Source organism: Eleutherodactylus coqui, chromosome 2 (genome assembly GCF_035609145.1).
Source record: "Eleutherodactylus coqui strain aEleCoq1 chromosome 2, aEleCoq1.hap1, whole genome shotgun sequence".
NCBI lineage: Eukaryota > Metazoa > Chordata > Amphibia > Anura > Eleutherodactylidae > Eleutherodactylus > Eleutherodactylus coqui.
The window spans coordinates 88651606-88795784 of NC_089838.1; the positions used below are offsets into that span (position 1 = coordinate 88651606).

At 46.5% G+C, this 144179-nt stretch overlaps 1 protein-coding gene across 1 annotated transcript; it reads right to left on the bottom strand.

The window, feature by feature from the left end:
• Positions 1–39285: 39285 nt before the first annotated feature.
• On the bottom strand, positions 39286–120574 carry LOC136610003 (uncharacterized). Its single transcript, XM_066589276.1, has 10 exons — positions 120481–120574; positions 110751–110791; positions 101373–101432; positions 98397–98462; positions 84891–84944; positions 66543–66575; positions 65554–65628; positions 65218–65283; positions 48077–48268; positions 39286–39327 (listed from the first exon to the last, which is right to left on the bottom strand). The coding sequence occupies exons 1-10, from the start codon at positions 120527–120529 to the stop codon at positions 39286–39288; spliced, it is 678 nt and encodes a 225-aa protein (XP_066445373.1). The 5' UTR covers positions 120530–120574.
• Positions 120575–144179: the final 23605 nt, after the last annotated feature.

Sequence of the window (144179 nt, forward strand, 5' to 3'; positions counted from 1 at the left end):
AATCCTCTGTGCGCTCCTCCCTCGGACTTACTGCTCTTACTACTACCTCACTGACAGACAACTGTGTCTCATCATCCTCCTCCTCCTCACCCACTGAAAGCTCTTGAGACAGTTGCCGGAAATCCCCAGCCTCATCACCCGGACTCCGGGAACTTTCCAAAGGTTGGGCATCGGTCACGACAAACCCCTCAGGTGAGAGAGGAACCAGTTTTTCCCACTCATGGCAGGGACCCGAGAACATTTCCTGGGAGTCTGCCTGCTCAGCAGAATATGTCATTTTCATGGAGTGAGGAGGCTGGGTGGAAAGAGGAGCAGCAGCCAGAGGATTCAGAGTTGCAGTCCCTAAGCCGGGATGTAGTGGACTGTGTAGAAGACTGGGTGGTCGATACATTGCTGGATGCATTTTCTGCCATCCACAAGAGGACCTGCTCACACTGCTCTGTTTGCAATAAAGGTCTACCACGTGGACCCATAAATTGTGATATGAAGCTGGGTACCCCAGAAACTTGCTTCTCTCCTAATCTTGCAGCAGCCGGCTGGTATTCACCTGGACCAGGAACTTGGCCTGTGCCCAAATTCGCGCTTGGACGTCTGCGTCCACGTCTATGTCCACGTCTTCGACCCTTACCCCTACTCCTCATCATGGCGGATTAAGAATAGAGCAGGGCCCAAATAAATTACCCCACTGTACAGCACTGACAACTGGTCCTTAATTCATTGCACACAGAGACTTGTAGATAGCGGAGGCTCTATGCTGTGACTTGAAAAAAATAACTCGCTGTCTTGCGCTGATATCTAGGGGTAATTTACTGCTCGCAGAGACTTGTAGATAATAGAGGCTGTGTGGAGTGGGAGAAGACTCTAAAGGCACTGGATAGTGCTGGTAACTGCGGCGATCTCAACCCCACCAACGGAAATGGTATTGTTAGAGGCCCTGCACAGTGGTATAAATAAGTTTGCGCGCAGCAGGCTAGGAATTAATCAGAGCGGTATTGTTTGTACGGCACTGCAGCCAGAAAAAAATATTATGAAAGGCTGCTGCAAACAGGCCTAGCTGCGTAATACAAAAATGGAAGCACTACAACTCCCAGCAGGCATCAAGTAAAATGCACACGGTGAGATGTAGCCCTAAGAAGGACCGCTGGGGTACTTGAAGACAGGACCTACGCTAACACTTTCCCTATATCAGTAGCAGCACTTTCCCTATACTCTGTATAATACACTGCAGACTGAGAACGCTAAAATAAAGTAAAAATAAGTTGTAAAAAGTTTTACTAATTATTAAAAAAAATGAAAAGTAATAAAAGCTTAAAACAAACCCTTTTACCACATTTATAATAAAATAATCTAAATAATAAAACAAAAAACATATTTGGTATCGCTGCGTCCATGAAAGTCCAATCTGTCAAAGAAACACATTACTTACCCCGCACGGTAAACACCATCAGAAAAAACTAAAGAACGCCAGACTTGCATTTTTTTTGGTCACCCCCCTCTCCAAAAAAAATGTAATAAAAAGCCGTATGTACTCCAAAATGGTACCAATAGAAACTATAGGATGTCCTGCAAAAAGTAAGCCTGCACACAACTATGTTGATGGAAAAGAAAAACCGTTATGGCTGTCAGAGGACGGCAGCAGAAAATAATTTAAAAAAATTAAATATCTTTTAAAAAAAATAACAGTAGTATAGCAAAAAAATAACTGTAAGGGTTTATTTACACGAGCATATATCGGCTGGCGTTGGTTTATATACACTTCCATCTGAGCAGTCCCCTCCTTCCCTCCCCCTCACCAGCTTTCTGCCTCTCCTCCACTCCAGCGTTTGCAATGAGAGGCGGCGGGACGGGGGCAGGAGCTTAGCTCCGTCCCCTTGCCACCTACTCCCCTTGTAAACTGCTTAAAGGGGAGGAGAGAGGCAGAGAGCCGGTGAGTGGGAGCAAAGGGGAGACTGCTGAGACGGAAGCGTATATCGGCCAGCTGTGAAAACGCCGGCTGATATACCCTCGTGTAAATAAGCCCTAGGTTTGGTATCATAGTAATCGTACTGACCCATAACATAAAGTTATCAAGTCACGTTTGTTGCAGTGTGTACGCCATAGAAACAAGACACACCCAAAGATGACGAAATTACATTTTCTTCCATTTCACTCCACTTTTTAAAATATTTTTCAGTATATTATATGGCACATTAAATAGTGCCACTGAAAGATACAACTCGTCCCACAAAACACAAGCCCTTAGACATCTATGTTGATGGATAAATAAAAGAGGTAGGGCTCCCTCACACTGGTGATCGTGATTTTGCCATGGGAAAATCGCAGCAAATTGCAATTGTGTTCAGGCGTTCTTTGAGCGTCAGCGATGCTTCTTCTTGAGAAAAGTCACGTATTGCATCACTGCCGCTGCCGGTAAAATCACGCGATTATTTAGCACAACAGTCAATAGGACTTTCTAGTGTTATAAACACATTGCAAAAAAATCGCAAATTCGTGCATTGCGATGCAATAAAAAGGAGGCTTCATGGGGATAAAAAAAATCTCAAAACACAGAAAGATAGGACAAGCTGCGATATTTTTTTATTACATCTCATGAGTGAAAACATTGCTAATGGCAATGAAATCATTGAAAATCATTGGTTTCATAATTCTGCGTTTTCACTCATTCTTCGTGCGAAAATCATACAATTTTATTGCAAGTGTGAAGGCACTCTTATGATTTTTCAAAAGGCGGAAGGAAAAAACGAAAATGAAAAAAAATCCCTATCATCCTTAAGGGGTTAATGTAAGACAAAAAGAAAGCCAAACAGGGAAATGGCAAATACAGCGCATGCGAGCGGCCTCAGACATTGTTCAAAATTACCAGTCCAGCTACGAATTATTTACAGACCTTATGCAGCTAGCTGATGGTTTTCTGCAAACTGCTGCTGGCTGCATAAAAATGTGTTCCTAAAAATGGTGTAAATGAAGACTAGAGCTCATTCCGCAAAAGACAGGACCTCATAGAGCTCCACTGATGAGATACAAAAGCACATATTTAAAAAAAAAAAAAAAAAGTGTTTTCAGTGTAGAAAGTAGAAAACCCTAAAAAAAACCTGTATAAATAAATCTTAGGTTAATTGTTAATCCGGGTATACAGGCAAGTAGGAACTATTAGGGGTTGATCCAGGGATTAGTCTGATTGCCATTAGGAAGTCGGGAAGGAATTTTTTCCCCAAAAGGGCTAATTGGCTTCTGCTCTTGGGGTTTTTTGCCTTCCTCTGGATTAACAATACAGGAGGATAGACAGGCTGGACTAGATGGACATTGTCTTCATTCGGCCTTACATACTATGTTACTATGTTACTAAATATACTATCACCAGAATCGTGTTTACCCAGAGAATATTGTTATTACATTATTTATTCTGCATACCAAATCATGTAGAAAGTGTCTCATTTTTACCAAAATGGTAACCTCATCTGTTACAGGGCAGAAAGAGTGGGATTATTTATTATGGGGTCAGAACTGGTGACAATATTACGTACTGGGCAGATGCGGCAGCATTATTTATTAATGGGCAGAAATAATGGAATTACGGTAATTATCATGGGAGTAACAGGCCAAAATGCTACAAGCAAACTAAAATACTGTCGGTATAAACAGTAGTCCCAACTCAGTCTATCAAAAATTGCCGCCGGTCCCCAAGAAGTATCCAAGTATATTGCATGCAGGAAAATGAGAAGAGTCATGAAGAGATGGCGCCAGTGGTTAAGCTTAGAAACACTGTATTCAACTCTTTGGGCGGGAAGGTGAATGGTCATATATGGTAAGTAGGGCTGCGCGATTAGTTAATTTGAAGTATGCATGATCCTAGATTTGCACAGAATCACAAAATGGATATAAGTCCTATTCCCGAGATAGCAGAGGAGGGAGAAAAGAAAAAGTTTTATTTCCAAGAAGATGCCCAGCACAGTACGAGCACCCCACCCTTTTTACTTCATAATAAATGCGTCCAGATATAGGATATATACCACCTGGATTTCCATCTACCGATTCATTTTACTACTTCTGAATCCATGCCCCAACTTTTCACCTCCATTGCTGACCTTATTCGGGAGCAATGAGACCTGAAAAGGGAACTGTCGAGTCCCAAGCTAACCAAGGCCCATAACAATGGCCCCAAAACTATTCTTGAAAAATTCTTATAGACATTTAGGCAATTAACCCGGACACATCAATACCCCCACAATTCGTCCAATAATGATCCATTGACCTTTTCCCACATGGTTCATCCTAGAATGACTGGTTCACACCTCCAGCCGATCTTCAATAGGCATAACATCCTCTATCTATAAACCACCTCCCATCTTTTTACTGGGAAAAACTAATTCCCCCAGATGTAATGCCCCGTTAAAAAAGCCAATGCAAAAGCTGCTTTAAATAAGGACATTTCGTAAGCATCACTACACACACAATGTTAAAGATATGGGCCTGTGTGTATTGGGTCACCCATTCTCCTTTCAGATACATTTCGGGGCCTGGCCTACCAAATAATTGTTGTGTCATGTCTTTAACCCCACCCCCTTACTTTAAAAGTGAAAGTGATTGACTTTAGCTACAGACTAGCCCGCAGTGCATGGGTTTTCCAGCCAATACAGTAAAGCTCCCACCCTGTTGTCATCCACCTGAATATCACCTAGTGAGACCACCCAATCTTCCCATTCCCACCAAGTTGCCTCATAAACTGGTAAAATCTCCGGTACTAAAGACACGAGAATCAGATGACTCACCAGGCGTCGACCAATTTCCAAAGCCATGGTAAGCACATCCTCCCGTCCTCTTCTGCTTCCAGAGCTAATTATCAAAAATGCTCCCACTGAACATCACTGAGAGAGAATCCGCTATTGAATTATTTTGGTACATGAAGCGCCACTACCCACACAAAGCTTGTAACATGATAACATTATAACGCAGAAAACTTACTACCGGAAAGGGTGGGCGGGGAGAGGCTGTGAATAGCCTGAACCCCTCCAAATTATCACAATGAAACCTAACTTTCTTATTGCAAAACCATTCATCCCATAGCATCACTGTGACAATAATTGGGAAAAGCCTAAGCACCACCAAATTCCTCACCCATCCTCATTCAACCCACTCATTAGGTCATTGACCAGTGCACCATTGTCCTTAAAAAATGCGCCAAACCCCGACCTGCCACATCTGTAAACACATTTTGCAATCAAAATTCTCAATTGACTCTGAAATCAATAATGATTTCCCATTGTAATGTTCCAAAAAAGACATCCACATTTCCAAATCCACCCTATGTTCTTCCCCCAAGCAAATTTAATGATAGGCCACTTTTACTCCTGACGTGGCGGCCCCCAAAACGTCAACAAAAAATTCTTTCAATGGGCATTATCTGACACGCAAAGTTATTATTTCGCAATCAGAGATTACAATTCTCACAGCATAACCTTATTGAACCTTCAGGCCCTATTAAGCTTTTTGCTGCAAAGAGTGTAATTTATTCACGGCAACCTACACTTCATAGCCGCTATGTCTATGGTAATGCACAGAAATTTCAAACAAATAGAAGGCCCTTCTGTCTTATGGGTGCTAACAGGACTCTGAAACGTTGTGACACCCACTGAACAGTTGAAAACAACGTAAAACATATATTCGGACTTCCCAGGCATAGACATAAAAAAATCATCCAGGTAATTAGCAAGCCAATACCTAATATATTCTTTACCACCCACTTCAAATAGTAGCTAAATGCCTCAAAATACGTGCAAGAAATTGAACATCCCATAGGCAAACCTCTATCCGCAAAGTATATCCCTTCCCAATAACATCCCAACAAACGAATACTTTTTATTAAGGAATTTTCATTTACAGATCATCTGTATTAAATTCTTAAATGTCCTTATGCTTTTTAACAACAAATAAACAGTCATGTTCATTCATTTTTTGTGAACAAAAGAGGATGGTGCAAAGTTGCAAAATTTATATTACCTATTCTCACTTTAATTAGGCATTGAATGATTTCTCGTTTAGCTATCCAATCAGGCCTGGACTCGTCAGCTCGTAATCACATGAAGCTGTCTTAGTTGACTTAGGCCCGAGTCAGACATCTATGCCCGCAAGAAAAAAAAAACTGAAATAAACAATGTAGATAAAGAAACAATCTCCCCTTGTCTCAGCTGTGTCATACAAAAACTCTATTCAGCCCACTTGGTTAGCTTCACAATACCCTCTCATCTTCATCAACTGAAGGGTGGGTGCCGCCAAGCCAATACTCATGGCAACAACAGTGTTCCCCAGCGGTATAAGAAACGAAAGGAAGCTAGTGCAGATAACCCAGTAGAATAGATATAAAAGAAAAAAAGGAGGAGGGTGTTACAAACCAAATAAGCCTGGAGAATGGTGGGGTGGGAGGAGGGGAAGAGGAGGTGGGGATGAGGAGAGGGGTAAAGAGGGGGTGGGAGAGACCTTAATTTTGTTACATTTATTTGCAATGTAAGGTGAATTGTAATGGTCATTGCACATTTTTGTGGATAGCACCTCCCTTTTATCAATTTCTTGTATATAGGAATATAGGAAACATTGTCTTGCAATTTTTTGTACATGTTTTTATAGTCCACCCGCTACTCTCTTGAGGCTTTTGTGGAGTAGGTTTTCCTAGGTTTTAAGAAAGGAAGCATGTCATAAGTTTGACCAGCTAAGTAGTTCTTCAAATCTTTGGATTTGATTCAGCTTATTTCTCCACATCTCTATATACAGGTATGCTAGCTTATCTTTTATCGGGTTGTATGACTCATGGGGTCTACTGAAAATGATTGTGTCAGGGGATACCTGTATTTTTATTGAGTATCACTTCCATTTCCCTCTCCACTTCTGTCAAAAATAGTCTGATCTTGTTGTAACTCCACCAAATGTGAAGATATGATCCTGCGTGTTCTCGGCATCTCCAGCATTTGTCCGGCTCCGCTAGTTTGTATGCATGTAGCAACTCAGGGGTTTTGTACCATCTAGAGAACAGTTTATAATGACTCTCCTGGAGGTGCACACATGGCGAAATCCTATATGTGGTTTTAAAAACCGTCTTAATTTCTGCATCTGTTATTCTAATGCTGAGTTCTTTTTCAAGATGATACAAAAGTCAGTCTATTTGAGGTACAATACACAGTAAAAGTTTTAGCCAAGTGTGAAATCTTTCTAGCGGTTTTACTGTGTTTGTTCATTAATTTTTCAAATTCTGTTAACGGTCTAGATGAAAAATGCTGTATTTTGAAGTTTAATATAAGGCAGAGAGATTAGCTAGATGTAGCTCCTGGATCTTCCTGTGTGGTGTTAAAGACTCTATTATATCGAGAGGGTCTTTGTGTAAGACTCTTTGTAAATCTTGGATTGTCAGATCTTTAAATATATTTTATAGGTTGTCTAGTGTTGAGGTTACTGGCTGCTTAATTGTAAGTAGACGTAAGTTTAAAGGAGTACAGGGTGAGAGTGTGGGTGCTAGCTAGTGATTGAGGGAGTCCCAGGTCTCGCAGATACCCCTTAGTAATATATTAAAGTCTTTAGATCCATAAGTACCAGGATTGGGAAACCATTTTCTCCTAAGAAACTTTTTCCCTGTGAGGTCTGTACTATTCTTTTCAATATATGGCTTTTTAATGGGAATGCCAAATCTAACCATCTATTTAAATGGATTGCCTTATAGTATTCTGAGGCGTCGGGTAGTCCCACTCCCCCATGTTATTTTTTCCTGGTCATTAACGAGTATGCGAGCCTAGGTCGCTTGTATTTCCAGAAGACTCGGTAACATTTGTAATTTGTAGAGAATCTTGGGTAGAATATATGTCTTAATGAGGTTCTTCCTCCCAAACCAAGATATAATGGGAAGGTTGTATTTTGCCAGCAGAGATGTTACTTCTGAAAGAAGCGGTAAAAAATTAATATCAAACAGTTTCTGTAGATTGTTTCTTATTTCATACCCAAGTTGTCTATGGATTGTTCTGACCAAGCATAAGGTGTGTTAGCCTTGATTTCTGCTACTCTATGTGGTGGTAAAAAGATGTTTAATATCACTGATTTATTTTTGTTAACTTTGAAGTTGGAAAAGCTGCCATAAAAATCTAAAAAGCAATTTAGTTTGGCAAGGACTTGCCAGGGCTGCAACACGAGAAAAAACACATCGTCAGGAAAAGCTGCCGTTTGTATACAATTTCCCCTATCTCTAGTCCTTGTATCTCTAGGTTTTGTCGGACTGCTTGTAATAGTGCTTCAAGCGTGAGAATGAAAATTGTGGGGGATGACAGGCAGCCCTGGCGGGTACCATTTGTGATGTTAAATGGTTGAGATAAAGTATCATTTATTTTTAATCTGGCGTGGGGTTGAGCATGCAAGGAGAAAATCGCATCTATTAGCTGGGGTGGGAAATTAAATTTGTGCAAAATTGCTCTCATGAAGGACTAATCCACTCTATCGAATGCTTTTTTAGCATCAATTCCCAAAAAGACTAACGGTATATTCTTATTCTTGGCATAATGTATAGAGTGAAGTAGTATTGCAGAGTTGTCCTTCCCCTCTTACCCTTCACAAAACCTTTTTTTTCATCCCTTACTAGTTCAGGGATAATTTTACTGATCCTAAGGGCCAGTAGCTTCACCCAAATTTTGAAATCTAAATTTAATAAAGAAATTGGTCTGTAATTATTGCACTGGCTGGGATCTTTACCTTCATGTATTAGAGTAATATGCACTTCTTGTGATTGTCTAGGAAAGGGAGCCTCTTTAAGAATCCCATCTAGGGTAAGCACAAGATGAGGTAGTATCGTCCGCTGTAGAGTCTTGTAATAACATATTCTTAAACCATCTGGTCCCAGGCTTTTGCCACTTGTGAAGCTGTTTATTACCTCGGCAAGTTCCTCCTCACTGATAGGTGTCAGCAGATTAGCCGGCTCCTCTGTGCTTAGTGAGGTGAAGGTTAGCTCTTTTAAAAATGTGTCCATTTTTCTATATTTCTTATCTAAATCTGGTCGTGCCATGCCCTCTTTTAGATTATAAAGATTAGCAGAATAGGTTTGAAAAACTGCTACTATTCCTTGCGTGTTTGTGATTTTTTCCCCCTGTTTCCTTCCTAATTTATTTAATGCAAGTTTTTTCTCTTGCCTTTTTTTAGCAGAGAGGACATAAGCTTACCGCCCTTATCGCCATGTGCATATATTTTATGTTTATATATCATGTGGGATCTGGTATACTTCTAGTCTAGTATACATTTGAGCTGTTCTCTAAGGTAATTTAGCTCAGGTTGGACTTTAACTAAAGTAGAGAGTTTTCTCTTCTGCTCCAGAGTTGTTATCTTTGCTAATATGATATCAATTTATTTTTGTTTTTTAAGTTTAGAACCCAACAATATAAATAGGCCTCTCGCGAACGCTTTATGTGTTTCCCATATGATAGAAAAAATTGTGCTGTCCTTAGAATTGATTTCAAAGAATTCTGTTAGCTTTTTATTATTTCCTGATGAGTATTTTCTCTCCTCAGCACAGACTCGTTCAGACACCATCTCCACTTGCCTAAATTGTTTGGTAGGATATTTAGCCGGATATGCACTGGAGCGTGATCCAATATTGGGATATTGTCAATTTGTGTTTGTGGAAAGTGATGTCCAACGCAATCCAAACAAATTCTCTCATTTCATATAGGAAAACTTTAAAAGTACAGCAGCAACATTTTGATCAAGCTTAAAAAAGATCCCCACTGGGATCGAAACGTTGCTGCTGTACTTTTATCTGTACACTAATGTCTTGAGACCAATAGAGAAGTTTTCCTATATGGACTGAGAGAATCTGTTTAGATTGCTGTTGGACATCTCCTTCCTTAAAGTACTTCTTTGAAGAGCCACGATCCAGCTCTTTGTCCTAACCTGCATCCACGGTAATACTACGGTTTACCGCACCTGGGTGAGTGCTGTGACTAGGTGAGTGCTGCTGATTTTTTGTCGATTTGTGTTTGTGTCACTGAGTTCAGCAATTTTTTTGATATTAGGAAATAATCCAGTCTCTGGTACGAAGAGTGGACTTGTGAGTAAAATGTATAGTCCCTCTTCGTTGGGTTTTCGTAGTGCCATGAGTCAATTAGATTCAACTCTTGAAAAGCTATATTTATCCTTTTTAAGACTGTGTGCGAGACCTGGGATCTGCCTCATGAGGAATCCAGCAGCAGGTTTATGATAACATCAGGGGCATACCTAAAGGCTCAGGGGCCCGGGTGAAAAAGTTCAGCTCGGGCCCCCCCAGGTCCTATTTCCCCCTCACCCCATATCTATGCCTGAGGGCCAATGTCCACGTGCGGATTTTATTTATAAAATCCGCACGTGGACCCGCACGGGATATCCGTGCATCTTACTGCCCATAGGGATACATTGGCATCGGTAGGGCAGCTAAAAGCATGTAGATGGGATTCCTTCCTGGTTTGCGGGTCACACGCACAGGAAGAAATCGCAGCATGCTCCATTTTCCTGCGGATCTGCCACACGGACGGCTCCCGCGGCTTCCATTGAGGCCTATGGAAGCCGTTTGTATCCGCGGCACAGCCGCAGCTGTTTTTGTGCTGTGCCGTGGATACGCGGGAGAACAGGACATTTTTTAAAATATTGGTGCGCGTGCACGTCCTCCGACCGGAAGAAAGAAAAACCGGCCAGCACAGAGAGGAGCCCCGCAGCGTCCGGAGAGGTGAGTATAATGTATTTTCTCTCTTCATGTCCACGGGCATGTACGGATTTCACTGCGGGATTCAGCAAGTGGGCATGAGGCCTAAAAGAGAGAGATGGATGGATGGATGGATAGATAGATACATTGGAGATAGATAGATATGAGAGCGATTCAGAGATAGATAGATAGATTAGATAGATAGATATGGGGATAGATATAAGACTAGGCAAGATAGTTAGGCAGACACATAGAAATACAGACAGATAGATACATACATACATACATACCTTGGTGTCCGGACTACTTCTCTGCTCAGGACAGCAGGTGTACGCAGTGTCAGCAGGGAGATGACATCATCCCTGGGCCACTCAATGCCTTGCTGTGCCTGTGTGCCAGTAAGTCCTCTCTGCTCCTTCTCCCACCCCTCTCCTCTTCCCCTGTCCTCTCTCCAAGTCCCACCTCTCCCTTCACCTACTCTCCTCCTGGCTTGTGCTGTCGGCCGGACCACACTAACTTAGCAAGCAGCCGCCGACTGTACAAAGTGAAAGTAACCTGTATATGCTGGAGGGCGGCCTCTGGGCCCCCTAAAGCACAAGGGCCGGGTCGCCGTTGCGACCCTGGCACCCCCTACCGCTACGCCTATGGGTAACATTAAAATCTCCTCCTAATATTATATGTCCAGCAGCAAAGGATTTTAATCTATGAATCGTGTTAATCAGCCATTTAGTTTGATGTGTGTTAGGAGCATATACAGTATTTGCTAGTGTGTAGTGTATACCCTGGATCACGCCTCTGATGAAAATGAACTGACCCTCTGAATCTGTGTGTTGTTGTTCAAAGGGGAAAGGGAAGCTCTTGTGAATGGCAATGGAAACCACTTTAGACGTTGACATATAATTTCAGCTGTGATACCATTGTGAGAAGTAATTTCTTGGGAGATTAGGAATTTTATTATTTTTGAAATGTGTTTCCTGGAAGAACGCTACTTTGGTGCTAGAGTTTCTCATTAACCAAAGTACGTGGTGGCGTTTATTAGGTGAGTTTAAACCTTTTGCATTAAAAGAGGAGCAGGTTGTTCTCTCCATTTGGGAAGTTGTATGTGTTTGTCGGGGGGACATGTTATTCAAGAGTTAAGTGATAAAATGGAGTAGATGGGAGGGGAGAGGTAAGTATGAGGGAGGGGCCAGTATGTGAAAACAGTAACTAAGGTAGACTCAGTCAGTGACCCAGTCTACTCCACCAACTAGGATATCTTGGTCAACTTTTAGTAATTAAAAACTAGTTACGTAACTATGTGGTGAACAGAAAACACCTTGGTGCCACTAACAAAGAGTGCGCTATTTATGCGGCGCCTTTCTCAGCAATGAATTAACAAATAACTTTAGAATAGGTAATGTTCATGTGGTGTGAAGAATAGCCTCACCTCAGCGAAGAATTGCTCACATGATAGGAGGCTAGTCGCCTCCTCGTAAGGTGTCTCACAATCAAGGGCCTGATTCCTCCCGAGGGGAGAACGGCTCCTCACCCAAAGAGTCTGCCTCCTTTCGCCTGGAAAGAGCAGGATGGGGGAGAGAGAGGGGGATAACAGATACACCAGTCCCACATCGTCCCAACTCCCAACCCTCTCATCTGTTACATATCACACTTTCTGGTGAATGTGACCTCAACAGAAATTAGTCAACTCAACCCCATCAAGTCAAGCTCTGTAGGATGGCACGTCAGACAGAGGACCCCCAGAGACCTTCCGAAGTGCGCTCACAAGGGGCTCCACAATGCCCCACAAGCCGACCCAGCAAATTTGGGTGTCCCGCTATGCACATCAGGACAGGACCCAGAGGGGAGCTCAACCCTCCCCTCCAGGTCCCGCGCCCCAGCCTACCGCCAGACACCCCACATACATCCATAAAGAAAATAGTACCACATTGCTTAGTCAATGCCGTAACCTTCACTAAAATATCCTTATAACCTGAAGAATGACGGCATCAGAGCTGGAGCGTAGGGGTCCAGGAGTCACTGAGACAAAAGATCCTGTAACCGCGAAACACAGAAATGATCATAGGACGCTCCCCTAGCCCCACCCCCACACATGCCCTAGTCCAATGTTCCACAAGCTCGCTTTCCTAGGTGGCTGTGTTAACTCAACAGGAACATCTCATTTTGTTTAGGAAAAGGATTTTGTAGAATACCTTTTGCCTTTAGGTGATTTGAACTTGGGGATCGTTTTCCTAGAATCCACCTCTGGCAGTGGGGGAATAGTCAGATCGTACTGCATCCATGATGGTATCTCAATAGGTTCCATGTTCAGTTGTTGCCATACCATTTCTAGATTCTTTGGTGTTCTGACTGTGATCCTGCGGCCATTTTTGTTTATAGTTAGGCCAAGCGGAATTAGCCACGAATATTGAATGTCTTTTGCTCTCAGAGCTTCCAATAAAGGTTTCAGAATTTGTCGTTTTGCTAAGATTTAAGGGGCAATATCTTGGAACAGCAGGATTAGGGAGTCATTATACTTTAATGATTGTTGTGATCTGGCTGCATTTAGTATTGCGTTCGTGTCAATGAATGAGAGCAGTCCACAAATAACATCTCTTGGTGGATCATCTACTTTTGGTTTGGGTCTGATTGCTCTGTGAATTCATTCTATCTGAATGCTTGCCGCTTTTTCCTCCCCCAATAATTTAGTAAATAGTTCTCCTGCAACATTTTGGAGAGATTCTGGTACCCAAGATTCCAGTAGCCCTTTAATTCTCACATTGCAGCGACGGCTGCTGTTCTCTTGGTCCTCTATGAGTTTGAGGGCACGATCTAGGTATGAGCGATGAACTTCTACTCCTTGTAAAGTAGCTTTCGCATGTTTAATGACTGCCGAGCACAACCCCTCAAGCTCTTCAACTCTGTGTCCCATATGTTGGAGTTGGGATTTTATGTCCGCTAGTTCAGTCATTATTGGCTGAGTGACTTTAACCCCTTAGTGACCAAGCCTGTTTGCGCCTTAATGACCAGGCCAAATTTTGCAAATCTGACACGTGTCACTTTAGCATGGAAAAAGACCAGAAAGGTTTTGCATATCCAAGCGATTCTGACATTGTTTTTCGCCACATATTGTACTTCATTTAGGTGGAAAAAAAAGACCGATAGAATTTGTGTTTATTTATTAAAAGCGCCAAAATTGGGAAAATTTTGAAAAAATCATCATTTTTTCACATTTCCAACTGCAATATCTCAAATATGTGCAAACATAATATAGAAATTTTCACTAAGATTTATATTTCCATCCGTTTACTTTATTTTGGGCGCACATTGGAAAAACTTTCGTTTTTTTTTTTTAACCATTTAGGAGACGTACAAATGTAACATTACTTTTCAGCATTTTGAGGAACACTTTGTTTTCCTACACCAATCCAAGATTGGAAAGGCTCATAGGAGTCAAAATGATAGATACCCCCACAAGTGTCCCCATTTTAAAAACTACACCCTTTAACGTATTCACTGAGGGGTGTTATGAGTATTTTAACCCCTCAGTTTTTTTTCAGGAGTCAATGCAATTTAGAAGAGAAAAACAAAAATTTCATATTTTTGCAAATATGTCATTTTAAAGACAGGACTTTTTTCTATAGTACACATGAAAATTAGGATTTGCACCCCAGAATGGATACCTGTTTGTCCCGTGCTCAGAAACATACTCACTGTGGCCCTAATCATATGTCTGGATGCACAATGGGGCCCAAAATGAAAGGAGCAACCGGTGGCTTTCGGAACAGAAATTTTGCTTGAAGGAGATTTAGTCCCCATTGCCCACTTGTAAAGCCATTGAGTGACCAAAACGATGGAGAACGCCCACAAGTTACCCCATTTTGAAAAGTAGACCCCTTAACGAATTTATCTAGGGGTACGATGACTTTTTTGACTTCACAGTTTTTGAATGAATCTAAGCCAAGCCGAAGGAAAAAAAATACGAGTTTAATTTTTTTGGTAATTCTGTCATTTCAAAAGCAGTTTTTTTTTGTACCGCACATATATGAATGAAGACTTGCACCCCAAAATGGATACAACTGTTTGTCCTGTGCTCAGAAACATACCCATTGTGGCCCTAGTATTACGTCTATATGCACAATGGGGCCCAAAATGAAAGGAGCAACCGGTGGCTTTCGGAACAGAAATTTTGCTTGAAGGAGATTTAGTCCCCATTGCCCACTTGTAGAGCCATTGAGTGACCAAAACGATGGAGAACCCCCACACGTGACCCCATTTTGAAAAGTAGACCCCCTACCAAATTTATCTAGGAGTATGATAACTTTTTTGACTTCACAGTTTTTGAATGAATCTAAGCCAAGCAGAAGGAAAAAATTATGATTTTCATTTTTTTGGCAATTTTGTCAATTTAAAACAGTTTTTTTTGTACAGTGTACATAGGCATGAAGACTTTCACCCCAAAATGGATACCCCTGTTTGTCCCGTGTTCAGAAACATACCCATTGTGGCCCTAATCTACTTACAGGACACATGGCTAGGCCCATAATGGAGAGACTGCCCGCTGGATTTCAGGGCAGAACTGAATAAATTCCAGGCCCCATTGCCCACGTATACGGAAAAAAATTTGACTTCCTAAAAATATTCCCCCCCCTCCCCCGCCATCCCCATTTTTTTGGCATTCCCTAAATATTAGATAAAGGTAATAATATAAACTGCGTTTTATGTCCGAAGACAGAGGTAATTACGGAGGCTGGTTGGGTTGGGCACATGGGGCAAGAAAACCGGGAATCCCACCCCCTCCTCTCATGTATTTTGGGGGGGATTTCGTAACCTCAGCGGCAGGTATGGGGTGTAAAAAGTGGCGCTGTGAGGCTTTGTAATCTTGCTGCGGTGCAGCGGTCTCACAGAGAAGGCGCTCAACAAGCTGCTCCTGGAACTGCAGGAAGACGAACGTTCCCGGGGCTTCTTGTAAATTACGGATTACTGGTAGCGGTCTGAATAACGCCGTGCTCACGTAGTCGTAGGCGGAATCCACTTGTGGAGGCCTGCAGAGGATCCAAGCTGTGAGCCCGGCTGTGTCCCTGCGTACAGCCGCGTAATGTACTGCGCATAACTGCCTACTCACACAGGCGGTCATGCGCAGTACCTTTTTTTTTGTTTGCATTTCCTGCGCCGTCGCTAAGCGATGACCCGGTACCCGCAGCTCATACACAATGTATTTGCACATGGGCTGCGAGTATATCCACCATCATAGAGCACAATTGGCTCTAGGTCACGGATATCCGCGGTAAAATATAGCATGCTGTGTTCTGTTTCTGCGAGTGGATTGCGTAATTCCGACCCGCTAATTCGGGGGAATTGTGTAATCCAATGCATGCGATTGATTCGTGGATTACCGCTGATCAAGCGCATGCAGAACCTGTAATTCCTCTCCGGTCACGCGTGACCGGCCTAATGTTAGATCACTACTTTATCACGTGACCGGGGACCGCTCAGCGAGGCCACCAGTCACTGCTCCAAGCACTCAGCGACTGTTGGTCGCTGGGAGCAAGTAGATTTAAAATTTCCTGGGCTTCCCGGCTCCTGTGAATGTGTCTGGCATTTTGCCGGCGGACGCATGCGCAGCAGGCAGAAGGGTCCATGGAGGATAATCGCATCTGGATTCAAATGCGGAAGCCTCCGAGAAGATGTTTCATCTCCCCCAACCGATCGCATCGGTGAGGGGAAATGAAACTGCCACTTTTTAAAGAACTTTTACGCGATCGCCATTATGCATTGGATAACGGCGATCACGTGACCAGTAACCGCATACCGCAGCTCCATGTGACATCTCCAGGCTCTTGGCTACCTTTTGTAGCCAGCAGCAGGGAGATTTTACATTTCTTGGGCAATATTTCACTTTTGCGCAGGCATCCGCCATCATGCTGACGGGCGCATGCGCCAAAGCTGGGGTAAGATCCGTGGATCAACATCCCACCAGGGAACAAATCCGGGACCTTGGGTATGTAATTTCATCCCCCCTTACTGATACGATCCATAAGGGGAGATGAAACTTTAACTTTTTAAACTTTTTTTTACTTTTAACTTTTTTTTTTTTTTTTACTTTTTAACTTTATATGATCACCGTTATCCGATGGATAACGATGATCATATGACTGGAAACCGCATACAGTGGTCCCCAGTCATATCTCCCTGCACTCGGCTATCTGTGACAGCCGGGTGCAGGGAGATTTTGAATTTGCCGGGCTCGGCGGCTTCTGCGCATGCGTGCCGCATCGGCACATCGCAGAAGCCAGTGGGGGGTCCCGACACCGGCCAAAGGACATCGGCGGACCTGAGGTGAGTATTTTCACTTCCCCTCATGTATCCGATCCATGAGGGGAGGTGAAACTTTTCTTTTTTTACACTTTTTTTCACACTTCCGCGATCGTCGTTATCCATTGTATAACGGTGATCGCGGTATTGGGGACCGCTCACCGTGGTCCCTGCTGACATCTCCTGCCTCCCGGCTACCTACAGTAGCCGGGAGCCAGGAGATTTTAAGTCTCCCGCGCCGCTGGGCCTTCTGCGCATGCGGCTGACGTAATGCCGCCTGGCGCGCATGCGCAGAAGGACGGCTATGGCGCCCAGAGCATCGGGACAGCGGGGAGTCGTGCGGCAGACCTCGGTGAGTAATTTCAGCTGCTCCCATGGATCCGATCCATCAGAGCAGCTGAATCTTTAACTTTTATTGCACTTTTATTAACTTTTTTGCGATCAGCGCTATCCATTGCATAGCGCCGATCGCAATGCCGGGGGGGGGGGGGTCCGAACAGCCCGGGATGACAGCTCCATGCTGTCAGCTACCTGCGGACACCGACAGCATGGAGCTGTCACGTCCACAGCCCGAGGGGCATTATTCTCTTCAGGACACATGTTTTACGTCCTCAGAGAATAAAGCCCACTTCGGGAGGACGTAAAAACACTATGGGCTGGTCGTTAAGGGGTTAAGCAGAGCTTTCTGCAGAAATGATTTAGAAATTTGTGCCCCCATTTCATTCTCCTCCTCCTCTGCCTCACTCTCCAGCTTCGAATCTTGAGGGACTTGTTCTGTCATAGATTGCTCCAACTGTGTTCTTTGTATAGAGCCTGGTGACTGCGTCCTTTTTTTCTTGAGGAATTTCTGCATATCTGCTTGGTTCTTTATTCTCGGAGTGTCCGTGGGGTCACTGCTGCATTCTCTGCTGCCTTTACCATCTTTGCTCTGATGTTGTAGGAGAAAGATATGGATCAGTGCGGTTCTTCAGACCTCCAGCTCACATTCCCTCCTCAGCTCCCAGTCTGGATCCATGTGGGGAAGCTCCGCGGCCTTTTTGAGCTTTTTTGCGACCCTCTGATCTCGGCCGCGGCACGCCTCCGGCCCGCACAGAACTTTAGGCCGTAGCTTTTTGTGCAGCTAGACCCCGATTTTGATATGCGGCCAAATGGAAAGCGGGAAGTGGGAAGTCTCCTCTTATTCCTAGCCTGCACATAAGCTGCCTTGTGTTGTTGAGCGGGACGCCTGAGGGTCAGAAAATGCCTAGATAGGTATTTTTAACTTCTTGGCTGAGCATCCCTGAAACAGTGCATCCGCTCTCACTGCAGGCTAGGCCCTTGTTAAATTGCCAACACACTCCTGACTTTTGCCTCGCTCATTTCCCGGACTCCTGGAAGACTGGGAATCACTGGGTGAGCCGAAAGACCACACTTCCCCTGGAATGGACTGCCTGTATCTCACCGGGCCATCACCCTTAACCAGAGGCCTATGTCCTTGTGGTCAAACCTAATATTAGGACAAACTGATTTCTGTTGCCTGAACTGCTTATTGGAACACAGACAGGTTTGCCCGCTGTATATCTGCATTTGGTTCGTCAATTGCATCCATATAACAAAAGTGGGAAACAGTTTTCCAACACCTTCTTGCCGATAATACTGGCTAAAATGGCAAATGCCTGTAACCAATTTGTAAATGTCTGCAGGATCATACGCCATATTTTCTTCTCTCCCTGCTCCTTCTTTGATTCTGTACTTTTCCCTTTATCTAAAGCAATTCTTTGAAAGATAGGACAGAGAACATCTCCAGATATTCGTCCCTAACCTCCTTTTTGAAATGCACTCCCAACAGACCCTAAAAACACACATAATCCTCCCCCTTTGCTTTGTCATCTAACCATATCCCATCCCCATCATACTCCATTTGCACCGCAACCATTACCCCAACATCTGCTGAACCTCAGCTGCTGCGAAGGGAACACTACCCATACTTGTCGACGAAATTGATGAGGTTGTCCATGTCGAAATCGGAGATGGAGCATCTCCTAAACCTGGCCCAGATCCTCTTTTGTACCTATTCAAAAGTTCATGAACACTACCCAAAATGTCCCTCAAATCCTCCCTGCCGCTGCGCACATTTAAACCATATGCTTCACATGGAATCCAACCCTGTGCTCGGATGGTAATCCCACAAGCCATTGTCTCTATGATCCTGACAAGACGTCTCCACTTCCTCTTCGGTTTCTCCGAAATCCTGACCATCTACGATGAACCCACTGATCCAGAAGCTTAAACTGCTGTCTTCGAGTGCTGCAGGATCGAATGATTGTTGTCCATCCTGCTGACTTCTACACCGACCCTTTTGGACTTTAGGCATCCTCTTCCTCCAGCTAAACAATAGGGAAGCTTCCTGACTGGTGCATTGCCAGTTGAGCTTCCCCTCATGTTTTTGGTGCTCTTTGGTGACAGATGGGTACTAGGTTCAGACCCTTTTTTTAGAGCGAGGCCTACCACCCAGCGCTGAGCCCCAACGTCTCATAGAATTCCTCCCATGTCAATTCTCCCTCCTGGAAGGTGTTGTAATGGAGACTTGGCCTGCAGAGTCTTCAGAAGGGCTCCCTAGATGGTGGTGGTCTCTCAGCGTAGGATCTGGGCTGAGATGCACTGGAGGCCGGGATTCCCTCAGCCTCCTCTCACTAGATCAGCTGTTTTCAGGGTTCCCTACTCCATCACCTGATTCAGCCATTCAGGACCATGGACAACAGCAGCTCGGAACTGCTAGACTTCAGAATCAACATCCATGTAGTAAGTAGAAGTTTCTCTCTTTTCTTTCTGCTTCCTTCTTCCTTGAGTTTCTTCTTCCAACTGTCTTACCTAAAATTTTCCTCACTTTTCTGACTCCTCCTATCCCTCCTTCTCCCCCTTCCTTTCCACTCCATGTTAGCACTATCATATAGGCCTCTATCCACATCCCCAAGGCATCTGTTATAACCCTTACTATTTGTATATTATGCCTTAAAACCTCTGCAAATCACTGCTTTTTAGCACCCAGTAAATGTCTATTACCATCTGTCACCCAGTTTTCTCTAACTCTTACATGATTGATATGGAACCTAGGGATGTATTCCTCTGTGAGGCCGGCTTCACACATTCTTCCTCACATCACGTGAGATTTGTGCATTTTGAAATGCACAAATCTCACACAAATATGAGCCCCATTCTTATGAATGGGATCATAGACATGAGCAATGTTTTCCCGTGGCACTTGCGATGCGGTGCTATGCAGGAAACAAATGTGACACGTTCTATCTGCCTGCATGATCTCACATCGCAACTCCATTGTTTTCGATGGGACAAACTCTGCGATCCCCTTCTGTGACAGCCATGGCAGGGGATCCCTGCATCACCATGTGCAAATACTTGAAGACAAAGTTTTGCATGTAAAATTCTGGTCAACTGAGTGAAAACTGAACAGACCCCACTATAATCAATGAGGTCCATTTGGTGCTGCTCCGTTCGATCAGAAGACGGATCCACTTGGCCCCCATAATGCAGCAGGAAAATGGAAAGCCCAACACAGATGTGAAAGAAGCCTACATGCTGACACCATACCGCGGTATAAACATGGTCCAAATATAATGGACAATTTCTGTTGTGAATTTGGCTGGAAATCCACTGCAAAATCTCCATGTACTACAACTGTAACTCCAAGTTTACAAGCTACTGAATACCTATTTTGGCAATACCCCGAAGGGTCTATGTGGACTGAAAGTGCACCTGTTGGATGGGGATGAGGTCCTCCCCCCCTTTTTATACAGATTGGACTACGGAGCTGCCTCCGCCTATCTAGGCAGTATCTTTGACACTATATAAGCAGGACTTTTGCTGCACCTTCATTTATGCCTGTAGCCTACCTTCAAGGTTACAGGCCATTCTACGTCTTTTTTATTTTTAATTATACTGACCAATCACTAGCCAGGCAGGGGAATATACTTGGGGAGTGGCTAAGGGGAAAATAGAAAGAAGAAAATACGCAGTCTTGCAGTTTCAGTATTGGCTCTGATTACCAAATCTTGCTGACTTGGGTGACAGAGTCCATAGCTTCCAACATCTATAGTCTCAGTATCAGGAGACTCCCTGTGGCAGTGCTTATCAACGGTACTACACAGGAGCAGATATATCTTGGGTTAGACTAACTGATCCTGCACTTGATTGAACTGCGTGCTGATTGTATAGCCGTATATATATACCTCTGGCCAATACTGAGCTCCCTATACTCTAACCATAGCATTGTGGTAGGGATTTTTCTGGACTGAGTGAACAATCTAAGACTCAGTTCTCCTTTGCTCCATTACTACCCGCCATTGTAATTGTGATATCTGGGTGTTATACAGTGACTCCATTCCTCCTCAATTTATCTTCCAATAAGGAAAATTAGTAAGGGTTCCTGATGAACTGCAGTATTGGCAGGGAAACGCGTTGAACCGAGTAGAGAGAATCCTGTTAGTATTAAGAAGAGAGTTGTCAATTTCTGATAAATAAAAGAACTGCGAAATCCTTCCAAGTATACAGTCAATCAGTGATTAAAGTCTGAGCCTGTATAATATTAATGTCAGTTACAATTTGAAATCTAATTTCACTGTGAATATCTTGATAGTAGGCTGCCCATGTGTTCTGTGAGGTATCGACATATCCCGACATAAAACCTCACCAAATCAGTGCACATTACTGCACATTCCTGTTCTGGTTGCTTGGTCTGTCCTGAGTGACTGGACCCTCTTGACACCCGATCAGATTGATGTGCATGAGCAATCCTGGTTAGACTTTCCAACCTTTCTAGTCTAATAAACCGCTGCGGAATAAGTTGGCGCTATACAAATAAAGATTATTATTATATTATTATTAATAATTGTTTTTGCCCATGGACTTACCCCCTTGTGGTGGTCTGTGGTATCTGTATGTGCGTCCTTTCAGCCCTAGTATTTAACTTGTACTAAAAAAGATTTCAGTTTTAGTTAAACATCTGTTCTGTGAAGGGCATTTTGAAAACTAGACCCCTTAACAAATTTATCTAGGGGTGCACTAAATATTTTGATCCCACAGCTTTTGAATGAGTCTAAGCAAAGCAGAATGAAAACATTTGGATTTTTATTTTTTTGGCAGTTGTCTCATTTTAAAAAACGTTGTTTTTTTTTGTGCAGCACGCATATGAATGAAGACTTGCACCCCAAGGTAGATCCCCCTGTTTGTCCCGTATTTAGAAACGTACCCATTGTGACCTCAATCCGCTTACAGGACACATGGCTAGGCCTTTAATGGAGGAAACACCCTTTGACTTTCAGGGCAAAACAGAATAAATTCCAGGCCCCATTGCACAATTATGGAGCCATCAATCTGCCAAAACAATAGAATGCATCCTACAAATGCCCTGATTTTGAAATCTAGCCCATTTACCTAGGTGTTCACTTAGTATTGTGACCCACAGTTTTTTGTATTTTTGTATAAATTTATTATAAAGCAGGTAAAAAAAAATAATTTTTTTCCACAAATGTCACTTACATTTTTCTTTGCTTCAAGCAGGAAAAACCGAGGAGATGCGCCCTAAATTTTATAGCACTAGTTTTTCTATACTCAGCAATACCCACATTGTAGCCCGAATCTGCTTACAGGAAACATGGCTAGGGCTATAATGAAGGGAGCACCCATTGGCTTTCAGGGCACAATTGAATTTTTTTGTGGCCCCATTACACACTGAAATAAAAAAATTGATTCCCTAAAAAGAACCCCCCCCTTCTTAAATTTTAGATAAAAGCAATAATGTAAACTGTGTGGTATGTCTCAAAACAGGGGTAATAATAGTGGCCTGGTAAGGATGGGCACATAGGGCAATAAAATCAGGTATCCCTTCTCCTCCCATGCTTGCTGCAAACCCAGCACTTTTTTGGAGGGTATTTCTTGACCTCAGTGGCGGGGATGGGGTGTAGAAAGTGGTGCTCTGTGAGCCTTCACACCTCCTCAGAGTCGTAAGCTTACTGAGGTAAGGGGCCTCAAACAGATGGTGCTCAACAAGATGCTCCTAGAACTGCACAAAAGTGAGCGTTCCTTGAGACTTTTTTTAAATTACGCAGCCATTGCAGGTAGCGATTTGAATAAGGTAGATTGATATCTTTCCATACCATGGTATACCGACGATCATGTGACCTGGCACCACTCAAGGCTCTCGGCTACCTTAGGTAGCAAGGGGATTTTAAATTTCCCAGGCCTTCCCCGGGTTCTGCACCTGTGTCCGAGATTTTGCCAGTGGACACATGCACAGAACCTGGGGAAAGTCTGTGGAGAATGATTGCATTGGAGGACAAACCCAGATGCCTCCGGTAAGAAGTTTCCTCTTCACCCCCCCCCCCCCATGTAAAATCAGTGAGGGGATACGAAACTAACTTTTTAAACTTTTATGTGATTGCTGTTATCCATTGGATAACAGCGGTCACATGATTGACAACCGGGAACCACTCACTGCGGCCCCCTGGTGACCACTCTAGGCTATTGGCTTTGGTAGCCGGGAGCAAAGAGATTTTAAATTTTGCACATGTGTGGCCATTTTTCCACAAGTGTGTTGTCAGCAGTCACAAGGCCTTCCATTTTGTGAATAGAAGAAGCAGCTTCCCAGATATCGTTCTGAATGCTATATTAAAAGATGGTTAGTCAGCAGCAAAATCCTTTTTTAAAACTGAAATTAGTGAGCCAAAATATGCAAAGTCCATAGGATTGGGAACCAACGATCCAGATAGAATCCAATATAGGAAGATATGGGCAGCAAAAATTGTTGTGATGAAACATCCAAAGATATCCTTTATTTCTCTGTGACAAGCGAAAGCAACAATGTTTCGACTCACTAGGAGTCTTTGCTGCCCGCATCTTTCTGAATGTTGTCTTTCAGGTCCTGGAAAACATAGCTGTCAATACCTCAGATGAGATGTGATATTCAGCTTTCCAGGTCGATATATTCGAAGGATCTAGTAGGGGCTCCTTTGTGGTCCATGAGGGGGAGGAGTGTGGCGGAGAGGATTTCATCCTCCTATTTTGGGGTGAGGGAGAGGATAGGACAGCCATCTGAGGTGTAGTTTTGTAAGGGGCTCACCTTGGTGATGGCTATAGATGCAGGAAAACCTGAACTATATGCATAGTTCCCATGTACTGTAAACTACAATTCCCAGCATTCCTAGAGAGCGTGAACTGAGCATGCTCGGAGGACATTTGGTTTTTTGGGCTGTTCTGAGAAGTTTTGGGAGTGGTTTTCTGGAGGGCTGTGCTGAGCTTGGGCTGCTGGAGATAGAAACTTCCCATGAGGAGCAAGTTACCAGATCTTCAGCACACTCGGAAAGCTAGAGAGGCCTGACAAGAGATATAAAGACTGGAGATTGCTGATACAGAGTGCTGGACTGTGCTAAGATCTGCAAGGGAAAAGGAGCTTAAATGGGTTGTCTCGCGAAAGCAAGTGGGGGTATACACTTCTGTATGGCCATATTAATGCACTTTGTAATGTACATCGTGCATTAAATATGAGCCATACAGAAGTTATTCACTTACCTGCTCCGTTGATGGCGTCCCCGTCTCCATGGCTCCATCTAATTTCGCTGGCTTCTTGCTTTTTTAGATGCGCTTGCGCTGTACGGTCTTCTGCCTGGTGAATGGGGCCGCTTGTGCCGGAGAGCTGGTCATCGCGTCGTCATCATAGCCCCGCCCCGTCACGTGTTTGCCGATTCCAGCCAATCAGGAGGCTGTATCAGCAGTGGAACGCACAGAGCCCATGGTGCACCATGGGAGAAGACCCGCGGTGCACCATGGGAGAAAACAGCAGTGCATCCCTGGGAAAGGGCCGGCGGCCATCTTTGGGAGAAGATTTTTATAACTCCATATTTTGTCAGATCGGAGAGTAGCAAGCGGTTTAAAAACCGCTTTAATTTGCTATTTTATGCCAGGGGGGTGACAGGGGGAATGGGCTAATGTAAAATTTTGATGCTTGCCGCGAGACAACCCCTTTAACCCTTCATGCACTGTGGAGCAACAGAGGCACCTACCTGAATTAACCTAGGTGTCGGAGCAAGTGCTGACTTCAGAATTCACTGCCTGATCGCTTTGGGAACTTCCGATGAGGACATTACACTTCTGAGATGAGAAAGGGGTACCCCCAATTGTAAGTACAACTGTGCCAGCATTCTGATCATCGGTGGACACACGTGGTGGCTTTCCAGAACTTTCTTCCTACACAAGCATCCCGCCACTAGCAGTATTCAGTACAACACTACTGCATCTATCTGGACAGTAAGGGGGGAGGGGGCTCCTGCCAGATCATAATAGTGCCTTTGCCAAGGGGGGGGGGGGGGGGGTATTTGCACTGTGTATGGGTTATGTGTTATTTTTGCATATGGATTGCGTGTTATATCTGCACTGTGTATGGGCTATGTGTTATATTTGTAGTTACATTGCCTTTGTCAACTTCTTCTAAACTGAATTTCCTGCAGTGTATAAAAATCCCATATTTATTACAACCTGTGTGCTTTGCCTCCATTTGCTGCGCTGTATCTGAGCCCTTGTCGCACCCTACCTGCGATCTTACAGTTTTATGCTTGAGAGGGAAATTCTGAGGCTCTTTAGAATGAGAGTGTAGTAGCGGGTAGTTTGAGGTCTGAATAGAAGCCGGTGCCCTCAGGAGATCAAGCTGGCAAATCTGGAGGAAAAAATATCTCAACTTGCACTGTTTAAACAGATTTCTTCTGTTTCATGTGTTGTAAATGATTACGTAAAATGTTTTATGGTGCAATGTAGCTGGCCACTTAGATGATTTATTCATTTGCACCAGGAGGTGGCAGTAGATATTCATGTGAAAGTAAATAGTGTGTGAAATGCAGGTTTGTGTGATTGTTCTCAGTGAGAGAAACCAAGGAATCCTGTAAATATAATACCTTTTAATGGCTAACAAAAATACATGATGTTACAGCAAGCAAGCTTTCGGGGATATCTCTTCCCCTTCGTCAGGCTATTGAAGGAAGTGCAGGTTTAAGCTCCCTGTGTAGTCCCAGGCAAACTCAGAGGACCACCAGGATCTCCCCAATCTAGTCACAGGGTGGCCACACACTATGGGCAGCTAGAAGAGGCCCAGGACTCCTGATTTATGCTATAGGCTGCTCATGTGGCCATGGTCTAGTTTAATGTAGGGTAGATGGAGTAGTGTCCTCTAGCAGGGGAAGCCCCAGAGAGCTATGGAGTTGGTGGAGCAACCCAGCACAGCTCTACACAGCACCACTTTATGATTAGTAGTGCCAAATATACAGCCAAAGGGGGCCTAAAGTCCCTGGGGGGAGATCCACAGTGCTTACTCTGTGACAGCATATTGAGTGACACCTCAGAGCTGCGTCCACAATCGCTGGTAACAGAGGGGGGACACCCCAGACTCACTCATGGCACAGGCCATGCGTGGCCACAGTGGTAATGGTAATAGACGGTGGTAATCTAGCTGGTGATCTCCACTAGCACTCCTCAGAGTGCAGGAGACTGCCTGGAGCTGGTGATCTGGTAGGTAAAGCCTGCTTTCACAGCCAGACTGGCAGAGCTCTTCTTGAACATCTCTGTACAGCTCAGACCATCAGATTTTAATGATCAGGTGGTGGGACAGACTTTTTGTGGTTATACAAGTCAACATCGAACAATTAGTCTAAGATGATTAGAAACTTAATAAGGAATGAACACAATGCAAATAAAACCCTCCAAAATAAGAAGAATATAGTAATAAGAGCAGCAGACAAGGGGGATGGGATTACGTTGTCCATCATAGTAAAGCAATGAAGATTTCAGAAGATGAAAATGACTATAGATCAGCTTTCGGGGAACCATTCACCCCACAGGAAATGCAGTAGGAGAGCTGATCAACAAGCATATGATCACAATACTGTAACTGAACTTGATAAACAGGAAACATCCCAGCAGACTGTATTTATACCATCTACCAAAAATTCATAATTGTCCGGAATATCTAATCCACTTGGATGGCCCACCATTCCCAATATAGACTCCATTCCTAGTGATCGCTCATTACTTGGATTTGTTCCTCCAGGAATATGTTTGCACATTGCCTGATTCATACAAAATTCAGGGGACTGATGAGAAGATGGCAGTCATTTCCCTGACAAGACGATCACCTGTTAGTCACTACGGATTGTGTCTCCCCTACTCAGATATACAATACGGTCTAGGGGGTCCCCAATTTTACAGATATAATTTTTGCTTGAGAGTCTGAAATGAATTCTCTTCAACAATGTCTTTATCTATGACAGTAAATATTCTCCCGCCAACTCAGCACTGAGGATGAAGGTGGTCTCAGCGAATGCAGAATTATGGGGGCTTCTGAAAGTATTTTCATTTGGTCATCCCATGTTCATTGCAGTAAAGTCATGCTCTACATGAGCTACATAGACAATTTTTTTCTCACTTGGAAAAATGGATGTAGCAGCGATGGGACAAGCTCTGTTGGTGCCCAATGGTTCCAAAGAACGCCTCCAACAGTTCAGTTGGGATGTAGCAGGGACGGGACAAGCTCTATTCGTGCCTAATGATTCCAAAGAACGCCCCCTATAGTTCAGTGGGGAAGTAACAGGAATGGCACAAGCTCTGTTGGTGCCCAATGGTTCCAAAGAACGCGCCCTATAGTTCAGTACAAATATCACAGGGATAGGACAAACTTTGTTAGTGCCTAATGGTTCCAAAAAATACCCCCTACAGTTCAGTGTGATAGCTGTCATCACATAAGTGACAGAAGGTGAATATCATGAAAGTACGTGACTTAGAGCTTATTTAAAGAACCATATTTTGGGTCTGGCGCTGTCCATGTTTTCTACGGACAGCAAACAGATCTGTTATAGCCATTCAGGCTATACACACACAGGTGCTTTTTCTGTATCATGGACAAAAATTGTGCATGCAATGTCCACTGCCCACTGGGATCGGACAGCCCAAGAATGCATGTTTTTGCTCAGTGGAACAGAGTGTTAAGGCAACAGTGTGCAGTCCTAAGCTCTTGCTCACGACTTGAGGGCCACGGGTTCAATCCCTTCCATCCTTCCAAGGTCGGTAAAATGAGAACCTTGCTGAGGGGTAATAAATAAATTACCTGAAAGTGCTGCGGAATAAGTTGGCGTCTTTCCACTTTGTGGCATCTAACGTGACGTGTTTGAGAATAGTGAGTGCAACTTGCATAGTGTTATGTGTATCTGGAAAAAGGATACACCCACTGCACAGGTATGTATAAGTTTAAAAAACAATGCAAACACTACACACACTTGTAATCTGCAGAACTACACATATGTTACACTACAGACACTGGCTCACACTCACCATGCATACACCCACTGCACATAACACATGTACAAGTCTCCAAACTTGTAGGTTGACAGATGAGCGCATGTGGAAATACACTTAGTTGATTTGCGCATGTTTCAGTGCATATAACTGTACTTCTTTACGCATGCAGGGCATGTTCATATTCGCGCAACACTCCCCGGCATGATTTAAAAGGCTATTTAGCCTAACGAGGTACAGATGTGTTCTATCCTTCTCAGAATTGGGCAGCATATTGCATGATTGTGTACCCCCCATAGACTTCTATAAGAGGTACTTGGGCTATTTAGTGCACAAATACGCAGAAAGAGCGGGTACTATTTTTTTGCACATGATCAAAATGCGCGCAAAAAAAAAAATGGAAGCCATTGACATCAGTAGGTTCTATTCTCAGAGTATTAGATGCGCTAATTCTGTGTACTCAATGCGTGGCACAAATCTGTCCGTGTGAAGCCGCCCTAATGATTGAATTTCCTAAAACCTCATTTACACTGCTTGTACCATAACTTCCGCTGCAAAGAATCCAGTGGCTGCGCAACATAGGAACACCGCCTAAACCAACACCAAGAGGGAAGAATGATGTGCTGCGTGCAGAGTGCCATGGCAAACGTCTTTTATTAAGGTGTGCTTCTAACTATGCCTGGTCCCTGAACTAGCTTTATTATGGCAGCACTCTCTAAGGCTCGGGTCGTATCTGTGTTTGAGACTGTCGTAGATACTGTAACATTTCACAGGAAATCTAAGACTGTATGAAGAGCAGCAAAACCGGATAGAACTTATTACACATCAGTCCTTTTGTAACGGCCCACAGATGGGTTCTCCAAAATGTTTGCCCTATTTTGCAGCATTTACAAAACGTCCCGGGACAGCAGGTTAATAAGCCGTTACAGGGAGCTAGTTACAGTCTGCATGGCAACCAGCCCTTTCTCCTCGACTGCAGTCAGACACAGCTCTGATTGGTGAGATGTGACAATGAGTCGGGGGCTCTGATTGGCAGATAAATGGTGAGGTGACAGGAGCATGGAAGCCTGTGACTGGAGCACCTATTGCCTTGATACACTTAAGCAGCGAACGGGAGGAAAGATTAACCCTTTAGTGACTGCCCCATAGTCTTTTTGTATACTGGCTTTGTGGGCTTTAATTCAAAGGGCCGTAAAAACACGCTCGCCCTGGGGATTAAAGCCGCGAGTCCTGTGGATGTGACAGCTCCCTGCTGTCAAAGGTAGCTGAGAACCCGCAGCTGTCATGGGGGGCCGTGGGGAGCGACTCCCAGTCACATGATCGCCATTATACTATAGATAAAAGCGATCACATGAAAGTACATACAAAGTGAAAAAAAGTTAAAGTTTTAGCTCCCCTCATGGCTTGGATCCATTAGGGGAGCTGAAACTACTCACTTCTGTCCTCCACAATGCTCCGCAGCATTCTGGTCCTTCAAGGACGTGACGCAGTCTTCTGCGGGTGTGTGCCAGATGTAAAACATCAGGTGCATGTATGTGTAGAAGGTCGGGCAGTAAGGGAGTTTCAAAATCTGCCTGCTCCCGGCTAGCATGAGTAGCCAAGAACTGGGAGATGTCACCGGGAACCACTGTATGTTATCCGATGGATAATAGCGATCATGTAAAGTAAAAGACAAGTGAATAAAAGCAACAACAAAAAAGTTTGTTTCATCCCCCCTCACGGATATGATGAAATTACGTACCTAAGGCGCCCCGGATTTATCTACAGACTTTACCCCGGCTTTTACACATGGGCCCGTTGCCAAAATAGCGGATGCATGCACAAAAAAACAGCTTTGGCGCATGCGCCTGTCAGGAAGAAGGCGAACACAAGCACAGAACCTTGGGAGAGTCTGGGAAATTCAAAATGTCCTTGTTCTTGGCTACCAAAGGTATCCGAGAGCCTGGAGCAGTGTGCTGAGGGCCACGGTGAGCTGTCCTCGGTCACGTGATCGAGGTTATCCAATGCATAATGGCAATCACGTAAAAGTTTTTTAAAAAGTTTAAGTTTAATCTCCGCTCACCGATGCGAGTGATAGTAAGAGGTCAGATAGTGAGAGTACAGCCAGCTGTCAGTCTGTGTACTGCAGAGAACAAGTCAGTTTGGGTATAAGAGAGTAGGGTAAAATGAAAAAAAGGGGTTTGGTACCCCCTTTTCAATGCATTTGACCCCACCATAAACCTGACATTAAGCTACTCGTATACAGAAATCAACTTTTAGGACAGCACTAGAGATGAGCGAACGTACTCGTCCGAGCTTGATATTCGTGCGAATATTAGGGTGTTCGGGATGCTCGTTACTCGTAACGAGTACCACGCGGTGTTCCGGTTACTTTCAGTTTCCTCTCTGAGACGTTAGCTCGCTTTTCTGGCCAATTGAAAGACAGGGAAGGCATTACAACTTCCCCCTGTGACGTTCAAGCCCTATACCACCCCCCTGCTGTGAGTGGCTGGAAAGATCAGATGTCACCCGAGTATAAAAATCGGCCCCTCCCGCGGCTCGCCACACATGCCTTGTGAGTTAGCTGAGGGAAAGTACTATCGTGCTGGAGCTGCTGTAGGGAGAGCGTTAGGAGTTAGTGTAGGCTTCAAGAACCCCAACGGCCCTTCTTAGGGCCACATCTACTAGTGTGCAGTACTGTTAGCACAGTATTTTATTTTTTTTTTCCAAAATTGGATCTGCAGAGCATTGCGCCCTGCAATAGGGACAGAAGTGGGGGTCAGGCAGGGAGAGTGTTAGGAGTTAGTGTAGGCTTCAAGAACCCCAACGGTCCTTTCTAGGGCCACATCTATCCGTGTGCAGTACTGTCCAGGCTGCTGTTAGCAGTGTTGCATTTTTTTTTCTTTTCTCAAAACCGGCTGTGCAGAGCATTGCACCCGGCATTAATACAACAGGGATAGAATTGTGTAGGCAGGGCCAGAAGACATACATTATTCATTGAATACACGCAGTGTGGGTGTTCCTTGTAAAAAGCAGGGAAAACATTCTATTTGGCCTGCCTCTGACAGTACTCAGGGCTCTGTGTACGTGTGTGCTGTGCGCTGAACGTTCAGAAAAAATCAGACGCAGTCAGCTACGTTTTACCGCAGGCGTGCGGCAATTTTTTTCCTGCATGGGAAATCCCTGATCTGCTGTAGGTAGCGAATTACTTTGCATCACTGCAGTTCTGGGACAAATTGGCAGGGCCACAACACAGTTATTAAACTTAGTATTCATTGAATACACGCAGTGTGGGTGTTCCTTGTAAAAAGCAGGGAAAAAATTCTATTTGGCCTGCCTCTGACAGTACTCAGGGCTCTGTGTACGTGTGTGCTGTGCGCTGAACGTTCAGAAAAAATCAGACGCAGTCAGCTACGTTTTACCGCAGGCGTGCGGCAATTTTTTTCCTGCATGGGAAATCCCTGATCTGCTGTAGGTAGCGAATTACTTTGCATCACTGCAGTTCTGGGACAAATTGGCAGGGCCACAACACAGTTATTAAACTTAGTATTCATTGAATACACACAGTGTGAGTGTTCCTTGTAAAAAGCAGGGAAAAAATTATATTTGGCCTGCAGGCTTGCACCAATTTATTTCCTGGCTGTGAAATCACTGGTAATACAGCATGCTGAGGGGTAGGGGTAGGGGTAGGGCTAGAGGACGTGGACACGGCCGAGGACGCGTAGGCCCAAGTGAGGGTGAGGGCACAGGCCGAGCTCCTGATCCAGGTGTGTCGCAGCCGACTGCTGCGCGATTAGGAGAGAGGCACGTTTCTGGCGTCCCCACATTCATCGCACAATTAATGGGTCCACGCGGGAGACCTTTATTAGAAAATGAGCAGTGTGAGCAGGTCCTGTCCTGGATGGCAGAAAGTGCTTCCAGCAAGCTATCATCCACCCAGAGTTCTGCGCCGTCCACTGCTGCAAATCCGAATCCTCTGTCTGCTGCTCCTCCTTCCTCCCAGCCTCCGCACTCCACTACAATGACACATGCTCAGGAGCGGGAAGACTCTCAGGAACTGTTCTCGGGCCCCTGCTCAGATTGGGCAGCAGTGGTTCCTCTCCCACCAGAGGAGTTTATCGTCACTGATGCCCAACCATTGGAAAGTTCCCGGGGTCCGGGGGATGAGGCTGGGGACTTCTGCCTACAGTCTCAAGACCTTTCAGTGGGTGAGGAGGACGATGACGATGAGACACAGTTGTCTTGCAGTGAGGTAGTATTAAGGGCAGTAAGTGCGAGGGAGGAGCGCACAAAGGATTCGGAGGAAGAGCAGCTGGACGATGAGGTGACTGACCCCACCTGGTGTGCAACGCCTACTCAGGACAGGTCTTCAGAGGGGGAGGCAGCAGCAGGGCAGGTTGCAAGAGGCAGTGCGGTGTCCAGGGGTAGAGGCAGGGCCAGACTGAATAATCCACCAACTGTTTCCCAAAGCGCCCCCTCGTGCCATGCCACCCTGCAGAGGCCGAGGTGCTCAAAGGTCTGGCAGTTTTTCACAGAGACGCCTGAGGACCGACGAACAGTGGTGTGCAACCTTTGTCGCGCCAAGATCAGCCGGGGAGCCACCACCAACAGCCTCACCACCACCAGCATGCGCAGACATATGATGGCCAAGCACCCCACAAGGTGGGACGAAGGCCGTTCACCGCCTCCGGTTTGCACCGCTGCCTCTCCCCCTGTGCCCCAACCTGCCACTGAGATCCAACCCCCCTCTCAGGACACAGGCACTACCGTCTCCTGGCCTGCACCCACACCCTCACCTCCGCTGTCCTCGGCCCCATCCACCAATGTCTCGCACCGCACAGTCCAGCCGTCGCTAGCGCAAGTGTTGGAGCGCAAGCGCAAGTACGCCGCCACGCACCCGCACGCTCAATCGTTAACCGTCCACATCGCCAAATTTATCAGCCTTGAGATGCTGCCGTATAGGGTTGTGGAAACGGAGGCTTTCAAAGCTATGATGGCGGCGGCGGCCCCGCGCTACTCAGTTCCCAGTCGCCACTACTTTTCCCAATGTGCCGTCCCAGCCCTGCACGACCACGTCTCCCGCAACATTGTACGCGCCCTCACCAATGCGGTTAGTGGCAAGGTCCACTTAACTACGGACACGTGGACAAGCACAGGCGGGCAGGGCCACTACATCTCCCTGACGGCACATTGGGTGAATTTAGTGGAGGCTGGGACAGAGTCAGAGCCTGGGACCGCTCACGTCCTACCCACCCCCAGAATTGCGGGCCCCAGCTCGGTGGTGGTATGTTCGGCGGTGTATGCTTCGTCCACTAAAGCACCCTCCTCCTCCTCCTCAACCTCTGTCTCGCAATCTAGATGTGTCAGCAGCAGCAGGACGTCGCCAGCAGTCGGTGTCGCGCGGCGTGGCAGCACAGCGGTGGGCAAGCGTCAGCAGGCCGTGCTGAAACTACTCAGCTTAGGAGATAGGAGGCACACGGCCCACGAACTGCTGCAGGGTCTGACAGAGCAGACCGACCGTTGGCTTGCGCCGCTGAGCCTCCAACCGGGCATGGTCGTGTGTGACAACGGCCGTAACCTGGTGGCGGCTCTGCAGCTCGGCAGCCTCACGCACGTGCCATGCCTGGCCCACGTCTTTAATTTGGTGGTTCAGCGCTTTCTGAAAAGCTACCCACGCTTGTCAGACCTGCTCGTAAAGGTGCGCCGGCTCTGCGCACATTTCCGCAAGTCCCACACGGACGCTGCCACCCTGCGCACCCTGCAACATCGCTTTAATCTGCCAGTGCACCGACTGCTGTGCGACGTGCCCACACGGTGGAACTCTACGCTCCACATGTTGGCTAGGCTCTATGAGCAGCGTAGAGCTATAGTGGAATACCAACTCCAACATGGGCGGCGCAGTGGGAGTCAGCCTCCTCAATTCTTTTCAGAAGAGTGGGCCTGGTTGGCAGACATCTGCCAGGTCCTTCGAAACTTTGAGCAGTCTACCCAGGTGGTGAGCGGCGATGCTGCAATCATTAGCGTCACCATTCCTCTGCTATGCATCTTGAGAAGTTCCCTGCAAACCATAAAGGCAGCCGCTTTGCGCTCGGAAACAGAGCCGGGGGAAGACAGCATGTCGCTGGATAGTCAGAGCACCCTCCTGTCTATATCTCAGCGCGTTCAGGAGGAGGAGGAGGAGCATGAGGAGGATGAGGAGGAGGGGGAAGAGACAGCTTGGCCCACTGCTGATGGTACCCATGCTGCTTGCCTGTCATCATTTCAGCGTGTATGACCGGGGGAGGAGGAGGAGGAAGATCCTGAAAGTGATCTTCCTAGTGCGGACAGCCATGTGTTGCGTACAGGTACCCTGGCACACATGGCTGACTTCATGTTAGGATGCCTTTCTCGTGACCCTCGCGTTACACGCATTCTGGCCACTACGGATTACTGGGTGTACACACTGCTCGACCCACGCTATAAGGAGAACCTTCCCACTCTCAATCCCGAAGAGGAAAGGGGTTCGAGAGTGTTGCTATACCACAGGACCCTGGCGGACAAGCTGATGGTAAAATTCCCATCCGACAGCGCTAGTGGCAGAAGGCGCAGTTCCGAGGGCCAGGTAGCAGGGGAGGTGCGGAGATCGAGCAGCATGTACAGCCCAGACAGTGCAACAGTCTTTAAGGGCCTGGACAGCTTTATGGCTCCCCACCAAGACTGTGTCACCACTCCCCAGTCAAGGCGGGAGCACTGTAAAAGGATGGTGAGGGAGTACGTAGCCGATCGCACGACCGTCCTCCGTGACGCCTCTGCCACCTACAACTACTGGGTGTCGAAGCTGGACACGTGGCCTGAACTAGCGCTGTATGCCCTGGAGGTGCTTGCTTGTCCTGTGGCTAGCGTCTTGTCGGAAAGGGTGTTTAGTGCGGCTGGGGGAATCATCACAGATAAGCGTACCCGCCTGTCAACCGACAGTGCCGACAGGCTAACACTCATCAAGATGAACAAAGCCTGGATTTCCCCAGACTTCTCTTCTCCACCAGCGGACAGCAGCGATACGTAAGCAATACGTAGACTGCACCCGCGGATGGAAGCTACGTTCTCTCTCACCATCCAAAACGGGGACATTTCTGCTTCATCAATCTGTGTCTAATATTCCTCCTCCTCCTCCTGCTCCTCCTCCTGAAACCTCACGTAATCACGCTGAATGGGCAATTTTTCTTAGGGCCACAAGGCTCACTCATCTAATTTTTCTAAACAATTTCTATATGTTTCAATGCGCTTAAAAGCGTTGAAACTTTAACTTGAACCAATTTTTCGTTAAACTGGGCTGCCTCCAGGCCTAGTTACCACTTAAGCCACATTAACCAAAGCGATTCATGGGTTTAACCTGCCCTCTTGGTTGGCCAGGGCCAATTTTTCTGATGTACATTAGTACAGTTGATACAGCAATTTTTGTGGGCCCTCGCCTACAGTGTAATCAAATGAATTTTTAGCCCACCTGCATTACAGCTGACGTTACATCCGCTGTGTTGGGCAATGCAATGGGATATATTTATGTACCGCCGGTGGCTTCCTGGCACCCACCCATGCTGTGGGTCCACAGGGAATTATAAATGCATCTGTTTCCACTTGTAAAGAACCCCAGTCTGACTGGGGCATGCAGTGTGGGCCAAAGCCCACCTGCATTAAGCACGACATTACTACCTCAGCTGTGTTGGGCAATGCAATGGGATATTTCTATGTACCGCCGGTGGCTTCCTGGCACCCACCCATGCTGTGGGTCCACAGGGAATTATAAATGCATCTGTTTCCACTTGTAAAGAACCCCAGTCTGACTGGGGCATGCAGTGTGGGCCGAAGCCCACCTGCATTAAGCACGACATTACTACCTCAGCTGTGTTGGGCAATGCAATGGGATATTTCTATGTACCGCCGGTGGGTTCCAGGGAGCCACCCATGCTGTGGGTCCACAGGGAATTATAAATGCATCTGTTGCCACTTGTAAAGAACCCCAGTCTGACTGGGGCATGCAGTGTGGGCCGAAGCCCACCTGCATTAAGCACGACATTACTACCTCAGCTGTGTTGGGCAATGCAATGGGATATTTCTATGTACCTCCGGTGGGTTCCAGGGAGCCACCCATGCTGTGGGTCCACAGGGAATTATAAATGCATCTGTTTCCACTTGTAAAGAACCCCAGTCTGACTGGGGCATGCAGTGTGGGCCGAAGCCCACCTGCATTAAGCACAACATTACTACCTCAGCTGTGTTGGGCAATGCAATGGGATATTTTTGTGTATCGCCGGTGGGTTCCAGGGAGCCACCCATGCTGTCGGTCGACAGGGACTTCACAATAGGGAGTTGTACCTGCCTGTGTCTATGAATTAAAAAGCCCGGTCTGACTGGTGCATGCAGAGACACCTTGACAGAATGAATAGTGTGTGGCACATAGGTTCCCCATTGCTATGCCCACGTGTGCAGCTCCTGATGGCGGTGGCACAGGATTCTATTTCTCATTGCTTCTGTACAGTATTGTGGGCTATCGCCCCGCCCCTTTTAAAGAGGGTCGCTGCCTAGCCGTGCCAACCCTCTGCAGTGTGTGCCTGCGGTTCCTCCTCATGGCAGACGCACTTCTAAATAGACATGAGGGTGGTGTGGCATGAGGGCGGCTGAAGGCTGCGCAGGGACACTTTGGTGTGCACTGTGGGTGGGAGGGGGGGCGGTTGGTCAGCATGTAACCCAGGAGAAGTGGCAGTGGAGTGTCATGCAGGCAGTGATTGTGCTTTGTTGTAGGTAGTGTGGTGCTTAGCTAAGGTAAGCCATGCTAATGAGGGCTTTTCAGAAGTAAAAGTTTTTGGGAGGGGGGGGGGCCACTCTTGCCGCTATTGTGGCTTAATAGTGGGACCTGTGAACTTGAGATGCAGCCCAACATGTAGCCCCTCGCCTGCCCTATCCGTTGCTGTGTCGTTCCCATCACTTTCTTGAATTGCCCAGATTTTCACACAAGGAAACCTTAGCGAGCATCGGCGAAATACAAAAATGCTCGGGTCGCCCATTGACTTCAATGGGTTCGTTACTCGAAACGAACCCTCGAGCATCGCGAAAAGTTCGTCCCGAGTAACGAGCACCCGAGCATTTTGGTGCTCGCTCATCTCTAGACAGCACCTTAAAAATTTTGAACAACTCAATACAGACATCCCCATACCAAAACCTAATTGATCGACCCACATACCTTAGATGGGACAGCTTCCACCCTAAACACGTCAAAAAGTCCATTGTTTACAGGCAGGGCATCAGATACAACCAGATCTGCTCCAACCCAACAGACAGAGAGGAGCATTTACACAATCTCAAATAGACATTATTAAATCAAGGGTACCATTCCACTTTAATTGATGACCAAATCACCAGAGCCACCATACTGAAGGGCAACTTCAAAGTCACAGCATCACAGAAGAATTTGGGAGTATAAATCTATGGCCATGTTTGATACCCTCAAAAATGGAATAAACCTCTTCCCGGGATTCTTGCATAAGTGGAGAATACGAAAGGTCTGAAGGAGATCAAGAGGGATGTCCTCTTCCCAATCATTATTTTTTTCATTTTTTTTAAAAGAAAAATTCATAAAAATTAAAAAAAGGGATTTGTAAGAATGTTGCCATCCAATAGGTGGTGCTGCATGTAGAGGAATTGCATCTTCTTCTATATGCAGAACAAGAGATAACACACATCATAAAACTGTCACATTCCTGAGCTCAGTGGACTGATTACATATTTATGTCTCAACTCAGGTTGTCTGGTGTTTTGAGTGCAAAACAGTCTCATATTTCTGTGTGTGAACATTTGTATTTACATCAAGAGGGGTGTTCTCTCTGCACTTGTATATCATATATGTGTCCCATCCAAACCAGTTTCATTATGCCTGATGAAGGGTCGATAGAAGACCCGAAAGCTCGCTGTAACATCATGCATTTTTTTTAGCCACTAAAAAGTATCATATCTAAAAGATTACTTGTAGTGATGAGCGAATCTACTCGTTTCGAGTATTTACTCGATCGAGCATCGCGATTTTTGAGTACTTCAGTACTCGGGTGAAAAGATTCAGGGGGCGGGGGGAGGCATAGCGGCGGGGGGGGTAGCAGCGGGGAACAGGGGGGAGCCCTCTCTCCCTTTCCCCCCCCACTCCCTGCTGCAACCCCCCACTCACCCACGTCGCCCCTGAATCTTTTCGCCCGAGTACGGAAGTACTCGAAAATCGCGGTGCTCGGGCGAAAAAGGGGCGTGGCCGAGTAGGCTCGCTCATCTCTAATTACTTGGTTTCTATTACTGAGAACAATCATATTTTGTCAGTAGGATAGTGATAGTTTGCTATAGGTAAAGATAGCAGGATAGTGAACTGTGCCCGTAGAAGTTGTCTTAGGGACACAGTCGCCGGATAGGGAAGAGAATTAGTGGCTCACCACACAGGATGCCCTAGCATAGTTCATCCCCTCACCACACAGGATGCCCTAGCATGGTTTACTCCCTCACCACACCACTTGCCCGCTGGATGTTGCCTGTGATTCCCCTCCCCCACTGCATGTCGGGAGTCCTAGCTTTGTGTATCATGATGCTCATTTCTGTGCTTAATAAGATCTGCAGAGTAGAAGCTTAAATAATGTCTACTAATTGGTTACAATAGTTTCACCTCAGATCGGAACCTTAGGGGAATGTTATTAACAAATGTAAGAAAGTCTATGGAACGCACCATACATTTGTAGTTGAAAGCTGTATACAAGGCTTATTGTTGGCATCAATGTGCCACATTCAGTCTGAGATGATGGGATCAAGCATTTGACTATTTCTCCCCATTATCTTGGGGTTCCAATAATGTAACAGACAATCTCAATGTAATGCTCAGAAAGTAATTTATTGTAAAAGAACCAATCAGAGGTACAATTACTTCTCTTCAGATAACAGTTTTCATTCTATTATCCAAATGTATAGATAGAGAGGTGATTAGAAAGAAATCAGATCTTGTGGCATGCCTGTGCCATAGTGATGTAAGGTACCTGCAAAACACAAGAAGCCATGGTTAGTGGGGGATTATGGAAGATACCACATATATGTACTGTGTGTGTAATTGTATCCCTTATTACATGGACAGACGCCTTCTAGGTGTCCTCAGGGTCCAATCACCTCCTTTCAGTAGGAAAATCCTGCTATGGTATTTAGAGGAGTGAGCAGCAGGGAGTGGTGGTTCCCAAGCAGCAGGCGCTCAGAGGATGCCCCCCACACACAATGTCTGCCATCACTCTTCTTTGCCGCCACTTTCCTAAGCAGGGAAGCCCTCATTGATCCCACTGGGTTCCTATCATGCAGTAACGGTCTGTTCCTCTACAGCAGGCACTGTTCCCTCTGTACTAAATGGGTGCTCCGTGAACCCAGGAACCTGCAGGGCTGTCTCAGGACAGACATTGGTGGTTAGGATATGCCACACAACTACTGGGATCCCATTAACCCCTGGAATGCACTGGGAAAGCTCCATGCGACTTCATGTCACGTCCGCTCTGCTTGACTCAGTCTAGCTATAGGGGTCCCAGGAGTCCAAGTCCTGCTCACCAAACCTCCCATATAAGTCTGAAAAAAACAAAACAAAAAAAAACAAACAGAAAGCCTACAAGCGTATTTTGGATGTTGTCTGCATTTTTAACTGACTTTTTTTTCTAATACACTCATGCTTTTTTCTACTTTTTTTTCTCACATTTTTTCTATATAGCTGCCTGAAAAATGACAGGAAAAAACACAATATCCAGAGTATTTGATAAAAACACCATGGCCCCATAAAGCACAGCTGCAAAAGTGAGAAACAAACAGCTGCAAAAACCACAATATTTGTAGGGCTTTTCATATATTATTACTGACATATAGCAAACATTTGGACGCTACGATTTCTGCCAAAAAAAACCACACCCCTGCATAACCTACGCCAAAATACATAAAAATAGTAGTTAAAACCCGCCTCATGCAAGAGTTTTGTAACACGTCCAGAATATGGACCCATAATGCAAGCATGTTAGGATATTGCATCCTTATATCATCAGTATCTCATCTGTATCTGTCAGTGTACTTTCACCTGGGCAATCACGGATCCACGTATGCCCAATAGAAAATATTACCAATCAATGCAAATATCGTACAAATCAAAATCTGATGACAGTAGTACGTTTCTGGAGCACAAACTATGTAGTTTATGAAGTGCGCTGTTCAATGGAAAGCCAAGCTGCATCCGGTTTATTTTCTCTAATATATAGAATGGCGCAATGAAGAAAATCAGTACAGCAGCAAGTAATTAGCATTTATTTTGGTGTACTGGATAGTAAATTAGTTCTGTAGACATATAACGGGTTAATTTGTCTGATTAGGATTAGAGATGAGCGAACACCAAAATGTTCGGGTGTTCGTTATTCGGAACGAACTTCCCGCGATGTTCGAGGGTTCGTTTCGAACAACGAACCCCATTGAAGTCAATGGGCGACCAGAGCATTTTTGTATTTCGCCGATGCTCGCTAAGGTTTTCATGTGTGAAAATCTGGGCAATTCAAGAAAGTGATGGGAATGACACAGAAACGGATAGGGCAGGCGAGGGGCTACATGTTGGGCTGCATCTCAAGTTCACAGGTCCCACTATTAAGCCACAATACCGGCAAGAGTGCCCCCCCCCCTCCCAACAACTTTTACTTCTGAAAAGCCCTCATTAGCATGGCATACCTTTGCTAAGCACCACACTACCTACAACAAAGCACAATCACTGCCTGGATGACACTCCGCTGCCACTTCTCCTGGGTTACATGCTGACCAACCGCCCCCCCTCCCCCCCACAGCGCACACCAAAGTGTCCCTGCGCAGCCTTCAGCTGCCCTCATGCCACGCCACACTCATGTCTATTTAGAAGTGCGTCTGCCATGAGGAGGAACAGCAGGCACACACTGCAGAGGGTTGGCATGGCTAGGCAGCGGCCCTCTTTAAAAGGGGCGGGGCGATAGCCCACAATGCTGTACAGAAGCAATGAGAAATAGAATCCTGTGCCACCGCCATCAGGAGCTGCACACGTGGGCATAGCAATGGGGAACCTATGTGCCACACACTATTCATTCTGTCAAGGTGTCTGCATGCCCCAGTCAGACTGGTAATATGTACCTTAACAGTAACCGCGTTGGTGGTAATGTGGTGGTGACTGCGGACCTAGTAGCACGGTTGTATTTTGTTGGTTTTCGGAATGCGGCCAGGATTAAGTGGGCCGTGGCGGGGGGATGGTGTGGGGGCTCTCTTGTTGTGTCGGTAAAGGTGAAATTCTTGGACTGCCACCAGACGAACCAATGCAAAGACATTTGCCAAGAATGTTTTCCCTGTTGGAGGAGGAGGGGGATGTTTTTGAGGCACTACGTGTCTTCTCCACGTGTCCGTGGTTATATGCACCTTTACAGTAACCGCGTTGGTGGTAATGTGGTGGTGACTGCGGACCTAGTAGCACGGTTGTATTTTGTTGGTTTTCGGAATGCGGCCAGGATTAAGTGGGCCGTGGCGGGGGGATGGTGTGGGGGCTCTCTTGTAGTGTCGGTAAAGGTGAAATTCTTGGACTGCCACCAGACAAACCAATGCAAAGACATTTGCCAAGAATGTTTTCCCTGTTGGAGGAGGAGGGGGATGTTTTTGAGGCACTACGTGTCCTCTCCACGTGTCCGTGGTTATATGCACCTTTACAGTAACCGCGTTGGTGGTAATGTGGTGGTGACTGCGGACCTAGTAGCACGGTTGTATTTTGTTGGTTTTCGGAATGCGGCCAGGATTAAGTGGGCCGTGGCGGGGGGATGGTGTGGGGGCTCTCTTGTTGTGTCAGTAAAGGTGAAATTCTTGGACTGCCACCAGACGAACCAATGCAAAGACATTTGCCAAGAATGTTTTCCCTGTTGGAGGAGGAGGGGGATGTTTTTGAGGCACTACGTGTCCTCTCCACATGTCCGTGGTTATATGCACCTTTACAGTAACCGCGTTGGTGGGAAATGGCCTCGCCGCCATCATGTCTTTGGGAAGCCTCTGTTTCCACACCCCAGAGACATACCATTAGCAGCGGTATAGGCAGAGCCCAGAATTCGTAACATTTCAGCCGTAGCATTAGGACAGGCCCCACTAACATATCACTAGCAGCATTATAGGAGGAGCGCAGTCTTCGTTCCATGTCAGCAATAGTAGCACTCAAGACAGGCCCCAGTAACAATTCCGAAGCAGCAGTATAGCGGGAGCGCAGTCTTCGTTCCATGTCAGCAATAGTAGCACTCAAGACAGGCCCCAGTAACAATTCCGAAGCAGCAGTATAGCGGGAGCGCAGTCTTCGTTCCATGTCAGCAATAGTAGCACTCAAGACAGGCCCCAGTAACAATTCCGAAGCAGCAGTATAGCGGGAGCGCAGTCTTCGTTCCATTTCAGTAGCCTTAGTATAGCCAAGGCCCAAGTTACATTTATGTAGCTAAAGTGTAGGCCAACCCCACACACCTTTCTGTACCATGAGTGCAGGCGAAGAACATACAAATTGCTATGATTACACTGTAGGTGAGGGCCCCAAAAATTTGGTGTACCAACAGTACTAATGTACCTCAGTAAAAATTGGCCATGCCCAACCAAGATGGCAGGTGAATCGCTTTGGTTAATGTGGCTTAAGTGGTAACTAGGCCTGGAGGCAGCCCAGTGTAACGAAAAATTGGTTCAAGTTAAAGTTTCAAACGCTTTTAAGCGCATTGAAACTTATAAAAATTGTTCAGAAAAATTATTTGAGTGAGCCTTGTGGCCCTAAGAAAAATTGCCCGTTCAGCGTGATTACGTGAGGTTTCAGGAGGAGGAGCAGGAGGAGGAGGAGGAATATTAGACACAGATTGATGAAGCAGAAATGTCCCCGTTTTGGATGGTGAGAGAGAGCGTAGCTTCCATCCGCGGGTGCAGCCTACGTATTGCTTACGTATCGCTGCTGTCCGCTGGTGGAGAACAGAAGTCTGGGGAAATCCAGCCTTTGTTCATCTTGATGAGTGTTAGCCTGTCGGCACTGTCGGTTGACAAGCGGCTATCCTTATCTGTGATGATTCCCCCAGCCGCACTAAACACCCTCTCCGACAAGACGCTAGCCGCAGGACAAGCAAGCACCTCCAGGGCATACAGCGCTAGTTCAGGCCACGTGTCCAGCTTCGACACCCAGTAGTTGTAGGGGGCAGAGGCGTCACCGAGGATGGTCGTGCGATCCGCTACGTACTCCCTCACCATCCTTTTACAGTGCTCCCGCCGACTCAGCCTTGACTGGGGAGCGGTGACACAGTCTTGGTGGGGAGCCATAAAGCTGGCCAGGCCCTTAAAGACTGTTGCACTGCCTGGGATGTACATGCTGCTCGATCTACGCACATCCCCTGCTACCTTGCCCTCGGTACTGCGCCTTCTGCCACTAGCGCTGTCGGCTGGGAATTTTACCATCAGCTTGTCCGCAAGGGTCCTGTGATATAGCAACACTCTCGAACCCCTTTCCTCTTCGGGAATCAGAGTGGGCAGGTTCTCCTTATACCGTGGATCGAGAAGTGTGTACACCCAGTAATCCGTCGTGGCCAGAATGCGTGCAACGCGAGGGTCACGAGAAAGGCATCCTAACATGAAGTCAGCCATGTGTGCCAGGGTACCTGTACGCAACACATGGCTGTCTTCACTAGGAAGATCACTGCCAGGATCCTCCTCCTCCTCCTCCTCAGGCCATACACGCTGAAAGGATGACAGGCAATCAGCCGGTGTACCGTCAGCAGCGGGCCAAGCTGTCTCTTCCCCCTCCTCCTCATCCTCCTCATGCTCCTCCTCCTCCTCCTCCTCTACGCGCTGAGAAATAGACAGGAGGGTGCCCTGACTATCCAGCGGCATACTGTCTTCCTCCGCCCCCGTTTCCGAGCGCAAAGCAGCTGCCTTTATGGTTTGCAGGGAATTTCTCAAGATGCATAGCAGAGGAATGGTGACGCTAATGATTGTAGCATCGCCGCTCACCACCTGGGTAGACTCCTCAAAATTACCAAGGACATGTCTGCCAACCAGGCCCAATCTTCTGAAAGGAATTGAGGAGGCTGACTCCCACTGCGCCGCCCATGTTGGAGTTGGTATTCGACTATAGCTCTACGCTGTTCATAGAGCCTGGCCAACGTGGAGCGTAGAGTTCCACCGTGTGGGCACGTCGCACAGCAGTCGGTGCACTGGCAGCTTAAAGTGATGTTGCAGGGTGCGCAGGGTGGCAGCGTCCGTGTGGGACTTGCGGAAATGTGTGCAGAGGCGGCGCGCCTTTACGAGCAGGTCTGACAAGCGTGGGTAGCTTTTCAGAAAGCGCTGAACCACCAAATTAAAGACGTGGGCCAGGCATGGCACGTGCGTGAGGCTGCCGAGCTGCAGAGCCGCCACCAGGTTACGGCCGTTGTCACACACGACCATGCCCGGTTGGAGGCTCAGCGGCGCAAGCCAGCGGTCGGTCTGCTCTGTCAGACCCTGCAGCAGTTCGTGGGCCGTGTGCCTCTTATCGCCTAAGCTGAGTAGTTTCAGCACGGCCTGCTGACGCTTGCCCACTGCTGTGCTGCCACACCGCGCGACACCGACTGCTGGCGACATGCTGCTGCTAACACATCTTGATTGCGAGACAGAGGAGGAGGAGGAGGAGGGTGCTTTAGTGGAGGAAGCATACACCTCCGCAGATACCACCACAGAGCTGGGGCCCGCAATTCTGGGGGTGGGTAGGACGTGAGCGGTCCCGGGCTCTGACTCTGTCCCAGCCTCCACTAAATTCACCCAATGTGCCGTCAGGGAGATGTAGTGGCCCTGCCCGCCTGTGCTTGTCCACGTGTCCGTAGTTAAGTGGACCGTGGCAGTAACCGCGTTGGTGAGGGCGCGTACAATGTTGCGGGAGACGTGGTCGTGCAGGGCTGGGACGGCACATCGGGAAAAGTAGTGGCGACTGGGAACTGAGTAGCGCGGGGCCGCCGCCTCCATGATACTTTTGAAGGACTCCGTTTCCACAACCCTATACGGCAGCATCTCAAGGCTGATGAATTTTGCTATGCGGACGGTTAACGTTTGAGCGTGCGGGTGCGTGGCGGCGTACTTGCGCTTGCGCTCCAACAGTTGCGCAAGCGACGGCTGGACGGTGCGCTGAACTACACTGCTGGATGGGGCCGAGGACAGCGGAGGTGAGGGTGTGGGTGCAGGCCAGGAGACGGTAGTGCCTGTGTCCTGAGAGGGGGGTTGCATCTCAGTGGCAGGTTGGGGCACAGGGGGAGAGGCAGGGGTGCAAACCGGAGGCGCTGAACGGCCTTCGTCCCACCTTGTGGGGTGCTTGGCCATCATATGTCTGCGCATGGTGGTGGTGGTGAGGCTGTTGGTGTTGGCTCCCCGGCTGAGCTTTGCGCGACAAAGGTTGCACACCACTGTTCGTCGGTCTTCAGGCGTCTCTGTGAAAAACTGCCAGACCTTAGAGCACCTCGGCCTCTGCAGGGTGGCATGGCGAGAGGGGGCGCTTTGGGAAACAGTTGGTGGATTATTCGGTCTGGCCCTGCCTCTACCCCTGGCCACCGCACTGCCTCTTGCAACCTGCCCTGCTGATGCCCTTGACTCCCCCTCTGAAGACCTGTCCTCCTGAGTAAGCGTTGCACACCAGGTGGGGTCAGTCACCTCATCGCCCTGCTGCTCTTCCTCCGAATCCTCTGTGCGCTGCTCCCTCGGACTTACTGCCCTTACTACTGCCTCACTGCAAGACAACTGTGTCTGATCGTCATCGTCCTCCTCACCCACAGAAAGTTTTTGAGACAGTTGGCGGAAGTCCCCAGCCTCTTCCCCCGGACCCCGGGAACTTTCGAATGGTTGGGCATCAGTGACGATAAACTCCTCTGGTGGGAGAGGAACCGCTGCTGCCCAATCTAAGCAGGGGCCCGAGAACAGTTCCTGGGAGTGTTCCCGCTCCTGAGCAGGTGTCATTGTAGTGGAGTGAGGAGGCTGGGAGGAAGGAGGAGCAGCAGACAGAGGATTCGGATTTGCAGCAGTGGACGGCGCAGAACTGCGGGTTGACGATAGGTTGCTCGAAGCACTTTCTGCCATCCAGGACAGGACCTGCTCACACTGCTCATTTTCTAATAACCGTCTCCCGCGTGGACCCATTAATTGGGCGATGAATGTGGGGACGCCAGAAACGTGCCTCTCTCCTAATCGCGCAGCAGTCGGCTGCGACACACCTGGATCAGGAGCTCGGCCTGTGCCCACACCCTGACTTGGCCCTCCGCGTCCTCGGCCACGTCCACGTCCTCTAGGCCTACCCCTACCCCTCAGCATGCTGTATTACCAGTGATTTGATTTCACAGGCAGCTAATAAATTGGCGCAAGACTGCAGGCCAAATATAATTTTTTCCCTTTTTTGAAAACGAAAGGCCCCACTGCCTCTAGTGAATGTATAATCTAAGTTTAATAACTGTGCTGTTTTCCTGCTAATGTGTCACAGAACGTGAGGGTAGCAGAGTTATTAACTGTGGCAGAGCAGGTATTTTTTTTCCCAATTAAGGAAAGCAAATGGCGAAGCCAGGAGTAAAACGTAGCTGGGTGCGTCTGATTTTTAAAGGTTGCACACGCAGCCGACACGTGTCCACCGCCCTTAGGACGGACAGAGGCAGGACAAATAGAATTATTTTCCGTTTTTTTCCACCAAAAGGCAGCACTGTGTATATTCAATGAACATGAGAAGTTTAATAACTGTGCTGTGTCCCTGCTAATGTGTCACAGAACGTGAGGGTAGCAGAGTTATTAACTGTGGCAGAGCAGGTATTTTTTTCCCAATTAAGGAAAGCAAATGGCGAAGCCAGGAGTAAAACGTAGCTGGGTGCGTCTGATTTTTAAAGGTTGCACACGCAGCCGACACGTGTCTACCTCCCTTAGGACGGACAGAGGCAGGATAAATAGAATTATTTTCCGTTTTTTTCCACCAAAAGGCAGCACTGCGTATATTCAATGAATAATAACTGTGTTGTGGCCCTGCCTACACAATTCTTTCCCTGCAGTATCAATGGAGGGTGCAATGCTCTGCAGAGGCGATTTTGAGAAGTAAAAAAAAATGCAGCACAGCTAACAGCAGCCTGGACAGTACTGCACACGGTTAAATATGGCCCTAGAAAGGACCGTTGAGGTTCTTGAAGGCTACACTCACTCCTAACACTCTCCCTGCCTATGCAGCACTTCTGTCCCTAATGCCGGGTGCAACGCTCTGCAGAGGCGATTTTGAGGAAAAAAAAATTGCCACTGCTAACAGCAGCCAACACACAGCTATCAGTGGCCCTAATAAGGACCTTTGGGGGGTCTTGAAGCCTACACTAACTACCAATTCTTTCCCTACAGCAGCTCCGGTACAAACAGCACTGTCCCTCATCTAACTCACACGGCATCTGAGGCGAGCCGCGGGAGGGGCCGACTTTTATATTCGGCGGACACCTGATCTTCCCAGCCACTCACTGCAGGGGGGTGGTATAGGGCTTGAACGTCACAGGGGGAAGTTGTAATGCCTTCCCTGTCTTTCAATTGGCCAGAAAAGCGCGCTAACGTCTCAGGGAAGGAAGTGAAAGTAACCCGAACACCGCATGGTGTTCGTTACGAATAACGAACATCCCGAACACCCTAATATTCGCACGAATATCAAGCTCGGAAGAACACGTTCGCTCATCTCTAATTAGGATGAATTGTAAATATCAGAAACAGATAAAAATGACTGCATTTTATTACCTTACTTTTGCATCCAAAATTTAAGAGCTTTTCAAGGCCTCCAAAGCTTCCAAAGCCTCCAAGGCCACCGTGGCCACCGAGTACACTACCGAGTACACCACCAACAAGATTTTTAAGTGGTATATCCACGGTGGATATAACTTCGTCAATGCTAGTATGGAAAGAGCACCAGGAAATTAAATCATCCCAATCCTGTTAAGAAAAACATTTGTCAACAAGTGGACTTTGCAAAGTAATATACAATACAAATATACCTTCTAGTTCCCAGGATTAAAAATATATTCTCTATAGTTTACTGATTTTTATATAACACACACATGTTCTGCGGCGCGGTACAGGGAAGACCTCCATCGGTTTCCATTGGGCCTCACTATCTGACCTCCCTTATTAAAGATGATAATTTAATGATGTTTGTAATGTTGGAGGGGTGTCTCATCACAACCTCTTTACAATAAGGGGTTTCCATGGTAACATGTAACCGGTCTGCCTTTATTACTCTGCCTTGTACTATTGCCTTGGCAGAAGAAACAACTATCACCTGTATGGATATAGATATACTGTGTCCGAAACAACATTTACAGCGGGCAGCCCTGGGGGTCTTTGCTAGGCTGAAGACTGTCTTATAGAACGTTTACTCCTAGCTGACAGAAATAAACAAAGACGGCCATCTCTGCTGCAGCTCCTCCTACCGGCACCACAGCGGTGTCTGGGGAGGGTTTGGATGGACTTGCATGGCCAAGTAACTTACATTATTGTACATTTGGATATACAGGTACCTCAAAACTACAAAACAGGTGGGGGCGTGGCCTGACTGATGGTCGAGACAGTCACATCGGACTGAGCTCCTACTTTACCTCAGCCTAAAGCGACATTCAAAGCAGACCCAGCAGTTTTTCTTCCTGCAAGTGAAGAGTGCCTGCTTCTGACATACCAGCATGCCGAAGAGGAGAGCCTTCAAGGTGCCGCCACAGAGGGTTTCTGATTTTTTCCCTGTGAGGACAGAGGAGCGGCCTGCAAGCTCCTGGGGACCTTCCTCCCCTGCTGTCTCTTCACCTGGAGAGGAGGGGGCGATGAGTCCTCACACAGCCAATGCTGCACAAGATGTTCCTGCTCCTGCTGGTCTCTCACTGCAATTGAGCCCACAGAGGAGGTCAGCAACGCGTGGGCTGAGTGAGAGAAGAGAGGTGGAAGCTGAGCTGCAAATGAGCAGACACATTATGGTGCCGACAGGTGCCCCCTCCCCCCCTCCTTCTTCATCTAAAAGAAACAGCCTGATAAACAGTTCTGCTTCTTGGAGAGAAAGATCAGCAGAGATCCAGGGAGTGAGGTCAGAGGAGGGCAAAAGTAATGGAGCCTCGCACAGAAACGTCACTCACCCAGCCGCCGGCTCCGGTCTGCGCAAGCGCCAGCTGCCCAGCAGCTGGCACATGAAAGAGCCAGGGCCGCCAGGCGCGGGTGAGTACGCGCTCCTCCCTGCAGGCGGCCATAGGGAAGATGACTTTCTTTCTGCTGTCCCATCATCTAATTCTCTTGCATCAGAGGATTTTATAAAAAATATGATTGTAGCCCTGAGAGGGTCACTACAAAAAGATTTAAAGCATATTTCCTCTGCATTTTACCACTCGCTCCAGGAAATAGGGGAGCGCACCGACCATATTGAAAATAAAATGGCGGAGTTCTCAACCTCACATAATAGTCTAATTGATGCGCATTATGCTTTGGCGGAAGATGTATCCTCTATTAAACAGAAGTTGGCGGATCTAGAGGACAGAAACAGGAGGAATAATATCAAACCAAGAGGCGTCCCTGAGAGTATTGGTCAATTCGAATTGAAAAAATATCTTTCTACTTTCATTGTGACTCTTTTGCCAAATACCTCAGACCAAGAGCGCAAAATCGATAGGGCACATAGACTTCCTAAACCAAAATCTTTATCAGAAGCGACTCCATGTGATGTAATAGCAAGAGTCCACTTTTTTCACATTAAAGAAGCGCTAATGTATGCAGTGAGGAACACAATCACTTTGCCCTCTCCATACTCTAATATTCAAATTTATGCGGATCTCTCAGCATTTACAATCTAAAGCAGAAAGGCTTTTTCCAGCATCACCACCTCATTGAGAGCGAATATTCCCTACAGATGGGGATTTCCCACAAAGTTGTTGGTGCACAATGACAACACTCTGCATGTAATGGTAACCCTGGAAGAAGGTGGTAACTTGCTGGCAAAGTGGGGGGTCCGGATTACTGGGAAAAATACAACCACTAATGCAATGCAATGCAATCCCAAAAAGTTCAGGGTACATGGTCCTGTGTCTCGCCAACTTGAAAAGTTTGACTGTGCCTTCCTTTTCAGTGTATAGATACGTAACTGCTGGGTCATCTTTAATTCAGCCATTAGAAAAGGCTGAAGATGTGCAGGTGAACTTTTCTTCTTCCTCCCCCCTTCCCCCAAGAATATGCAGGTGTCAATACCTGTATTACTACCTGTTTGGTTTTGTTTCTGTGTTTTCTTATTTTACAGATACCGTAAGCAGCAACGCACAACTACAAGAGCTGTAGCAAGGAGACATGCTGCTGAGTATCTACTGTTCGTTTCTCATGTTATGTTTGATGTTTGTGTCGCTAATTTAACTACGCAAAATCTGTTCGTGTACTTGTGTGTATGTAATGGCGGTTAAGGTATTATCATATAATGCTAGGGGTCTAAATTCACCGTTTAAAAGAGCAGTGCTGTGGAAAGATGCGAAGGAGACAAATTCTGATGTGTTGTGCGTTCAGGAGACACATTTTGCAGAGGTTGCGTGCCCAAAATTTTCTAATAAAAAATTCCCGCAAATACTTATGGCTTGCGCAAATAAAAAACACGCAGGGGTTCTAATTGCTTTTAAAGAGAATATTGACTTTGTGTTGAGTGAAAAGGTTTTAGATCCAAAAGGTAGATTCATAATTATAGTTGGCAGTTTAAACGAACAAACAATTACTTTGGCAAATATTTATGCCCCCAATAGTACACAAATTTCTTTTCTAAATAAAGTAGTACGGAAAATAGGAAAAATACAAAAAGGGAAACAATTAATCTGTGGCGATTCTAATATTATACCCGACAAATAAAATGGTTCCACAGCGGGACATAGAACGGCGCCCACATTGTACCCATGACTCTATAAGGAGAACTTATCTGATACATTTAGATGTTTAAACTCCTCGCCCAAGGTATATACATTTTACTCTCCACGCCACAAAACGTTTTCCCGGACCGATCTCTTTTTGGTCGATAGATGGACCCTTCCCCTAATTCAAGCATCCGGTATCGGTACAACTACCTGGTCAGACCATTCACCCATTTTATTGGAAATTAAATTAGGCCTTCTTCATCACAGTATAAGAATTTGGCGTAATGATGTGAGTCTACTTTAATCCCCCAACAATCAAAAGATAATCTCCGATGCTTTAAAAGAATACTTTGACCTGAATTCAGACCCAACAATAGGGAACAGTACCTTATGGAATGCGCACAAAGCAGTTATCAGGGGAATTCTGATAAAAATCAGTGCTCAGAACAGGAAAAACAAGAAGCAACATATGGTAGAACTTCTTGACAGAATAAAACAATTAGAGCAAAATTTACAAGGCCCTTCTAGAACTGATCTTACAGAAGATTTAATGTCACTTCGAAGCAAGCTGAGAGATTCTGCTAGAGGACTACAAAAAAAAAAAATTCCATATATTGGAAAGCTAATTTCTATTCAAATATGGACAAACCTTCTAAATTAATGGCTAACATTACCAAACCAAAAAGGGTGAAAGCTAAAATTCCATACGTGTTTAAAACAAATGACCCTCTAACCAAGGTTTCCCATCCTCATCAGATAGCAGAAAAATTTAGGGCCTATTATGCCAAGCTTTATAATTTAAAAGAAGATCCCTTGGTTCCCCAACCTAGTTTTGATATTATAGATACATTTTTGGAGAAAATATCCCTCCCTACTTTAGGTAACAAAGCTCAAGAATTAGACAAACCTATCTCTTTAGCAGAAATAACAAAAACTATTGGCGAATTGAAAAATTTTAAATCACCAGGGCCAGATGGGTTCTCAAACGAGTACTATAAATTATTTGCCCTGGATCTCACTCCATATCTAATAGGAGTATTCAATGATGCAATGATAAATGGATTCTTGCCTGCAGAAATGCTGCAAGCAACTATCGCCACTATTCCTAAATCAGGTAAACCCGCTACCACACCATTCAATTTTAGACCAATATCCCTCCTAAATTCAGACACCAAAATCTACTCCAAAGTCCTTGTCGAAAGACTCTTAAAAGTCTTGCCAGAGGTGATTCATAAAGATCAAGTAGGTTTCACTAAGAGGAGGCAAGCAGCAGATGGCACGAGGAGGACGCTAAACCTGATGGCAATGCTAGAGTCGAGTCGGGCGCCTTCTCTCCTCCTTGCACTGGATGCGGAGAAGGCGTTCGATGGACTACACTGGGAATTTGCATTTGCAACCCTAAAAAAATTTGGAACGGGACCCCAATTTTTACAAGCTGTCCGTGCCCTGTATTCTTCACCGTCTGCAAGGGTGTTGGTAGTTGGCACTCTATCTTCGCCATTTACAATAACGAACGGGACGCGGCAGGGATGCCCTCTTTCTTCCCTGTTGTTCATTATGATAATGGAACCCTTGCCGGAATTAATAAGAATCACTCCTGAGATACGGGGAGTTCCTCTGGGGTTCAGACAACATAAAATTGAACTCTTCGCGGATGATGTTCTCCTGTCTTTGACTGATCCCTTAAACTCTCTGAGAAAACTAGCAGTAAATATAGAGATGTTCAGCAAAGCTTCAAATTATAAGCTAAATGTAGACAAATCTCAAATATTAGCCATCAACATAGACGAACAATTAAAGCTAGACATTCAGAAAGAGTTTCCCTTTCAATGGCAACCTGAAATCCCATATTTGGGCATAAAACTGTGTTACCCATTGTCCAGAATTGCTTCAACTAATCGGAGCCCTTTATTTTCCACCACTCAAAAAGAGCTGGAAAGATTGGGGAAGATGGAGCACTCCTGGGTGGGGAGGATAGTGCTCTACAAAATGCTAATATTGCCAAAAATTCTATACTTCTTTCGTACGCTTTCTTACCCAATTCCACAAGTTACAATAGCAGGGTTTCAGAAAAAAAACTACTGAGGTACATTTGGAATAATAAGAGACATAGGGTAGCAGCGCAGATCCTATACCAACACCGTAGACAGGGGGGACTGGGTGTCCCAAATTTACACTCATATTATCAAGCAACTATTCTTAGTCAGACTGGGGCCTGGCTGTGGGATTCAGAGGTGCCGTCATGGAGTCTTATGGAAAGACAATTAAACAAAAATAGACCACTAGGTTCCCTTTTGGGAGCAAGCATGATCCGAACTTTATATCCGAATTGTCCACCTTTGGTGGGAGTGGAGGAGAACTCCCCTCCTATGCTCGCTACGTTACAGGCCTTGAACCACTATGTATAAGTTTAAAGGATCCCCGAAATACTTAACCCTTGGGTTCCCTCTGGAGATCTTTACATATTTTATTCAAGACTTGAACATTAGTGGCTGGAAAAGAAGAGGAATTAAGCATTTATCAGATGTTCTGGGGGAAGAGGAGTTACTAGCCTTTGACATACTTAGGGAACGTTTTGGACTGGGAGGATCTGACTATTATATATACTATCAAATCCAGTCTTTTCTAAAAAAGAATAGGACGGAATCTCTTAGTTTTCCTGAGAATCTGGGGTCCCTCTTCACAGCACATAAAGCTCCATACGGGTTCAAAACAAGGAAATGTTACAATGTTTTATCAGGAGATATGGGTGTCACGAAGAGAATTCATCTAATAAATTGGGAGTCCGATCTTGGGCGGGGATTTTCTCAGCTTCAGTGGTTGAAATCCTTCAAGTGGGCCAATAAGTCCACTCTCTCAGCAGCAATTCTGCAAATACATTATAAGATGCTAACAAGGTGGTACTACACTCCATCTAAATTAGCTAGAAGTTTCCCTTGCCATAGTAGAGTGCTGAAGAAATTACGGACAAGAGGGAACACTGCTTCACATCTTATGGGATTGCCCGAAAATTCAAAATTATTGGGGAGAAGTATTTGCCCTCATATCAAAGATTACAGGCACCCACGTGAAAAAGAGTCCTCAGTTTGCACTTTTACTGTTAGATTGTGATGATATACCCAATTCACATAGGATGTGGATATGCCACTTCCTGTTGACGGCAAAACATATTACAAGAAATTGGAGAACATGCTCTCCTCCGCATATTAAAGAACTTCTAGATACCCTAGCAGACCATTATGATTATGAAAAAATACTTGCTAAATCGAAAAATTCCATACATCGTTTTAATTCTATCTGCAAATCTTGGCAACAGTTCTGCTTAAAAGGTAATCACAATTAGGATTTTCTATAAAGTTCTTAATAGTATATGCAATTACAATATAAGTGGAGGTATGTAACTCAGATTAACACTATTCTTCTACAAGCTAATGCATACATGTCATCCATATAAGTTTTATTTTGATGCTTGTTTTTTATGTTTCCATATCTGTATAACTGGAAAATGTTATGAGTGAAACATGATGCTATTGCAATGGTAATGAAGATCACCAATTTTGCATTATACTTGTATGATTTTTCTTGAAAATCAAATAAAAAATATTTTGGAGTACAAAACAGGTTAAAACCCCCAACAACGCTGCACTAACCACTGCATTCACTGGTGTACCGTGAGGGGTCGCAATTGTAAACGGGGCCCGCAGGCCCCTGCCAAACATTCACTGCCAGGGGACTGTAACATGGGAAGCAGGCAGCCAATTACACTCTGTAGACTCCTCCGTGCGCACGCTCCTCCCTTGCACTGATGCACTGCAAGTGTGATTGGGCACAACTGCAGTCTGTCACTGCACTGTCGGCTGGGTGATTGGTCCTGCAAGCGGTGCAGAGACAGTTCCGGGAGCCGAGGAGGAGAGTGGAGCAGCGGTATTACGAGGTATACACCTCATGTATCCTCCCCTCCCCCGGTGATCCTGATGGTTGTCTGGGGGTCAGGATGGATAGAGTAGAGCTGTGTGCGTGATGTCTGGGGTCTGGATAGATGGCGTAGAGCTGTGTGTGTGTGTGTGATGTCTGGGGGTCCAGATGGATGGCGTAGAGCTGTGTGTGAGTGATGTCTGGAGGGGTCCGGATGGATGGTGTAGAGCTGTGTGGGCATGATGTCTGGGGTCTGGATGGATGGCATAGAGCTGTGTGTGTGTGATGTCTGGGAGTCAGGATGGATGGCGTAGAGCTGTGTGTGTGTGTGATGTCTGGGGGTCAGGATGGATGGAGTAGGGTGTGTGGCCTGGACGCTGAGCAAGATGGCCGTGTGAGGGAAGCGCTCCGTCTTAGCGGCACCGCCTAAGCCTCTCTACAGCAGCTACCAGACGCAAACATGGGGAAAACATCAAGGGATAGGAGCGTGGAGCACCAGGGAACCCCCCGATCGGCGAAAGTGCAACCCAATATGCAGCATTTCTTCAAGGAGAAGAGCGCTCACTCACCGCGGCCTCCCTCCAAGTTGGCGCGGGAGCTCATCTCAGCTCACAGTAAGGGGGAAGGGGAGGGAGATTCTTCAGAGGGAGAAGATTGTGAAACCATATCAAAAGGCTTCATGAGAAACCTAATCTCACAAGCCCTGCGCCCCATCAGCACAGACCTTGCTGAGATCAAAGAGGAATTCAAGTTAATGGGGCACAGGCTAGAAGATCTAGAATCCTCCTCTTCTGCTGTTATTTCACATGCACAGCAATTAGAGCAAGCCCTGAAAGACCAGCAAATGCATTTGAACAGAGCTCTACTGATGCAGGAGGACTTTGAAAACAGGAGTAGAAGTAATAACCTGTGCATCAAAGGCCAGCCTGAAGCTTTCACAGGCGACTCACTCCCCAAAGTTGCTAAAGAAATTTTTGTGTTCCTCCTGGGTGCCGAGAGGGCAGCTTCTATTTCAATTGAAAGAATACACAGGGCCCTGAGACCCCCACCAGGCGATGCGGAGCCCCCGCGGGACATAATTTGCAAGCTCCTCGCCTTCCCTGACACCCTCGCTCTACTAAGGGCCGCCCGTGTTCGCAGATCCCTATCGTATGCGGACACAACACTCTCTCTATACGCCTTCCACCCTGGCTAAACGCCGCCTCCTGCGCCCCCTCTTAGAAATCCTTAAAGAAAGAGAAATAAAATATGCCTGGCTTTTCCCGTTCGGGCTAGGTTTCTCTTTCAAGAATAAAAGAATCAATGTCTGCTCACAAGAAGATCTGGAGAAAGTCTGGCAGCTGTTAGAAATCGAGCCTATCGATCTCCCCTGCTGGCAACCACTCCCGGATCTCCACCATTTCCAACTACTAGAGCAACCTGAGAGAGGGCAGGCCTCCGGAGGAACCAAGTCCCCCAGAGAGAAAAAGAAAAAGCTTAAAGAGGACTTCCCTGGATAAAAATTTAGTGAAGGAGCTTCGGTTACTTAAACCCTTTTTCTGGGTGGAGGTCGCTGCGGTCAAGATTGGAGGGCTTCCGTGGCCGCCCCCTACATGATGTTGCGGCGAACGCTACTAAATCCTTGCCTTTCCTGATAGGGACACTTATGGTCTCCCACAGCGGACGCAGCACATCCCGCGGCACGCGGCACAGTTCATCCCTGGACCGGGACCCCACAGGCGGCGCGTTACGCCTGAGAAGCTGGACTCTCGAGTCCCCCCAGACTCTATGTCCCCAGTTTTACGTGTTAAGCTTTGCACCTTTCATTGTTAGTCTAACTCTGACCCCTGAGCCGGAGTAATTTTTACCAGAGTTTACCTTAACCCCTTAACGACCAGCCCATAGTGTTTTTACGTCCTCCCGAAGTGGGCTTTATTCTCTGAGGACGTAAAAACAGAAAATAATGCCCCTCTCGCTGTGGACGTGACAGCTCCATGCTGTTGGTGTCCGCAGGTAGCTGACAGCATGGAGCTGTCATCCCGGGCTGTTCGGAGCCCCCCCCCCCCCGGCATTGCGATCGGCGCTATGCAATGGATAGCGCCGATCGCAAAAAAGTAAATAAAAGTGCAATAAAAGTTAAAGATTCAGCTGCTCTGATGGATCGGATCCATCGGAGCAGCTGAAATTACTCACCGAGGTCCGCCGCACGACTCCCCGCTGTCCCGATGCTCCGGGCGCCGTAGCCGTCCTTCTGCGCATGCCACTTTCTACACCCCATCCCCGCCGCTGAGGTTACGAAATACCCCCCAAAATACATGAGAGGAGGGGGGGGATACCCGGTTTTCTTGCCCCATGTGCCCAATCCAACCAGCCTCCGTAATTACCCCTGTCTTCGGACATAAAACGCAGTTTATATTATTGCATTTATCTAATATTTAGGGAATGCCAAAAAATGGGGATGGCGGGGGGGGGGGGATTATTTTTAGGAAGTCAAATGTTTTTCCGTATAAGTGGGCAATGGGGCCTGGAATTTATTCCGTTCTGCCCTGAAATCCAGCGGGCATTCCCACCATTATGGGCCTAGCTATGTGTCCTGTAAGTAGATTAGGGCCACAATGGGTATGTTTCTGAACACGGGACTAACAGGGGTATCCATTTTGGGGTGAAAGTCTTCATTCCTCTGTACACTGTACAAAAAAAACAGTTTTTAAATTGACAAAATTGCCAAACAAATGAAAATCGTAATTTTTTCCTTTTGCTTTGCTTAGATTCATTCAAATACTTTGGGGTCAAAATATGCAGTACACCCCTAGATGAATTTGTTAAGGGGTCTAGTTTTTAAAATGGGGTCATTTGTGGGGGTTCTCTGTCGTTTTGGATGCTCAATGGCTCTACATGTGGGCAATGGGGACTGGAATTTATTCCGTTGTACCCTGAAATCCAACGGGTGCTCCTTCCTTTATAGGCCTAGCTATGTTTCCTTTAAGTAGATTAGGGCCACAATGGGTATGTTTCTGAACACGGGATAAACGGGGGTATCCATTTTGGGGTGAACGTCTTCATTCCTATGTACACTTTCCAAAAAAACCAGTTTTTAAATTGACGCAATTGCCAAAAAAATGAAAATCATAATTTTTCCTTCTGCTTGGCTTAGATTCATTCAAAAACTGTGAAGTCAAAAAAGTCATCATACCCCTAGATAAATTCGTTAGGGGGTCTACTTTTCAAAATAGGGTCACTTGTGGGGGTTCTCCATCGTTTTGGTCACTCAATGGCTCTACAAGTGGGCAATGGGGACTAAATCTTCTTCAAGCAAAATTTCTGTTCCGAAAGCCACCGGTTGCTCCTTTCATTTTGGGCCCCATTGTGCATATAGACGTAATACTAGGGCCACAATGGGTATGTTTCTGAGCACAGGACAAACAGGGGTATCCATTTTGGGGTGCAAGTCTTCATTCATATATGTGCGGTACAAAAAAAACTGCTTTTGAAATGACAGAATTACCAAAAAAATGAAAATCGTATTTTTTTCCTTCGGCTTGGCTTAGATTCATTCAAAAACTGTGAAGTCAAAAAAGTCATCGTACCCCTAGATAAATTCGTTAAGGGGTCTACTTTTCAAAATGGGGTAACTTGTGGGGGTTCTCCATCGTTTTGGTCACTCAAGGGCTCTACAAGTGGGCAATGGGGACTAAATCTCCTTCAAGCAAAATTTCTGTTCCGAAAACCACCGCTTGCTCCTTTCATTTTGGGCCCCATTGTGCATCCAGACATATGATTAGGGCCACAATGGGTATGTTTCTGAGCATGGGAGAAACAGGGGTATCCATTTTGGGGTGCAAGTCTTCATTCATATATGTGCTGTACAAAAAAACTGCTTTTAAAATGACAGAATTACCAAAAAAATGAAAATTGTAATTTTTTTCCTTCGGCTTGGCTTAGATTCATTCAAAAACTGTGAAGTCAAAAAAGTCATCGTACCCCTAGATAAATTCGTTAAGGGGTCTACGTTTTAAAATGGGGTCACTTGTGGGTGTTCTCCATAGTTTTGGTCACTCAATGGCTCTACAAGTGGGCAATGGGGCCTAAATCTCCTTCAAGCAAAATTTCTGTTCCGAAAGCCACCGATTGCTCCTTTCATTTTGGGCCCCATTGTGCATCCAAACGTAAGATTAGGGCCACAATGGGTATGTTTCTGAGCACGGGACAAACAGGGGTATCCATTCTGGGGTGCAAATCCTAATTTTCATGTGTACTATAGAAAAAAGTCCTGTCTTTAAAATGACATATTTGCAAAAATATGAAATTTTTGTTTTTCTCTTCTAAATTGCATTGACTCCTGAAAAAAAACTGTGGGGTTAAAATACTCATGACACCCCTCAGTGAATATGTTAAAGGGTGTAGTTTTTAAAATGGGATCACTTGTGGGGGTATCTATCATTTTGACTCCTATGAGCCTTTCCAATCTTGGATTGGTGTAGGAAAACAAAGTGTTCATCAAAATGCTGAAAAGTAATGTTACATTTGTACGTCTCCTAAATGGTTAAAAAAAAAACGAAAGTTTTTCCAATGTGCACCCAAAATAAAGTAAACAGATGGAAATATAAATCTTAGCAAAAATTTCTATATTATGTTTGCACATATTTGAGATATTGCAGTTGGAAATGTGAAAAAATGACGATTTTTTCAAAATTTTCCCAATTTTGGCGCTTTTAATAAATAAACACAAATTCTATCGGTCTTTTTTTTCCACCTAAATGAAGTACAATATGTGGCGAAAAAACAATGTCAGAATCGCTTGGATATGCAAAACCTTTCTGGTCTTTTTCCATGCTAAAGTGACACGTGTCAGATTTGCAAAATTTGGCCTGGTCATTAAGGCGTAAACAGGCTTGGTCACTAAGGGGTTAAGATATAACCATTCTCTAACCCCATAATCAGTCAGAGAGGCTGGCGTTAGTGCCTGTCAGACCAGGCTGTGTTAAGTACACCACTATCCCGGTGGTGCCTGTAACTTGACAGACCCCCTGTAGTACGCCCTCATCTTGGTGTGGGGACCTGGGTTGATAAACACCCCCCCCTCCCAAGGCACTACTTGTATTCGCTAGTGGATGCCTTTGTCTGCTCCTACACCCCTCCCCCCCCCGTCTCTCGCTTTCCTTATACTTTCCCTCCCCCCTTTTCCCATCAGTACTATACGTTAGATCCCGTTATTGGGTATCTTAGGCAGTGTACTCCCATTAGTATCAGGATGGATGGAGTAGAGCTGTGTGTGTGTTATGTCTGGGGGTCTGGATGGATGGCGTAGAGCTGTGTGTGTGTGATGTCTGGGGGTCAGGATGGATGGCGTAGAGCTGTGTGTGTGTGATGTCTGGGGGTCAGGATGGATGGCGTAGAGCTGTGTGTGTGTGAGTGATGTCTGGGGATTCATGATGGATGGAGCAGAGCTGTGTGGGGATCAGGATGGATGTCCGGCTGACCGTGCAGTGACAGAGTCGGGACTTGAGGAGGAGAGCAGAGGAATAGTGCATGCTGTACAAGCATAGGCAGACTGCCAGGGGCCGCAACGGCCGCCCTCTGCTATATACAACTCCACATTCAGTGCATTACCACCTGGTCGTACGGTCGGACGCACCATGGTCATGTCAGGATATAATTTTTTGCAGATGACTCATGTTAAAGGGGTTTTCCAGGTGCTTTTCACTGGTTTCCTATCCTCAGGAAAAGTAATCAATAGCTGATCGGCTGGGGTCCACTGCTCAGTACCCTGACCAATCAGCTGTCGCAGTGCCTGCTGTCACTGGTATAAAACACAGGGTAGGGAGTGGAAATGTATCGCTCCAACCCCTGTGTAGTGGCCAGAGCTGGTAACTGCAGGTGCAGTTCTCACTGATTTTAATGGGAGCTGCACCTGTAGTTATCACTGCCAGAGGGGTCGGAGCAACGTACTTCTGCTCCATGCAGTGGGTGCCGGAATAACTGATCAGCAGCAGATCTCAACCAATAAGCTAGTGATGATTAAGACCAATGGGTTCCTATAGAAGCATTCACATGAATGATTGTTAGGTGCACTAATTTCCCGCACCTAACAAAGATAGGACATGCCACTGCAGGTCATATGTAAGCTCCTGGTGCGCGTAAAGATAGGACCTGTCCTATCTTTGGTGCATGCCTTCATAGACTCATATGGGAGCCTGAAAGCGTGCACCCGACACCACAAATCGTGTGAACTACTACTTTAATCCCTTGCCGCTCCATGACGTAAGGTACATCATGGATGAAGAGAGGTCGCAGGGCGACCTCTCTTCATACAGCGCGGCTGTCAGCTGTTTATTACAGATGACACCCGCGGGCAATAGCCGCGACCGTCTGTTTGGCCGATCGTGGCTATTAACCCTTTAAATGCCGCTGTCAATTCTGACAGCCGCATTTAAATCGCCCCGTACACCCCCCCACCCCCCCGCGCGCGCGCGCGGTGAGATCAAGGGAACCGTACAGGTGTCATGGCAGCCGGGGGCCTTCTGAAAGGCCCCAGGGCTGCCTTGAGAGACTGCCTATCAAGCCATCCCCGTGGCGTGGCTTGATAGACTGCCTGTCAAATGGCAATAGGTAATAATACTGGGAACATCCGAATAGAGTCGAAATCTGAATATTTTCCCAACTAATGTTTAACATCTTATTTGTTTGGGTCTAATAGCTCTTTTAATGGAGTTGTATACTGGGTGATTAAGCATTATGCATCGGTTGCCATGACAACGTAGGTGTGTGTATATGAAGATGTGGCGCGCATTAATACGCAGACATATAGTGGTTGTGTTAAGTTCTGACTGAAGATTGGCGTCTAATGGCTCTTTCAATAGAGTTATGTACTGTATTATTAAGTATTATGCATCGGTTACCATGATAACGTAGGTTTGTTTATGCTGTGATGAAGCGCGCATTAATATGCAGGCACGTAGTGGTAGTGTCAAGACCGGACTGTTGATTGATAGGTCTGTGTTGCTATGGAGGCGTTGCACGGGTTAATGATGTAGACCTTACCGATCAAGTTAGTGACATGCCCCGGTTTGGTCACGTGCGATTGTGAGCATGTACTATTTGAATACACTGCAGCATGTGACTTTGGACGCGCGCTGTGATGACATGGGATGCGCGGCGGAGCCTGGTGACGTAGCGGTTTGATGCCGCACGTTATGTTGACGTGGCGCCGCACATCTTAGTGACGTGGCGCTGACACTCTCAGGCGCCGGAGCATTGTGATTGGTTGGACATGGATGGAGGTGATTATAACATGGTGTTCTGTGGACTGGAGACCGGAACCAGCAGCTGTTGGATATGTAATGATTCAACAAGATGATGGGAGGAGCAATTGTATCTTGATCCCATTGGTAGGCAGACATATGTATTTTACTATTCAAGGTGGGGAAAAGGTGTTAGGTACATGTTTGATAAAGACCAACTAATGGTCGAAACGTCGCTGCCTGTATCTTATTTATGAAGTTGAAATAAAGAAGTGCTTTTACATCATCTCCGGTCTGCTGCGGATCCTCTTCACACTTTGACTTAAAGATACGAAAAGGTTGGTCCACCTATCTGATCGGCTTTGCAGAGGATTCCTCCCCATGATTGGGTGTGCAATGCGGTGCTGCGGGGTCGCTTCTTGGTTATAAGATTGATTTCCACTTGTTGACATGAAAACCCTCCTTTGCATTGAATGCTTATGGTATTTGCTGTGGAATCCAGAGGTGGACGCTCGCTGTGGATTCCACAGGCTAATGACAATGAGCCATTATCTTTGATATAGCAGCGATTTGTTTAAGATGCTCTTTCAGCCATTAAATGCTATTTTTTGTTGAACACTAAATTATACAATTCTCATTTAGGGTGCCTTCACACTGGCGATCGCAATATCGCTTTTTTTTTTTTTTTTTTTACCACAAATGTCAATAGGATTTTCTAATGTTAAAAACAGATTTCACAAGAATCGCAAAAGCATAAACTTGCGATTTTTGGGCAATGCGTTTTTAATATTAGAAAGTCCTATTGACATTTGCGTTAAAAAATTGCAGCGATATTGCGATCGTAAGTGTGAAGAAACCCCAAGATTTCTAATTCCTCCTGGGCTTCAAAATTCTTCGGAGTGAGACATTCATTGCCTGTTTCCAGTGGATAACCATCTTTAGTGGTCATATGATGGGCGCAGGGGTGGAGGACTGGTTACAGATACATTAATACATTATGTTATTAGATCTGTGTCCCACAATGACGGCGGGGGGTTTAACGCACCCTATCATTGTGATGTGTGATGAGGTGCGTACCACAAAAACATGGTAAAATAGAGCAGACGACAATCGAAAATCACGAGGCCCCATTGAAAACAATAGGAACGTTTTACAGTGATTACCACGGTGTTCAAAATGCCACTGTAGTCACGGTAAAAAGCGCATGTGTGTTAGGGGGTTAAGGTTCCCCATCTCCAGCACACTAATTGCTTCTATGACATGTATAATTTTTGTATGGCAAACTGTGTTGCTGCAGTCATTGATAATATACTATGCAATCGAAATGGAACAGTTTAGAAATGGGTTGATTTTAGGTCATTGTCATAGGATGAAATTACTCTTAGGGCTTATTAACACAAGCGTGGTTTTCATGCCCTAATAGGTACGTAAAAAAAAAATTGCATTATGCTCAGGAGAAAATCACGTGAACGAGTTGATTTATTTATTTATTTTCCACGTGCAGAAGCCCCGAGCTTCATGCGTGTGAAAATCGCCCATTTACTGGAGCAGCTTGTTGCGTCAAAAAAGCGCAGCTGCTCCAGGAGCTGTGACAGCTGCAGCAGGGGATGCCTTCAGCAGCACTGAAAACAGTTGGAGAACATTGGGATTCCCTGCTGCAGCTGTGCGGTGGGGATGAAGGGAACCCCTGCAGGGATGCAAGGCTGTTTCCATGTGAAAACACCTCACATCCAGGGGTTTTTAGAAGGATGGCGAGAATTATATTAGGCAGTGGATCACGGCCCAATATCGTCTTTGCCAGTGTGAAGGAGCCCAGAGTGATGAAGCCCCGCAGAGCTTGGGGATTTCCCCATAGCAGGAGAGAAAGAGCGGGGCTATGGGAGATTAACCCATAGCCCGACTCTCTCTCTCTCCCTGCTATGGGTTAATCTCCCATAGCCCAACTCTCTCTCCCTGTTTGGGGATCCTGAGAGATATCCCCATAGTACAGAGAGAAGGGCAGGGCTATAGGCCTTCTCATAGGGATTCCCTATAGCAAAGAGAAAAGGGGGTGGATCCTTCTAGCCCTGCCCTTCTTCCACACCCTCGGGGAAGCCTTGTAGCCTCGCCCCTCTATCTATGCTCCCTATAGGGAAATCCCTTTGGAAACTTGTTGCTGGGGAAAAAAGGTGGAGAGAGTCCCCTACTGCTCCCTGCTGCTGGGGATTTGCCCAGCAGCGGGGCTGGAGAAATTCCCAGCTGCTTACAGTGGATTTTTAAAAACATGCTGCCCAGAGTTACATTGTAAATGTCCCTTTTTATATTCCTATTAGTCCCTGTGGGGTTTAAGGTAACCCCCTGGAAGATGACCAGGAGCCGCAGGGTTTAAGGGAACCCCCGAGGAGATGACCAGGACCCACGAGGACTAACAGGAGTTTACAGCGGCACATTTAAAATGTGCTTGTGGGAGTAGCAACGCCGCTTCAGTTAGGAATTCTCTCAGTTGGCAGAAATCCTCCTAATGACTTGTAATCCTCTCTTCCTGTGCAGGAGTTTCCATAAACTCCTGCTCCCATAGGAGTCTATGGAGACTCCTGCACAACTCACACCACAGACGGGTCAGGTCCTATCTTTACTCGCACCATGGACCTTAGATGTGAGCATTGTAGACATACATTATATTCATGAAAGGTGCAAGTTTTTTGCGTGTCTAAAATTCCTTCGTCTGAACGCTTCTATAGGAAAACATTGGTTTTAATAGATGGGATTTTTATTTTTTTTCATGCGCCTATTCTGTGTGAAAACCATGCTTGTGTGAAAGAGGTCTTAATGAAAGGTGTCTTCCATCGGCAAGTAAGAAGTCCCATAACTGCAAGGAGCATGCACATCTAGATCTAAGTGATGCACTTACCAACCATGTCAAGATGTCTGATAGTATGTCTAGAAAGAGAAGGTTAATTGTTGCGCAGATGTATTCCTGCGGATCATAAAAACATAAAACCATATTTTCAGTATCAGTATATAATTTCTTGTGTTTTACAGTCATTTTCAATATTGTAACTTTTGCATTTTACACAATGTTATTGTTGGTAATTACAGTATTTAACAGACAAATCTCAGATGCCGCAGGCTCTCAGAGCATCAGGTGTAACTACAGAGAATGTCTGTGAATCTTATATTATGTCTGTGCTACACTGCTATTTTCTTGTTATTTTCTGAGGAGGAGCAGAATAAAAATGTAGCTTACCAGCAGGTGGAGAATTTTTTCCAGAAGCTCCTTAATATTATCACATTCTGCTATAATGCGATCGACGTCCCCACTCTGAAATATAAAGGTTAATTTTTTTTATCTAATACCTTTAGAAAGCTGTTGTCATTAGTAACAATTACATGTAAAGATGCATTAACCCATTAAACAATCCTCTAACTCCGTTAGCGAGCGCACGGTAGACCTGTCTTTATACACAGCAGCCAATGTGAACCAGCAGAGCGGCAGGGAAAGGGGAGAGAGCGAAAGACGGGACCAAGGGCTTGTCAGGAGATGTTACTCCAGCTTCCTGTAGACCCTGTAAAATAGTTGTAGTCAGGGGTCACAGCTCTGCTCTATCGGAACCGAGCAAACAAATCGGCTAAACCCTGAATAGGCAGCAGCTATACTCTCAGACATACATTTAAAATGCCTTCTTCCATCAGAACGCTCCAATCATCATATACAGCGATATCTTTTTGTAAAATCCCTTAAACTGTGATGTACTGGCATGTTTCATTTATGCTTGACAACTAATGTTGCTGCATTCTGTTGGGATGTCTGCTACAATGGGAGCTACAAGAAAGCCAAACAACAGTAATAGTAATGCCTCTGCTCATTAAATACATATGTTTAACGTAGTGTCTATGACGTAACTAGGAGCCTTGTGTGCCACGGAGTGTTATGGCAGCAGAAATGCAGTCCTAAGCTCTCGCTCACAAACTGAAGGTTGCAGGTTCAATCCCCACATAGTTCAGGTAGCAGGCTCAAGGTTTACTTAGCCTTCTAGCCTTCCGTGGTCGGTAAAATGAGTACCCAGCATGGTGGGGAGTAAAAGATGGCTGGGGAAGGCAATGGCAAACCACCCCACAAAAACAGTTTGTCAAGAAAACGTCATGTCAGGACTCTCTGCTTGCACCAGGGGACTTTACCTTATATGTCCATTATTTACTATAAAAATGCCCTTTAAATTGTAGGTTGCTACTTACCACGCATGCTGCTATCTCTTCATCTGAGCAATCCTAACAAAGATAAAGGTAAACACAATGTAGAATTCTTCGATTTGAAAGATAATGTTTTCTTACATGTGTTTACTCTAAGCACTAGAAGACCCAAGTTCAGAATTTTATGTTTTACTGCATTTTGAAAGAGAATTTGCAAAAATATTTCTCATTTTAAGCAGGTATGTTAAAAAAGAAACAAAAATGTTCTGCCTCTTTGTGCACATTTTCTGTAATTTTAACAAATGCTCCATGAATCTGGCTTTTCATGTAAGCAGATTAAACCCTTGAGTGGCACGCCAGGGCTATATTTCACTATGGGACCTGCAGAGTACAATGCCATAAGCTGTGGCATTGTTCTCTGCCTTCACAGTCCCTCATAGAGCAGTTCAGGACTTTGAAAAAAGTAGCAGGGATCTGCCGCTTCTATTTTCAAACTCCTGCACTGCTTTGTTAACTGGTTGCCATGGAGACCATCAACTTGTCCGATGACAGCCGATAGTCTCTATGGCAGAAAGAGATGGTGCTTGACTGTCAGAGGATAGCCAGGCACCAGCTGTTACACAGCAGAGAAAGGAGAAAACCTTCGATCTCTGCTGTGTTAACCCTTTAAATGCCGCGGTCTATGCGACTGCAGCATGTAAAGGGCTGTCACCATCGGATCCCCGGAATTTGATCAGGTGGTCCTGATGGGTCTCTGTGGAAGTCCCTTAAAGGAACAAAAAAAATTTAAAAAACTTATTAAAAGATAAAAATAAAAACACTTTTCTCCCTTTTTAGTTTGTAAAAAATGAATAACAAAATTACACATGTGGTATTACTGCATCGTAATGATCCAGAGAAGTAAGTTAGTACATTATTTAACCCCTTAATGACGTAGCCCCATTTTTTTCACCTTTTCTTTTTTTCCTACCCCTGTTTAAAAAATCATAACTCCTTTATTTATTCTTCGACATCACTGCATGAGGGCTTGTTTTTTTGTGGAACGAGTTGTATATTTTTCAATGGTGCTATTTAAAGTACCATATAATGTACTGAAAAACTTTTACAAAATTCTTTTACAAAAAACTTTTACAAAATAGGAGTAAAATGTGTTTTGTTTTTATGGCACACAAACTGCAACAAAAATGACATAATAACTTTTTTCTATGGGTCAGTGCAATTACTACGATACCAAACTTGTATAGTTTTTTTTTTTTTTCTGCTGTAGTATTTTTTTCAAAGACATTTAATTTTTAAAAATTATTTTCTGCTTTATCTTCTGCACGCAATAACTTTATTTTTCTGTCGACATAGTTCAGCAAGGGCACATTTTTTGCAGTGTATCCTGTAGTTTACGATAGTGCTAATTCAGAATATATACAACGTTTTGATCACTTTTTATTGCATTTTTCACTGGGAGACAGGGTGACTGAAAAAGTGCATTTCTGGTGTTCTTTATTTTTTTTGTGGACTACGTTCACCGTGTGGGGTAAATAATGCACTGCTTTGATAGATCGCACTTTTATGGACACGCAATACCAAATATGTATTTTTTTTTAATATAGATATGGCAAAAGGAGGGTGATTTAAACTTTTATAACTATTTTTTTTACTGTGAAAAAGTCGCGAAAAAGAAAAAACTATTACAATTTGGTATTGGTATAATCGTACCGGCCTGAAGAATTATTTTAATATATTATTTATACTGCTCAGAGAATGCAGTCAAAAATAAAAATAAAAAACAGGACAGAATTACAGATTTTGTTAATCTTGCCACTAGAAAAAAAAGGAATAAAAAGCGATCAAAATGTTACATGTTACTAAAAATGAGATAAATGAAGACTGGACTTCATCGTGCAAAAAACAAGGCCTTCTAGAGCTCTGGCAATGGAAAAATAAAATTAATACGGCTCTTGGAATGTGGCGACACAAAAACAAACCTTTAAGAAAAAACAATATTTTAAATGTACAAAAATAGCAAAACATAAAAAACTGTATAAACTTGTTATCGCCGGAATCGTGTTGACTTAGAGAATAATGTTATCACCTTTTTTATTCTGTACGCTGAATGCCGTAAAAATGAAATCCAAAAACCAAATGGCAGAATTTCTTTTTTTTCCCCAATCTCCCTACAAGTTTTTAAACAAAAGTTATGCAATACATTATATATACCTAAAAATTATGCCATCAAACAGTACAACTTGTCCCGAAAAAACAAGCCCTCCCATGGCCGTGTCAATGGAAAAATAAAAAAGATATGGCTCTTGGAACACGACTAAGGATGAGTGAGCATACTCGCTAAAGCACTACTCGTTCGAGTAATGTGCTTTAGCCGAGTATTTCACTGCTCGTCCTTAAAGATTCGGGTGCCGCCGCGGGGCGGGGAGCTGCGGGGGAGAGCGGGGAGGAACGGAGGGGAGATCTCTCTCCTGCCCGCTCTCTCCTGCTCCCCGCTGCAACTCACCTGTCAGCCGCAGTGGTCCCCGAATCTTCAGGGACGAGCAGAGAGATACTCGTCTAAAGCACATTACTCAGACGAGTAGTGCTTTAGCGAGTATATTGATTGGCCCATTTAAAAAACCTGCCCTGGTGGGTCTGACAGGGTGGTAAGAAACCCGCCACTCAAATGGTTTAAGGGGCTTCCCATGACTAGAACTGAGGTTCTGCTATTTCCCCAGTATTTTTATTGGCTGTTTGAGGTATTGAAGCTCAGCTATACTGGCATGAATGCAGCTGACTTGCAGTACCATACACAGCCTATGGAAAGTTATGGCGCTGTTTCTGGGATAAACAGAGCTCCTTTATTCAAGTCCTGAACAGTCCCCTTATAGCCATTGAAGTCAAGGAAATAACATAATCATTAATAGAGATGAACGAGCGTACTCGTCCGAGCTTGATGCTCGTTCGAGTATTAGGGTACTTGAGACGCTCGTTACTCGAGACGAGCACCACGCGGTACTCGAGTCAATTCCCTTTCCTTCCCTGCATTTTTAACACCATTTTCTGGCCAATAGACATGCAGGGAAGGCATTACAACTTCCTCCTGTGATGTGCCAGCCCTATCCCACCCCCCTGCAGTGAGTGGCCGCCGAGTATATAAAGTGGGCCCGCACGCGGCTCGCCACAGGCACACGCTGGCAGAGATTAGGGAGAGTGCCGCTACTGCTATAAGGAGAGTGTTAGCATCTACAAGAAACCCAAGGGTCCTTCTTAGGGCCACAGCTCACCAAGTGCACTACTGTTGTGGCTGCTGGGTGCAGTTTTGAACTTTTTTTTTTATATCGGGTGTGCAGTAGAGATGAGCGAACACCAAAATGTTCGGGTGTTCGTTATTCGGAACGAACTTCCCGCGATGCTCGAGGGTTCGTTTCGAACAACGAACCCCATTGAAGTCAATGGGCGACCAGAGCATTTTTGTATTTCGCCGATGCTCGCTAAGGTTTTCATGTGTGAAAATCTGGGCAATTCAAGAACGTGATGGGAATGACACAGAAACGGATAGGGCAGGCGAGGGGCTACATGTTGGGCTGCATCTCAAGTTCACAGGTCCCACTATTAAGCCACAATACCGGCAAGAGTGCCCCCCCCCCCCTCCCAACAACTTTTACTTCTGAAAAGCCCTCATTAGCATGGCATACCTTTGCTAAGCACCACACTAGCTACAACAAAGCACAATCACTGCCTGGATGACACTCCGCTGCCACTTCTCCTGGGTTACATGCTGACCAACCGCCCCCCCCCTCCCCCCCACAGCGCACACCAAAGTGTCCCTGGGCAGCCTTCAGCTGCCCTCATGCCACACCACGCTCATGTCTATTTAGAATTGCGTCTGCCATGACGAGGGACCACAGGCACACACTGCAGAGGTTGGCACGGCTAGGCAGCGACCCTCTTTAAAAGTGGCGGAGCGATAGCCCACAATGCTGTACAGAAGCAATGAGAAATAGAATCCTGTGCCACCGCCATCAGGAGCTGCACACGTGGGCATAGCAATGGGGAACCTATGTGCCACACACTATTCATTCTGTCAAGGTGTCTGCATGCCCCAGTCAGACCGGGCTTTTCAATTCATAGACACAGGCAGGTACAACTCCCTATTGTGAAGTCCCTGTCGACCCACAGCATGGGTGGCTCCCTGGAACCCACCGGCGGTACACAGAAATATCCCATTGCATTGCCCAACACAGCTGAGGTAGTAATGTCGTGCTTAATGCAGGTGGGCTTCGGCCCACACTGCATGCCCCAGTCTGACTGGGGTTCTTTATAAGTGTACAGATGTAGTAAAAACTCCGTGTGCACCTACAGCATGGGTGGGTGCCAGGAAGCCACCGGCGGTACATAGAAATATCCCATTGCATTGCCCAACACAGCTGAGGTAGTAATGTTGTGCTTAACCCTTTCCAATCCAATTTGTATATGGTTTTCCTAGGGGGCTTACTCTTTTTCTGCCGTTATACAACGGCGCTATATGCTGGCTAAAGCCAGTACTGCATGAGCTGACACATAGGATAGGCTCCGACAGCAGAGAGGCTGGCAATATACAGTAAGAGAACCCCGACGGACGTCTACCAACAACGGAGCTGTACAGCCTTAAACCCTAATGTCTTCACAGGTCACACAGTGGACTGGAAAGGGTTAATGCAGGTGGGTTTCGGCCCACACTGCATGCCCCAGTCAGACTGGGTTTCTTTATAAGTGGAAACAGATGCATTTATAATTCCCTGTGGACCCACAGCATGGGTGGGTGCCAGGAAGCCACCGGCGGTACATAGAAATATCCGATTGCATTGCCCAACACAGCTGAGGTAGTAATGTCGTGCGTAATACAGGTGGGCTTCGGCCCACACTGCATGCCCCAGTCAGACTGGGGTTCTTTACAAGTGTACAGATGTATTAAAAACTCCGTGTGCACCTACAGCATGGGTGGCTCCCTGGAACCCACCGGCGGTACATAAAAATATCCCATTGCATTGCCCAACACAGCTGAGGTAGTAATGTCGTGCTTAATGCAGGTGGGCTTCGGCCCACACTGCATGCCCCAGTCAGACTGGGGTTCTTTACAAGTGGACACATGTAGGTTAAACTCCCTGTGGACCCACTGCCTGGGTGGGTGCCAGGAAGCCACCGGCGGTACATAGAAATATCCCATTGCATTGCCCAACACAGCTGAGGTAGTAATGTCGTGCGTAATACAAGTGGGCTTCGGCCCACACTGCATGCCCCAGTCAGACGGGTTCTTTAGAAGTGTACAGATGTATTAAAAACTCAGTGTGCACCTACAGCATGGGTGGCTCCCTGGAACCCACCGGCGGTACATAAAAATATCCCATTGCATTGCCCAACACAGCAGAGGGAACGTCAGCTGTAATGCAGGTGGGCTAAAAATTAATTTGATTACACTGTAGGCGAGGGCCCACAAAAATTGCTGTATCAACAGTACTAATGTACATCCCAAAAATTGGCCATGGCCAGCCAAGAGGGCAGGTGAAACCCATTAATCGCTTTGGTTAATGTGGCTTAAGTGGTAACTAGGCCTGGAGGCAGCCCAGTGTAACGAAAAATTGGTTCAAGTTAAAGTTCCAATACTTTTAAGCGCATTGAAACTTATAAAAATTGTTCTGAAAAATTATTTGAGTGAGCCTTGTGGCCCTAAGAAAAATTGCCCGTTCAGCGTGATTACGTGAGGTTTCAGGAGGAGGAGCAGGAGGAGGAGGAGGAGGAATATTAGACACAGATTGATGAAGCAGAAATGTCCCCGTTTTGGATGGTGAGAGAGAACGTAGCTTCCATCCGCGGGTGCAGCCTACGTATTGCTTACGTATCGCTGCTGTCCGCTGGTGGAGAACAGAAGTCTGGGGAAATCCAGCCTTTGTTCATCTTGATGAGTGTTAGCCTGTCGGCACTGTCGGTTGACAAGCGGCTACGCTTATCTGTGATGATTCCCCCAGCCGCACTAAACACCCTCTCCGACAAGACGCTAGCCGCAGGACAAGCAAGCACCTCCAGGGCATACAGCGCGAGTTCAGGCCACGTGTCCAGCTTCGACACCCAGTAGTTGTAGGGGGCAGAGGCGTCACCAAGGATGGTCGTGCGATCCGCTACGTACTCCCTCACCATCCTTTTACAGTGCTCCCGCCGACTCAGCCTTGACTGGAGAGCGGTGACACAGTCTTGGTGGGGAGCCATAAAGCTGGCCAGGCCCTTAAAGACTGTTGCACTGCCTGGGATGTACATGCTGCTCGATCTACGCACATCCCCTGCTACCTTGCCCTCGGTACTGCGCCTTCTGCCACTAGTGCTGTCGGCTGGGAATTTTACCATCAGCTTGTCCGCAAGGGTCCTGTGGTATAGCAACACTCTCGAACCCCTTTCCTCTTCGGGAATCAGAGTGGGCAGGTTCTCCTTATACCGTGGATCGAGCAGTGTGTACACCCAGTAATCCGTCGTGGCCAGAATGCGTGCAACGCGAGGGTCACGAGAAAGGCATCCTAACATGAAGTCAGCCATGTGTGCCAGGGTACCTGTACGCAACACATGGCTGTCTTCACTAGGAAGATCACTTTCAGGATCCTCCTCCTCCTCCTCCTCCTCCTCCTCCTCCTCAGGCCATACACGCTGAAAGGATGACAGGCAATCAGCCGGTGTACCGTCAGCAGCGGGCCAAGCTGTCTCTTCCCCCTCCTCCTCATCCTCCTCATGCTCCTCCTCCTCCTCCTGTACGCGCTCAGAAATAGACAGGAGGGTGCCCTGACTATCCAGCGGCATACTGTCTTCCCCCGCCCCCGTTTCCGAGCGCAAAGCAGCTGCCTTTATGGTTTGCAGGGAATTTCTCAAGATGCATAGCAGAGGAATGGTGACGCTAATGATTGTAGCATCGCCGCTCACCACCTGGGTAGACTCCTCAAAATTACCAAGGACATGGCAGATGTCTGCCAACCAGGCCCACTCTTCTGAAAGGAATTGAGGAGGCTGACTCCCACTGCGCCGCCCATGTTGGAGTTGGTATTCGACTATAGCTCTACGTTGTTCATAGAGCCTGGCCAACATGTGGAGCGTAGAGTTCCACCGTGTGGGCACGTCGCACAGCAGTCGGTGCACTGGCAGCTTAAAGTGATGTTGCAGGGTGCGCAGGGTGGCAGCGTCCGTGTGGGACTTGCGGAAATGTGCGCAGAGCCGGACCGCCTTTACGAGCAGGTCTGACAAGCGTGGGTAGCTTTTCAGAAACCGCTGAACCACCAAATTAAAGACGTGGGCCAGGCATGGCACGTGCGTGAGGCTGCCGAGCTGCAGAGCCGCCACCAGGTTACGGCCGTTGTCACACACGACCATGCCCGGTTGGAGGCTCAGCGGCACAAGCCAGCGGTCGGTCTGCTGTGTCAGACCCTGCAGCAGTTCGTGGGCCGTGTGCCTCTTATCGCCTAAGCTGAGTAGTTTCAGCACGGCCTGCTGACGCTTGCCCACCGCTGTGCTGCCACACCGCGCGACACCGACTGCTGGCGACATGCTGCTGCTAACACATCTTGATTGCGAGACAGAGGAGGAGGAGGAGGAGGAGGAGGAGGAGGGTGCTTTAGTGGAGGAAGCATACACCTCCGCAGATACCACCACCGAGCTGGGGCCCGCAATTCTGGGGGTGGGTAGGACGTGAGCGGTCCCAGGCTCTGACTCTGTCCCAGCCTCCACTAAATTCACCCAATGTGCCGTCAGGGAGATGTAGTGGCCCTGCCCGCCTGTGCTTGTCCACGTGTCCGTAGTTAAGTGGACCGTGGCAGTAACCGCGTTGGTGAGGGCGCGTACAATGTTGCGGGAGACGTGGTCGTGCAGGGCTGGGACGGCACATCGGGAAAAGTAGTGGCGACTGGGAACTGAGTAGCGCGGGGCCGCCGCCTCCATGATACTTTTGAAGGACTCCGTTTCCACAACCCTATACGGCAGCATCTCAAGGCTGATGAATTTTGCTATGCGGACGGTTAACGTTTGAGCGTGCGGGTACGTGGCAGCGTACTTGCGCTTGCGCTCCAACAGTTGCGCAAGCGACGGCTGGACGGTGCGCTGAACTACACTGCTGGATGGGGCCGAGGACAGCGGAGGTGAGGGTGTGGGTGCAGGCCAGGAGACGGTAGTGCCTGTGTCCTGAGAGGGGGGTTGCATCTCAGTGGCAGGTTGGGGCACAGGGGGAGAGGCAGGGGTGCAAACCGGAGGCGCTGAACGGCCTTCGTCCCACCTTGCGGGGTGCTTGGCCATCATATGTCTGCGCATGGTGGTGGTGGTGAGGCTGTTGGTGTTGGCTCCCCGGCTGAGCTTTGCGCGACAAAGGTTGCACACCACTGTTCGTCGGTCGTCAGGCGTCTCTGTGAAAAACTGCCAGACCTTAGAGCACCTCGGCCTCTGCAGGGTGGCATGGCGCGAGGGGGCGCTTTGGGAAACACTTGGTGGATTATTCGGTCTGGCCCTGCCTCTACCCCTGGCCACCGCACTGCCTCTTGCAACCTGCCCTGCTGATGCCCTTGACTCCCCCTCTGAAGACCTGTCCTCCTGAGTAAGCGTTGCACACCAGGTGGGGTCAGTCACCTCATCGTCCTGCTGCTCTTCCTCCGAATCCTCTGTGCGCTGCTCCCTCGGACTTACTGCCCTTACTACTACCTCACTGCAAGACAACTGTGTCTGATCGTCATCGTCCTCCTCACCCACAGAAAGTTGTTGAGACAGTTGGCGGAAGTCCCCAGCCTCTTCCCCCGGACCCCGGGAACTTTCGAATGGTTGGGCATCAGTGACGATAAACTCCTCTGGTGGGAGAGGAACCGCTGCTGCCCAATCTAAGCAGGGGCCCGAGAACAGTTCCTGGGAGTGCTCCCGCTCCTGAGCAGGTGTTATTGTAGTGGAGTGAGGAGGCTGGGAGGAAGGAGGAGCAGCAGACAGAGGATTCGGATTGGCAGCAGTGGACGGCGCAGAACTGCGGGTAGACGATAGGTTGCTCGAAGCACTTTCTGCCATCCAGGACAGGACCTGCTCACACTGCTCATTTTCTAATAACCGTCTCCCGCGTGGACCCATTAATTGGGCGATGAATGCGGGGACGCCAGAAACGTGCCTCTCTCCTAATCGCGCAGCAGTCGGCTGCGACACACCGGGATCAGGAGCTCGGGCTGTGCCCACACCCTGACTTGGCCCTCCGCGTCCTCGGCCGCGTCCACGTCCTCTAGGCCTACCCCTACCCCTCAGCATGCTGTATTACCAGTGATTTGATTTCACAGGCAGGAAATAAATTGGCGCAAGACTGCAGGCCAAATATAATTTTTGCCCTTTTTGGAAAACGAAAGGCCCCACTGCCTCTAGTGAATGAATTATCTAAGTTTAATAACTGTGCTGTGTCCCTGCTTATGTGTCACAGAACGTGAGGGTAGCAGAGTTATTATAACTCTGGCAGAGCAGGTATTTTTTTCCCAATTAAGGAAAGCAAATGGCGAAGCCAGCAGTAAAGCGTAGCTGGGTGCGTCTGATTTAGCAATGTTGTTCACGCAGCTCACACGTGTCCACAGCCCTTAGGACGGACAGAGGCTGGACAAATAGATTTGTTTTCAGTTTTTTTCCACCAAAAGGCAGCACTGCGTATATTCAATGAACATGAGAAGTTTAATAACTGTGCTGTGTCCCTGCTTATGTGTCACAGAACGTGAGGGTAGCAGAGTTATTATAACTCTGGCAGAGCAGGTATTTTTTTCCCAATTAAGGAAAGCAAATGGCGAAGCCAGCAGTAAAGCGTAGCTGGGTGCGTCTGATTTAGCAATGTTGTTCACGCAGCTCACACGTGTCCACAGCCCTTAGGACGGACAGAGGCTGGACAAATAGATTTGTTTTCAGTTTTTTTCCACCAAAAGGCAGCACTGCGTATATTCAATGAATAATAACTGTGTTGTGGCCCTGCCTATACAATTCTTTCCCTGCAGTATCAATGGAGGGTGCAATGGTCTGCAGAGGCGATTTTGAGAAGCAAAAAAAAATGCAGCACAGCTAACAGCAGCCTGGACAGTACTGCACACGGATAAATATGGCCCTAGAAAGGACCGTTGAGGTTCTTGAAGGCTACACTCACTCCTAACACTCTCCCTGCCTATGCAGCACTTCTGTCCCTAATGCCGGGTGCAATGCTCTGCACTGCCGATTTTGAGAAAAAAAAAATTTGCCACTGCTAACAGCAGCCAACACACAGCTATCAGTGGCCCTAATAAGGACCTTTGGGGGGTCTTGAAGCCTACACTAACTACCAATTCTTTCCCTACAGCAGCTCCGGTACAAACAGCACTGTCCCTCATCTAACTCACACCGCATCTGAGGCGAACCGCGGGAGGGGCCGACTTTTATGTTCGGGTGACACCTGATCTTCCCAGCCACTCACAGCAGGGGGGTGGTATAGGGCTTGAACGTCACAGGGGGAAGTTGTAATACCTTCCCTGTCTTTCAATTGGCCAGAAAAGCGCGCTAACGTCTCAGGGAAGGAAGTGAAAGTAACCAGAACACTGCATGGTGTTCGTTACGAATAACGAACATCCCGAACACCCTAATATTCGCACGAATATCAAGCTCGGAAGAACACGTTCGCTCATCTCTAGTGTGCAGGCTTTAGCGTTCTCAGGCTGCAGTCTGTACTACGTAGTATAGGGGAAGTATTGGTGAGGCAGGGACAGTGGTAGTGTGGAATCCTGTCTAAAAGAACCCCAACGGTCCTTCTTAGGGCTACCTGTGACCGTGTGTATTTAACTCCGTGGCTGCTAGGAGTTGTAGTACCTCAGTATTGCACAGCTAGGCGTGCTTGCAGCCTTCTGTTACATTTTCTGGGTGCAGTTTGTGTAACATAAGCGCTGTCTGCCTCCAACAGCACGCCAAGAAACCACCAATTTTTTACACCGCTCTGTGTTTGCAGTCAGCTGCCCGCACAGTGTACAGTGACAGACACCCATAGAGGGAAAGTCCGATACACGCTCTATAGCCTGCATTGCATTGAAAAAAAAATATTTTAAAAGATAAATCCTTCTAAGCCTACCTGTGACCCAATGCATTTCACTGCGTGGCCTGTGGGACTTGAGGTGCATCACAACTGAATATTGCACAACAAGGCCTGCGTGCAGCCTTCCGTTTAATTTATTTCTGGGTGCAGTTTGTGAAGCGTAAGCGCTGTCTGCCTTTAACTGCACGCCAAGAAACCACCATTTTTTTACACCGCTCTGTGTTTGCCGTCAGCTGCCCGCACAGTGTATGGTGACAGACACCCATAGAGGGATATCCTCCAAAAGCAAGTCACAGCGGCACTCCTCAGTGGAGACCCACAACAGTGGGGGGTAGCAAAAAAATGTGGCGCACAGCTCAAATGAAGAGCCGGACAGAGGGGGAGGCAATTGCAGCCGCAGAATAGGTTGGAAGAGGCAGTGGGGTGGCCAGGGGTAGAGGCAGGGCCAGAGCAAATAATCCTCGAGCTGTTTCCCAAAGCACCCCCTTGCGCCAAAGCCACCGTTCAGAGGCCAAGGTGCTCAAAGGTGTGGCAGTTTTTCACTGAGAGCGCGGACGTCCGACGAACAGTGGTGTGCAACCTTTGTCGCGCCAAGATCAGCCGGGGAGCGACCACTACCAGCCTCACCACCACCAGCATGCGCAGGCATATGATGGCCAAGCACCCCACAAGGTGGGACGAAGGCCGTTCACCGCCTCCGGTTTGCATCACTGCCTCTCCCCCTGTGCCCCAACCTGCCACTAAGATCCAACCCATCTCTCAGGACACAGGCACAAGCGTCTCCCGGCCTGGACCCACACCCCTACCTCCGCTGTCCTCGGCCCCATCCAGCAATGTCTCTCAGCGCTGCGTCCAGCTGTCGCTAGCACAAGCGTTGGAGCGAAAGCGCAAATACGTTGCCACGCATCCGCATGCTCAAGCTTTAAATGTCCACATTGCCAAACTGATCAGCCTGGAGATGCTGCCGTACAGGCTTGTGGAAACGGAGGCTTTCAAAAACTTGATGGCAGCGGCGGCCCCGCGCTACTCGGTCCCCAGTCGCCACTATTTTTCACGGTGTGCTGTCCCAGCCCTGCACAACCACGTATCCCGCAACATTGTACGTGCCCTCACCAACGTAGTTACTGGCAAGGTCAACTTAACAACGGACACGTGGACAAGCACAGGCGGGCAGGGCCACAATATCTTCTGACGGGACATTGGGTGAATTTAGTGGAGGCTGGGACCGAGTCAGAGCCTGGGACCGCTCACGTCCTACCCAACCCCAGAATTGCGCGCCCCAGCTCGGTGCTGGTATCTGCGGTGGTGTATGCCACCTCCACTAAACCTTCCTCCTCCTACGCAACCTCTACACCGCAATCAAGATATGTCAGCAGCAGAACGTCACCAGCAGTCGGTGTGGAGCGGTGGGCAAGCGTCAGCAGGCCGTGCTGAAACTAATCAGCTTAGGAGAGAAGAGGCACACGGCCCACGAACTGTTGCATGGTCTGACAGAGCAGACCGATGGCTGGCTTTCGCCACTGAGCCTCCAAATGGGCATGGTCGTGTGTGACAACGGCCGTAACCTGGTGGTGGCTCTGCAGCTCAGCAGCGTCACGCACGTGCCATGCCTGGCCCACATCTTTAATTTGGTGGTTCAGCAGTTTCAGAAAAGCTACCCACACTTGTCTGACCTCCTTGGAAAGGTGTGCCGGGTCAGCGCACATTTCCACAAGTTGAACACGGATGCCACCCTGCGGACCCTGCAAAATCGGTTTAGTCTGCCAGTTCACCGACTGCTTTGCGACGTGCCCACACAGTGGAGCTCTACGCTGCACATGTTGGCCAGGCTGTATGAGCAGCATAGCGCTATAGTGGAATACCAACTCCAACATGGGCGGCGTAGTGGGAGTCAGATTCCTCAATTCTTTACAGAGGAGTGGGCCTGGATGGCAGATATCTGCCAGGTCCTTGGAAACTTTGAGGAGTCTACCCAGATGGTGAGCGGCGATGCTGCAATCATTAGCGTCACCATTCCTCTGCTATGCCTGTTGAGAAGTTCCCTGCAAAGCATAAAGGCAGCTGCTTTGCTGTTGGAAATGCAGGCGGGGGAAGACAGTATGTCGCTGGATAGTCAGAGCACCCTCATATCTATATGTCAGCGTGTTGAGGAGGAGGAGGGGGAGGAGCCTGAGGAGGAGGAGGGGTAAGAGACAGCTGGGCCAACTGCAGAGGGTACCCATGCTGCTTGCCTCTCATCCGTTCACCGTGTATGGCCTGTAGAGGAGGATCCTGAAAGTGATCTTCCTAGTGAGGACAGCAAGGTGTTGTGTAGAGGTACCCTGGCACACATGGCTGACTTCATGTTAGGATGCCTTTCTCGTGACCCTCGCGTTAGACGCATTCTGGCCACTATGGATTACTGGGTGTACACACTGCTCAACCCACGGTATAAGGAGAACCTTTCCACTCTCATTCCAGAAGAGGAAAGGGGTTCGAGAGTAATGCAATACCACAAGGCCCTGGTGGACAAACTAATGGTAAACTTCCCATCCGACAGCGCTAGTGGCAGAAGGCGCAGTTCCGAGGGCCAAGTAGCAGGGGAGGCGTGGAGATCAGGCAGCATGTTCAGCGCAGGCAGGGGAACACTCTCCAAGGCTTTTACCAGCTTTATGGGTCCCCAGCAAGCCTTTGTCACCACTCCCCAGTCAAGGCTTTGTCGGAGGGAGCGCTGTAAAAGGATGGTGAGGGAGTACGTAGCCGATCGTACGACCGTCCTCCGTGACGCCTCTGCTCCGTACAACTACTGGGTGTCAAAGCTGGACACGTGGCACGAACTCGCGCTGTATGCCCTGGAGGTGCTTGCTTGCCCTGCGGCTAGCGTCTTGTCAGAGAGGGTGTTTAGTGCAGCTGGGGGAATCATCACGGATAAGCGTACCCGCCTGTCAACTGACAGTGCCGACAGGCTTACACTCATAAAGATGAACAAAGCCTGGATTTCCCCAGACTTCTCTTCTCCACCAGCGGACAGCAGCGGTACCTAAAGATTATTTTTGCTGCAACCGCGGATGCAAGCATTGTTCTCTATCACCGTAAAAAATGGGGACATTTACCTTTGTCAATCTGTGTATGATATTCGTCGTCCTCCTCCTGCTCCTCCTCCTGAAACCTCACGTAATCACCCCGAACGGGCAATTTTTCTTAGGGCCAAAAGGCTCATATAACTTTTGTAAACAATATTTATACGTTTCTATTCTAATTAAAGCATTGAAACTTCCACCTGAACCAATTTTTTTAACTGGGCTGCCTCCAGGCCTAGTTACAAATTAAGCCACGGTAAGCTCAGCGAGTAATGGGTTTCACCTGCCGTCTGGGTTGGGCATGGGCAATTTTTCTGGGGTACATTTGTACTGTAGGTACACAAATTTTTGGGGCCCTCGCCTACAATGTAATCCAAGTAATTTTTATGGGGTTCGCCTGCACTCATGGTACACCACTGTGTCTGGGGTTGGCCTACACTTTTGCTACAGAAATGTAACTCGGTTCTGCCTGCCTATACTTCTGCCACAGTAATGCTACAGGGGTCTGCCTATACTTCTGCAACAGAAATGTAACTTTGGTCTGCCGATACTTCTGCTCCTGAAATGTTACCGTGGTCTGTGTATACTGTTACTACTGTAATGTTACTAGTACTGGGCTCTGCCTAAACTGCTTCTATGGAAATGTTACTGGGGTCTGTCTATACTGTTACTACTGAAATGTAACTAATATTGGGCTATGCCTATACTGCTGTTACGGAAATGTTAATGTGCTGCTCTGCCTATACTGCTGCTACGGAAATGTTACTGGGGTCTGTCCATACTGTTACCACAGAAATGTAACTAATACTGGGCTCTGCCTATACTGCTGCTACGGAAATGTTACTGGGGTCTGTCTATACTGTTACCACAGAAATGTTACTAATACTGGGCTCTGCCTATACTGCTGCTACTGAAATGTTACTGGGGTCTGTCTATACTGTTACTACTGAAATGTTACTAATACCGAGCTCTGCCTATACTGCTGCTATGGAAATATTACAGAGGTCTGGCTATACTGTTATTACTGAAATGTTACTGGGCTGTGCCTATACTGCTGCTACTAAAATGCTACTGGGGTCTATCTATACTGTTACCACATAAATGTTACTAATGCTGGGCTCTGCCTATACTGCTGCTACGCAAATGTTACAGGGTCTGTCTATTCTGTTACTTCTGAAATGTTACTAATACTCTGCCTATACTGCTGCTACTGAAATGTTACTGGGGTCTGCCTATACTGTTACCACAGAAATGTAACTAATACTGGGCTCTGCCTATACTGCTGCTACGGAAATGTTACGGGGGTCTGTCTATACTGCTACTACTGAAATGTTACTAATACTGGGCTCTGCCTATACTGCTGCTACGGAAATGTTAATGTGCTGCTCTGCCTATAGTGCTGCTACGGAAATGTTACTGGGGTCTGTATATACTGTTACTACTGAAATGTTACTAATACAGGGCTCTGCCTATACTGCAGCTACTGCAATGTTACAGGCTTGTGGAAACAGAGGCTTTCCAAAGACATAATGGTGGTGGGGCCGCACTACTAGGCCCACAGTCACGACTATTTTTAACCAACGTGGTTACTGGGAAGGTGCATATAAGCACGGACACGTGGACACGTACTGCCTCAAAAACATCCCCCTCCTCCTCCTTCAGCAATGAAAGCATTCTTGGCAAATGCTTTTGCAGTGGTCCGTCTTGCGGTGGTCCAAGAATTTCACCTAAAACGCCACAATAGGAATGACCCCCCCCCCTCCCCGCCCCGGCCCTCCTAATCCTGGCCACATTCCAAAAACCAAGTAAATAAAACCGGGGTACTAGTCCATTAACTCTAGCTGAAGCTTTCAGCCGACTGGTAGAGCAATGGTGGCTTCCAACTTGCTGGTACTGCTAATTACAAAGATAAGCGTACAGCTGAGGTAGGAATAGAGCCGACTATAGAACTCAGCACCCCTGCAGGGCTAGGGACAGAGTAGCAGCAGGCACCGATCCTTGGTGGAAGCAGGCCAGCTGAGAACCACATACTCCCGGAATGATTTTGGATTGACTGATGAGGCCTTTACTTGTGATCATCTTTGGTAATTCCTAAGAAAGATGCGTGGTATAGCCAGAAACTTGGATTGCTATTTGCTAACACTTTGAAATGGTCAACAGAAAACATATGAATGAAGCCTTTCCATATTTCAGCTTGAGATGAGGAGGAATTCAGACTTTCAGTACCTTGAATATCCTTTTCATTGCAATCAAATGCCCCTCTTGCCTCAGAAAATACTAGCTTTTCCACAAAGCTGTTGTCAATCTGTCTGTACTGTAACTACTACTGAAATGTTACTAATACTGGGCTCTGCCTTTACTGCTATAACGGAAATGTTACAGGGGTCTGTCGATACTGTTACTACTGAAATGCAACTGATACTGGGCTCTGCCTATACTGCAGCTACTGAAATGTTACTGGGGTCTTTCTATACTGTTACTACAGAAGTGTTACTAGTCTCCCTAGACTTCTGCAACATAACTGTTAGTGGGGTCAGCTTATACCTTTGCAACAGGAGTATTACGGGGGTCTGTGCATACTATGGGTGCACTAAGTTTTCCCATCGCGGTGTTCAACATACCTGGCCCAAAAAAAAAAACCCAAGCTGAAGCCGAAGCCTACCTACATTTTATCTCACATTACCTAAACTATTCTGGGCTCTGCAATGTTATGAATAATTCACAGAAAAAGCCAAAAATCCAATACCCCTTACTCTTCAAAGCAGACACAGTCACCATAGGCACTATCGCCACAAGGCAGGCACTATCGCCATCAGCAAAATCGCAGTAGGACAGGCGCAACCGCCATAAGCACTACAAATATGCCGTCAGCCAGACAATGCTGTGGAGGACATACTTGTCTATGGCAGGCACATATGCTGTCACTCACTTAACCAACCCCGTCGGTGGGTTCCAGGGAGCCACCCATACTGTGAGTGCACACAGACTTCCCATAGGGGAGTTCTACCTACCTGTGACAATCTAAATTACCCAGACTGACTGGGGCATGCAGTTTTGGCCAAAGCCAACCAGCATTTCATCTCATGTTACCTCAGCTTTAAGGGAGGCACTGCAATGAGATATTTTTATGTACCGTCGGTGGCTTCCTGGGACCCACCCCTGCTGTGGGTGCACACAGACTTCCCATAGCAGAGTTCTACCTACCTGTAACTATGAAAATAACCCAGACTGACTGGGGCATGCAGTGTGGGCCGAAGCCAACCTGCATTTTATCTCACGTTACCTCAGCTGTCCGGGGTGCTGGAATGGGATTCATTTATATACCGTCGGTGGGTTCCAGGGAGCCACCCATGCTGTGGGTGTACACAGACTTCCCATAGGGGAGTTCTACCTACCTGTGACAATCTAAATTACCAAGACTGACTGGGGCATGCAGTGTTGGCCGAAGCCAACCTGCATTTAAATTCACGTTACCTCAGCTTTAAGGGAGGCACTGCAATGGGATTTTTTTATGTACCGTTGGTGGTTTCCTGGGAACCACCCCTGCTGTGGGTGCACACTTAGTTCCCATCGCGGTTTTTGACCTGTCTGGCACAAAGACACTGACTGACTTGGGTAGGGGACAGAGTGCGGATGGCTTTCCCCTTGCGGTGTGGATTGAGCTATCCGACACCTAGACAGAATGAATACTGTGTGGGCACACGGATTCCCCATAGCTATGTAACTCATGCCCACGTTTGCAGCTCCTGACGGAGGTGGCACAGGTTTGGAATGAAGATCGAACGTCAATTTCTCATCGATTCTCTACAGCATTGTGGGCTATCGACCCGCCCCTATTAAAGAGGGTCGCTATCGGGTCCTGCCAACCCTCTGCAGTGTGTGCCTCCAGTTCCTCCTTATGGCAGACGCACTTATAACTAGTCATGAGGGTGGTGTGGCTATGAAGCCAGTGTGTGGCATGAGGGCAGCTGAAGGGTGCTCAAGGACACTTTTGTGTGTGCTGCAGACGCAGGGTCGTGCGCGCGCGGGGGGGGGGGGGGGGGGTGTTTGGGCAGCATGTAACCCAGGAGAAGAGGCAGCGGTCATATACAAAAATGCTCGAGTCGCCCATTGACTATAATGGGGTTCGTTACTCGAAACGATCTCTCGAGCATCGCGGAAAGTTCGACTTGAGCAATGAGTACCTGAGTATTTTGGTGCTCGCTCATCTTTAATCATTAAATTTTATGAAATAAACTTTAGCAATGAGCCAATAACATAACATCATAACATAGGAAGGAAGATTCTTACCACAGCTTCTAAAATTTCTCGAATTGGGATACCAAGAGTTTTAGATAGGCAACACTAAAAAGTAAAAAAAAGTATCAATTAAGAGTGAACCTTTTCAATATTGCAAAAACTACTTATGAAGCATGGAATATTAACCAGTGTTGTCCTGAAATTTATCCGTGTTGGATATATCTCTAGCCAGATATTTTGCGCATTACGTGGTCATCATTTATAGAATTCGTCCTACAGAAAAATGTGATTGTTTTATTCTGATTTATTATTTTTAAGTTCATTCTGCTTGATGCTCTCACACAACACCTTTTACCGTTTTGTCGCTGTCCCAAACATATGTCTAGTTTTTCCATTGGCTTAATACAGCCCATTTGCTTATTTACCACTGAGAAGTAGAGATCCAAAATGAAGCCAGTTCTGTTTGTATCGAGGCCTTCCAATCTGCAGTGAACAATCAACTTGCTGAAGGAGTTAAGTATTTTATGTTATTATATAGCACATATAATGTATCAGTGTTAATCTTACCTTATCACATCTAGTCATTATGTAATCCTCATTTATAGATCTGTAGCTTTAGTGTAGCCTTTAGCATGCGGTCTTCTTGTGAAACTAATTGTCCCTTCTGAGACTATTTCTGCCTTAATCACATCGTCGTATTTCCGATCCATATTACGCAGATATTTTTTACGGATGTTATGCTCCATTGAGTTGCATTAGGGTAACACAGCTGTAAGATAGGTCCTCCCCTTTCTTTTACAACATGTAGAAATGCTACATGCAAGAAAGATAAGGCATAGCCTCTTTTTTCTCACGCGGAGGAATAGTGAACAAGAAACACAGCTGTGAAAACGATACCATTGCAATCAAAATGGAATGAAATCACGGTCTTCTGTTCTAGCCCCTAGGGTGGCTTTGCACAAACGTGTTTTTGTGTGTGGATATGCACGCATAAAAACACGCTTCTATTTGCAACAATGCATTCCCTATGGTGTGTTCACATGTCCGTGCTTTACAGGCATGTGCCTGCAAAGATAGGACATGCGTGCACCATAGGGCAGGGGTCCCCAACCACCGGTCTGCAGACCGGGGCCGGGCCGTTAGGTGTTTGCTGCCGGTCCGTGGCACCGCTGGGAATTTTTGTTCTAAAACATGTCAAACACGAGGCCAGTGGGCCGAATCCGGCCCGCTGCCTCGTGTTATGGGGCCCGCGGCGTGCCAATGCCGCTCACCACTGAAGCGATTACCAGCTGGGGTGCCGCAGCTCCCCGCTGTTGCCACTGATCCCAGCGCACACTGACGTCAGTGTGCAGCCAGGATCCTCCTCCCCCAGTTCCCTGCTCATTAGTTCCGCAGGAGAGGACTCGGGGAGGAAGCGTGCTGGGCTACACACTTATGTCAGTGTGACCTATTACTGGGGGGTGGGGCTGCCTATTACTGGGGGGAAGGGCTGCCTATTTCCGGGGGGGGGGGGGCGGCTGCCTATTACTGGGAGGGGGGCTGCCTATTACTGGGGGGGCTGCCTATTACAGGGGGGGTTATTACTGGGGGGAGGAGGCTACTTATTTCGGGAGGGGGGCTGCTTATTACTGGGGGTGGGGGCTGCTTATTACTGAGGGATGGGGGCTGCCTATTACTGGGGGGGGGCTGCCTATTACCGGGGGCGCCTGCCTATTACCGGGGTAGGGGGAGGCTGCTTATTACCGGGGGGGGGGGGGGAGGCTGCTTATTACTGGGGGGGAGGCTGCTTATTACTGGGGGGAGGCTGCCTATTATTATTACTGAGGTGGAGGCTTATTATTATTACTGAGGTGGGCGCTTATTACTGAGGAGGCTTATTATTACTGAGGGGGGGTTTATTACTGAGGGGGCTTATTATTATTTCTGAAGGGGGGGGGCTTATAGTTATAACGTTGCTATGGTGGTTAATATTACTAATTGGGCCACTGTGGGGTCGTTGTTTTTTCTGGGGCCACTATCAGGTTCACAAGGCGCCTTCTTGAAGCTCTGAGGACTGTGGCGCCAAACAACAGAGCATCCCGTGAGTAGGAGGAAGAGCAAGCAGCAGCAGCCGCCGCGCCTGTACACCTGTTAGGACCTAGGTCAGTTTTCAAGGTAATCCTGCCGGAAAGGAGGGTGTAGATAAATTATATGCTGCCCCATGTGTGTGCTGGGGAGGGAGATAGATTATATACTGCCCACTGCCCTATTTGTGTGCTGCCAGGTGGCGGGGGGTGATATATTATACTGCCCTATGTGTGTACTGCCAGGTCATAATTAAATAAGTATGCACTAAACTCCAACCCCCTTCATAACCCCGCCCCATATAACCAAAGCCCCACCCATGTCCCGCCCCACCCTGCCAGGCCTTGTAAAAATAGTCTCGCTTGAAGCCGGTCCCTGGTGCCGAAAGGTTGGGGACCACTGCCAGCACCCCTGCATTCTTTTTTAGGGAATGGCTTTACATATAAGCCCTTCCCTGGAAAAGAAAAATTTAACTGTAAAAAAAAATAAAAAATAGTTACTTACCGGCCACTGCCGTGACCCCTGTGGGCATGAAGAACACATCTGCTGCATGTGACAGATGTTTCCTTCATCCCGGCTAGTTAAAAGAATTCCCTGCTGCTACATCTGCCACATCTGTGACAGATGCAGCAGAAGAATTCTTCAATTCTCTACCGCAGCTGTCACACATGTCAGCTGCGGTAGAGGATTCTGCTGCTGGCAATTGATTTCAGGGAAGGGCTTTAAATATAAGCCCTTCCCTGAAAATCAAGTAAAATGGGTTTAAAAAACAAAAAAAATACATACTCACCTTGCTTCAGCTGCTGGAGCACAGCTGCGTCTTCCCCTGCTGTGCCCTGCAATGTTGTGCCAATCTATCAGCAGGCGGGGATTTAAAATCCCCGCCTGCTGAAAGAGCTGAATGTGATTGGCTGAGGTGCTCAGCCAATCAGAGGCAGCTTTCCCCCAATGAATGACGGGCAAGTTTTTTTGTCAAATTAACCATAATTAATTATAATTCAGAAACTTCCTGCCTCTATGTTTTATATTTAACTAGCTGATATATCCGGCTTCGCCCGAGTTAATTTGGTACTGGTGTTTATCTGGTGTTCACACAGAAAATCTTATGAAGTTGTGGTTACTTTAGAGATACCGGAAAAACATATGTTCACCATTTTGCATAGTTCTCTGCGTTACCCAGGAAACACCACAGCGAGGTAACCATGCGAAGTTTCCTTTATATAAAATGACATCAGGAAGTGAGAGAATTAGATTCCATACGTAAAATTTGGACACCAATTCTTTTGTACCTAGAATTAAATAATCGAGTTGGGACCCATTAACTTTTTCTATTTATGACATAATCAATGCCTGTGCCAAATTTCAAGTTTCTATGACATCGGGAAGTGAGAGAATTAGATTTCGTACGTAAAATGTGGACGCTAATTCTTTTGCGCTTAGAATTGAACAATCGAGTTGGGACCCATTAACTTTTCCTATTTATGACATAATCAATGCCCGTTCCAAATTTCATGTTTCTATGACACCAAGAAGTGAGAGAATTAGATTCCGTACGTAAAATTTGGACACCAATTCTTTTGCGCATAGAATTGAATAATCGAGTTAGGACCCATTAGCTTTTCCTATTTATGACATAATCAATGCTCGTGCCAAATTTCACGTTTCTATGACACCGGAAAGTGAGAAACTTACATTCCGTACGTAAAATTTGGACGCTAATTCTTTTGCGCATAGAGTTGAATAATCGAGTTGGGACCCATTAGCTTTTCCTATTTATGATATAATCAATGCTCGTGCCAAATTTCACGTTTCTATGACACCGGAAAGTGAGAAAAACACATTCCGTACTTAAAATTTGGACGCTAATTCTTTTGCGCATAGAATTTAATAATCGAGTTGAGACCCATTAGCTTTTCCTATTTATGACATAATCAATGCTTGTGCCAAATTTCACGTTACTATGACACCGGAAAGTGAGAAAATTACATTCTGTACGTAATATTTGGACGCTAATTCTTTTGCGCATAGAATTGAATAATTGAGTTGGGACCCATTAGCTTTTCCTATTTATGACATAATCAATGCTCGTGTCAAATTTCACTTTTCTTTGACACCGGAAAGTGAGAAAAACACATTCCGAACGTAAAATTTGGACGCTAATTCTTTTGCGCATAGAATTTAATAATCGAGTTGGGACCCATTAGCTTTTTCTATTTATGACATAATCAATGCTCGTGCCAAATTTTACGTTTCTATGACACTGGAAAGTGAGAAAATTACATTCCGTACGTAATATTTGGACACTAATTCTTTTGCGCATAAAATTGAATAATCGAGTTGGGACCCATTAGCTTTTCTTATTTATGACATAATTAATGCTTGTGCCAAATTTCACGTTTTTATGACACCGGAAAGTTAGAAAATGACATTCCGTACGTAAAATTTGGACGCTAATTCTTTTGCGCATAGAATTGAATAATCGAGTTGGGACCCATTAGCTTTTCCTATTAAGGACATAATTAATGCTCGTGCCAAATTTCACGTTTCTATGACACCGGAAAGTGAGAAAAATACATTCCGTACATAAAATTTGGACGCTAATTCTTTTGCGCATAGAATTGACTAATCGAGTTAGGACCCATTAGCTTTTCCTATTTATCATATAATCAATGCTCGTGCCAAATTTCACGTTTCTTTTTTTTTAAACAATAATTTTTTGTTGCATATGTGCAGAGATAAACAATCAAGTTATATATGGATAAACATTTCCAATAATAGCTTTTTTGACAATAGGTTTTCTCGTAAGATACAGAATTGTATAACTAGTGTATTATGCAGTTAGAATAGAAAGCACATATCCTTATTTCTTTAAGTGGGGAGCGGGAGGGGGGAGCGTTGGAGAAAAAAAGGTAGGGGAGGGTAGGGGGGGGGGTGATGTGAGGGGGGGGGGGTGATGTGAGGGGGGGGGGTGATGTGAGGGGGGGGGGAGAGGGATGGAAAGGTAGGGGGGGAAGGGTAAGGGATATGCATTAACGAAGTGATAAGCCTTGACTATAAGACCTAACCGAGGTCTACCAAAATTTGCTTATCTAATAAAAAACTACCTTTAACAGGGGAAGATTTTTAACCATGGATTCCACATATCGTAATAGTGTGAGATATCATTGTTCCGAAGAGCTATGATCTTTTCAAAAATGCTATGTTCGGATATAAGTTGAGTCAGTTCTTTTACATTCGGGATTGTGTTGGACTTCCACTTTCTAGCAATTAGATTTTTGGCACTTAGTAAAATATGTCCAATAAGTTTTTTCAAGGGGAAGTGGATATTACCAGGGTCAAGTAGTAGAAGAGCTAGTTTTGGAGAGAAGGGTAGCTTGATACCGGATATTTTGTTAATAAGGTTAAATGTGTCTATCCAGAAGGGGCGAAGACGTGGGCATGACCAAAAGATGTGTATCATGGATCCTGCAAGTCCGCAACCTCTCCAGCATTGGTTGTCAGTTGAAAGGCCTCTGCTGTTTAGAATCGTTGGGGTATAATACCAACGTGTCAGGGTTTTTATATGGGTTTCGATCAAGGCAGCTCCTTGTGAAGCTTGACCCGCCCATTTAAAAGCTTGGAGCCATTTAGTAATAGGGACGTTTTGGTTTAAATCTTTTCCCCAGTTGATAAGATGACATTTTCCAGGGGTTTTCAGATTCCCCGAGAAGATGTCGTAGAATATCCTAGTAGGGAACTTTTTGATATTGGAGTTTAGGAAAGAGAGAGTTATGTCAGGGGTTCTAATGTCTTGAAGGTTGTAGGCGTGTAAGAAGTAAGCCACTTGGGTGAATTTAAATTTCACGTTTCTATGACACCGGAAAGTGAGAAGATTACATTCCGTATGTAAAATTTGGATGCTAATTCTTTTGCGCATAGAATTGAATAATCGAGTTGGGACCCATTAGCTTTTCCTATTTATGACATAATCAATGCTCGTGTCAAATTTCTCGTTTCTATGACACCGGAAAGTGAGAAAAACACATTCGGTACGGGGCGTGGCCTGGATGGTGCAAATGGCGGACACATATTAGTGCAGCTCCGTGTAAACACTCAGCTTTAGCAACTCCTAGCAACTCCAGAGGACCGGGAAACCTCCCCTCCAGACATCGGAAGGTACCTGGAGAAGGGAGATGAAAACGAGAAAGTCAGCCAGAGCAGGACCGAAGAGGCTGACAGATTTTTTCCCAGCACGGGGAGCGGCAGAAGAGCAGGAAATGGCGTCTGCAGCTCCTGCAGAGAGCGGGCTGGAGAGGGAGAAGGCAGCAGGAGGAGACACACAGAACAGAAAAGGTAATAAGGACATCTCCCCCTGCTCCTCGTCTTCTGAAAGTCCCCATGCACCTACTTGGATCCACACAGTGTCGGAGGTGCAGTCAGGGAAGGGAGAGGAAGCAGCCCTGTGCAACGTGAGCAGAGGAGGAGGGGGGGCTGTCGGCTCTGACATTCCACAAGCAGCCCGAGGAGAACTGCAAGATAGAAGAGGAGGTAAGAGAGCTTCCCCGAGCCCCACATCTCCAGATAATCCAGGGACATTAACCCCTTACACTTCAAACTGGCAGCTACAAGCAGAGGATCAAGAGGAATCAGCTCTGCATATCACAGGCTGTGGGGGAGGGGGGATGATGTGCCCTGCAAACAGGGAGGCTGCAGGAAAAAGAGAAAGTAAAAAATCATCCTCTCCCAGACAGAGCCCAGAGAAGAGAAAGCCAAGGCTGGAGGAGAGTGATGCCCAGGAGCCTTCTCTCTGGGATCTTGAGGAGGGAGGGGGTATGCCAGATCCCATCTTAAGTATTGAATGCTCTGGTCAGACGGCCTCTGAATTCTTCATCAGGGATATGGTGCTGGCTCTTAGGGGCTCATTGCAAAAAGATTTAGCTGCTATAAATAAAAGAGTGAATTCTGACATCCTAGAACTCGGCGACAGGGTGGATCACTTAGAGGCAAAAACTGGGGAGATAACAAGCTCCCACAATGAGCTAATAGATGCTCACTACAAGCTGTCTGAGGAAGTTGAAGCCCTCAAATTTAAATTAGCAGATCAGGAAGATCGTAATAGACGAAACAACCTCAAGTTTAGAGGAATAGAGGAGACTGTGAAACCTGAAGATTTACGTGCTTATGTACAAGATCTCCTAAAATCCTTGCTGCCAAACACCAATCCAGCTGAGTTTATTTTAGACAGAATCCACAGACTCCCTAAGCCAAAAAATATTCCGGAGAAAGCCCCTAGGGATGTGATAACAAGAATACACTACTTCCACATAAAAGAGGAGATACTTCAGAAATCCAGACATCTAAAGGAACTCCCCTCTCCATATGCTAACATAAAAATCTTCTCCGACTTCTCTCAGCTGACCATGGCTGCACGTAAAAAGCTTGCCCCAATTACAGAAGTTCTTAGAAACAACAAAATTACCTACAAATGGGGATTTCCAACCAAATTATATGTATTTAGAGATGGAAAATCCACCAACATATCGTCTCTAGATGACGGACTTTCGCAACTGAAAAAATGGAAACTACCAGCTCCTAAAGATACAGCTCCCCCCCAAATTGAAAAAGATTGGTTAAAAAAAAAAAGAGCCTCGCACCCCAACAAAGCGCCGACTAGCCATCGCTGATCTCCATGGCATCCGACCTCTCCCTTGCATAGGGAATAGTTTTCTCGTCACTGGTCCTCACAACAACAGAGGAGGCACCATCCAGTAAATGGCAGAACTTTTCGTACCCCAATACAAGGCCTATGCACATAAGGTCTCAAAGTGTTCAGAGACCGGTAAGGGCCCTTCTCAGTTACTTGTGTTTATGTTTATTCTTCGGACTTTAACACCGAACAAAAGTTACACCCTGGAACTTCCCCCTCGTACTCTTCTAACCCCCGAGAATAGGATCTGTTACCAAAATGAGAATCATTACAGAAATTACTCCAGACAGAAGTCATATTATGCACATCTATTTGACTTCATAATACTAAAGGAGAGTCTTGGAGCTTTACCATCAACCCCAAAATGGAGTTAAATTTACTCTCTCTAAATGCAAAGGGACTGAACTCCCCTTTTAAAAGATCGGCGCTCTGGAAAGAGGCACTGACCACACGAACAGATATCTTATGTGTCCAAGAAACACATTTCGCCCAAGGCAAAGAACCGAAGTTGGACCATCCTAAATTCCCCTTAGTATTTTTGGCTAATAGCCCTCGTAAGAAAGCGGGGGTTCTGGTGGCTGTGAGGGACTCTGTGGACTTTCAATTGTTGGGAGAGGAGATGGATAAGGATGGGAGATTTATTGTGTTGATCTGTAAGATTGAAGGTCTTCACGTGACTATAGCCAATATTTATGCACCTAACACCCGCCAAGTAAGATTTTTGGATAGAGTGATGAGAAAAATAAGGAGACTGCAAAAGGGGAATCTGATATTATGTGGGGACTTCAATGCTATAGCGGAAGCGGGATTAGATTCCACTAACACAAGAAGGGGCGGGGGAACGACTTTGTCTTCCTGGTTTCTAAAAACTGAGATACATGACTCCTTTAGATGCCTAAATGTAAACTCTCGGGAGTACACATTTTATTCCCCTAGACATCAGACATTCTCCAGGATCGACATGATTTTGGTAGATCTCCCTACTCTGACAAGAGTGGGGGAAGCTTCTATAGGGGTGGCGACTTGGTCAGACCACGCTCCAGTAAAACTCACATTGCTCCTGGGTCCCCGTCCCCCCCTTGTCCGGGAACTGGAGGAATAACACATTCCTTATGAAAACCCCTACATTTCAAGAAACAATCAAGAAAGTATTAGAGGAATACTTTCAGATCAATGATATGCCAGAAACGTGTCGATTCACATTATGGAGTGCACATAAATCAGTTGTCAGAGGAGTTATGATACAGCAGGGAGCTATATATAAAAAAGAAAAGACTAAGCTCCTTAAGAGCACATTGACAGAATTAGCTAAAATAGAACAGGAATTACAAGCTGCCCCCACTCCACCTTTGCACAAGCGTCTTTTAGAGACCAGACTAAAAGTAAAGAACATATTGCTTGATGAGCATGAAAAAAATTTGAAATATCTCAAAACAAAATATTACATTGCTAACAACAAATACACAAGTCTCATGGCGAACAGAGTTAAGCAAAAAAGGACTAAAGCAAAGATCCCTTACATGATTAATCCCGAGACGGGCACAAAAACCTCAAATCCCATGGAATTTGCGGAGATTTTCCGGAAATTCTATGATTCCCTGTACAATCTTAAGGGGGGATCCTCGGTAACTCACCCTACCAAAATTGAGATTGAGCAGTTCCTTGCGCCACTACACCTTCCGACTTTAAACAAAATCCAACTCGAAAAATTAGGTTCTCCTGTTACATCTCAAGAGATATCACGTTTAATAAAAGAATCAAAAAAGGACAAGGCCCCAGGCCCTGATGGCTTTACTAATGAGTATTATAAAATTTTCAGCTCCCACTTAGTGAACCACATGAGGGATACCTTCAATGTAGCAATGGACAGGGGCTACTTGCCGTCGGAAATGCTCAGAGCCAATATCGTAACAATCCCCAAGCCAGGGAAAGATCCCTCCTCACCCGCAAACTTTAGACCCATCTCGCTTCTAAATAGCGACACTAAATTTTACGCCAAACTATTAGCATCAAGATTATTAGACATTATACCAACCCTTATTCATAGCGATCAAACAGGCTTCGTCAGGGGACGCCAGACATCAGACGCCACAAGGAGAGTGTTGGACTTGATGGGGGAGATGGAGACTTCTGGGACGCCTTCTCTGCTCCTCACTTTGGATGCGGAGAAGGCGTTCGACAGAATTAACTGGGAGTATGCCTTTTCGACTTTAAGAAAACTAGGTTTTGAGGGGAGAATTTTGAAAGCGATTCAAGCCCTTTATGGTGCTCCCTCAGCTAGAGTACTGATTAATGGGTTGGTCTCTGATGGAACACAAATGGAACAAGGCAGGGCTGCCCCCTTTCACCAACGCTTTTTATTTTGACCATGGAACCCCTGGCGGAAGCAATTCGCTTGGACACAGCTATTATGGGTTTTCCTCTCTCCCACAGACAGCATAAAATAGGGCTTTTCGCAGACGACATTATACTAATATTAACCTCCCCATTAGAATCCCTGAGAGCGGTTTCGAGGGTAATTGCCTCCTTTGGAAAAATATCCTATTACAAGATCAACCCGACAAAATCCAGTTTAATAGGTTTTTCGATTTCTAATAAAACACAAAGACTAATATCAGTGGAGTTTCCATACGTGTGGAGTCATGTGGGTATCCAGTACTTAGGAGTAAATCTGATGTCCCCAGTGAAAGAAATTCTTAATGATAATGTTTGTTTATTAATAGAGGATTTACACAGGAGTCTAGAAAGCTACAACAAAATAGAGTTCTCATGGCTGGGTAGAATTGTTTTATATAGAATGATGATATTGCCAAAGATTTTGTATAAATTCCGCACAATCCCACTTAAATGCTCTGTGACTTGGCTTAAGAAACTCCAAAAACAGATGATGTCATTCATATGGAATAAGACGAAACCTAGAGTAGCAGCGGCCATAATGTTTTGCCCCAGAAGTAATGGGGGTATGGGGGTCCCAAACCTAGAGGCCTACTATAAGGCAAACATAATAAAGCAAATAAGATGCTGGTGCTTCCCAACAGCAGGAGTAAGCTGGCCAAACATAGAGCAGCACACGCTGGGGAGAAAGGGGCTACGTAATCTACTGATAGCAGGATGCTTAGAGCATATCCTAACTATTACGTTGGGCCCGACATTAGAAACAGCCTTGTGTATATGGAAACATTTGCTCCACTGCTCAAAGAACCACAGCCCTAGAAAAGAGATTCCACTACCTATAGATGTTCTAGAGTTTTGGGTGGAAGATCTGCACCTACAGAACTGGAAAGAGAGAGGAATTGCCACCTTGGTGGATTTAGGAGAGGGGGAAGAACTGAAATCATTCAGTAAGCTCCAGGAGGAATTTGGTTTAACCGATGGAGAATTTCTGAGATACTCTCAGATTAGGAGGATGTGGCCTGCTCTGACTTCTCAGACGATCTCACTCCCCCTTTTCCTCTATAAATTTCTATTTGAACCCCCACCCTATAATCTCTCTCTAAAGTTCTTATATGAGATTTTCATTGGGGAGAGTAGCTCCGACTTTAACAACCCCAAACGAGCCCATATCTTAAACTGGGAGAGAGAAGTGGGAGGATCGTTCTCCTCTCAGCAATGGAAAAACGCACAAACATGGGCTAACAATTAATCTCTATGTGCAAGTCTCATGGAGGTACATTGCAAAGTCATTACACGCTGGTACTGGTCCCCAGCAAGACTGGCGGATTTTTTCCCGGGGACCTCGGACAGATGCTGGAGGGGGTGTGGGAAGAGAGGATCACTGCTCCATATTTTCTGGAGCTGTCCGAGCATCCAAACCATCTGGCAGACATTCTTCTCTCTCTTGAAAAGAGTTCTGAAAATTGATATACATCCTTCACCTGAACTGGCGATTTTGTTGTTGGGAATAGAGGGGATCCCCAGTAAACATAGAAAATTTGTTACGCATGGGCTACTCTCCATCAAACTACTGATAGCAAGATATTGGAGATGTCCCCAGACTCCCTCAGAGCAGGAGCTAATTAAGATGATATCAGACCATTGTTCTTACGAAAAAATACACGCCTACAGGAATGACACAATTGGAGTCTTTAGGGAAAGTTGGGATCCCTGGGTAAACTATCTTAAATTAGAAGATTCTCATACATCCATTTAAAATGGATCTCGAGGGGTTCCGCGGTTCATTCACTTTTTGATCAGAATTTTGAGTTTAGACAATATAAATAGAAAGTAGAGCAGTCCACAGTAGATAGGAGCACAGATGCATTGAGTAGTTGTTCCCAACTCGTGCTCACTTGCTGACTCTGTCTTATAAAAACATAAAGTTTGTCTCGTATTTTGATAGATTTTTAAAAGATTCAAGTTCTACTTCTCAAAAGAGATCCTATAACCTTCCCTGAACCCCCCCCCCCTACCACCCACTTGTTTTCCCTTTTTCTCCCTTTACTAATTCACACTCCCATCTTCCCCACTCCTCCCTCCTATCATCCCATTCCTTTTCTATTCATAAGTGCATCAAAATTACTCAGCACCTCAAGAAAATCTATAAGTAATTTAATTGTTATGACATCTTGAAAAGATGTACCTTCCACAGAAAAGGTTTTGAGATAATATGTTATTAATATGTTTTGGATGTGCTGTAATTTCTGATATTTTAAATAAATAAAAAATATTGAACAGTAAAAACACATTCCGTACGTAAAATATGGACGCTAATTCTTTTCGCATAGAATTTAATAATCGAGTTGGGACCCATTAGCTTTTCCTATTTATGACATAATCAATGCTCTTGCCAAATTTTACGTTTCTATGACACTGGAAAGTAAGAAAATTACATTCCGTACGTAATATTTGGACACTAATTCTTTTGCGCATAAAATTGAATAATCGAGTTGGGACCCATTAGCTTTTCTTATTTATGACATAATTCATGCTCGTGCCAAACTTCACGTTTCTATGACACCGGAAAGTTAGAAAATGACATTCTGTATGTAAAATTTGGACGCTAATTCTTTTGCGCATAGAATTTAATAATCGAGTTGGGACCCATTAGCTTTTCCTATTAAGGACATAATTAATGTTCGTGCCAAATTTCACGTTTCTATGACACCGGAAAGTGAGAAAAATACATTCCGTACGTAAAATTTGGACGCTAATTCTTTTACGCATAGAATTGAATAATCAAGTTGGGACCTATTAACGTTTCCTATTTATGACATATTCAATGCCCCTGCCAAATTTTAAGTTTCTATGACATTGGGAAGTGAGAGATTTAGATTATGTACGTTAAATTTCGACGCTAATTCTTTTGCGCTGGAATTGAATAATCGAGTTGGGACCCAATTACGTTTCCTATTTTGGAGATAATCTATGCTTGTGCCAAAATTCATGTTTCTACGACATCGGGAAGTTGGAGAATTTTTGGCGAGTCAGTCAGTCAGTGAGTCAGTGAGTAAGTCAGTGAGGGCTTTCGTCTTTATATATATAGATTTGTTGGCACTCTGCCACAGAATTGTGCATAAGAAGTCCTGTTATATTTTCATTGACAATATATATATATATATAAATATATATATTGCTGTGAACTAGCAGATGCATGCAATGTTAAGTCAACTATATACATTAGTATTTAGGGCCCCTTTTACAGGGGCTGAGAAACCCCTTAGTCTGGTATCTTTGCTTTAAGGCACTGATGGTTTACCACCATTACAATGTTATATTGTATTTTATTATGTCATATTAATGTGAGAAACGTTAACACCAATTATATGAAAAAAAACAACAACTATAAACCACACTTAAGATAAAATTACCATAAAATGAAATAGGTCTTCAGCTGCAATTATTTGCCTCCAAAGTTTTTGACCATCATCGCACATCTGTAAAGTAAAGTAAACTTTAGCTGATTTGCTTTTGACCAGGTATATTGTGAGTGACATGGTGACAATCTATTGCTGATTAGATGAACATCTTCACTATACTCATATTACCAATCCCTCCACCTCTAACAGTGATGTGTTATGATCTGTGTTGTATCTGATACCTTGTAACCCAGCAGTATCCAGTCTCCAGTAACATTCTGTTACAGTTCCCTGCTCCACCAGTGATATTTGTCTGGACCCAGAATATCATTATACACTAACTAATCTCCAGTAAGTAAGCTGCGCAGTGTCCATCCCAGGGGAACGGTACCCATGGTTATCAGGGTACAGTATGGCCCCGCCCTCAGTGCATGCTGGTCCTATGGTTCACATCTGGTTACATATTACAGTCTAGTTATATCATTTTATTTGAATGCAAGCATTGTAACTTGAGATCATAAATTGATGAAAAACTAGTACTTGGTTATGAAGCCCTTAAACATCAATAAGACAAAATAAGGATGCAAGGGGTTGTCTAAGGTCATTGCATGTCAATACATAATAAATTATCCAATACTTACCTTCCTGGGCCCTTGCGTATCTCACACTAAATGAGACATCACAGACTGCTGCAGCCAATCACAGACCGCAGCATTCTAACATTAGGGTTTGTGATTGGCTGTAGCAGTCTCTGATGTCCCGTATAAAGGCTGACTGCAGCCTGTAAGCACAGTGTAGCAAGAGAGACGTGACCTGTGCTGCTGGAGCTGCAGGGACCCAGGAGGGGTGAATATAGGACCATGTATTATGTTTTGACATAGGGAAATTAAACGCCTCCGACAACCCTTCTAACGCTCCCTTCCACAGGCGTAGCGGTAGCCTACGGAGGATCTCTGCCCGGGAGCAGGAGCCGTCAGACAGATCTCCACTGGTCAGCCTATCTGACAGATAGGTGACCGCGGAGAATCGCGGCAAATCGCAGCATGCTGTGGTTTGCTGGCCGCGAGCGGATTAGCGATATAGCCATAAGAAGAAATACGATAACTACGGTAATGCAAAAAAAAGCAAGTCATTACATATAAACACCAGTAAGAGCTTCTGGAAGATGGTGAATCACTTTCAGTCTGGAGGACAACAGTTTCTTTAGGGTCCTGTACACAATACATAGCGTATCAGAGAAACAATACAGACTGATGTGTAAATGAGGAGCTGATCCTGCCACAGTATAAAACATGTAGCACTGGACTATATACGGCCGGGAGGGGTCACTAGAAAGCCCATCAGCACATGGACTGCTGTAATATAGCAGGAAGCCCATACCGAGCCGGTACCCCTGTGATGTACATGTCGTGCTGTAATATAGCAGGAAGCCCACTTCATACTGAGCCAGTATTCCTGTGATCTACATGCACTGCTGTAATAAAGCAGGAAGCCGGCTTCGTACTAAGCCGGTACCCCCTGTGATGTACATGCACTGCTATAATATAACCGGAAGCCCATGTCATACCCAGTCGGTACCCCTGTGTTCTACATGCACTGCTGTAATAAAGCAGGAAGCCTGTTTCATACTGAGCCAGTACCCCTGTGATCTACATGCACTGCTGTAATATAGCAGGAAGCCCACGTCATACCCAGCCAGTACCCCGGTGATGTACATGTACTGCTGTAATATAGCAGGAAGCCCACGTCATACCCAGGCGGTACCCCTGTAATGTACATGTACTGCTGTAATATAACAGGAAGTCCACGACATACCCAGCCGGTACCCTTGTGATGTACATGTACTGCTGTAATATAGCAGGAACCCCACATCATACCCAGCCGGTACCCCTGTGATGTTCATGTACTGCTGTAATATAACAGGAAGCCCACGTCATACCCAGTCGGTACCCCTTTAATGTACATGTACTGCTGTAATATAGCAGGGAGCCCACATCATACCCAGCCGGTACCCCTTTAATGTACATGTACTGCTGTAATATAGCAGGAAGCCCACGTCATACCCAGCCGGTACCCCTGTGATGTACATGTACTGCTGTAATATAACAGGAAGCCCACATCATACCCAGCCAGTACCCCTGTGATCTACATGCACTGCTGTAATAAAGCAGGAAGCTGGCTTCGTACTGAGCCGGTAACCCCCGTGATGTACATATACTGCTGTAATATAGCAAGAAGCCCACCTCATACCCAGGCGGTACCCCTGTGATGTACATGTACTGCTGTAATATAGCAGGAAGCCTACGTCATACCCAGCTGGTACCCCTGTGATGTACATGCACTGCTGTAATATAGCAGGAAGCCCACGTCATACCCAGGCGGTACCCCTGTGATCTACATGTACTGCTGTAATATAGCAGGAAGCCCACGTCATACCCAGCCGGTACCCCTGTGATGTACATGTACTGCTGTAATATAGCAGGAAGCCCACGTCATACCCAGCCGGTACCCCTGTGATGTACATGCACTGCTGTAATATAGCAGGAAGCCCACGTCATACCCAACCGGTACCCCAGTGATGTACATGGACTGCTGTAATATAGCAGGAAGCCCACGTCATACCCAGCTGGTACCCCTGTGATGTATTGCTGTAATATAGCAGGAAGCACACATCATACCCAACCGGTACCCCAGTGATGTACATGCACTGTTGTAATATAGCATGAAGGACACGTCATACCCAGCCGGTACCCCTGTGATGTACATGGACTGCTGTAATATACCATGAAACACACATACCCAACCGGTACCCCTGTGATGTACATGCACTGCTGTAATATAGCATGTAGCACACATCATACCCAGTCGGTACCCCTGTGATGTACATGCACTGTTGTAATATAGCATGAAGCGCACATCATACTCAACCAGTACCTCTGAGGAAAAAGGGGTTAATATTATGTTTTATATACCTAGGTTAAAATTTACCTCTGCACAGTTACAGGATTTAATACAGCCTACAGCGCAGCCCAAAAGGATGACTAAATTCTGTTTATGAAATAAAATTGACAAGTAACAAACAGATCAGTAAATATCAGTAAAGAGAGCATTGTTTTTTATGTTCTATTTAGCCATTCTGGAGGACGAGACAACAACATTCACCTGAATGAACTCCATGTAATTAGAGATGAGCGAGCACACTCATCCGAGTTTGATGCTCCTTCAAGTATTAGGGTACTCGAGAGGCTTGTTACACGAAGCAAGCACCATGCGTTACTCGAAACAATTCTATTTCCTTCCCCGCATGTTTAGCGCCATTTTCTGGCCAATAGACATGCGGGGAAGGCATTACCACATCCCCCTGTGATGTTTCACCCCTATCCCACCCCCCTGCAGCAGTGAGTGGCTGGCGAGATCAAGTGACCACTGAGTATTTAAAGCGGTCCCGCCCGTGGCTCGCTTCAGATACACACTGGCAGAAATTAGGGAAAGTGCTGCTGCTATAGGAAAAGTGTTAGTATAGGATCCTGTGTACAAGAACCCCAACGGTCCTTCTTAGGGCCACATCTGACCATGTGCACTACTGTTGTGGCTGGCTGGGAGCAGTTTTGCACAATTTTTTTTTTCATCTCGGGCTGTGCAGACCATTACAGCTATAGCGTTCTCAGTCTGCAGTGTATTATACAGAGTATAGGGAAAGTGCTGCTGAGATAGGGAAAGTGGTAGTGTAAGATCCTGTCTTCAAGAACCCCAACGGTTCTTCTTAGGGCTACATCTGACTGTGTGCATTTTACTGGATGGCTGCTGGGAGTTGTAGTCCTTGCATTTTAGTTGTATGCAGCTAGGCGTGTTTGCAGCCTTCCGTAATAATTTTTTTCTGGCTGGAGTGTGCGTTAAAATACCGCACTCAGCGTGAAAGTGTACGAAAATAATTCCATACTTATTTATACCGTTCTGTGTCTGCAGTCAATTAGATGGACAGCGTACTGCCGCAGCCACCTCTAGAGGGTAAGTGAAATACCCTATACAGCCTGTATCCTCTGTCCAAAAAAAAATGCTCCTTCGTTGGTCTACATCTGACCGTGTGCATTTTACTGGGCGGCTGCTGGGACTTGTAGTGCTTCCATTTTACTATTACGCAGCTAGGCCTGTTTGCAGCCTTCCGTAACAATTTTTTCTGCCTGGAGTGTGCGTTAAAATACCGCTCTCAGCGTGAAAGTGTACGCTAATAATTCCATACTTATTTATACCATTCTGTGTATGCAGTCAATTAGACCAACAGCGTAGGGCCACAGCCAATTCTACAAAGAAAATGATATACACTATACAGCCTCTATCCTCTGTGGCAAACAACCAAAAGCTCCTTCATTGGGCTGCATCTGACCGTGTGCATTTTACTGGGCAGCTGCTGGGACTTGTAGTGCTTCCATATTACTATTACGCAGCTAGGCCTGTTTGCAGCCTTCTGTAACAATCTTTTCTGCCTGGAGTGTGCGTTAAAATACTGCTCTCAGCGTGAAAGTGTACACAAATAATTCCATACTTATTTATACCGTTCTGTGTCTGCAGTCAATTAGATGCACAGCGTACTGCCGCAGCCACCTCTAGAGGGAAAGTGAAATACCCTATACAGCCTGTATCCTCTGTCCAAAAAAAAAAAAAGCTCCTCGGTCCCCAGTCACAACTATTTTTCCTGGTGTGCCGTCCCAGCCCTTCACCAGCACGTCTCCCGCAACATTATACACGCCCTCACCAACGTTGTTACTGGGAAGGTCCACTTTACAACGGACACATGGACAAGTACAGGCGGGCAGGGCCACTATATCTCCCTGACGGCACATTGGGTGAATTTAGTGGAGGCTAGGACCGAGTCAGAGCCAGGGACCGCTCACATCCTACCCACACCCAGAATTGCGAATCCTACCTCGGTGCTGCTATCTGCGGCGGTTTATGCCACCTCCACTAAACCCTCCCCCTCCTCCTCCTCCTACGCAACCTCTACCCCGCAATTAAGAAGTGTAAGCAGCACGTCGCCAGCAGTCGGTGTGGCGCGGCGCGGCAGCACAGCGGTGGGCAAGTGTCAGCAGGCCGTGCTGAAACTAATCAGCTTAGGTGAAGAGAGGCACACGGCCCCCGAACTGTTGCAGGGTCTGACAGAGCAGACCGACCTCTGGCTTGCTGGCTATAGCGTTCTCAGGCTGCAGTCTGTACTACATAGTATAGGGGAAGTATTGGTGAGGCAGGGACAGTGGTAGTGTGGAATTCTGTCTAGTAGAACCCCAACGGTCCTTCTTAGGGCTACCTGTGACCATGTGCATTTAACTCCGTGGCTGCTGGGAGTTGTAGTACCTCAGTATTGCACAGCTAGGCCTGCGTGCGGCCTTCTGTTACATTTTTTTCTGGGTTCAGTTTGCGTAACGTAAGCGCTGTCTGCCTCCAAGTGCGCACCAAGAAACCACCAATTTTTTACACCGCTCTGTGTTTGCCGTCAGCTGCCCACACAGTGTACGGTAACAGACACCCATAGAGGGAAAGTCTAATTCACGCTCTATAGCCAGCATTGCATTGAAAAAAATATATTTTAAAAAAGAAATCCTTCTTACGCCTACCTGTGACCCAGTGCATTTCACTGCGGGCCTCTGGAACTTGAGGTGCATCACAATTGCATATTGCACAGCTAGGCCTGCTTGCAGCCTTCCTTATAATTTATAGCTGGCTTCATTTTGCATTATATAACCGCTGGAAGCCACCAACTGCGCGGCAATTCACAAAATTTTTTACACCGCTCAGTGTCTGCTCGATTCTTAATCCACCATGCTGAGGGGTAGGGGTAGGGGTAGAGGACGTGGAGTTCCACGTGAGGGTGTGGGCATAGGCCCAGTTCCTGGTCCAGGTGAATCGCAGCCAGCTGCTGCGGGTATTAGGAGAGAGGAAAGTTTCTGGGGTCCCCAGCTTCATATCACAATTTTTGGGTCCACGCGGTAGACCTTTATTAAAAAAAACGAGCAGTGTGAGCAGGTCCTGTCGTGGATCGACCACCCAGTCTTCTACGCCGTCCACTGCTGCAACTCTGAATCCTCTCGCTGCTGCTCCTCCCTCCTCCCAGCCTCCTCACTCCATGAAAATGACACATTCTGATGAGCAGGCAGACTCCCAGGAACTGTTCTCGGGCCCCTGCCCTGATTGCGAAAAAATGGTTTGTCGTGACTGATGCCCAACCTTTGGAAAGTTCCCGGGGTCCGGGTGATGAGGCTGGGGACTTCCGGCAACTGTCTCAAGAGCTTTCGGTGGGTGAGGAGGACGATGGTGATGAGACACAGTTGTCTATCAGTGAGGCAGTAGTAAGGGCAGTAAGTCCGTAGGGGGAGCGCACAGAGGATTCGGAGGAAGAGCCACTGGACGATGAGGTGACTGACCCCACCTGGTTTGAAAGCCAACTGAGGACAGGTCTTCAGAGGGGGAGGCAATTGCAGCCGCAGGACAGGTTGGAAGAGGCAGTGGGGTGGCCAGGGGTAGAGGCAGGGCCAGAGCGAATAATCCCCCAGCTGTTTCCCAAAGCAGCCCCTCATGCCAAGCCACCATGCAGAGTCCAAGGTACTCAAAGGTGTGGCAGCTCTTCACTGAGAGCGCGGATGACCGACGAACATTGGTGTGCAACCTTTGTCGCACCAAGATCAGCTGGGGAGCCACCACTACCAGCCTCACCACCACCAGCATGCGCAGGCATATAATGGCCAAGCACTCTACAAGGTGGGACGAAGGCCGTTCACCGCCTCCGGGTTGCACCACTGCCTCTCATCCTGTGCCCCAACCTGCCACTGAGATACAACCCAGATCTCAGGACACAGGCACAAGCATCTCCCGGCCTGGACCCATACCCTCAGCCCCGCTGTCCTTGGCCCCATCCAGCAGTGTCTCTCAGCTCTGCGTCCAGCTGCCGCTAGTACAAGCGTTGGGCTGAAAGCGCAAATACGCCACCACGATGCTGGTATCTGCAGTGGTGTATGCCACCACCACTAAAGCATTCTCCTCCCCCTCCTACGCAACGTCTATCTCGCAATCAAGATGCATCAGCAGCAGCACGTCGCCCGCAGTCGGTGTCGCGTATCGTGGCAGCACAACGGTGGGCAAGCGTCAGCAGGCCGTGCTGAAACTAATCAGCTTAGGAGAGAAGAGGCAAAACTATTGCATGGTCTAACAGAGCAGACTGACCGCTGGCCTTCGCCGCTGAGCCTGCATGTGCCATGCCTGGCCCACATCTTTAATTTTGTGACTCAGCAGTTTCTAAAAAGCTACCTACACTTGTCAGACCTCCTCGGCAAGGTGCGCCGGGTCAGCGCACATTTCCACAAGTCCATCATGGACGCTGCCACCCTGCGGACACTGCAACATCGGTTTAATCTGCCAGTGCACTGACTGCTTTGCGATGTGCTCACATGGTGGAACTCTACACTGCACATGTTGCCCAAACTGTATGAGCAGCGTAGAGCGATAGTGGAATACCAACTCCAACATGGGCGGCGTAGTGGGAGTCAGATTCCTCAATTCTTTACAGAGGAGTGGGCCTGGATGGCAGATATCTGCCAGGTCCTTGGAAACTTTAAGGAGTCTACCCAGATGGCGATGCTGCAATCATTAGCATCACCATTCCTCTGCTATGCCTGTTGAGAAGTTCCCTGCAAAGCATAAAGGCTGACGCTTTGCTGTCGGAAACGGAGGCGGGGGAAGACAGTATGTCGCTTGATAGTCAGAGCACCCTCATGTCTATATCTCAGCGCGTTCAGGAGGAGGAGGAGGGGGAGGAGCCTGAGGAGGGGGAAGAGACAGCTGGGCCAACTGCAGAGGGTACCCATGCTGCTTGCCTCTCATCCATTCAGCGTGTATGGCCTGTAGAGGAGGAGGATCCTGAAAGTAATCTTCCTAGTGAGGACAGCCATGTGTTGCGTACAGGTACCCTGGCACACATGGCTGACTTCATGTTAGGATGCCTTTCTCGTGACCCTCGCGTTAGACGCATTCTGGCCACTACGGATTACTTGGTGTACACACTGCTCGACCCACGGTATAAGGAGAACCATTCCACTCTCATTCCAGAAGAGGAAAGGGGTTCAAGAGTGATGCAATACCACAGAGCCCTGGTGGACAAACTGATGCTAAACTTCCCATCCGACAGCGCTAGTAGCAGAAGGCGTAGTTCCGATAGGAGCGGAAGAGGTGCGGAGATCAGGCAGCATGTTCAGCGCAGGCAGGGGAACGCTCTCCAATGCCTTTGCCTCCTTTTTGGCTCCCCAGCAAGACTGTGTCACCACTCCCCAGTCAAGGCTGTGTCAGATGGAGCACTGTAAAATTATGGTGAGGGAGTACGTAGCCGATCGTATGACCGTCCTCCGTGATGCCTCTGCTCCGTACAACTACTGGGTGTCAAAGCTGGACACGTGTCACGAACTCGTGCTGTATGCCCTGGAGGTGCTTGCTTGCCCTGCGGCTAGCGTCTTGTCAGAGAGGGTGTTTAGTGCAGCTGGGGGAATCATCACGGATAAGCGTACCCGCCTGTCAACTGACAGTGCTGACAGGCTTACACTCATAAAGATGAACAAAACCTGGATTTCCCCAGACTTCTCCACCAGCGGAGAGCAGCGGTACCTAAAGATTATTTTTGCTGCAACCGCGGATGCAAGCATTGTTCTCTTTCACCGTAAAAAAACAGGGACATTTACCTTTGTCAATCTGTGTATGATATTCGTTCTCCTCCTGCTCCTCCTCCTGAAACCTCACGTAATTACCCCGAACAGCCAATTTTTCGGTGGGCCAAAAGGCTTATATAACTTTTGTAAACAATATTTCTACGTTTGTATTCTAATTAAGGCTTTGAAACTTCCACCTGAACCAATTTTTTAAACTGGGCTGCCTCCAGGCCTAGTTACAAATTAAGCCACAGTAAGCTCAGCGAGTAATGGGTTTCACCTGCCGTCTGGGTTTGGCATGGGCAATTTTTCTGGGGTACATTTGTACTGTAGGTACACAATTTTTTTGGGCCCTCGCCTACAAGGTAATCCAAGTAATTTTTATGGGCTTCGCCTGCACTCATGGTACACCAATGTGTCAGGGGTTGGCCTACACTTTTGCTACAGAAATGTAACTCGGTTCTGCCTGCCTATACTTCTGCCACAATAATGGTACAGGGGTCTGCCTATACTTCTGCAACAGAAATGTAACTTTGGTCTGCCGATACTTCTGCTCCTGGAATGTTACTGTAGTCTGTGCATACTGTTACTACTGTAATGTTACTAATACTTGGCTCTGCCTATACTGCTGCTACTGAAATGTTACTGGGGTCTGTCTATACTACTGCAAATGAAATGTTACTGGGGTCTGTCTATACTGTTACTACTGAAATGTTACTGGGGTCTGTCTATACTGCTGCAACTGAAATGTTTTTGGGGTTTGTCTATACTGTTACTACTGAAATGTTACTGGGGTCTGTCTATAATGCTGCAAATGAAATGTTACTGGGATCTGTCTATACTGTTACTTCTGAAATGTTACTGGGGTCTGCCTACACTGCTGCTACTGAAATGTTACTGGGGTCTGTCTATACTGCTGCAAATGAAATGTTACTGGGGTTTGTCTATAATGCTGCAAATGAAATGTTACTGGGGTCTACCTAGACTTCTGCAACATAACTGTTAGTGGGGTCAGCTTATACCTTTGCTACAGGAATACTACAGGGGTCTGTGCATAGTATGGCTGCACTAAGTTTTCACATCGCGGTGTTCTACGTATCTGGCTCAAGAAAAAAAAAACAGTCTGACTGAGGCATGCAGTGTGGGCCGAAGCCCACCTGTATTTTATCTGACGTTAGCTCAGCTGTCCGGGGCACTGCAATGGGATTTATTTATGTACCGCCGGTGGGTTCCAGGGAGCTACCCATGCTGTGGGTGCACACAGAATTCCCATAGCGGAGTTGTACCTGCCTATGACTATTAATTAAAACCCCCCAGTCTGACTCGGGCATGCAGAGTGGGCCAAAGCCCACATGTATTTTATCTGACGTTAGCTCTGCTATCCGGGGCACTGCAATAGGATTTATTTATGTACTGTCGGTGGGTTCCAGGGAGCCACCCATGCTGAGGGTCCACTCCACACACACTTTCCATAGGGGAGTTGTACCTGCCTGTGTCTATTTATAAAAAAAAACCCAGTCTGACTAGGGCATGCAGTGTGGGCCGAAGCCCACCTGTATTTTATCTGACGTTAGCTCTGCTATCCGGGGCACTGCTATGTGATTTATTTATGTACCATCGGTGGGTTCCAGGGAGCCACCCATGCAGTGGGTCCACTCCACACAGACTTCCCATAGGGGAGTTGTACCTGCCTGTGTCTATTTATAAAAAAAAAACCCAATCTGACTGGGGCATGCAGTGTTCGCCGAAGCCCACTTGTACTTTATCTGACTTTACCTCAGCTATCCGGGGGACTGCAATGGGATTTATTTATGTACCGTCGGTGGCTTCCTGGGACCCACCCATGCTGTGGGTCCACACAGACTTCCCATAGCGGAGTTGTACCTGCCTGTGACTATTAATTTAAAAAACCCAGTCTGACTGGGGCATGTTGTGTGGGCTGAAGCCCACCTGTATTTTATCTGACGTTAGCTCAGCTGTCCAGGGCACTGCAATGGGATTTATTTGTGTACCGCCGGTGAGTTCCAGGGAGCCACCCATGCTGTGGGTGCACACAGAATTCCCATAGCGGAGTTGTACCTGCCTATGACTATTAATTTTAAAAAACCCAGTCTGACTAGGGCATGCAGTGTTGGCCAAAGCCCACCTGTACTTTATCTGACATTACCTCAGCTATCCTGGGGACTGCAATGGGATTTATTTATGTACTGTTGGTGGCTTCCTGGGACCCACCCATGCTTGTTTTGGCCCCTCCCAGCCGCGATGTAGCACGCATCATTGGCAAATTTTTTGTCTGGCAGGTGAGACAGGGAGATGAACCTAGGGGGAAAAAAAAGCTTGGTACCCGGCGTCCCACATACAAAAATGCTCGAGTCTCCCACTGTAGTCAAAGGGGTTCATCACTCGAGTAGAGCTCTCGAATTTTACAAAAAGCTTGACTCAAATAACGCGGACTCGAGCATTTGCGTGCTTGCTCATCTCTACATATAAGCCAAAAAGAAAATATAGCTGAGGTGAAATGGATGTAATACTGTAATGCTGCCTAAAAGTATTACAACCAAAAATAAAAAACCTCAGAAGACATACACTAATAAAAAAAAATTCTACCATGTTTGTTTTTTGTTGGCTTTTGTTATTTTAGGTTTTTTTTGAATGATGAAAATAAAAAGCAGTTAACTGCATGTAATAGTGAAATGCTCCCTATACAACATTGAGATCCACCAAAGAAAAAATAATTAAAAAGTAAAAATAAAAGTGAATATGGGTGTTCTTTACTTTGTGGGTGAAAGGTGTGAAAAGGTGGTGATAAGTGGTATTTTCTTCAACTCTTTCCCTCTACGGTACAGGATTAGTAGCTCTATACCTCTCTCATCACAGTATTGCACTCAGTGAGGGGAGCGAAATATACAGCACTAATCATTATTTTGTATTGATCAATGTCATTTGTTGAATAAAGCCCATTAGTGACCACTATCAAAGGTGCAGCTCAGGGGGAACCTAGGAAATGGTGACCATAATATAATACATTTCCACTTGTCTTTCAATCGGATGTTTTGTTGTTGGGGAGCCTCAAAAATGCCGAACTTCAGGAAGACAAAATTGAACCAGCTTAGAGATGCCCTTAGCCTTATAGACTGGGACAATGTCCTCTGAATAAGGATGTAGTGATGATTAACTCTCTAGAAGAGTTCAAAAAACAGCTTGGATGTCTTTCTTGAGTGCCACAATATTAAATATTTATTCTGACTGACAGATTTGTAGTCAACAAGGGATTTTTTCCTACAATTTTTGCTTTCCTTTGAATCAATATTGATATTTACAAATAGATGTTCTGAAATCCATCTATGAGTTTTTTTATACACTACCATCTGATTCTTACTTTCTTCACTCAACAACTCTCTACAATCCATTTACCCTTCACCCTGGGCTTGATGGTAATCATCCAAAAGCAGAAGTTGGACAAGCACCAAACTAATCATTATCTTTATTGCACATATATCTAGAGAATGGCCCACTCTTCTATTAGCACAATCCATAGAAGATGACTATTGCATCTGATTTGGAAAAGCTTGTGTGTTTTCAGTAACACTTTTGTGCAGACTCAACTGGTCTTCTCTCTGTGATGGCAATTAGATAATAGTATCTTATGTAAGATATAAAAGCATAAAAACATTACTCTTACTGTCATGGTCACAGATGTTCCACCACTACCTGTTTTAGTGCCTGTAAGGAAATAAAAAAGGGAAGACATCGTTGTAAAGAAAACCAGAAACTTGTTATCCTTTGATGTGAAGAAACATTTGAGAGCCCCCCCCCCCCCACCCGGCATTGCAAAAAAGAAAATAAACCTGTAAAAAAAGATAGATAGATATGCTGCCCTGGTGGATCGGAGCTGAAAATTCTCACCTGGCTTGTCGGCGGTGTCCCCCGGAGATCTGGTCCTCCCGGACCCGCCGGCTGCCTTCTGCGCATGCGCGCCAGACGATTGCGTCACGCGCATGCGCAGAAGCCCAGGAGCCGCCGGCAAATTCAAAACCTCCCGGCTCCTGAAGGTAGCCGGGAACCAGGAGGTGTTACCGGGGACCGCAGTGAGCGTCCCCAGGCCCGCGATCGCCGCTATCCATTGGATAGTGGCGATCACGAAAAAGTTTTAAAAGTAACAAAAAAGTGCTAGTTTCACCTTCTCTCATGGATCGGATCCATGAGGGGAGGTGAAAATACTCACCTAAGTCCACCCCGATGTCCCGATGGTCCGGGACCCGAAGTCCCCCTCTGCGCATGCGCGCCCGATGATTGACATCGGGCGCGTGCACAGAGGGGCTCGAGCCCCGGGAAATTCAAAGTCCCTCTGCTCCTGGCTGCCATGTGTAGCCAGGAGCAGAGGGATGTAACAAGGGACATGATCACTGTCATCCAATGGATGACAGTGATCATGTAAAGTAAAAAGAAAAGTATGAAAAAGTAAAAAAAAAAAAGTTAAAAAAGTTTTAAAAAGTTTTTAAAAATTTTAAAAAGCATACGTTTCCTCTCCCCTGAAAGTACGCACATAAGGCCCCCAGATTTATCCGCGGACCTTACCCCAGCTTCTGCGCACACGCCTGTCGCCAAAATGGCGGACGCATGCGCAAAAGCTGTGGATTGCCAGGATAATTGAAAATCTCCCTGCTCCTGGCTACAAAACTGAGCCAAGAGCCTGGAGATTTCACGGGGAGCCGCGGTGAATGGTTCCTGGTCACGTGTTCGCCGTTATACAATGGATAATGGCAATCACGTAAAAGTTAAAAAAAAAAAATTGAAGTTTCATCTCCCCTCACTGATGCGATCGGTGAGAGGAGATGAAACTTTTTACCGGAGGCCTCCGTATTTGCACCCCAACGCGATCCTCATCCGTGAACTTACCCGGATTCTGCACATGCGACCGCCGGCAAAACACCGGACACATGCGCAGGAGGCGGGGAGCCCAGGAAACTTAAAATCTCCTTGCTCCCAGCGACCAACGGTCGCCGAGAGCCTGGAGCAGTGACTGGTGGCCTCGTTGAGCGGTCCCCGGTCACGTGATAAAAAGGTAGAGATCTACCTGAGGTCGGTCTCACATGACCGGATAGGAATTACGGATTCCGCATGCATCTGATCCGCGGTATTACGCAGATCAATCGCATTGGATTACACAATTCCGCTCACATTAGTGGGTCTGAATTGTGTAATCCACTCGCAGAAAAGAGAACGCAGCAGGTTCTATTTTACCGCGGATATCCGCAGCATAGAGCCTATTGTGCTCCGTGGTCGCGGATATACCCGCAGCCCATACGCAACTACGTTGTATACGGACTGCGGGTACCTGTGCCATCGCTGAGCGACGGTGCGGGAAATACAAACAAAAAAAAGGTACTGCGCATGACCGGCTGTGTGAGTAGGCAATTATGCGCAGTACATTATGCGGCCGTACGCAGGGTCACAGCTGGGCTCACAGATGAGATTCGCTGCGGGCCTCCGCAAGCAGATTCCGCCTATGGCTGCGTGAGCCCGGTGCTATTCAGACCGCTAACTGTGATACGTATTTTACAAGAAGCCCCAGGAACGCTCGCCTTCCTGCAGTTCCAGGAGCAGCTTGTTGAGCGCCTTCTATGTGAGACCGCCGCACCTCATCAAGCTTACGGAGACTCATGGAACGCCAATTTTTACACCCCATACCGGCTACTGAGGTCAAGAAATGACCTGGTTTTATTGCCCCATGGGCCCATTCCAACCAGCCTCCGTAATTACCCCTGTCTTCGGAAATACCACACAGTTCACATTAATGGCGAATGCCAAAAAGGGCGCGGAGTGTGTGGGTGGGGGGGGGATTTTTAGGGAGTCAATTTTTATTCCGTACAAATAAGCAATGGGGCCTGGGATTTATTCAGTTGTGCCCTGAAATCCAACAGGTGTTCCCTCCTTTATAGGCCTTGCCATGGGTCCTGTAAGTAAATTAGGGTCACAATGGGTATGTTTCTGAACACGGGACAAACGGGGGTATCCATTTGGGGGTGAACGTCTTCATTCCTATGTGCACTGTACAAAAAAACTGTTTTTAAATTTAAAAAATTGCCAAAAAAATTGAAAATCGTAACTTTTTCCTTCTGCTTTGCTTAGATTCATTCAAATACTGTGGGGTCAAAATACACAGTACACCCCAAGATGAATTTGTTAAGGGGTCTAGTTTTTAAAATGGGGTCATTTGTGGGGGTTCTTTATAGTTTTGGCCACTTAATGGCTCAATAAGTGGGCAATGGGGCCTGGAATTTATTCAGTTGTACCCTGAAATCCAACGGGTATTCCTTTCATTGTAGGCCTAGCCATGTGTCCTGTAAGTCTACCACAATGGGTATGTTTCTGAACACGAGACAAACAGGGGTATCCGTTTTGGGGTGAAAGTTGTCATTTATATGTGTGCTATACAAAAAACCTGTTTTTAAATTGACGCAATAGCCCAAAAAATGAAAATCGTAATTTTTTCCTTTTGCTTTGCTTGAATTTATTCAAAAACTGTGGGGTCAAAATACGCATTACACTCCTAGATAAATTCGTTAAGGAGTCTAGTTTTCAAAATGGGGTCATTTGTGGGAGTTCTCTATGGTTTTGGGCGCTCAATAACTCTAAAAGGACTTCAAGCAAAATCTATATTCTGAAAGCCAACGATTACTCCTTTCATTTTGGGCCCCGTTGTGCATGCGGACATAAGATTAGGGCCACAATGGGTATATTTCTGAAAACAGCACAAATAGGGGTATCCATTTTGGGTGCAAGTCTTCCTTCATATGTGTGCTGTATAAAAAAAGCTGTTTTTAAAATGACAGAATTGCCAAAAAAACGAAAATACTAATTTTTTCCTTTTGCTTTGCTTGAATTTATTCAAAAACTGTGGGGTCAAAATACACAGTACACGCCTAGATAAATTCATTAAGGAGTCTAGTTTTCAAAATGGGGTCATTTGTGGCGGTTTTCTATGGTTTTGGGCGCTCAAGAACTCTACAAGTGGGCAATGGGGCCTAAAAGGACTTCAAGCAAAATCTACGTTCTGAAAGCCACTGACTACTCCTTTCATTTTGGGCCCTGTTGTGCATCCAGACATAAGATTAGGGCCACTATGGGTATGTCTATGAACATGGGACAAACAGGGGTATCCATTTTTGGGTGCAAGTCTTCATTCATATGTGTGCTGTACAAAAAAAGCTGTTTTTAAAATGACAGAATTGCCAAAAAAAAATGAAAATCCTAATTTTTTCCTTTTGCTTGGCTTAAATTCATTCAAAAACTGTGGGGTCAAAATATGCAGTACACCCCTAGATAAATTCCTTAAGGGGTCTAGTTTTCAAAATGGGGTCATTTGTGGGGGTTTTGGGCGCTCAAGAACTCTACATGTGTGCTATGGGGTCTAAAAGGACTTCAAGCAAAATTTCTGTTCTGAAAGACACTGACTACTCCTTTCATTTTGGGCCCCGTTGTGGACTCAGATATAATATTAGGGCCACAATGGGTATATTTCTGAACACGGGAGAAACAGGATGTAAATCCTCATTTTCATGTAAACTATAGGAAAAAAATATGTCTTTAAATTGATAGATTTGCAAAAATATGAAATTTTACTTTTTCTCCTCTAAATTGAATTAATTGTTGAAAAAAAACTGTGGGGTCAAAATACTCATGACACCCATCAGTGAATACACTCAGGGGTGTAGTTTTTAAAATGGGGTCATTTGTGGGGGTATCAATTATTCTGACACTCATGAGCCTTTCCAATCTTGGCTTGGTGTAGGAAAACAAAGTGTTTCTCAAAATGCTAAAAAGTAATGTTACATTTGTACGTCTCCTGAATGGTTAAAAAAAAAACGAAAGTTTTTCCAATGTGCACCCAAAATAAAGTAAACGGGTGTAAATATAAATCTTAGCAAAAATTTCTATAGTATGTTTGCACATATTTAAGATATTGCAATTGGAAATGTGAAAAAAATGACGATTTTTTCAAAATTTTCCCAATTTTAGCGCTTTTAATAAATAAACAAATTCTATCGGTCTTTTTTTTCCGCCTAAATGAAGTACAACATGTGGCGAAAAAACAATGTCAGAATCGCTTGGATATGCAAAACCTTTCTGGTGTTTTTCCATGTTAAAGTGACACGTGTCAGATTTGCAAAATTTGGCCTGGTCATTAAGGCGCAAACAAGCTTGGTCACTAAGGGGTTAAAATAGTCCTCTTATGTTATCAACTCTCTTTGGCTTGATTATCACATACTGTGGGCATGCATGCGGTATAAGTTCCATTTGTTTACTATAGAATGTATCCATTGCATTTTATGGCTATCAGTAACTATTGTAAGACGTGTTTTAGAAATATTTTACCTCCCTCACTAACCTAACCATATCATGGTTGAAATAACGATTATAAATGTATCCTACACAGGTGCTCAGCTGTCTAATAAAAACTTAGTTTCTCCTCAATCCCTCAGGATTAGAGATGAGCAAACGTACTTGTCCGAGCTTGATGCTCGTTCGAGTATTAGGGTGTTCGAGATGCTCGTTACTAGAGGCGAGCACCACGCGATGTTCGACTTACTTTCACTTTCATCTCTGAGACATTTGCACGCTTTTCTGGCCAATAGAAAGACAGGGAAGGCATTACAACTTCCTCCTGTGACGTTCCAACCCTATACCACCCCCCTGCAGTGAGTGGCTGGGGAGATCAGGTGTCACCCGAGTATTTAAATCTGCCCCGCCCACAGCTCGCCACAGATGCATTCTGACATAGATCAGGGAAAGTGCTAGTGATGCTGCTGCTGCTATAGGGACAGTGTTAGGTGTAATATTAGGCTTCAAGAACCCCAACGGTCCCTCTTAGGGCCACATCTGACCGTGTGCAGTACTGTTAAGGCTGCTGGGAGCAGTGTTGCACTTTTTTTCTTTTTTTTGGATATCGGGCGTGCAGAGCATTGCGTCCTCAGTCTGCAGTCATTGTACATAGTATAGGGCCAGTACTGGTGAGGCAGGGACAGTGGGAAAGGTGAAAGAGATATACTGTCTATATAGGCAGTGGGCTTTTTCAAACAAATTGGGGAAAAATACAATATTTGGGTTGCCTGTGACCGTCTTCAGTGTACTGCGTGTCTGCTGGGGGTAGTAGTCCTAATTAATACGCAGCTAAGTGTTACAGCAGGCTTGCGCAAAATTGCTTGCTGGCTCTGCGTTGCCCGTTACATCACCGCCGTCATCCTGTCCAGAGGGAAACAGTCTGCAGTAATTTTACATAGTATAGGGCCAGTACTGGTGAGGCAGGGACAGTGGGAAAGGTGAAAGAGATATACTGTCTATATAGGCAGTGGGCTTTTTCAAACAAATTGGGGAAAAATACAATATTTGGGCTGCCTGTGACTGTCTTCAGTGTACTGCGTGTCTGCTGGGGGTAGTAGTCCTAATTATTACGCAGCTAAGTGTTACAGCAGGCTTGCGCAAAATTGTTTGCTGTCTCTGCGTTGCCCGTTACATCACCACCGTCATCCCGTCCAGAGGGAAACAGTATACATATATACGCTGCCTACAGTATCTGTCTGCTGTCTCAGCTCAGCCTTTAAAAAATTTAGAAACAAAATACTTAAGGCCTACTAGTGGCGTTTGGCCACTTGACTGCTTCTGCGCTGTGAATTCCACTAGCTCAGTCATACGCACCTACGTCTCACTACAGGCTTGCGCAAAATTGTTTCCTGGCTCTGCGTTGCCCGTTACATCACCACCGGCATCCCATCCAGAGGGAAACAGTATACATATATACGCTGCCTACAGTATCTGTCTGCTGTCTCAGCTCAGCCTGTAATAAATTAGAAGCAAAATACTTAAGGCCTACTAGTGGCGTTTGGCCACTTGACTGCTTCTGCGCTGTGAATTCCACTAGCTCAGTCATACGCACCTACGTCTCACTACAGGCTTGCGCAAAATTCTTTCCTGGCTCTGCTGTGCGTTCTCTATCACCATCAAAAACGGGGACCTTTTAGCTTCATCAATCTGTGTATTATATTCATCCTCCTCCTCCTCCTGAAACCTCACGTAATCACGACGAACGGGCAATTTTTCTTAGGCCCACAAGGCTCAGTCATATAACTTTTGTAAACAATGTTTATATGTTTCAATGCTCATTAAAGTGTTGAAACTTGCACCTGAACCAATTTTTCTTTTAACTGGGCTGCCTACAGGCCTAGTTACAAATTAAGCCACATTAACCAAAGCGATTAATGGGTTTCACCTGCCCTCTTGGTTGGGCATGGGCAATTTTTCTGAGGTACATTAGTACTGTTGGTACACCAATTTTTTTTGGCCCTCGCCTACAGTGTAATCCTAGTAATTTTTAGCCCACCTGCATTAAACCTGACATTACCTCAGCTGTGCTGGGCACTGCAATGAGATATATTTATGTACCGCGTTTCGCTTCCTGGGACCCACCCATGCTGTCGGTCCACACGGAGTTGTAACTGCATGTGTCCACTTCTAAAGAACCCCAGTCTGACTGGGGCATGCAGTGTGGGCCGAAGCCCACCTGCATTAAACCTGACGTTAGCTTTGCTGTGCAGGGCACTGCAATGGGATACATTTATGTACAGCCGGTGGCTTCCTGGGACCCACCCATGCTGTAGGTCCACACGGAGTTGTAACTGCATGTGTCCACTTCTAAAGAACCCCAGTCTGACTGGGGCATGCAGTGTGGGCCGAAGCCCACCTGCATTAACCCCTTCATGACATGGCCTATTTTGGGCTTAAGGACGCAACAATTTTTGGCGGATTTTCTTCTTTGTTTCCGTCGACGCGGCCGTATGAGGGCTTGTTTTTTGCGTGGCGAACTGTAGTTTTTATCCATGCCAATTTTGGGTACATAGACTATATTGTAATTTTTTATTTTTTTTTAATGATAGCAGAGAGAGAAAACGCATCAATTCTGCCATAGATTTTTTTATTTTTTTTTTACACCGTTAATCATGCAGCATAAATGAGACTTTCCATTTTTTCTGCAGACCGGTACGGTTACAACGATACGGTTTTCCCACTTTTCTGCAATAAAAACCCTTTTTTTTGGAAATCTTTTTTCTATTCTAAATTGCTGCATTCAAAGTCCCGTAACTTTTTTATTTTTTGATGTACAGAGCTCTATGAGGGCTTATTTTTTGCGAGACGAGCTGTAGATTTTATTGGTACCATTTTGGCATACATACGGCTTTTTTGATCACTTTTATTGCGTTTTTAGTGAGGCAAAATGCTAAAAATGAGCATTTTGCCTCAGTTTTTTAGCGTTTTTTTTAGCGTTTTTTTCCGTGCACAGTCAAAAGCATGTGCAACTTATTGTACGCATCGTTACGGATGCGACAATACCAAATATGTGGGGTTTTATTTTTTTTTACCTTTTTTTATGCTAATCTGAGAAAAAGCATAAAAAATGTTTTTTTTACTCTTTTTTTTTAATTCATTTTTTAAATCTTTCTTTTTTTTTACACTGTTTCTGTCCCTCTGAGGGACTTTAACCACTGCCCTGATGATCGCTGTCATAAGTCATGGCAGAGCTACTGCTCTGCCATGCCTTATCACTCATACAGCGATCTCAGGCATAGGCAATGGCGTCCTGTTGCCATGGTGACAGGCCGGGCTCTCGTGATGACATCGCGAGTTCCGGCCGGAGACACAGAGGGAGCCGCGCTCCCTCTGTGAACTCTTTCCCTGCCGCCATCTACTTAGATCGCGGCAGGGAAGGGGTTAACAGTGGCGGGCGCTTCTCCGATGCCCCCCCGCTGTTGCAGCGAGACGCCGGCTGTGACTGACAGCCGGCTCCCGCTGCGGGATAGCGCTGGATCATATGTGATCCCGCGCTATCTCCAGGACGTAAGTTTACGCCCTGTTGCGGGAAGTACCAGGCTGCCAGGGCGTAAACGTACACCCTGCAGCGGGAAGGGGTTAAACCTGACGTTAGTTTTGCTGTCCAGGGCACTGCAATGGGATATATTTATGTACCGCCGGTGGCTTCCTGGGACCCACCCATGCTGTCGGTCCACACGGAGTTGTAACTGCATGTGTCCACTTCTAAAGAACCACAGTCTGACTGGGGCATGTAGTGTGGGCCGAAGCCCACCTGCATTAAACCTGACGTTAGCTCTGCTGTCCAGGGCACTGCAATGGGATACATTTATGTACAGCCGGTGGGTTCCAGGGAGCCACCCATGCTGTCGGTGCACACGGCATTCCCATTGCGGAGTTGTACCTGCCTGTGACTATTTATAAAAAAAACCCGGTCTGACTGGGGCATGCAGAAACCTTGACAGAATGACTAGTGTGTGGCACATAGGTTCCCCATTGCTATGCCCATGTGTGCAGCTCCTGATGGAGGTGGCACAGGATTGGATTTCTCATTGCTTCTGTACAGCATTGTGGGCTATCGCCCCGCCCCTTTTAAAGAGGGTCGCTGCCTAGCCATGCCAACCCTCTGCAGTTTGTGCCTGCGGTTCCTCCTCATGGCAGACGCACTTATAAATAGACATGAGGGTGGTGTGGCATGAGGGCAGCTGAAGGCTGCACAGGGACACTTTGGTGTGCGCTGTGCACACTGGGTCGTGCTGGGGGGGGGGGGGGGGGTTGGGCAGCATGTAACCCAGGAGAAGTGGCAGTGGAGTGTCATGCAGGCAGTGATTGTGCTTTGTTGGAGGTAGTGTGGTGCTTAGCTAAGGTATGCATTGCTAATGAGGGTTTTTCAGAAGTAAAAATTGTTGGGAGGGGGCACTCTTGCCGCTATTGTGGCTTAATAATGGGACCTGGGAACTTGAGATGCAGCCCAACATGTTGCCCCTCGCCTGCCCTATCCGTTGCTGTGTCGTTCCCATCACTTTCTTGAATTGCCCAGATTTTCACAAATGAAAACCTTAGCGAGCATCGGCGATATACAAAAATGCTCGGGTCGCCCATTGACTTCAATGGGGCTCGTTACTCGAAACGAACCCTCGAGCATCGCGAAAATTTCGTCCCGAGTAACGAGCACCCGAGCATTTTGGTGCTCGCTCATCTCTAATTATAATCTTTCACTTATGATTTTTCTTCCCACCCTAACTTTTTTACTAATATTAACAATGTGTTGCTTTTACTTAATTAATTTCTACCATGACCTTTTACAACCCTGCAGAAGCAAAGTTTGCGTTATATTCAACTGTTTTTCCTTACTTGCATATGGGGACAACATTTGATGAGAGATAGGAGTTATTTTTCTTACCCATAGAGCACCAAGCACTGAAAAAACTAATATTTAAGTTGTTATTTAAACTATCTTGACAGAGATTTTCATATAAGCATTATTAAAATAATAAGACAATAATTTACCCAATTAACCAATAAAATGTAATTAATGTAAAACTTACCAATGAAACTGGCAACGCTCAGACAGAGGAAGATGACTGCAAGTTTCATGATGCAGTTGTAGTTGTTAAGCTCTTAGCTTCAAGAAAAAATAAGAGCTGGTTTTAAACCTTAGCGTTACGAGCGCCCTTTATATACATCCAAGATGATGCTCGAGGGTAAAGTTGTCATCTTTCCTTATTTGCTGATTGGCACAGTAGTAAATGTTGTCACTATGCCAAAACTTTATTACTTGGAAGTTCTTACTGTCTATATTTATTAAAAAAGATGTATTTTATTCTAAACATTCTATATTTGCTTTGTGTCCCATTGTACGTGCAGTGATTAAATGCACAGGATTCTAAATTATTTATGTTTTTAGGTTCTAAAGTTTTTAAAATAAGAAAGTATTAAAAATGTAATCATTTAGTAATAATTATACCGATGATAGAAATAATAGAAGAAAAAAAGGGCTCCTGCACACTTGCGTTTTTCTTTCGCATTTTTTCACGCGACATCTCTGCGTTTTTTTCACGCGATTGTCAATGGGACTTTTTTTTTTTTCAAATCATTTTTATTACGTTTTTCAAGGTATACAGGTTATTCCCTCAACAGGAGGTAGAACAAAAGACATGTTGCCTGATATTAAACAATTGTTGTGTTGTCATATGATAGGTATACTTATTTAGCCTTGAGGTATAATTGAGTCAATTCTAAAGAGTTTCGCCCAAACATATTGAAATTAAAATCAAATCAAAACGGGGCGAAGGAATACATAGGGTTCAGGAGGGAGATATGGGGAGGGAAGAAGGGGGGGTGGGTATTGATGGAAAGGGTGAAACATCCTTGCAAAGGGTCCAACGAATTATAAGTTCTTATGATATATATGTTTAGCTTCAGCAAAGGGAGCTGGCTCCTCTCACCAGCTCTAATTATGTGTTGAACATAAGTCGCTATCAACTTCCAGGGTCCTCTCTGTAGAGAAAAGGTGTGTTATCTGAAGGGTTTACTCCAGCTCTCAGGCGTCAGATAGGTGTGGGGAGTGTGTTAGCTTCTCTGTCGCTCTCAGGCTGTATTGTTGAAGTTGGGTGTTAGGCCTTGAGTGTTAGATCTTGATATTTATCCGATCTGCCTCCAGGGGCCCCAAATCTCCACAAATCCGTCGTGCCAACCCCCATTCCAACTGGCTAATTCTTCTAAGTTGTAGATTAGGTCCACCTTTGTCTTCCATTGAGCTAAAGTAGATGGATCCGTCTGAAGCCAACAAAGGGGGATTAGAGCCTTTGCAGCATCCAGGAGGAAGGCTATAAGTTTATCTTTGTGTGGGTGAAAGTCTGGCGATGGCTTCCATAGAAAAATCATCTCAGCTGATATTGTGAAACCAGGTTTCAGTGAGCGTATAACCCCCTCTACCTCTCTCCAGAATGAGGCAATGGTTGCACATTCCCACCATATGTGTCTAAAGGAGCCCTCTGCCGTGTTGCATCTCCAACATCTATTATGGGGAGCTAGTTGGAAGGTGAATAACCATTGTGGGGTTTTATACCACCTCACCAACAGCTTATAATGGCTCTCTTGGAGGAGTATGCAGGGGGAGGGACCGAAAGAAGTCTGCAAGATTAGCTTAAAGGGGTTGTTCCGCGGCAGCAAGTGGGTCTATACACTTCTGTATGGCCATATTAATGCACTTTGTAATGTACATTGTGCATTAATTATGAGCCATACAGAAGTTTTTCACTTACCTGTTCCGTTGCTAGCGTCCTCGTTTCCATGGAGCCCGTATAATTTTCGGCGTCTAATGGCCAAATTAGACGCGCTTGCGCAGTCCGGGTCTTCTTCTTTCCTCAATGGGGCCGCTGGTGCCGGATGCCGGCTCTGTGTAGCTCCGCCCCGTCACGTGCCGATTCCAGCCAATCAGGAGTCTGGAATCGGCAATGGACCGCACAGAAGCCCTGCGGTCCACCGAGGATGAAGATCCCGGCGGCCATCTTCAGCAGGTAAGTAAGAAGTCACCGGAGCGCGGGGATTCAGGTAAGCGCTGTGCGGTGTTCTTTTTTAACCCCTGCATCGGGGTTGTCTCGCGCCGAACGGGGGGGGGGGGGGGGGTTGAAAAAAAAAAACCCGTTTCGGCACGGGACAACCCCTTTAACATTGGCCGGAGAAAGGGATATATTCAATTCTTTCTCCCAAGAATGGAGGAAAGCCAATTTATAATCTCTGGTGGGGAGATGAAGTTTTTTCGAGGGTAGGTGACAGATCTGTGTCTTGGGTGTTTTTCAGTCAGCGTCTTTTCGAAGGGGGTGGCTGGTCTGGTGGAACTATATTTTTTAATAAAGTCGCTGAAAACTTTCTCCACATGCATTCTCTGCAGGAAGGAGAGTGAAGAATGGGGAGATATGATTGGCAGGATATCTGATGGTTTCCTGTGGGCTTGTGCTTGTAGGTCTCTTATATTTAGTCCTGCGAGTTTCTCCCACATGTTTCTGGTTGATGTGTCTGTATCCAGACCTATGCATCTGCATATGACTCTTAGAGGAGCAATCGGGGATGGCTCACAGGATAATGAGGTTCTAAGTTTGGAACAGATTTCACAAGGGCCTCGGTATAAGGGATTGAAGCTTTTGGATTTATTTAGGCCTCTAGGAGGGTACCACAAGTCTTCTAGGAATCTCTTACCATGGACGCCCGCTGCAAGATATTGTAGCAATTTGTCTCTGCCAAGGTATACCAGTTCCATCCAATAATGTAATTGTATGGCTTGGTAAAAGTCGTGGATGCCTGGCACTCCAATCCCTCCCTCCTCCCGTCTCCTAATCATAAGGCTATATGCTAGTCTAGGTCTTCTTTGCTTCCAGATGAACCTGATAAATGCTGAGCGGATCGTTCTGAAGAAGGACTGGGGCAGAAATATTGGGAGCATTCGGAGTTTGTATAGAATTACAGGTAATATATAAGATTTGAGAATGTTTTTTTCTGCCAAACCAGGAGATATACAGTAGGTCAAATACTTGGAGTAATCTTCTGACTTGCTCTATCAGAGAAGGGAAATTGTTGCTATAGAAGTCTTCTGGGTTTTTTTTGTAATTTTTATCCCTAAGTATTCTATTGAGGTGTTTGACCACGCAAAAGGAGAATTGGCTTTCAAAGTCTTGCAGCATGTGGTTGAGGTCGAAATATTCAAAATCGTGGACTTAGAGAAGTTAATTTTGAAATTTGACATAGAGCCAAAGAATTCCAAAAATGAGACTAGGTTTGGGACACTTAAAGGGATTGTCCCGTGAAAGCAAGTGGGGTTATACACTTATGTATGGCCATATTAATGCACTTTGTAATATACATCGTGCATTAAATATGAGCCATACAGAAGTTATACACTTACCCACTCCGTTGCTGGCGTCCCCGTCTCCATGGCGCCGACTAAAGCTGCCTTCTCCTTCCATTAGACGCGCTTGCGCTGTCCGGTCTTCTGCTCTGTTGAATGGGGCCGCTCCGGCGTGCTCGTGCCGGAGAGCTGGTCTGCGCATGGTCATCAAAGCTCCGCCTCCGTCACGTGGTGCCGATCAGCCAATGAGGTGGCTGTAATCGGCAGTGGAACACAAGACAGGAGAAGAAAATCCACGGTGCACCATGGGAGAAGACCCGCGGTGCACCGTGGGAGAAGACCAGCGGCGCCATCTTTAAAAGAAGAAAAGAAGAAATCTTCAAAGCTGCAGAACGGGGATACAGGTAAGCGAAATGTTTTTTTAAAAAACTAACAAATGCATTCTTTTTAACAGTGCATAATGCAGGGGTCTATTGAAAAAAAAAATTTTTTGATTTTGGCACGGGACAACCCCTTTAACTCGGGGTCCGATATTATAAACATAATGTCGTTCGCAAATGCAGCCGTAGAGAGGGTGTTTGTGCCAAATTTTAGGCCTCTGATATTGGGATTTAGTCTGACTCCCTGCAGGAGGGGTTCCATCGCTAAGACAAACAATGTTGGTGATAGCGGGCAACCCTGGCGGGTACCATTCCTGATGTCCAAGGCTGGGGATAGCAAGTTGTTTTTTTTTAGCCTGGCAAAGGGTTCTTGATATAAAGAAAAAATGGCTGATATGAATGGTGGAGGAAAGCCAAACTGGGATAGGACTCTTTCCATATAGAGCCAGTCGACTCTATCAAACGCCTTTTCAGCGTCTGTCCCTACTAGCACTAAAGGGATTTTGTTATTTTGGGCGTATCTTATAGCATGTATTAGTCTGGTACTGTTATCTTTCCCCTCTCTGCCTTTGATAAATCCCGCTTGTTCACTATTAGGGATGGGATCAGGTCTTCAAGTCTTTTTGCTAGTAATTTCGCCCAGAACTTCACATCTAGATTAATGAGGGAAATAAGCCTATAGCTGCCGCATAATTCAGGGTCTTTGTTTTCCTTATGTATGAGTGTGATGTGGGCCTCTTGCGCTTGTTTAGGTAATGGGCTACCTATCATGATTGCATTAAAAAGGTCGCTCAGTTTTGGGGCCAGAACTTCTTTAAAGGTTTTATAGTAATTGATTGGGAGTCCATCAGGTCCTGGGCCTTTCCCGGCTGGACATGATGCTATTATGTCCTCTACTTCTTTTACGGACACTGGGTCTAATAAGGAATTGGCTGTGATAGGGTCTAATTTTGGTAGTTGTAATGAACACAAGAACCAATCCAGCGTCTCCCTAGTTCTGTTTTCTGTTGAGGAGGGGGTTTGGCTCTTGAGGTTATAGAGGTTTGCATACAATTGTTGGAAGACCCTAGCTATTTCTTGTGATGATGAAAACTTTTTTCCTGTTTGATCTTTGATTGTTGCAATAAAGCTTTTAGTGCAGGATTTTTTCAGTAAGGCAGCCATGTATTTGCTCCCCTTGTTTCCATGTGCGTATACTGTATGTTTTAGGAAGAGATGTTTTTTGTTGTATCTGGATTCTAGTATGCGTTTGAGTTCCTCTAATTTACTTGTGGATTGCGATAGTTTAGAGAGTTGTTCAAGTTTATCAATCTCTTGTTGACGTTGTTTTTTGACTCTTGACCCCAGAGATATAAATAGGCCTCTTACATAAGCTATGTGAGCTTCCCATACAATAGGGAGCTCTGGATCACTGTTGTTGTTAATCTGGAAGTGTACTGTGAGCATTTTGGCTATGTGTGATCTGTCTGTTTCAGAGTCTGATAAAGAGGTGTTGAGTCACCACCTCCATTCCCTAGGGCCTTCATTCTTAATCATGACATCTATATGCATGGGTGCATGGTCGGATATAGTCATTGCGTCTATTGTGGATCCTTCTACTTTTGTCATGGCTTCAGAGGAAATACATATGTAGTCGAGTCTCTGAAAAGAGGAGTGGACTTGGGAGAAGTAAGTGTAGTCCTTTGTCGAGGGGTTTAGAGAGCGCCATGCATCCACGACTCCGAGCTCCTGAAGAGTTCTATTCAGTTTTTATATCTGTCTCTGCGGGATCCCTGATCTACCCCTGGAGGAGTCTAATGTGGGGTTCAATGTGACATTCCAGTCTCCACCTAAGAGAATTAAACCCTCGGCGAATTATTTCAGAATTTCCAATTGTGCGATTAGCCATTCCACCTGGTTGGCATTGAGGGCGTATAGGTTCACTATTGTGAGTTTTATATCATTAATTGTGCCTTTTAAGAATAAGGCCCTCCCCATCTCATCTGAGTATTTGGCTGAGGAGGAACTGGACGGATCTGTGGAATAATATGGGCACCCCCTTTGAGGCAGAGGTCAGATGTGAGTTGTGGAAATTTAAAGGAAAGGTCATTCCTGGTAGGAAACTCCTTTAAAGTGTGCTTCTTGCAAAAGCCGGATTTTGGTGTTGTACCTTTTTAGTAGTTGAGAAGCATTGAATCTTTTCTAAGGAGAGTTGAGACCCCGGACATTGAAGGACGTGATGCGTGTTGACTAGAGATGAGCGAACGTACTCGTCCGAGCTTGATACTCGTTCGAGTATTAGCGTGTTCGAGATGCTCGTTACTCGTAACGAGTACCACGCGATGTTCGAGTTACTTTCACTTTCATCTCTGAGACGTTAGCGCGCTTTTCTGGCCAATTGAAAGACAGGGAAGGCATTACAACTTCTCCCTGCGACGTTCAAGCCCTATACCACCCCCCTGCAGTGAGTGGCTGGCGAGATCAGGTGTCACCCGAGTATAAAAATCGGTCCCTCCCGCGGCTCGCTTCAGATGCGTTGTGACTTAGCTGACGGAAAGTGCTATTGTGTTGGAGCTGGTATAGGGAGAGTGTTAGGAGTGATTGTAGGCTTCAAGAACCCCAACGGTCCTTCTTAGGGCCACATCTAACCGTGTGCAGTACTGTGGAGGCTGCTTTTTTGCAGTGTTGCACAATTTTATTTTTTTTTGTATATCAGCCCTGCAGAGCATTGCGCCCTGCAGTAATACTCCAGGGACAGAAGCGCTTAGGCAGGGAGAGTGTTAGGAGTGATTGTAGGCTTCAAGAACCCCAACGGTCCTTCTTAGGGCCACATCTAACCGTGTGCAGTACTGTGGAGGCTGCTTTTTGCAGTGTTGCACTTTTTTTTTTTTTGCTATATCGGCCGTGCAGAGCATTGCGCCCTGCAGTAATACTCCAGGGTGAGAAGTGGTGGTTAGGCAGGGACAGAAGACATATAAATATTATTGATTGAATATAGGCAATGGGGCTTTTCAAAAAAATATTGGGCAAAAAATCTTTTTGGCCTGCCTGTCACTGTGCTCAGTGTTCTGGGTCTGTGTGTGCTGGGTGTAGTAGTTCTCCTAATTCATACGCAGCCAGCTAAGTGTTACAGCAGGCTTGCACCAAATTATTTCCTGGCTCTGTCTGGGCTCTGAAATTACTGCAGTATTGCAGTCCACAGTGCAACACTCTGCAGTTCAGTGAAATACTCCAGGGACAGAAGACATATATTCCTTGAATATAGGCAGTGGGGCTTTTCAAAAAAAATATTGGGCAAAAAATCTATTTGGCCTGCCTGTCACTGTGCTCAGTGTTCTGGGTCTGTGTGTGCTGGGTGTAGTAGCTCTCCTAATTCATACACAGCCAGCTAAGTGTTACAGCAGGCTTGCGCCAAATTATTTCCTGGCTCTGTCTGGGCTCTGAAATTACTGCAGTATTGCAGTCCACAGTGCAACACTCTGCAGTTCAGTGAAATACTCCAGGGACAGAAGACATATATTCCTTGAATATAGGCAGTGGGGCTTTTCAAAAAAATATTGGGCAAAAAATCTATTTGGCCTGCCTGTCACTGTGCTCAGTGTTCTGGGTCTGTGTGTGCTGGGTGTAGTAGTTCTCCTAATTCATACGCAGCCAGCTAAGTGTTACAGCAGGCTTGCGCCAAATTATTTCCTGGCTCTGTCTGGGCTCTGAAATTACTGCAGTATTGCAGTCCACAGTGCAACACTCTGCAGTTCAGTGAAATACTCCAGGGACAGAAGACATATATTCCTTGAATATAGGCAGTGGGGCTTTTCAAAAAAATATTGGGCAAAAAAATCTATTTGGCCTGCCTGTCACTGTGCTCAGTGTTCTGGGTCTGTGTGTGCTGGGTGTATTAGTTCTCCTAATTCATACGCAGCCAGCTAAGTGTTACAGTAGGCTTGTGCCAAATTATTTCCTGGCGCTCCGTAAGCGAAGTCAGCCTCCAACCACAGGCCAATAAGCGCCACATTTAATTACAGCGTTCTGTTTCTGCATTACTGGTAATACAGCATGCTGAGGTGTAGGGGTAGGCCTAGAGGACGTGGACGCGAGCTAGGACGCGGAGGCCCAAGTCAGGGTGTGGGCACAGGCCGAGCTCCTGATCCAGGTGTATCGCAGCCGACTGCTGCGGGATTAGGAGAGAGGCACGTTTCTGGCATCCCCACATTCATCGCACAATTAATGGGTCCACGCGGTAGACCTTTATTAGAAAATGAGCAGTGTGAGCAGGTCCTGTCGGGGATGGCAGAAAGTGCTTCCAGCAATCTATCGTCCACCCACAGTTCTGCGCCGTCCACTGCTGCAACTCAGAATCCTCTGGCTGCTGCTCTTCCTTCCTCCCATCCTCCTCACTCCATGAAAATGAGACATTCTGAGGAGCGGGCAGACTCCCAGGAACTGTTCTCGGGCCCCTGCTCAAATTGGGCAGCAGTGGTTCCTCACCCACCAGAGGAGTTTATCATGACTGATGCCCAACCATTGGAAAGTTCCCGGGGTCCGGGGGATAAGGCTGGGGACTTCCGCCAACTGTCTGAAGACCTTTCAGTGGGTGAGGAGGCCGATGACGATGAGACACAGTTGTCTATCAGTGAGGTAGTAGTAAGGCCAGTAAGTCCGAGGGAGGAGCGCACAGAGGATTCAGAGGAAGAGCAGCAGGACGATGAGGTGACTGACCCCACCTGGTTTGCTACGCCTACTGAGGACAGGTCTTCACAGGGGGAGGCAAGGGCAGCAGCAGGGCAGGTTGCAAGAGGCAGTGCGGTGTCCAGGGGTAGAGGCAGGGCCAGACCGAATAATCCACCAACTGTTTCCCAAAGCGCCCTCTCGCGCCATGCCACCCTGCAGAGGCCGAGGTGCTCAAAGGTCTGGCAGTTTTTCACTGAGAGTGCAGACGACCGACGAACAGTGGTGTGCAACCTTTGTCGCGCCAAGATCAGCCGGGGAGCCACCACCACCAGCATGCGCAGGCATATGATGGCCAAGCACCCCACAAGGTGGGACGAAGGCCGTTCACCGCCTCCGGTTTGCACCGCTGCCTCTCCCCCTGTGCCCCAACCTGCCACTGAGATCCAACCCCGCTCTGAGGACACAGGCACTACCGTCTCCTGGCCTGCACCCACACCCTCACCTCCGCTGTCCTCGGCCCCATCCAGCAATGTCTGTCAGCGCAGCGTCCAGCAGTCGCTAGCGCAAGTGTATGAGCGCAAGCGCAAGTACACCGCCACGCACCCGCATGCTTAAGCGTTTAACGTGCACATAGCCAAATTTATCAGCCTGGAGATGCTGCCGTATAGGGTTGTGGAAACAGAGTCCTTCAAAAGTATGATGGCGGCGGCGGCCCCGCGCTACTCAGTTCCCAGTCGCCACTATTTTTCCCGATGTGCCGTCCCAGCCCTGCACGACCACGTCTCCCGCAACATTGTACGCGCCCTCACCAACGCGGTTACTGGCAAGGTCCACTTAACAACGGACACGTGGACAAGCACAGGCGGGCAGGGCCACTACATCTCCCTGACGGCACATTGGGTGAATTTAGTGGAGGCTGGGACAGAGTCAGAGCCTGGGACCGCTCACGTCCTACCCACCCCCAGAATTGCGGGCCCCAGCTCGGTGGTGGTATCTGCAGCGATGTATGCTTCCTCCACTAAAGCACCCTCCTCCTCCTCCTCCTCCTCCAACGCAACCTCTGTCTCGCAATCAAGATGTGTCAGCAGCAGCACGTCGGCAGCAGTCGGTGTCGCGCGGCGTGGCAGCACAGCGGTGGGCAAGCGTTAGCAGGCCGTGCTGAAACTACTCAGCTTAGGAGATAAGAGGCACATGGCCCACGAACTGCTGCAGGGTCTGACAGAGCAGACCGACTGCTGGCTTGCGCCACTGAGCCTCCAACCGGGCATGGTCGTGTGTGACAACAGCCGTAACCTGGTGGCGGCTCTGCAGCTCGGCAGCCTCACACACGTGCCATGCCTGGCCCACGTCTTTAATTTGGTGGTTCAGCGCTTTCTGAAAAGCTACCCACGCTTGTCAGACCTGCTTGGAAAGGTGCGCCGGCTCTGCGCACATTTCTGCAAGTCCCACATGGACGCTGCCACCCTGCGCACTCTGCAACATCGGTTTAATCTGCCAGTGCACCGACTGCTGTGCGACGTGCCCACACGGTGGAACTCTACGCTCCACATGTTGGCCAGGCTCTATGAGCAGCATAGAGCTTTTGTGGAATACCAACTCCAACATGGGCGGCGCAGTGGGAGTCAGCCTCCTCAATTCTTTTCAGAAGAGTGGGCCTGGTTGGCAGACATCTGCCAGGTCCTTGGAAAGTTTGAGGAGTCTACCCAGGTGGTGAGCGGCGATGCTGCAATCATTAGCGTCACCATTCCTCTGCTATGCCTCTTGAGAAGTTCCCTGCAAAGCATAAAGGCAGACGCTTTGCGCTCGGAAACAGAGCCGGGGGAAGACAGTATGTCGCTGGATAGTCAGAGCACCCTCCTGTCTATATCTCAGCGCGGTGAGGAGGAGGAGGAGGAAGATGAGGAGGAGGGGGAAGAGACAGCTTGGCCCACTGGTGAGGGTACACATGCTGCTTGCCTGTCATCCTTTCAGTGTGTATGGCCTGAGGAGGAGGAGGATCCTGAAAGTGATCTTCCTAGTGAGAACAGCCATGTGTTGCGTACAGGTACCCTGGCACACATGGCTGACTTCATGTTAGGATGCCTTTCTCGTGACCCTCGCGTTACACGCATTCTGGCCACTACGGATTACTGGGTGTACACACTGCTTGACCCACGGTATAAGGAGAACCTTTCCACTCTCATACCCGAAGAGGAAAGGGGTTCGAGAGTGTTGCTATACCACAGGACCCTGGCGGACAAACTGATGGTGAAATTCCCATACGACAGCGCTAGTGGCCGAAGGCACAGTTCTGAGGGCCAGGTAGCAGGGGAGGTGCGGAGATCAGGCAGCATGTACAGCACAGGCAGGGCAACACTCTTTAAGGCCCTTGACAGCTTTATGGCTCCCCAGCAAGACTGTGTCACCACTCCCCAGTCAAGGCTGAGTCGGCGGGAGCACTGCAAAAGGATGGTGAGGGAGTACGTAGCCGATCGCACGACCGTCCTCCGTGACGCCTCTGCCCCCTACAACTACTGGGTGTCGAAGCTGGACACGTGGCCTGAACTCGCGCTGTATGCCCTGGAGGTGCTTGCTTGTCCTGCGGCTAGCGTCTTGTCAGAGAGGGTGTTTAGTGCGGCTGGGGGAATCATCACAGATAAGCGTACCCGCCTGTCAGCCGACAGGCTAACACTTATCAAGATGAACAAAGCCTGGATTTCCCCAGACTTCTCTTCTCCACCAGCGGACAGCAGCGATACCTAAACAATACGTAGGCTGCACCCGCGGATGGAAGCATCGTTCTCTATCCCCATCAAAAACAGGGACCTTTTGGCTTCATCAATCTATGTATAATATTCCTCCTCCTCCTCCTGCTCCTCCTCCTGAAACCACAAATAATCACGCCGAACGGGCAATTTTTCTTAGGCCCACAAGGCTCAGTCATATAATTTTTCTAAACAATGTTTAAACGTTTCAATGCTCATTAAAGCGTTGAAACTTTCACCTGAACCAATTTTTATTTTTACTGGGCTGCCTCCAGGCCTAGTTACCAATTAAGCCACATTAACCAAAGCGATTAATGGGTTTCACCTGCCCTCTTGGTTGGGCATGGGCAATTTTTCTCTGGTACATTAGTACTGTTGGTACACCAATTTTTGGGGGCCCTCGCCTACAGTGTAATCCAATTAACTTTTGGCCCACCTGCATTACAGCTGACGTAACATCAGCTGTGTTGGGCAATGCAATGGGATGTATTTATGTACCGCCGGTGGGTTCCAGGGAGCCACCCATGCTGTGGGTCCACAGGGAGTTGTAAATGCATGTGTCCACTTCTAAAGAACCCCAGTCTGACTGGGGCATGCAGTGTGGGCCGATGCCCACCTGCATTAAACATGACATTATTACCTCAGCTGTGATGGGCAATGCAATGGGATATATTTATGTACCGCTGGTGGCTTCCTGGCACCCACCCATGCTGTGGGTCCACAGGGAGTTGTAAATGCATGTGTCCACTTCTAAAGAACCCCAGTCTTACTGGGGCATGCAGTGTGGGCTGAAGCCCACCTGCATTAAACATGACATTATTACCTCAGCTGTGATGGGCAATGCAATGGGATACATTTATGTACAGCCGGTGGGTTCCAGGGAGCCACCCATGCTGTGGGTGCACACGGAATTCCCATTGCGGAGTTGTACCTGCCTGTGACTATTTATAAAAAACCACGGTCTGACTGGTGCATACAGACACCTTGACAGAATCAATAGTGTGTGGCACATAGGTTCCCCATTGCTATGCCCACGTGTGCAGCTCCAGATGGAGGTGGCACAGGATTGGATTTCTCATTGCTTCTGTACAGCATTGTGGGCTATCGCCCCGCCCCTTTTAAAGAGGGTCGCTGCCTAGCCGTGCCAACCCTGTGCAGTGTGTGCCTGCTTTTCCTCTGGCAGACGCACTTATAAATAGACATGAGGGTGGCGTGGCATGAGGGCAGCTGAAGGCTGAGCAGGGAGAGTTTGGTGTGCGCTGTGGACACTGGGTCGTGGGGGGGGGGGTTTGGGCAGCATGTAACCCAGGAGAAGTGGCAGCGGAGTGTCATGCAGGCAGTGATTGTGCTTTGTTGGAGGTAGTGTGGTGCTTAGCTAAGGTATGCATTGCTAATGAGGGCTTTTCAGATGTAAAAGTTGTTGGGGGGGGGGGCCCACTCTTGCTGCTATTGTGGCTTAATAGTGGGACCTGTGAACTTGAGATGCAGCCCAACATGTAGCCCCTAGCCTGCCCTTCCCGTTTCTGTGTCGTTCCCATCACTTTCTTGAATTGCCCTGATTTTCACAAATGAAAACCTTAGCGAGCATCGGCGATATACAAAAATGCTCGGGTCGCCCATTGACTTCAATGGGGTTCGTTACTCGAAACGAACCCTCGAGCATCGCGAAAATTTCGTCTCGAGTAACGAGCACCCGAGCATTTTGGTGCTCGCTCATCTCTAGTGTTGACTCCATGGATTTTCATGTACAGTTGAAAACGGTAATTGATCTGTAAGTATACCTAAGCTAGAGTGAAATAAAGTAAGTATAATGGAAAACACTTATCACGGTTATAGATACTTTGTCTATAAGTATGGACTTTGGAGTAAATGTGTGTCAATACCTTTAAGCAGGAAAGGTAGAGAGCAGGGATAGCTGTTGAAAGAGATAAGACAGTGGGTAAGAGGGGGGAAGGAGGAGGGGAGGGGTAGAAGGTTGGGGAGGGAAAGTGGTTATTAGTGAGAGTAATTCGGGTTTGTGAGCTTAGTAGCTCCTTTTGTCCCGAAGTACGGGTAAGCACTCGGGAGGTCGAGGGCCTATCCATATGGGAGGGGAACGGAAAAGGTGTACTAAGCACCTATATCAATGGTAGTTTCGCCTGATCGGAGAGGCACAAACAGACACTTGTTAAAACAGGAAAGAATTATGCAAAAACATTTTAACAATATTGAGCAGAAGTAATAGACTCCAAGTCCCAACCCAGAGGGAGACAATAGGACGGAGATGGTATGTCCCGGTGGGTAGCCAACTTAAAGGGCATCCCAAAGTCTCAGGGAGTCTAAAGCGGGCAAATATCCCCAAGTGGGGTAACCTGATAAAAATGTCAGTCCTGAATTCGGCCTTAAGTTTCAGGTGTCTCCAGATGTTTCCTCTTCTCTGTTCTTTTTCTTTTGTTTACTTTTGGGAGACTTGGAGTGGCTTACGGTAAGCCAGTTTTCGGGAGCAGTAAGGCGTGGGAGGGACGGTAGCTCCGTTAGGGGTAGCCAGTTGGGCAACTCTATAGGTTCTAGGCCCAGGTGTTGCCAGCTGCTCTGTAGGTCTTCTGGGATGTGGATAGTTAATCTTTTCCCTCTGTATGTTATACCAAGGCCAAACGGAAATAACCACGCATATTTAATATTTTTGGCTCTTAAGGCTTCCAGGAGAGGTCGAATCATTCTACGTTTGGCAAGAGTAGATGGTGATAAGTCCTGAAATAATTGAATTGTATCTCCATCGTATTGTATGCTACTGCATTTTCTGGCAGCATCTAGTATGGCGACTGCGTCAGGGAAAGCTAAGAGCTGGCATACAATGTATTTGGCGGTTCCGTTGTGGCTTGTTAAGGTCGTAACGCCCTGTGAATCCGTTCTATGAAAATTGATGAGGCTCTGTCTGGGCCCAGGAGGTCATTGAATATCTACATGGCAACTTTGTTAAGGACTTCTGCTGCCCAGGATTCTGATAGGCCCTTTATTCGTATGTTAGTGCGCCGATTGCGATTTTCTAAATCTTCTTGCGTTAGATGCATTTTATTGAGTTGTGAGTGTTGTTCCTTAACTATGCCCGCAAGTCCAATTGCATGTGTAGTAACTGTGGCAGACACCTTTTCCATCTCCTCCACTCGCCTCCCCATATGTCTCACCTCTTCTTTGATCTCTGACAAATCGGCTAGGACTGGGCTCATGGTCTTGGAAAGTAGCGCTTTCATGAAGCTCCTTGAGAGAGACTCGTCCTCCTCTCCCTCTGAGTTGGTCTCCTCTTCCCGAGCCATGTTGTGTATTGCTGCTGCTGCCGCCGGCGCCATCTTGCCTGCAGCGTGGGGAGAACGGGAGCTCCGTTCCTTCAGGTATCTTTGCATGTCCGACTGACCTCCGATGGGGCGAGGTGACCCTGAGTGCTCTCCTCCTTTCTCCTTACTGAATGTTCTCATCCTTCATTATAATCGCTGCTGTAAGTGCCTGTAATCTGTGCCGGTGTGAAGGAGCGGCTCTCTCTATGCAGCCATCACACTCCGCAGTCAGGGTCTGCCCCCCCCCCCCCCCCCCCCCCCCGTCAATGGGACTTTCTAATGTTAAAAACGCATTGCACAAAAATTGCAAAGTACCATTTAAGATTAGAAAGTCCCATTGACCACCTCATGAAAAAAATGCAGCTATATCGTGTGAACAATACGTGCAAGAAAAATGCAAGTGTGCAGGAGCCCTAAATAGTACATTTTTTTATCAGTCTGGTTTAGTTTTCAGCTCTTGGGTCACAATGCAAAGTCTTTAATCACAACCCCCACCTACTATTTCCCATTTATAATACCAATCTTCTCTTGCGACCTTCGCTATCTCTGCGTGGTCTATAGTTGTGCACCTGGTTTTATTATGATTACTAGTATTCCTATTCCATATCAAATGTAAACACATTGTTGGCTTTTTTTTCATCCCATTTATAAATTCATGTACAAATTCTTTTTAGAGTATATCACAAATCAAAAGGTAAGATTAAAATTAGGGACAATATCCCTACCATATTTTTTATTAAATAGGATGTTCACTTTGGACAATTCCTGTTTCTGAATGGTCCCCTGACAATGAGCTTATCTACGAAATTGCTACAGTATCAATCCTGCCCGGGCCCATTAACCCCTTCCCGCTCCAGGATGTACATTTACGTCCTGGAGCATCGAGGTATGTATGCAGAGAAGTCGCCGGGAGACCTCTCTGCATACAGCGTGGGCGTCAGCTGTTTACTACAGCTGACACCTGGGGGCAATAGCCGCGATCGGGTGACCGCGGGTATTATTCCTTTAAATGCCGCTGTCAGTTCTAACACGGTGAGATTGGGGGAGCCATGCAGGTGTCATGGCTGCTGGGGGCTTTCTTGAGAGACAGGCTTGATAGGCTGCCTGTCAGAATGCAGTATCACGTAATGCTATAGCATTACATCATACTGCAGGAGCAATCAAAGCATCGCATATTGTAGTCCCCTAGGGGGACTTAAAAGTTAAGTAAAGAGAAGATCAATAAAGTTTTTCTTATTTGAAAAAATAAAAAGTAATAAAAGTTTAAATCACCCCCCTTTTGCCATATCTGTAATTAAAACATCTAAATCATAAAATAAAAATACATATTTGGCATTGCTGCATCCATAAAAGTTCGATCTATCAAAGTAGCACATTATTTACCCCGCACGGTGAACATCGTCCAAAAAAAATAAAGAAAGAACGCCAGAAATTCACTTTTTCAGTCACCCAGTCTCCCAGAATAAAAAGCGATCAAAAAGTCATTAATAGGGACGTGGCGAGCTGCTGATGGAGCTAGACCCTTGAGGTCTGAGATCCCTTCCAACCACCGCTGAGTGAGACAAGACCGCTGCCGCAGGACTGATTTAAGCTCACCATGGGAAGGAAGAGGACCCCTGGCACCCGAATGAAAAATCAGGGGGGCTGAAGCGGAGGAGATTGCCGAGCCGCGGCTCAGACACCAGGTGCCACTCAGCAAAGGGCCCGAGGCTGCTGAAGGAGAGGAGCGGCGTGTGAAGGCAGCAGTCACCAGAAGCCCAGGCTCCAGGGAATCCATGCAACTCACTGAGGGAAGCCATAGCCCACCAGAGGGTGAGGGGAGAAGAGCCAGCTGCTGCAAAGCCGGTAAGGACACCCATCACCTCTCAAGAGAGCCCCCTAGTGGCACCAATCAGGTAGGCTCCCCAGTGAAGGCTGCACTTAAACCCCTAGAGCTCAGCAATAAAGCCCCTGTGCAGCTCACAATGGACCACTGTAGAGCCCCCCAAATAACCCAGGAGATGGGAAAGGAGGGAGAAGCCTTGATTGCAGAGCAGAAAAGGGTCTGGGAAGATAGAGAGTGGGCAGCCCCAATGGACCTCCCCTTGCCACAGAGGCTCACCAGGGACCCTCATCGTCAAACACCAGAACCCCCTTCCTCCAATACAGGGGAGATGTTGATGCAACTTAATGCTGCTGATAGCAGCGGATAAATGACAAGGAGAGGTGGAGACCCAGATAACCCCACCGTCTCACGTTCAGTCCCCAAAGCCGTATTACCCCCAAGACACGGGTGCCCACGGAAGCGGACGACGACTGGGACTGGAGAGCACACTTAAGGGCCATTCCCACGAAACACGAAATGAACACTCTCCTGCAAAAATCGGATAGAGCCCATAAACAGGACATTGCCATCCTGCAAAGAGACATACGTGGGTCAGAGAGTGGTGGAAGTTGAGGAGGAGCAAGATAAGTTCCAAAACATCTTAGAAGATCATGCCCAGGTCTTAGAAATGCAAGCCAATCAGATCGCAGACCTTTCCAGCCAACTCAACAACTTGGAGAACCGTCACAGACAGAACAACCTGCGTATAAGGGGCTTACCCGAGGAGGTCGGTGGTAACCAATTGGAAGAGTGGGCCGTAAAATTCTTTAATCTTCTTCTGGGGAGACCCCCCTCCACCGCTGTGGAAATCGACAGAATACACCGGGCTCTGGGACCAAAGCCAGCGGACACCGCAAAACCCAGAGCCGTCATATGTCGCATACACTTTTGCAAAGAAAAAGAACAAATTCTACAAAAAACTAGAGAAGTGGGTGTCCTGGGGTTTGGGGGGTCATCGGTGGCTGTATATCCGGACCTTTCAAGAAGAACACTCCAACTTAGGTGTGCTCTAAAACCACTCCTAAATGCCCTTAAAGAAAAGGACATTCCTTACCATTGGAGATTCCCTCTGCAGCTTCAAGCAAGAAAAGGCGGAAAGTCTGCAACACTCAGGAACCTGGGAGACCTGCCTAAATTCCTGGGGGCACTAGGATTACCTCAGATTGAGATTCCGGTTTGGCCTAGAATCGGGAGGATGCCAATCCCTCCGCCCAGAACGGAGTGGCAGACGGTAGAGAAGAACAGTCATGGAGGAAGAAGCAAGCCACAAATACAACAAGGGACTTAATTAATACTGCTTGATCTACGCTCTTGAGACCTTCGTGGTCAAGATGTCTACCCTTCCCACAGAAAATGGAAAAGGGTTAAAGAAATTCTTTTTTCTTCTTTTTCCAAGAGGCCAAACAGACTTCCACATCGCCACAGCCCGACTTGCGAGATGAGGGCCCTGTTCCCCAGCCCCGTTCATTGGACTCCCTTTTTCTTATCCATTTTCACCCCCCCCCCCTTTTTTTTTATATGGTGTCGTAGTCAAAGTCCTGCGGTGGACATGAGACTCTTGTCTTCAGCTGAGCAACTCTTTCTTTAATAACTAGATTTTACTATTTTATTTGGTTTTTATCCCCCCTTTTATTTCAACCTCTCCTCCCCCCCTTTTTTTTCTTCTTTTCTCGTTTTCCTTCCCCCTCTTTCTTTTCCCTCTCCGTCCCTGCCCCCTCCACTTATTGGGCCTTCGTTGCTGACTATTCCAGAGTTCTGTAACGTAAACTCCTATGGCTAGCTTATCTGTATGTACATACAACGCTAAGGGGCTGAACGTCCCCACTAAACAGGGCCAAATCTTATGCCACATAAGATATTGCAAGAAACACATTTCAAGGCGGGAGAGATCCCTCAATGCTCCTCTAAATTTTATATGACATAGTTCCATTGCCCGGACCCATCCAGGAAAGCCGGGGGAGTCTCTATTGCCTTCCATAGATCGCTCTAGGTTCAGCCCTTTGGCGAGATGAGTGATCCAGGTGGGAGATTCCAGTTCATAAAGGCGGAGGTGCTGGGCAGAGTTATTGTTTTTGCGAGTGTTTATTTTCCAAACCAGGGCCAGACACCCTTTGGCCTCTTCGTCCTAGAGGAACTGGCAAAGTTCGCAGATGGTGCAGCTATCCTGCTTGGAGGAGACTTCAACCTGAAGATGGACCCAGATCAAGATTCGTCTTCTGGTAGATCCTCTGTCTCGTGGGCGGCAACTCGTGCCCTGAAAAGGGCCTTAGGGGATTTGCGCTTGGTGCTTCGTCCGGGTACCAGGGATTATACGTTCCCCTCGTCAGCACACAACAGCTATGGTAGGCTAGACTACATATGGGTCTTCCACTGCCTTCTTGATTATCAGCCATGCAGCTCCATGGGGTCTTTTATATGGTCAGACCATGCCCCGGTTTACGCGGAGTTCGAGGTTCTGGGGTAGGATGTGCGCTCTAAATCCTGGAGTCTTAACGACAACATTCTGGCAGATCCTACATGCGTGCAGGCCATTAAGGAGACAATCGAGAACTTCATCAAGGACCACCAAAATGACGACACTAAAGCGCCATTGAAGTGGGAGGCCCTAAAGTGTGTTCTTAGGGGCACCTTGATCTTGCATGAGTCTAAGCTTAAAAAGGAACGCACTAAGGAGTTGGGATGCCTATTGGCAACCTTGCAAGCCCAGGAGATAGCAAACAAAAGAGCCCTGAATGACATACTTAGAGCAGACATCTCCTCCACGCGACAACAAATATTATCTATCCTTGATCAGAAGTCGATGGCATTCAGAGACAGGGTCCGCAGAGAGGCCTACGAGTCAGGAGACAAATGAGGACGATGGTTGGCACGGACTTTACATCCAAGGTCTCCTCAGACGCATGTCCCTAAAATTCATAGAGCCCAAGGGCAACTGATTCACGCTACTAGGGACATCTTGAAAGAATCCCATCAGTATTATGATAAACTATACAACATAGAGGAGGATCCCCTGGGGGGAGGCGAGGAGCAGTCATCCTACCTTGAAGAATTTGGGCCAGGCCCACTAGAGGTGGGGGAGTCTGGAGAAAGACTTTGAACAGGAGGAGGTCCTTGAAACTATTAAAGGATTAAAAGCGGGCAAATGCCCAGGACCAGATGGATTCACAGTACGGTTTTATAAATTATTTAAGGAAGAACTCTCCCGCTTTTGTTACAACTATTTAACGAAGTCTCACGGGGAAGCCCTTTCTCCCCCAGGCCCTCCAAGCGCATATAGTCGTGATCCCGAAGCCAAGGAAGGACCCTTCCTCCTGTTCAAACTACAGACCAATATCCCTGATTAACATCAATGTTAAGATGTTCGCTAAACTCATAGCTAATAGGTTGAGCTAGCATATCCCGGACCTGATACACAGAGAACAGGTAGGATTTGTCCCAGGGAGAGAAGCTAGGGATAACACCATCAAAGCTATTTCTCTAATTTCTAAAGCTAGAGCGAACAGCGGGCTGCTTTGCTTATTGGTCATTGACGCGGAAAAGGCCTTCGACAGGGTCAGGTGGAGCTTTCTAGAGGGGACGCTCCAAAAGGTGGGGTTGGGGCCGAGGATGAGAGAGAAGATCCTGCCCCTATACAACGGGCCTTTCGGCCAGAATCAGGGTGAATGGAGCACTGTCGGACCCCATTGAGATCCTTCTCTCGCCTTTGCTCTATGTCCTATCGATGGAGTCCCTAGCTAATGCCATTAGAAAAAATGGATTTGTGAAGGGTGTGTTAGTGGGTCCCACCAAGCATCAAATGGCTTTATTCGTGGATGATCTTCTCCTGTTCATGTCGAACCCACGAGTGGAACTGCCAGTGTTACTGAAGGAGTTCGAGAAATATGGGCGTGTGAGTAATTTTAAAGTCAATATACATAAATCAGAGATGCTAAATGTGACTCTTCCCCATAGCAAGGAGGTAGAACTGGCAGAGACCTTTCCCTTTAGATGGAGATCTTCCTCAATTAAGTACCTGGGGGTACAGCTCCCGGTGGACACAAGTCAGGTGTTTGAGAAAAACTTCCAGCCATACCTGGCCAGCCTTAGAGAGGAGCTGAGTAGGTGGAAATCGCTCATTTTATCATGGACCGGTAAGGTAAATGCAATTAAAATGGACTCCCTCCTGAAATTTTTATATCTCTGTCAGTGCGATTAGGTCGGCAATACCATCTCAACATCCGATCTCTGGTTAGTAATTTTGTATGGATGGGCCGTCGACCTCGCTTAAAAAATAACCTGCCCACGTGTCCCAAGATGGAGGGAGGCGTGGGGCTAATTTTATCCTCTCCCTGTTAAAAAGCAGGTCCTCTAAACTTTGGGTGGAAATACAATATGAGGCAGATGCTGGGTCAGCCCAGGGGGCCCCTTGGATCCCAAGGCAGTTTTTGGGAGAACTGGCTGGCCTCTCACCTTCTGTGTTGGATGCGCTTTGGGCCTTGGGAACATTTGCCCTGAGGTCAGGCTTGGTGTCGGTTCCGGGTCCGCTCACGCCATTGGTGGCCAACCCCCAATTCCCAACCGCGATTCACAATCTTGTTATTCTGGCACTCCCTAAATTCCCAATCCCCCGACTAAGAGACGTAGTGACACACCTAGGAATAAAACCTCTGGGGGACATTTTAGGGGAAAACACTCCCCTCCCCACCCCGGGGGGCATGGTTGAGTTATTTCCAGTTGAGGGGTTTTGTGGGATCCCTGGTACCCGGAGGTTGTGCCAGCTTATTACTCAAGCCATTTGAAGCTTTGTGCATGTCGTCATCCCCAATTGAGCATGGGATCTCTGTAGTGTATGGGCTGCTACTGGCGGGCGAGACAGGGGACACTCTCCCGTGCTACACTGGAGCTTGGGAGAAAGAGTTGGGAAGAAGCCTCTCTAGGCTCGAATGGCAGAAGGCCTTCCTCTTGTGCCACAAAAGCGCCTCATTTGGGAAATTGCAAGAACAGAACTTTAAAGTGCTCTCCCGCTGGTACAGGATGCCGGTGAGACTGCAGCAAATAGATGCCTAGTTCTCCCCTTTGTGCTGGAGATGCCAGGGGGGCCCAGGAGATATGCTGCACATATGGTGGGAGTGTCCCCCGATAAGAGATCTCTAGCGCAGTATTGAGCGACTCTGTAACTCCATGGCCAGGACGGCGGAGTCCTTTACTGCAGAGATGGCTCTCCTTCTGATCCTCCATAGATCTATAGCCAAGATTAAGTCTGAGCTGTTAAAGCTCTTTATTCTTGCGGTGAGGATGACTGTCCCTGGCCTATAGCGCTCTGCTTCTTCCCCTACGAGGATTAACTGGATAGAAAAACTCAACATGTTAATGAGGTTCATAGAGGAAGGAGGGGGGTAGAATGAGACAGAGTGGGTCAGGATACACGATATCTGGATAACTTGGATCTCGATGAGGGCATCGGACCCTTTTAAGAGATGGCTGGAGACGGGACGCTGAGCTCTTAAATAATTAAAGTGCTGACTAGTGAGAGTGTCTCCCCCATCAGAGTTTGGCTGATTTGCTGGGTGTTACGGGACCTACTGAGACGGGGTCCACAGAGACAAGCGGAGGCCATCCTCCCCCTACCCTACCTTTCCCATCATTTGCCCCTCCCCCATCCTTCCCCTCCCCCCTCCTCACCCTGATTTCCTTACCCTTTGTTGTTATTTCTAAACATGTCCTAGGAGTAAGGATATGTGTTTTTTTTTTTTGTTTCTCTTGTTATTTTATTTTAACTATTCTTTTTGTTCTTTTCTTTTCTCTTTCTTCAGTCACATTTATATTTGACTATATATGGCAAACTTTCAGATGTTTCTTATTAGGATGATAAGCCATGGTATGGTTAAATTGTTACATTTCAGCCGAGATTCCAGCTCTTATTTTATTTTATTTTCTCTCATTTGGCTAGCATGCAATATGTTATGTATATAAAAATGCATTAAAACCTCATAAAAAAAGATTAAACCAAAAATTCATTAATACTAACAGAAAATACAGCACATCTCGCAAAAAATGAGTCCTCGCTGAACTACATTGACGGAAAAATAAAAAAGTTATTGCGCACACAAGATGACCGCAGAAAATAATTGAAAAAAATTAAATGTCTTTGAAAAAAAGAGTAGTATAGTAAAAAAAAAACTATACAAGTTTGGTATCGTAGCAATCATGCTGACCCATAGAATAAAGTTATCATGTTGCTTTTGTTGCAGTTTGTGCGCCATAGAAACAAGACACACTGAAAGATGGCGGAATGACTTTTTTTATTTTACTCCACTTAGAATTTTTTTAAAGTTTTCAGTAAATTTATATGGTACTTTAAATAACACCATTAAAAACCGCAAAAAACAAGCCTTCATACAGTGACGTCAATGGATAAATAAAGAAGTTATGATTTTTTTAAAGGGGAGGGGGGGGTGAAAAAACGAAAATGGGGGAAAAAAAGGGGCCGCGTCATGAAGGGGTTAATATTAGTAAGAGGAATATTCTAAGATTCTTCCTCTTAGCCATGGGAATAATGATCCTCATCTTTGGAGATCCCAGTCTCCCCCGACGCGATTGCGCTAAGTGCTGGTGCTGGATGAAATTCGCCACATGGATGAGCTGAGGGCTAGGGACGATGATAAATATGGGATTTATCACTCCATATATTTGATGGAAAGTTTATGCATTTTTTATACAAGTAAAACAAAAAAAAACGTAGCAATTTAGTATTGCAGCAATCATACCAACCTACTGGTTAAGGTTAGCCAGTAAATTTTGGTGTAACATGTATTGCATTGAACAAATAAAGCAATTATGTTTTTTCCATTTTACTCCATGTAGAAATTTTTTAAAGTTTTTCAGTACATTATATGGTACAGTGTACTACTTATTTTCTCTTAAAAATAAAATTTGCCCTACAAAAAACAAGCTCTCATATGGCTGTATTGATGGAGAACTAAATACAATATATTTTTTTGAAAGAGGAGAGCAGAAAGCAAGGGGATTCTTGAGTCCTGCAATTTCTGTAAATCCTGCCCCCCATGCAGTAAAATAACAAATAAGCATATACTCGCCTCTACCCTATCCTGCTGTGTACAAAAGCTCTCCTTGGTCCTCTGTGTCTGTGTTTGTGTGTAGGCTGCAATGCCGCACAGTTTACGAGATGTCACAGGCGTTGCAGACAATAACAGAGCTGAACGATCGAGTGTTGAGACCCCAGAGGAGGTGTCTAGTGACCTTCCGAGTGACTAACCTAGTACTAGCAATAGTGCTGGGGCAGTCAGGAGGAGTTAGCAGACTAAGAGGTTCTGGGTGCATCCGATGGTGTTGCAGCATGACCGTATTGGGTAGTTTACTCCCTTATGCAGACTTGAGTCGCCACCTGGAAAAGCTCATTGCTTTCTTAAATTTGTCGGTCATTATGTTCAATGAACTTCTGGAGGAGATGCGCT

Coding starts and splice junctions, on each gene's coding strand:
- LOC136610003 (XM_066589276.1), bottom strand. CDS start 120,529: ATGAAACTTGCAGTCATCTTCCTCTGTCTGAGCGTTGCCAGTTTCATT. Junction 65,284..65,553: donor AAAAAATTCTCCACCTGCTG/GTAAGCTACATT, acceptor TATGATCCGCAG/GAATACATCTGCGCAACAAT. Junction 39,328..48,076: donor ATTTTGGATGCAAAAGTAAG/GTAATAAAATGC, acceptor TGTGTTTTGCAG/GTACCTTACATCACTATGGC.